The 144,179-nt window shown below is 35.0% G+C and overlaps 6 protein-coding genes across 9 annotated transcripts in view; 3 read left to right on the forward strand and 3 right to left on the reverse strand.

Moving 5' to 3' along the window:
* The window catches only part of LOC110445752 (probable cytochrome P450 49a1), a 28,657-nt gene extending 12,456 nt beyond the window's left edge, over window positions 1-16,201 (reverse strand). The window contains exon 1 of the mRNA XM_021490523.1: window positions 15,991-16,201. Coding sequence (XP_021346198.1) covers window positions 15,991-16,201 — 211 coding nt within the window. The remainder of the gene's footprint in view (window positions 1-15,990) is intronic.
* A 322-nt stretch (window positions 16,202-16,523) lies between these two features.
* LOC110445758 (heat shock 70 kDa protein 12B-like) lies at window positions 16,524-23,214 on the forward strand. 3 transcript variants are annotated; one of them, XM_021490533.1, is made up of 5 exons: window positions 16,524-16,678; window positions 17,852-18,298; window positions 19,134-19,352; window positions 19,737-19,881; window positions 20,857-23,214. In XM_021490533.1, exons 2-5 carry the CDS (start codon window positions 17,978-17,980, stop codon window positions 21,921-21,923), a joined length of 1,752 nt encoding a protein of 583 aa, XP_021346208.1. In that variant the 5' UTR covers window positions 16,524-16,678; window positions 17,852-17,977; the 3' UTR covers window positions 21,924-23,214. The 3 variants fall into 3 exon arrangements, with proteins under 3 accessions (XP_021346208.1, XP_021346207.1, XP_021346209.1); XM_021490532.1 differs by having other exon boundaries at window positions 16,524-16,673; XM_021490534.1 differs by lacking the exon at window positions 16,524-16,678 and adding an exon at window positions 16,956-17,082.
* Window positions 23,215-28,270: 5,056 nt separating this feature from the next.
* LOC110445759 (THO complex subunit 2-like) lies at window positions 28,271-70,888 on the reverse strand. Of its 2 annotated transcripts, XM_021490535.1 has the most exons (41): window positions 70,806-70,888; window positions 67,611-67,761; window positions 67,173-67,224; window positions 65,415-65,485; window positions 64,816-64,937; window positions 64,073-64,206; window positions 63,470-63,630; window positions 62,997-63,083; window positions 62,454-62,597; window positions 62,052-62,224; window positions 61,539-61,740; window positions 61,099-61,259; window positions 60,597-60,698; window positions 60,098-60,182; window positions 59,605-59,698; window positions 57,797-57,877; window positions 57,352-57,448; window positions 56,696-56,813; window positions 56,283-56,462; window positions 55,597-55,761; window positions 55,222-55,284; window positions 54,446-54,540; window positions 53,592-53,718; window positions 52,822-52,963; window positions 52,053-52,210; window positions 51,255-51,383; window positions 50,701-50,829; window positions 50,440-50,508; window positions 49,859-49,974; window positions 49,490-49,562; window positions 48,622-48,760; window positions 47,875-48,034; window positions 46,991-47,553; window positions 46,551-46,600; window positions 39,893-39,931; window positions 36,704-36,760; window positions 35,942-35,968; window positions 32,970-33,033; window positions 30,928-31,028; window positions 29,173-29,264; window positions 28,271-28,805 (listed from the first exon to the last, which is right to left on the reverse strand). In XM_021490535.1, the coding sequence occupies exons 1-41, from the start codon at window positions 70,856-70,858 to the stop codon at window positions 28,778-28,780; spliced, it is 4,854 nt and encodes a 1,617-aa protein (XP_021346210.1). In that variant the 5' UTR covers window positions 70,859-70,888; the 3' UTR covers window positions 28,271-28,777. The 2 variants fall into 2 exon arrangements, with proteins under 2 accessions (XP_021346210.1, XP_021346211.1); XM_021490536.1 differs by lacking the exon at window positions 35,942-35,968.
* A 186-nt stretch (window positions 70,889-71,074) lies between these two features.
* Window positions 71,075-82,956, forward strand: LOC110445761 (alkylated DNA repair protein alkB homolog 8-like). Its single transcript, XM_021490538.1, has 10 exons — window positions 71,075-71,211; window positions 72,817-73,060; window positions 73,223-73,348; window positions 73,796-73,999; window positions 74,464-74,534; window positions 75,307-75,563; window positions 76,058-76,130; window positions 78,821-78,976; window positions 79,577-79,726; window positions 80,231-82,956. Exons 1-10 carry the CDS (start codon window positions 71,086-71,088, stop codon window positions 80,954-80,956), a joined length of 2,133 nt encoding a protein of 710 aa, XP_021346213.1. The 5' UTR covers window positions 71,075-71,085; the 3' UTR covers window positions 80,957-82,956.
* Window positions 82,957-84,369: 1,413 nt separating this feature from the next.
* Window positions 84,370-90,368, reverse strand: LOC110445760. The gene has a single exon (XM_021490537.1). It carries the CDS (start codon window positions 90,169-90,171, stop codon window positions 87,226-87,228), a length of 2,946 nt encoding a protein of 981 aa, XP_021346212.1. The 5' UTR covers window positions 90,172-90,368; the 3' UTR covers window positions 84,370-87,225.
* Window positions 90,369-136,682: 46,314 nt separating this feature from the next.
* On the forward strand, window positions 136,683-137,681 carry LOC110445753 (serine/arginine repetitive matrix protein 5-like). Its single transcript, XM_021490524.1, has one exon. It carries the CDS (start codon window positions 136,683-136,685, stop codon window positions 137,679-137,681), a length of 999 nt encoding a protein of 332 aa, XP_021346199.1.
* Window positions 137,682-144,179: the final 6,498 nt, after the last annotated feature.

Genomic DNA, 144,179 nt, shown 5'->3' on the forward strand with positions numbered 1-144,179 from the left:
TGACTTACAATGAATGCCTTATTGTCACACTGTTAGTTAAGATTGTGAGTCCAGATCAAACTATCGTGAATATGATCGGTTCTATAAAGTACAATCAATATGTAAATGAACTCCATTCCCTATTAATGTTGGTAATGTTTCGTAATAGATAATTTCTCAACCCTTTAATCCTTTACAAAGTTTGTTTTACCTGACTTAAACTAATGGTATCATCTTTCCAATAATGGCAGGGAAACATAAAATATCAATTTAAATATATATACAGGAGAATTTACAAATAATTAAACGATTTGAGCGCTTTCGAATATTTTTGTATCTACCTGCAAAATAATAATTGGTCGTTTTAAACAATTTAATTAGCACTGAAAAATATGCAAACAAGAAATTATAATGAAACACCAGTGTATTTAAACATGGCACACATTACCACAAAGACGACGTCTAGTTATACACACGAAATGAACGCTCCCATTCACTGTGACATGTACAGTAATATTGTTTGTCAATGTATAGTGTACTATAACAAGTAATATTAAGTAATAACTGTATGTTTAATGATCTTACCTCTGTAGTAATTGTTTCAACATGTCTTGACTAGGTACTCTGAGCGATTATCCATTTCACACGTCCATATCTCGGACATCCGAGTGACCGACTGATAAAACAGAGGGATTTGAAGATAAAATATGGTAGTCCCACTCAAACCAAAGTGTCCATTGACTACGTATAACTTTTGTCAATTTTCATACCGGTCTCAGCTCCGGTGGAGTTAGAAACACTCGACCCTAAACGGAGAACGGTATTTGTATAATATGACCTGGTTTTGCTTTTGAACGTTATCGCACCATCATAGATTGTATGGAGACCGTCGATAAGGACTTAAAACTAAAGTACAAAGTTAATCAATATAAATATACAGCATAAAATCTGTATATTTTTGTCGAATTGTGTATTATAAATATTCATAATTAAATAATGAGTTATACACTAAATACATAAGTGTATCGTGTTTCGCTTCTTAACTTTCTCGATAGCTAGTTCGGTAGAATGAATACCTCTAAGCGAAAGATATCACATTCGGATCTTACCGATAGTAAAAATAGCAGCAGCGAGACAGAGATCCAATACAATGAAATCTGTAAAACATGAAAACAGTCAAAGTAAACTGTATGCAGGGACCGAGAAGTTCATGTTAAAACAATAGAAACAAGAACTAATTGAAATGGGGACCATAACAGAAGTCCCCCAAACTGACCCGATAGTCGCAAAGATTTAAAAATACACCTACATACCAAATTAAAAAAATTAACAACCAATATTTAATTTCGACCAATCAGATGTCGTGGCGGCCATCTTGGTTGACCGATCGGAAAATGAACGGTCATTTGCAAACCCTCTTATCATGAGTAAAACCAATAAGTCCCCCACTTCGTTTGGGGGACTTAATCATATAGGCCGCTCATTTGGTGTGCAAGTAAATTTCCCCCCGTTAGTATTTGCATGAACAATGGATAAATCAATCCATATTCAATCCCTTTAATTCCAATATCCTTTCAAATGGGAATTATAACCAAAAATCACTTAAATTACGAACTCTTTTATTTCGTTTATGAATGTCGAGTAGTTATATGACGTAATTGCATCGCAATCGTCGATACCGTCATGTCAGATGGTAAACCGTTTCACTGTTGTGAAAATGGTGAAGTACTCGTTGAAACTTATTTGTTTTTCAATACTATAATGCTTAAGCTAATAAACAATCATACAAAGAGAATAAAAAAATACCAAATAGTAATTCTAGCGACTCGATTCACTTTGAGTTAAAATTCAGCATTCATACAACCTTGTAAAATTCGAGAGTATCGACAAGGTTTTAGAATGTGTATAAATACCTTTTTAAATGTTGTGGTTCTTCAGTGACGTCATCCTTTGGCCTACTCAAAATCACGAAACCGAGCCCCGATAAGACATGGATTCCGTTTCAAACGAAATGTCCTTGAAATCGTTATCACCTACTGAATTAAAAATATCCGAGTTTATATTCTTCTGAAAATAAAATAATATTCAAAACATAAGCGTTTCCGAGGAAACAATTAAGTCCGTTCAGCGCCACATCACTTCCAAATACATGTAATCTATCAATGCGCGAAAAACAGCTATCAGATACACTTTTACCTGTTAAAACAGGCTATCCCTTTTTGCTTTTTTTTGTTTTTTGTTTGTTGTTGCCATTGTTTTTTGTCTTTCTTTTAAGATCTTATTACTCTACACTTTATGTATCTGTGGGAATCTTTGTTGGCAGATTTGAACTTTGATCTGAACTAAATTGGTTGGTAGAGCCATTTATTCACTTCTAATACAACATATCAATTAACACCATTAACCTGCATCGCAAACTATTATTAATTTGGGTTCGACATCTGTTATTATTCAGAGGTTAATGAACATTAAACATATATGACTAGACATCATCACCCTATGCCTCTTTATAATAAGGAAGTCGTTTAAAGATGTTTTAACACATTTGACCACTGTGACCTTGGTTGGAGGTAGTTCTTTTTGACAAACGTGACAGTCATTCATCCCAGCATGCAGATATGTCCAGCCTAAATCTTGGAGCAATCTGTTGCTTTATCGAGACACAGAAAAACACAGAACACTTACATCACATAAAAACAAAATAGAAATACAATACGATATAACTGATATTACAGTAAGCCCCTCAAATAGTGCAAGCTGAATGACCGCTTTTGTGACCAATGATACCATGTGTGTGCGAACAACGACAATAACAACAAGAAATATCCTGAAGCTGGAAAAAAGACACGACGATTCATCCTGTGATGGCGAATGGGAAATGGAGTGGAAACTCGCGAAATATCTTTTTAACAAGTAAATATATTGAACAAGGGGACGCACAGAGCACGCAGGTACAAAGTTTCATGCTGTTGACTTTATCATTCACCATCAAATAAAATTGTTGGTACAGTCAGTCGCCGTTACCGACAACAATGCAAAACAACAAGAGAATACCGAACTGCCAACAAAACCATGATTCGAACTCGAAACCAATAAAACGAGGGCAGAATATTAACAAAGGAAAGATTGTATATGGAGATCCTTGAAAAATTACAAGGAGATTAAAACCTAGGTTAAGCGTCTTCAATTTCATCGATGATACCCTCCATGTAAATCTAGGTATTTACATATCAAAGTAATGTCTCGTCCCCATATCGGGTACTCTAGTAGTTACAACAAAACCATAAGAAAAGATCAACCTCCATATCACACAGAGAAATAACATATTTCTGAGCGAGATCCTGATGGCGATCATAAATCTTGTCCATAGCCTTCATCAACCAACATTTTGGAAACCATGAGCTATAAGTTTGTCTGTCAGCAGTCGACATCTATCATTGGAGTCGTGATACTCAGAGTAAGCTGTTGAGAATCGAATTAACAGCGTCATATCAACACCGTAAGTAGGGGAAGCAGAGATGTTGCTATCACAAAAGGGAATGTTCACGATCTGAAAATTGAAAGCGTCCCGCTTATAGTAAAGGTTAGAAGTCAGCCGTCCCTGTTGGTCATAGTGAAATTCAAGATCGAAAATAAAGTAGATGAATCTGTGTTGTCTTTGATTTCAAGCTCTGGGGGTATATACGATAGATTAAATTTCTTGTAATTCAAGGACAGCACATTATCGATTTATCAGAATGTGAATTTGTAAGACTTGGCTAGGCTTTTGTTACCAGTCCTGATAAGCTCATCAATAATTTTCAACTTCATGTGAAAACAGAAACAAATTTACCAAATATTTTGTCATAATTTTGCATTCCGTACTGAAAATACAAATGAATGTTTACAGTCTTAACCCAGCAATCCGTAGCTCAGACAGTGAAAGGTCTCGTTATATACGTGATATTTACACAGTAGTGGTGAATGGTACTTTTGTCGCGCGGGTAGTGGTCTGTTTTTGGGACAATAGGTTTCCAGGTGAACTGCCGAATCAAGTGTTTGGCATTATACGTGCACCAAATACTCATTGGTCATTGAAATATTTTTTTCAATTTGCATAATGGAGTTTTAATGCGTAAGAAATACTTATGGTTTGGGATTTCTGATGCTGATATGTGTCCTGTTTGTTAGGTAACATCGGAGTGTTATACGGTATTATATAGTTTAAAGGCGGAATCTTGTAATGTGTAAATGTTGATATTGTGAAGCCTTTTGTTCACTTCAAACGATTTTTAATCTATACTTTCAATTAGTTAGTCAAAGAGAATAATAGGTCAGTTTTTTCTTAATATGCAAAAACAATTACCTTAATTTGATGAAAGGCTGTGATGTTCAAATTGTGTTTTAATCTTGAAATAATAACGTGTATACAGTGTATTCTTTTGCATTTGATAATCTACAGTATCCATTGTCGGATATTGGTTAAAACAAATACTTGTTGTCTGTGATTACTTGTTATTATCAAAAATATAGTTATATGCATTGTGAGGAACCTCAGATCCCCCAACTCCGATGCCCTATGGACAATAGTACATGCTCAATTTAGTCTTGAAAAGGGGCGTGTTTTATAGTCCAAAGTGCGGATGCTCGGACACTTATTCCGGAGATTATTTTTCAATACCAAACATTGTTTATTTATTATTTTTAAATCAATTGAGGGTTTTCACATTTTAATCTTTTGATATAACAGATTTTTAGATGGGGGTGGGGACGATAGAACAATTACAGTCTGTACCTATCAACAATTCACCAGATGCCTCGTCCTAACTGTAATATTATCTAAATATATAACCTAATGTCTCAAACACCAACTGACCCACTTAATTAATGTTTTATCACCTTCTTGTAATTCTCTGCATTATTCATGATATCACTAACAACTATTGTTATAATCAATCAGCAGTACCGCTTATGAAAACGAAGAATTGGAATTTTATCGCATACCTGTTGAATCTTGTCATAGTAATACAAGCAATTTTCAGACGTTCTGTATTGCACATGTGCAATACGGAATGTTGTAATTCCCTACTAGCCGGAATTACTTTTTATTGGAATCCCCTTGTCATGGCAAACTGAAAAGTTCCCGGTATTTGCAAAAATATCAAAGTTTATAAAATCTTTGTATCGATCTCTTCCAAATACGGAAGGTATGTGATAAAAGGAAGACCACACACTTGTGTTTTTCTAACGAATCAGAAAGCACTCATTTATTGCGCGGACGTATATATTCACTCGTGAATATATTCGTCCGCGCAATAACTCGTGCTTTCTGATTCGTTAAAAAAACACAAGTGTGTGGTCTTGCATATGGAACAAATTTGTGTGAGCGGAGATCCCCTACCTGAGTGATAGACATGGTGTCACGCACATGTTCTAGTGATAGACATTGAGTCACCGAATGCACGTAAAATAACGTCTTTTTAGACCGTGTTAATACGGCTAACTGAAATAAGTATTAAGCGTACAGAACGTGCCCTGACTCTTTGTTTTAGTATAATTAACGAACATGACACGTATCAATAAGTAACAGTATTATTATCCAGATCTAATTATAGAAGCACATAATTAATTCAATAAACAAATCGTAATTGTTTTCACCGTTTGTGAAGTTCTTTTTACAGGAATCTCGCTACGATAACCCTGTTCGTTAAGATTGCTTATTTGAGTACTTGTTGGACTATCGTAAATATGATAGGTTCTATAAATTACAATAATCAAGCAAATGAACTCAATTCTAAACAAATGCTTATTTTATCACATCATGGAATATTTATCGACCTTTACGACTTTTTCGACCTGACTTGAGAAAATGGTATAAATTTCCCCCAGATTGATAGGTCAACATAAAAGGCCCTTCTAAAACGTATGCACAAAAGAAAGATTTACATCTTGATAAGCGGTTGGAGCATTTTCGAATCATTTCATATCCTTTTTGTACATTAAAAACTAGTTGTTCTAAAAAGTATGTTTTCGACTAAAAGATGTGTTAACAGGAAATTACAAATAGGGAACGACTATATTTAAACATGGCGCACATTACACTCGACGTTTAGTTTGGTCGGTTAGGTTCTTGTCACAAGTTATACACACGAAATCAACGCTCCCATTCCTTGTGACATGTACAGTAATATTTTTTGTCAATGTATAGTGTACTATAAGAAGTAATATTAAGTAATAACTGTATGTTTAATGATCTTACCTCTGTAGTAATTGTTTCAACATGTCTTTACTAGGTACTCTGAGAGATTATCCATTTCACACGTCCATATCTCGGACATCCGAGTGACCGACTGATGAAACAGAGGGATTTGAAGATAAAATATGGTAGTCCCACTCAAACCAAAGTGTCCATTGACTACGTATAACTTTCGTCAATATTCATACCGGTCTCAGCTCCGGTGGAGTTAGAAACACTCGACCCTAAACGGAGAACGGTATTTGTATAATATGACCTGGTTTTGATTTAGGATCTTACCTATGTCGGAATTTTTCCTCTGCAGGAAAAACTTATCTTTCCTTGACGAGGCTATTATTATGAGCGAAACCCTTTTTTATACGTCTATATCCAGCTTAGCCGACTGATAAAACAGAGGGATTTGTAGATTAAAAAAGTAAGTCCGGCCCCCACTCAAACAAAGGTGTAAACCCCATATAATCTGTATCATATAGACAGTCATCTCGGTCTTAGGTTAACAGCAGTGGTGTTATCTAGAGCGGAAATTATTAAAAAAAGTCCAAAATTCTGAGCTGCTAGCTTTATCTTCAACGAAACTTATGAAAACTGTTAACAAATCTGAGCTGAGAATTTTGTCTCGAACGAAAATTATCGTACACAGTTCAGAATTTGTTTTAGCTGTGACACAGAAGCCGTTAAAGCTCGTAATAGATGATAAAAGTCATTGTGAAATTAATCTTAAACGAAAGTTATGTAAATCCTTAAAAATCTAAAACAGCTATCAAAATGTAAAATGAGAAGTAAATTCTATCATAACTTTCACATTTTAAATCATTTTAAAATGAGCCGCAGTAGACACAAACACGACGAAAAGCCTTCGGAAGTTCTTTTTATAAGAACTTGGTGTCAACCTTAACGTTGTTTGTGTGGACTTGACAGTGTGTTTATTGAATACCTCAAGTACTTTTATCAATTAATTCAAATTCAACAATTATACATGTTTTTGATTATGTAAGAAGAACACGTAATGAATTGGCGTAATGATTTTTCGTGTGCAAAAGGTTATCTTATGAACACTTACACATCAAAGTTCGTTCGAGATAAAAATCGCAAAAGTTGAGCAGCTTGAAGAGGCATAAACATGATACTCAGACACTGAAATAAAGTTACCAACACTGACATTACTGTACATAAACATGAACATAGGTCACTATCAATACATCTTAATATAGCGCGGTAGATTAAAAATGAATATGTTACCTTACTTGTAAAGGAAAACCAGACTGCAATGATTCGTGTATAACTATAAATCAGATAACAGTATACCTAGTTTTTAACCTATTACAGGCACTAGCGTCGGTAGAACACTCGTACGTCCTTGTGCAAGAGCTCTGCTTAGGAAAACGTTATATAAATGTTCAGAAGAGTTCGGTTAAATCGGTCAGTTCTTCCTCCAAGGTGTTGAATATATCATTATCATTTATTCCCTCCTTTAAGAAGATTTTACAAACAGAATTATGTAGTTACAATGATAAATAAGATGTCATATGCAAAATCAAATAGATGGTAAGGCAAAATTAGTGCACAACATAATTATTTAGCACAATAGGAAAAGGTAATCAATTTGGTACAGTTTACAAAAAGAATGCATAATTAATAATGTTAAGAAGGAAAGTATTATGCTTTCTTTCGGACATGGCTGTGTTTCTCATTAGATGATATACACAAAAGTATTGAATAATCATTCGAAGTATGCATTAAGCATTTTTGAAATATGATTGACTGATGCCATACGAAATTCTGTTAACTCTAATGTATTCAGTTCATACGTTATACTGCTACCAATCAGTAGGTGAAATAATTCTGAATGAGAGTGTAATGTCGTTAAAATTTTGCTAAACTCCAGGATACAAGAAATAACAGTCCAATTACAGTTGACTCGTCTGGTATTATCCCAGCCAGCACACATGTATCGGGCCGACATTGGGCCGATTTCGGAGTCCATATCGGTCTATTGTCGGTTTTAAGGGCGGACCGACATCGGGCCACCTTCCATTTGCAACATGTTTTGATGTCGGCCCGATATCGGCAAGGATATCGGGCCGATGTCTATCCGGTTTAAAGTACGGGCCGACATCGGACCAGCTCCATTTGCAACACGTATTGGTTTAAACTATATTTTCCTTTACAAATATGCTGTACATAATATATAATTTAACATCATGTAATATTAGGGATCTGGCAACAAGAGTAGGCTCTTATATTAAGCCATCACGTTTTGATGTCGTTCCAATATCGGCTCGATAACTATCCGACGTCCTTCCAACATGAAAACCATGTTCCCCCCAGTATCTGGACAACATGATTATGCTGGTCCGATGTTTTCCCGACATTGGCCCGCTGTCAATCTGCAGTCTTTCCAACATGAAGACCATGTTCCTTCCAGTATCTGGACAGCATGTGTGTGCTGGTCCGATGCTTTCCCGACATTGGCCCGATTTCAATCTGCAGTATTTCCAACATGAAAACCATGTTCCTTCCAGCATCTGGCCAACATGTGTTTGCTGGTCCGATGTTCTCCCGACATTGGCCCGATGTCAATCTGCGGTCTTTCCAACATGAAAACCATGTTCCCCCAGTATCTGGACAACATGATTATGTTGGTGGCTCTTATATTAAGCCATCACGTTTTGATGTCGTTCCAATATCGGCTCGATAACTATCCGACGTCCTTTCAACATGAAAAACATGTTCCCCCCAGTATCTGGACAACATGATTATGCTGGTCCGATGTTTTCCCGACATTGGACCGATGTCAATCTGCAGTCTTTCCAACATGAAACCCATGTTCCTTCCAGTATCTGGACAGCATGTGTGTGCTGGTCCGATGCTTTCCCGACATTGGCCCGATGTCAATCTACAGTCTTTCCAACATGAAAACCATGTTCCCCCCAGTATCTGGACAACCTGTGTTTGCTGGTCCGATGTTTTCCCGACACTATATTTTCCTTTACAAATATGCTGTACATAATATATAATTTAACATCTTGTAATATTAGGGATCTGGCAACAATAGTAGGCTCTTATATTAAGCCATCACGTTTTGATGTCGTTCCAATATCGGCTCGATAACTATCCGACGCCCTTCCAACATGAAAACCATGTTCCCCCCAGTATCTGGACATCATGATTATGATGTTTTCCCGACATTGGCCCGATGTAAATCTGCAGTCTTTCCAACATGAAAAACATGTTCCTTCCAGTATCTGGACAACATATGTTTGCTGGTCCGATGTTTTCCCGACACTGGGCCGATGTCAATCTGCAGTCTTTCCAGCAAGAAAACCATGTTCCTTCCAGTATCTGGAGTATTGGTTTAAACTATATTTTCCTTTACAAATATGCTGTACATAATATATAATTTAACATCTTGTAATATTAGGGATCTGGCAACAATAGTAGGCTCTTATATTAAGCCATCACGTTTTGATGTCGTTCCAATATCGGCTCGATAACTATCCGACGTCCTTCCAACATGAAAACCATGTTCCTTCCGGTATCTGGACAACATGTGTTTGCTGGGCCGATGTTTTCCCGCCATTGGCCCCATGTCAATCTGCAGTCTTTCCAACACGAAAACCATGTTCCTTCCAGTATCTGGTCAACATGTGTTTGCTGGTCCGATGTGTTCCCGACATTGGCACGATGTCAATCTGCAGTCTTTCCAATATGAAAAACATGTTCCTTCCAGTATCTGGACAAAATGTGTTTGCTGGTCCGATGTTTTCACGACACTGGCCCGATGTCAATCTGCAGTCTTTCAAACATGAAAACCATGTTCCTTCCAGTGTCTGGACAACATGTGTTTGCTGGTCCGATCTTTTCCCGACACTGGCCCGATGTCAATCGGCAGTCTTTCCAACATGAAAACCATGATCCTTCCAGTATCTGGACAACATTTGTTTGCTGGTCCGATGTTTTCCCGACACTGGGCCGATGTCAATCTGCAGTCTTTCCAACATGAAAACCATGTTCCGTCCTGTATCTGGACAACATGTGTTTGCTGGTCCGATGTTTTCCCGACATTGGCCCGATGTCAATCTGCAGTCTTTCAGTACCGATACATTAAACTTAATTATAACCAAAGTTTTGAAGTTTGAAAACATCCGTAGTCTTTACAAGTTCGTAGCGTGTAAACTAGTGGGTTTTTTTCATTTATTACATATTGTTTCTATATATACATGTATGCATACTTATATCTAAAAGGAAAAACAGCCATATCTACTAAAAACAAACACATGAAAACGTGAAAATATTAATATTTATTGATCATATATAACTTATCAAGCCGTTCTTATGTTGTTATCGCTATGCCATCACTAATTCCGTTAAAAACTGTTCAACTTTCCTCACAGCATCTGAAATAAATAGAAGTATTTGTCAGTGTTAAAAATAAATTCACATATAATATACTACGTATTCATGTACAACAGATCTGAAATAAACAAAATAAAGAAGGCATTGACGTTTTAAGGTACATAATGTATTTATGAGACATATTGTGTTGCAGACAGATTATTTATTGTCAAAACCATTAAGGAAAACATTGCCACGCGAGTGCACTGAAACCAGCATAGAAAATATTAATTTCCCCATTACCAAGTGTGATCTCAATGGCAATTACTGTTTAGTTTAAACTGCATTTATTCCTGGTAATATACAATACATTATATTTTCAATACATAATCAACAACGATTCGGAAACAAGTACTAAGTACTTATACAATGTCCGTTTCGTTACGTTAGATATACGATACTGACAGCAGATATAGTAATCATTAAATCATATTGAAATAATTAAGTTCAAATGCATATACTTAAAATAATTTCGCAGAATGGCAGAAATATAAAGGGGATATGTAAACAATGTAATAATGTTCGATGAATGTGAATAGCAGTGATACTCAAGTAGGAAATGACGCCTCGAAGTGAGGTACGCCTTAACACAAACAAAATGAGAAACTTGTTCATAATATGGTTTTCATGACCATTGCGCTCACTCACTGTTAACACATCTGTTACATAGAAAATAAAGTAAGATAAATACATATGCGTTGATTGTCATATATTTTCAGTTAAAACGCATGCTTTGCATAATATAATTCTATACTGATGTAAAAAATATCAAGATTAACTGCTTCCGGTAAATTTATATCATCATATAATATTAAATTAGTTGTGGTGTTGTGGGATAGTGATAATAAGTAAGTTTGTCGTAAAAAAAAGTATAGTTCGGGCATATGAGTAAGTAATGTGTATTATCCTCTATTTCCCCGCATGGACATAGTGGACTTTCTACAAGTTGTCTTTTAAATAGGTAATCATTAAGAGTGTTGCATGTTAGTCCTAGTTTGGTATGGTAGATTTGGGCAATTCTTTTTCCAGAATAGTAGTAAGAAGGAGGGGACTGTCGTGCATCTTTTTCGAGGCATTTCTTAAAGTGTGATAAAGAGGGGTTTGTTCTAATTTCAATTGGTATATTATTCCAAGATGATATAGTGGAAGGTAAAAAGAATGACATATAGTAACTAGTTTTGCAACGGAGAGATGAACGATTATTTAATTGTCGAGTACTTTGCCTATGGGTTTCTGCTATTTGAGGTGAGATAAAGATGGATAGATATTCAGGAGTTATATTATGTACCATTTTATAAAATTGAATAAGTTTATGCTTTTGGCGTCTTTCAATTAGTGTACTTCATCCTACTTCAATTAAGAGTTTGTTTATACTTGTCAATTAAGTAGCCCCAGTTACAATTCAGGCTGCGTCTGTATTTCAACTGAAATATTGTCCCATATAAGGTCTCCATTTTCTAAGACTGGTCCTAAAAGGCGAAATACATAGTTTGTAGCGAGAGTCGATAAACAGTAAATTTCAATTTTCGTATCATGTTTAGTTTGGCTGAAGCTTTATTTAATATATAGAAAATGTGTTCGGTCCAATTTCCATCTGCCGGGAAATGAACATAAAATAAATTGGGATCAAACAAAATTTCAATGATAAGTTAACATTTTCCTGCAATAAACAGTGATAAAAGTACTGTCTTTTGTCAAAATACAAAACACATTTAGGGGTTGGGGGGAGCGAGGGGATGCTACCCTTGGACTAGTCATCAGTACTTCGGTGTTTATCCATTACATAAAAAAAATGAATAAATATTTAAATACGCACCTTTCCACTACTTTGCCAATTGTGCTAAGTAATGATATAGGTCGATAGTTGATTTCATCTCTGCGGGCATTCTTTTTATGTATATGAATTACGTTAGCAAGTTTCCACGAGTCACGGAAAACTGAATATTCTATAGATAGCACAGTTCAATAGCAGCCTCTTTCAATAGAGGGTTTATCATATCTGACCCCACTGCTTTAGACACATCAAGAGATAGTATTATATTTTTTATATCATTTATACTAATATGGATGGTATTAAGAATACACTTCGGAAATGGAGGAGAAGGAAGGATTGCAGCATTATCATCAATAGATGACTGCTCACTAAAATACTTGTTAAAAACCTGTACTTTTTCGACGTGTGTTTCGTGAAGTTGGTCAAACACTAGAAGTGACGGAATTTCATTATTTTTTGATGATCGCTGCATGAAGTGATTGATAGTTTGCCACAAAGATCGTCTGTTACTAAAAAAGTTTTTTTTATTGATGTAACTGAGTTTAGCTTGTCTAATGGTATTAGTACTTTACTACGTATTTGTCGGAATTTTGCCCAGTCAGTATCTTTTCCAGATTTTTTAGCAGCTCTGCGAATTTGTTTTCTTTTCCTAATCAGTTTCCTTACATTGCTGCACATCCAAGGTGTATTATTTTTACGAATAATAGCGTTGTTATAGGGAATGCTAACATGTGCAGCTTTAATAATTTCATCAGTGACTACTTGGCACATGCTATTGACATCGTCAGTATCTAAATTGGCCGCCCAATTTATTTCCGATAGGATATATCTTTGAAAAGGTTTTGATTGAGACTTTGCCACTTTAAGTATATCGGGCATTGATATCGCATATTTTGTTCTAGAAAATGCTCACCTACATAAGTGCGAGAAATTTTATTGTCATTGCTAGATATAATGACGTCTAACAGAGATGAAGAATTTTCAGTGTAATACGTTGATTCATTTGTCAGCTGTTTCAAATTATATAGACGGATAGTGCTATCTAAATATTTGAATGGCGGATTGGTTAAAATATTATTTGCATTAAAATCACCTGAAATTACTATATGTTCAATATTTGCCATAAAGATACCTCTGCGTTTGGTGGTCTGGATAGCGTACAAAAAGAACCTTAAGTCCTAATTTCTATCTAAATACTCTCTCCAGTGTCTACCTCTAAATCATTTTTTATCTTAGCTGTATTCTTGGAAACGTATACTAATACCCCTCCACCCAAGAAAATGCATAGCCGGGAAGTGCAATATCGGTATTTATGTTGTTTTCAGATAACCAAGTTTCGGTGAAAGCTAAAATGCTATGATTACTTAGTTCACCATTGAAGTGAGCGAATGATAGCCTGTTCAAATCAGTATATGCGACATTGGATTGGAAAGTATTGGTAGTGTTGGAGGACTCAAGGGATAGACTTGAGGTGGAAGGACCTGATAGAGAAGAAGTGGAAAAACTGAAAAACATAATGATAACATTCCAGTTAGGATTAAAAGAGGCATACAGACACCAACAAATGTACAGTTGGGTTTTCCAAAATTAACAACAGTATCAACTATCAGCGATTCAATTGGAAACACGAATAACAACAATGAGGCAGCACTTACTGTCCGATTACCGCAACACATTAACTGACATTTACGCGTTTATGTTGTTATTGAGTATATAAATTGATCTTTAGGCGAGTTTGCATAATCATAATAAAGACCAATTCTTGCATAATATGATTTATTATCCAATCGCATCAGGTAACACCTTTCGCGTATACACGGTATGCAAGAAAATGGTCTTTAAGTGAAACTAAAATATTTTGATATCAACACAAGAAGCATTCATTACAATAAACATAAGCATCACATGTCCTAATCATATTTAAAACTGTTAAATTAAAAAAGTGACAAAATAAATGTTCATATTTTGCAAAAGAATTGTAAGATATGTAATATCGGAAAAAGCATGTTTGCACAGAATGAATGAGCAAAATTGTATGAGGAAAATGTTATTATATTGAACGATATGTTTTTTGTAGACTTAACAGCATGTCATTTTAGATGCCATTTTGAATACCTTAAGCCACATGTAAAAGAATAAAGAATAAAAAAAGACTGCCTGCCTTTTCTGGTTTTGGACCCTATGTAATTTTGACCTTGCGGCGGTTTTGGTATAAATATCATTATAACATAGATCACACATACATTAATAAGAAAGATAAACTCTATCAACTATTTCATATCACGATAAAAACACAAACAAAACAAAAAACTATCAGTGAAGTAAAGGCTATTTACAACATTATACCATATAACAAGGAGAAAGTGTGTACAAATAGATAAATGCATAACTCTACATTTCGCCTACCTCAGTACGTACATAGGTATTGCATAGTATAAAATTGGTCAATATGCATAGGCCGATCAAAAATTATTGAAATACCATAACATGTAGTAACAATATCGGTAAAGGAAGGATTGCTAGTCTCTCCTGGTTTTAACCCAATGTTAACGTTACCTTTGTGTCTGTCCTTGATATACATCATGAAACAAAAGTTCAATAGTGCCTTATGTACATCATGCAGAAGTAGACATTTCTACATTTAACATGCATGCATGCATACATACATACATACATACATACATACATACATACATACATACATACATACATACGCACTTATATAAGTGCAGTATGTTTTGAATACATATAAGATGACCATAATTAAACATTTTTCACCTTAGATACTGAACGTATCTACTTAGTAATGAAGGATATTCTTCGTTACTGTTCTATATTGAGAGGGAAATGTATAAACATACATATATAAATAGATATGTACTAAGTTTGCTTAACCCTATGTTTCAGTTATCTTCAATAAGTGAATAGTACATGATACTCAAAGTATGATTGGCGTACATACAATATAAGATTAAAAACTTTGTCCATTATACATCTTATGTAGGAAATAAATTTCACTTTTGTAATTAGACACATTTACTAAGAAATGTAAAAGTTACTTTTTACTGTACAATATTGCGAGGGAAATTTATTTAAATACAAACAGAGATATGTACTAAGTATACTTAACTCCAGGTTTCGTTTACCTTCCATAAGCATAGAGAGCATGGCAATAATCATTATTATTTGGCAATAACGTTGGAATACATAAATGATATGTATAATTATTTGACTACACAGTTTGTATTAATATATTATGTAATAAATAATGAGATTTGAACAGTTGTTGTCACCAGCTTCTCCGGTATAAAAACTAGCTACACTACCCATTAATCTCTGACTACTCAAACGTCAACGACATCCTGAAGCCATCGTTTAATCATTCCAACTCTTTTGAGGTAATACCAATCGTAACATTCAACAACATACCGAAAACAAAACATCTGGTGAACAACATATTTATTCAAGTTCAATGACTGTGAGAGCGGTGTATACAACGTAGAGACAAGTCCCCTGGAAGTAGAAGAAGATTAGGCGGCTATGACATGGCCGAACTCGCAGATATGTTGTTCGTCACGTATAATGTGGTCTTCATGGACTGAGATACCTTTACAAGCCTCAGATTTGTGGAAGTTAGCATTGTTCTTAAGTAGCTGGAATTTAACATCTTTGGACTTCAGACGTGCAGTAATTTGCCTTGGTTTCGATGAAACATGATTAGGAGTGGAATTGTGTAGCTTCCCAGCTCGGTGTGAAGTCCCTATATCCTCGGCGGATACCTCAATGTTCGCCTTCATACACATATCCAACATTGCCATTGTGGTGTTCTCTGTAGGATGGGGTGGTTCACCGGGTTTGGGAGGAGGATGTGTACACTATTATAGGTATATTGAAAGACGATGCTGTATAATTCCTGTGAAATATACATTATGAATTGTCTTTGAACACATTTAAGTTAATTGTATAATTTATTGGTGGATCTCTAAAATAAAATGCCAGTACGTAATATACACATACTATAAGTCTTAAACAATCGTAAGTGAACTAAGCTACACAGACGTCTACCAGTATATGTAGATTTGTTTACATGACCACGTGATCGATTTCGCGGAAATCACCTGGAAGGTACATAATTTGGCACATTGTTATGAGCCGTACAGGCTTATGGGAAGGAATACATATTATATATAGCTAGTCAAGGAAGTTATATCTGACAGAGATGTTTACATCAGGAACTTTTATTTGCAAGTTTCAATAAGGCCATCGTAGCTGTGAAAAGTCGGTCACGATGTATGGTTCGTTTGTCATATTAGTTTATCAGCGTAGAATAGTCATCGTTTAGATCGCTTTCATTGATTAATTATATGGTATTGATTCACGTCATATTTTTTAGCTTTCAATAATATTACATTCTGTCTTGTTTTAAATGATCAAACATGTTTATATCATGATCCAGGAGGTTTTGTAGATGCAAATTTATAGTATTGTGGTTTCACTTTAGTCTAGATCCGGTGTGGCATATTATACCATCTAATAAATAAGATAGTTTATAAAAAGCTTAGTGGATTCAGGCATGAAGTGTTGCTTTGACCCAAATGTATCTAAGCACAGGGTTTACTTACATATAGTATGCACATCAAATGAAACTGTAAAATTCATAGGCAGGTAATAAAAGAGGATTTGTGACACGACGATAGCTGTAAGTGATTTTATAAACGTTCATAAAGATTGTAAATGTGTACTTTCGTTTTACGTAACTTTAGAGTAACAGTTGATCGACGATCCTAAGGTCATCATGTCACTTCATATGTGTCCTAAGTGTTCGTTGTTCATTTGCATACTTTATTATTTTATCGGTTTTTTTAGTTCTAGTGTATCACTAAGTACTGAATTATATCAGGAACCTGAAGGCCGATAATCTGTAAACAAAGTGTTTAGAAAAGTAAACAAGACTTGTCTGTAATGTCAAGTTTGATGGAGGCACAAGGACACACGTTGGGATCACATGAGATCGCGATAGCACACCCATCGGTGCACAACATGTAAACCTAAATGCTGTGCACTGATCAAAATCAGTAAATGATATACATGATAACTGAAAGATAAATTTACATGGATGTATATCAGGATGGGTAAAAAGCTCACCAAAGGGAGAGCATGTGATTCCCACTTAAATGTCCTAAGTGGTATATATTCGTGCTACATCTACTAGGTAGTGTATGGAAGCACATTTCACTTGGTCAATTAATTACCTTTACCAAAATTATACGAGTTATTAGTTAAAGATGCCACATTGATATGCAACTTTTACGATTAACGGTTATTCTGTCGTAAAAATTCGAAAACGTTCTATGTTCTTCAGTAACGCTGTTATATGTCTTTAATTATCTTTATTGTTTTCCAATATTATTAGGTGGTCGATTATATTATTAATATACATTATACGGTCTAAGATCACTGTGTTTCAGGTGATACAGCGATTACAAGCGATTGACTAAACGGATTCAATAGGACGATATACAGACTGTAAAACTGCAATCAATGTTCTGATTTGGGGTAGACCCAGATGAACTTAGCCCAAGCGTTATACGTCTATGATAGATAACATGGCCGCGGGCACTAGCCATCTGTTGTCGGCTGCTATCGACTTCGGCACAACTTTCTCCGGATATGCATTCTCTACAAAGAACGACTTTCAGTCCGGCCCCCAAAACGTATCATCAGTCACGTGGTCGGCAGGTTCGGGCTGTCTCCAGTCCCTGAAGACATCAACCTGTGTACTGTTTGATCCAAAAGGCAATTTCCATTCCTTTGGTTTCGAAGCGGAGGACAAGTACTGTGATTTAGCATTTGACAACCTCCACAAAAACTGGTACTACTTCCGGAGGTTCAAGATGATTCTATACCAGCAAAAGGTATATTTTGTGAACAAATGTTCTTATAGTCATTATTAAGTAAGACTAATCATATTGTTGTGAATTTGTTTTGACAAATACACGGAACTGCAAATGAAGCCAGTCCTGATCTTTATTGTATATTTCTCCGTTTAACATATCGGATGAGAAGCGTTAGAACAGAGAATAGTGCTATTCATCAATTGTAATTCATTCTTCTGCCTACCATTCTTAGTAATACAAATCAGGGTTACAATCAGAATGTGACTGCACACTCTAGATGTTAATATTCCTGGAAGTGGATTTGAAGAACTCTAAAGACAATTGTATCAATCCTGATCAAAGGACAAAAGTAAAATAAAATAAGATTTGATGAAATCGTGCAATAATAGAGTTTCTTGTTGGTATTATCTTTTTTGAAACGATGGCTAGATTTTTAAGCATTTTAAACGAATGTGATCTTTCCCTTTCTTGAAAGTAACATTGCTGTTTCCCCAAACTACGATGTTTACCTGTCTCAGTTGATTTGGTATTAAATGTAGACTGTTGACGACAAACTTTCAACATAAGGATTCTAGAGATGCATATGGATGAAGACTATGGGCAAGTCATTTGATCGCCATCATGATCTCTTTGGTAATATCATATTTCCTTGTGTGATGTGACGGTTGATTTTTAACTATGCTCATGAATGCACCTTGTTATTTTGTTTTCACTTCCCCGGTTCTCGCTTTGAAGACTTGTTTTATTATTTATTATAGATTTATTGTTTTGTTAACACTTCTGTATTTCCTTATTTTATTGTTATCATTCCTCATGTCGCAAACGCAATGTATGAGCTCCGTTCTCCATCCAGGAGCTGAACAGAACATTCCATATCAAAGCCCTTGATGGCAAGACAATGACGGCCATGAAGGTTTTTTCCTCTGCTATTGGCTACCTAAAAGACCATCTCCTACGCACGTGTAAAACACGTGGAGCGGACGTTCGGATGCACGACATTGCATGGGTGTTGACAGTGCCGGCAATATGGAGCGATCCCGCCAAGCAGTTCATGAGGGAAGCTGCAGTAGAGGTAACACGACTTTCCTGTGTTTATATATTATAAAAGAAAAACATGCAGTGCACAGGTTTTATGCCTATAACATGTTATCGGCGATGCTTAAAGACAAAATGCTGAATTTTATATATTCTTGTTGACGAGTTAAGGAATACTTGTGGACATTTGATCTACCAATAACGAAATCGACGAACTCGTGGATCCTTAGCCATGCTAATCATAAAGTACTTTGTAATGTGTATCATTTGCTCAAAAAAATATAAGTGAATATCAAAAATATAAATTTCTTGCACAATTCCAAAATGTCGATACTGTCGAGAATAGATCGCCTTTAACGCTCCCATTGATCAACCGGTCGCTATGAAACTCCGTCAATTGCCCAATTGATTTTATTGAAAGGCAGGAATCCCTAACAACCAGTTACAGTTGGCACTGGAGCCCGAGGCGGCCTCCTTATTCTGTAAATACCTGCCACTGGAGACGGCGGGGGACAAGTTCACGGTGTTCAGGGATGGATACAGATACATGGTACTGGATGCAGGTGGTAAGTTTTCGATTGGCATAATAATTACAAACTTGCAGTAAAAAGTACCGTAGAGTCGTATATGCTATATGTTGCTTTAAAGCTATGCACAACACGTTGGCAATAATAGTTACCTGGTAATTTGGGAACCTCGAAATAAAGTCAGCCATCTTAGATTTGAAATTTGTCCGAAAAACCAACAACTGCTTACGAGATGATGATTTACACCATTTCGGTGAACATTCGCGTAGTAGATGTTTTGGTCCAATTTCCTTTATAAGGCCCCGCTCAGGTCTCCAAAAAGAAACACTCATTGTATTTAAACAACATTGGCGGATGGTTCGTGCTTAACGAGGCTCCAGTTATTTCATCCAAACTCGTCTTTAACAAATTATTTCATCCATTTTCTAAAAGGAGGCCAGAGTCTTCATTTATAAAACATTGAATTCCTTCGAACCGGGGATGTCCAATACAAAATTAAATCAAAATCGTGTTACTCGTACTTAAGTTGTAGTTATTGAAAAGTGTACCTCTTTTTTTATATTTTGGTCTCCGTCCCAGCGTTTCAAGAGTGTGCCACATCCGTTACTTCCATTAATGAATTCCATTGGCCCAAGAATGCTCCGTGCAAAAAAAAGCAAGTTAAAATCACTTCATTGTACCCAAGAAACTGTTTATCAGATACTTTCTTGAGGCAATGAGAAGATCCCCATGGTTGTCATAAGGCCCACATCTTCCCCTTGCAATGCAATGGAGAATGCAATACATGTTGTATTACTATAACATAATTTAGTCTGCTGACTATTATAGTGTTATAGTATTATAGTTCAAATATAAATATTTCGAAATTATTTAATCCGTGCTGGAGCATCTGGAAAGATGCATCGTCAATAAAGCTGACTCAAAATGATAACCTTAATCTTTATATAGCGAATGACGTATGTCATAGAACTGTTCGTGTTTAATATGCATTTCTGTCGTTAACTTTTATGACAGGGGGCACAATCGACATCACTGTCCATGAAGTGAAGCCTGGGGGGACACTTCGGGAGTTATACAAAGCAAATGGTGGGGACTGGGGAGGAACGAAAGTGGACGAGGAGTTCGAACGTTTACTCAGTGACCTTTTGGGGCCAAACACCTTCGAAACCTTCAAGAAAGAGTGTGTGCCAGATTTGTTGGAAATGCATCGGACCTTTGAGGTGAAGAAGAGATCAATACCAGCTACAGGTGACGACAAAGTTACTTTCTCAGTTCCTTTAAACCTGCTAGAGACTTTCAAACGATCTAACCCTGGAGCCGACCTCGGGAACCTGATCGCTAAAAATCCTAAATATTCGGGAGACGTGACTTGGAGAGGAGATAAGCTCCGTTTGTCCGCTAACCTGACCAGATCGCTCTTTTTATCGTCTCTCAAGAGTATCAGCAACCAGGTACAAATGCTACTTCGACTCCCGGAAGTCTCTGGTGTGGCTGCCATCTTGATGGTAGGAGGGTATTCTGAGTGTCCCCTTTTGCAAAATGCCATTAAGAATGCATGCCCCAATCTAAGGAGGGTTGTTCCAGGAGAAGCCGGTCTAGCTGTCCTTAAAGGCGCCGTAATTAACGGTCACACTCCAGCTACCATATCGGAACGTGTTTGCAAGTTCACATATGGAGCATCTTGCAGAAGTAAATTTATCGACGGTTTTCACAAAGAAGAGTATAAGACCAACGATGTCAAGGGAATACGATGCAGAAACATCTTTCAGATGCATGCCAAAATGGGGGATTCTGTTAAGATAGGACAAGCATGCAAACCATTCAAACATTTTGTTATCCGCGAAAACCAAACTTCTATGAAAATAGGAATATTTGCCTCCAATAAAGAACACCCAGTCTATATCAACGATCCGGGATGTCAAAACCTTGGATATATCGTCATCGATATGGCAGATACAACCAGCGGGCTTAAAAGAGGAAATCTTGTCAGTATGACGTTTGGAGGTACCGAAATAGAGGTAGAGGCTGTCGACATCGAAAACAAGACGAAACACCGAGCGTTCTTCAATTTCTTGGGATAAATGAGAAAACAGCAAGGCCATTATTGCCCGAGAAACTTAACGAAGTTATCAATGTATGGAGATCACCTCACGTGGTAGATTGAAATAGTTTGGAACTTTTAACAGAACACAGACAGTCCTATCCGATAGCTTCATATCTTACCAGTTTCCAGAACCCCGAGTCTACTTCAAGAAGCGGGATTTCCTGTATACAAGGATCTCGTTAACCAATAAAACATATTCAGTTTTACATTTACTATAATTATAACCCGATTTTTTCACTAGCATTTTAATATCTCGTTTTCCCCTTGTCCATTACCTTACAGCGTAACCAGTTTAATGATTTCATGGCTGACCATGTGGAGGTCAATTGATCTACTTAACCTTCTTGTAAAATTAATTTCGGTTTTGGTGAGAGTAAATAGTGTGTACATTTCTCCTCCTGTTAACACAAATTGTATAAACATTTTAAAATGAACATGAACCCTTTTTTACTTTATATTGCATTATAAATCGCGCATTACTTCATGGTAATTCGATTTGAATGCAATCAGAGGGAATTTGATCCCAATTTACTTGCATCGCATTCAGAGAAAATGACGAAGTTCTTCTCGCCTTGTTTTTACATAATGGTATTTAATAGGAATTAACTTTTGCATAATAGCAGATCAAATATCATGAAATCAGTCTATATATGTGAAAAGACCACTCCTTAATAGATTCACGACTGTACTTATATTAATTATTATATGTTAAAGATTATTTATCAATAAACCACTCTACATCAATATTAGTAGTAAGTTACAAATGTACTACACACATTGTACATCGTCGTCTTTCCGACCTGTCGAACAATGTAGACAATGTTTTTGACATCTAGTGGAGTTATCAAGGACATGACTATGTTATACCCTTGTATACTTTATTCCTTCAAACACTTATGAAATAAGTTTTTTTTACCGATATTAATCACTTGTTGGTTCGGATAGAAGCGCGCATGGGGTTTTAATTGCATTTCGTTTTCCTCAAAGAATAGTTTATTTCAAGTAGCAGAAATAGCAAGTTGTAGTACCTGATCAAGTATTAACCATGTTTACCAGCTTAGAAAAATATAACTTTCCAACAAGTATATGGTGTCAAAGGTCACAAAAGTGTACTAAAACTGGCAATACGAAGAAAAAGAACAGTGTTAAGAGATACTTAATAAAGCCAATCACATCGCAATAAGAAATACAGAAATAATCCAAAGTCAACGTATTCGTGGTTAGCCACCACTCTTAAGACAGGTGTTAACTTGGTGAAATCATGATTTGGATAAAAAGTGTAATTTCTGTTGGGGAAGGGTCGTTTTATAACAAGAGGCCCATGGGCCTTAACGGTCAACTGAGTCCTATAGTATTTATTTTTGTTGTTGAAATATGTACCAATTTGAGTAAAAAATTGTTAAGTATAACGTTAACTTAAGTTTGTCAGGACCATGAGCTGATCTTTCCTAGACCGATTTTCAGTTAGATCGGCCTATTAGAACTTGTTTTTAAGAATGAAATAGGTATTTTCAACATAGTGGCCATGGCAGCCAAATTGTATTACATATCGACCCGAAAAATAACAACACTTTGTCAGGACCATGAGTCGATCATTCCTACAAAGTTTCAGTTCAATCGGCCTAGCAGAACTTGACTTAAAAGTTTGAAAAGGTTTTTCAAAATGGCGGCCGTGGCGGCCATGTTGGATTTCTGATCGACCCGAAAAATAACAGCACTTTGTCAGGACCATGAGTCGATCATTCCTACCAAGTTTCAGTTCAATCGGCCCAGCAGAACTTGACTTAAAGTTTAAAATAGTTTTTCAAAATGGCGGCCATATTGGATTTCTGATTGACCCGAAAAATAACAACACTTTGTCAGGACCATGATTCGATCATTCCTACAAAGTTTCAGTTCAATCGGCCGAGCAGAACTTGACTTAAAAGTTTGAAAAGGTTTTTCAAAATGGCGGCCGTGGCGGCCATATTGGCTTTCTGAACGACCCAAAAAATAACAACACTTGGTCAGGGAGATGTCAGTAACCTTTCCATGAAATATTAATGAAATCCCTTTGCCGGTATTTCTGCTTAAGTTGAAAATGTTAATGGACGACGCACGACGACGGACGAAGACGAATAGCAATAGGTCACTTGAGCTAAAGCTCAGGTGACCTAAAAATAAGAGATACCAAATGGATCTTGGAGCTCAATAAAGGATAGTAGGGAACATGCATTGGCTGGCCCAAATTATTTTTTTGTGGCGAGTAAACAAGAGGCCCACGAGGGCCTGTATCGCTCACCTGAATATTTAAGCAGTCATAGCAAAATATTCTCATTAAATATTATATTGCACTAAAAACATTTCCCTCGCAAACTTTGTTGGCTCCATCTGTTGAAACTACCAGCAAAATATTATTATAAGATTCTATGCTTTTTGATTCTTCTTCAGAAGTTGCTGACATATTTTCCCCTGTGATCTTGTAAGTAGGTCAATGTCATTTTCCTTCTCAAATTGGTTAGCTCTATTCCAAAAAGCTACCAGCCAAATCTTATGAATCCATTCCTTTTAGTTCTCAAGAACAAATCCATTAAAATGTTGTTGACCTCTGTGACCTCTAAAGTAGGTTGAGGTCATTTTCATTTGCAAACTTTGGTGAGCTCTATCCCGGGAAGTCACCAGCCAAATATTATAATTTTATGCCTTTTAATTCTTCAGAAGAAGCTGTTTGAACTGTTTGACATATTTGAACGCTGTGACCTTGAAAGTAGGTCAAGGTCATTTTCATTCGCAAACTTTGTTTGGCTCTTTCCCAGGAAGCCACCTGCCAAATATTAAGATTTTATAACTACCAGTTCTTCAGAAGAAGTCGTTTAAAGTGTTTGACATATCTGCCTCATGTGACCTTAAAAGAAGGTCAAGGTCATTTTCATTCTCAAACTTTGTTCGGCTCTTTCCTAGGAAGCTACAAGCCAAATATAGAGATTATATACCTTTCAGTTCTTCAGAAGAAGTCGTTTGAAGTGTCTGACACATTTGACTCCTGTGACCTTGAAAGAAGGTCAAGGTCATTTTCATTCTCAAACTTTGTCGGGCTCTATCCAAGGAAGCCATCAATCAAAAATAAAGATTCTATACCTTTCAGTTCTTCAGAAGAAGTCATTTGAAGCTTTTGACATATATGACCCCTGTGACCTTGAAAGTAGGTCAAACTAGTTTTCATTCTCAAACTTTGTTGGGCTCTATCCCAGGAAGCCACCAGCCAAATATAAAGATTATATACCTTTCAGTTCTTCAGAAGATGTCGTTTGAAGTGTTTGACACATTTGATCCCTGTGACCTTGAAAGAAGGTCAAGGTAGTTTTCATTCTCAAAATTTGTTGGGTTCCATCCAAGGAAGCCATCAGCCAAATATGAAGATTCTATACCTTTTAATTCTTCAGAAGAAGTCGTTTAAAGTGTTTGACATTTCTGCCTCATGTGACCTTAAAAGAAGGTCAAGGTCATTTTCATTCGCAAACTTTGTTTGGCTCTTTCCCAGGAAGCCACCTGCCAAATATTAAGATTTTATAACTACCAGTTCTTCAGAAGAAGTCATTTGAAGCGTTTTTTCATATATGACCCCTGTGTCCTTGAAAGTAGGTCAAACTAGTTTTCATTCTCAAACTTTGTTGGTCTCTATCCCAGGAAGCAACCAGCCAAATATAAAGATTATATACCTTTCAGTTCTTCAGAAGAAGTCATTTGAAGCATTTTTTCATATATGACCCCTGTGACCTTGAAAGTAGGTCAAACTAGTTTTCATCCTCAAACTTTGTTGGGCCCTATCCCAGGAAGCCACCAGCCAATTATAAAGATTATATACCTTTCAGTTCTTCAGAAGAAGTCGTTTGAAGTGTTTGACACATTTGACCCCTGTGACCTTGAAAGAAGGTCAAGGTAATTTTCATTCTCAAACTTTGTTGGGCTCCATCCAAGGAAGCCATCAGCCAAATATGAAGATTCTATACCTTTTAATTCTTCAGAAGAAGTCGTTTGAAGTTTTTGACATATTTGACCCCTGTGACCTTGAAAGTAGGTCAAACTAATTTTCATTCTCAAACTTTGTTGGTCTCTATCCCAGGAAGCCACCAGCCAAATATAAAGATTCTATACCTTTCAGTTCTTCAGAAGAAGTCGTTTGAATTGTTTGACACATTTGACCCCTGTGACCTTGAAAGTAGGTCAAGGTCATTTTCATTCTCAAACTTTGTTGGGCTCTATCCCAGGAAGCCATCAGCCAAATATGAAGATTCTATACCTTTTAGTTCTTTAGTTCTTTGTGCCAGGTGAGCTAAAAATTGGAAGCACTGGCTCAAATGACATATTGGTGGCCCAAATAATTTTGGGAAGAAATATTTCCACAGCATTTAACACAATGCTTCAGCACATTTAAATTACACATAACATGAAAATGTTTGTAATATGTAAAACAGAATAAAACATATTTTGAATTCTCCAACCCTAGTTAAAACCTGACATGATCCACTCCATTCAGGTCTTCCCAAAAAGAAATACACAAAACTCGCACCTCAAAGAAGACACCCTGGCAGTATTTGTATAGAAAATCTGGGAAAAAGACAATCACATTTTCTAAATTGCGGACAGTTCGATTCAAATCGAAACTGAAAAATGTACTTTAATTTGAGAAAGATCCCTCTGGTACTTCCCGAAAAATAGCGATAACAAACTTTCACAATCAAAATCAAAGATGGCTGCCTGTCGACCATGTTGTTTATCTGATCAGTCTCAAAAGTTGCACTGCACAGCTAAAGACCAAGGAGAACCTACACATCAAATTTGAGAAAGATCCCTTGGGTACTTCCTGAGAAATAGCGATAACAAACTTTCACTATCAAAATCCAAGATGGCTGCCTGTCGGCCATGTTGTTTATCCGATTATTCTCAAAAGTTGCCCTGCACAGCTAAGGACCAAGGAGACCTACATATAAAATATGAGAAAGATCCCTTAGGTACTTCTTGAGGAATACCGATAACAAGAATTGTTTAAGGACGGACGGATGGACCACGGACGCAGGGTGATTTGAATAGCCCACCATCATTTGATGGGCTAAAAATTGAGAAAGATCCCTCCTGTACTTCCCGAGAAATAGCGATAACAAACTTTTTACTATCAAAATCCAAGATGGCTGCCTGTCAGCCATGTTGTTAATCCGATCAGTCTCAAAAGTTGCCCTGCACAGCTAGGGACCAAGGGGAACATACATATAAAATTTGAACATCATACCATAATATCAACCCAAGTAGTAATGTTTCAAAACGGTAAAAGGTGATCGTTACCAGTAGTTCCCATGCCAAACATCAAGCCGCGAAACTCCATGGATACTTAATGCCGTAGCTGCTGGAACCGTAGATTCTAGGCTCAATCTGTCTATCTATGGTCCGATAACAAAAAGAAAAGAAAAGAAAAACAATCGGGCCAAAAAGCTACTGTTCCCGCAGCTATTAATGCCGTTAAGATAATTCGATCACCACCTACAGGCCTCATTGATGCTTAAACTTGTTTTCTAGTGCTTTTCATAATAGATACTAGAAAACCTTTCCCCGTCACCAAAGACTCAACAGAACTAGAATTTTCTATGAAAATATGTATTCGACATAGCTGCAGTGGTGCCAATGTCCAAACCATTTGTACCGGATTTCCGATCGATCCAAAAAAAGGGCAATCAGATTATTCCTAATGTGTTTCAGTTAAATAGACCTATAAGAAATTCAGTTAGTTTTCAAAATAGTAGTCATACTGTATTTCTGATCACCGGGAAAAATAAAACATTGTCGGGATCATCAGTATATACTGTTCCTTCTAACGTTCAGGTTGGGTCATTAGAACTTGAGCTTTAAATACGTGAACATGGCGCCCGTAACCAATTTCTGATCGACCCGTAAAAAATCAGCACAAAACAACAGTTTCAACTTTGAAATAGTTATCAAAAATGACGGCATTGTTCAACTTCTGACAAACCTGAAAAATAGAACTTAGTCTTGAAGATGTCAGGGCATCCTCATAAATTAAATGCCTTTAGTAAAACGGACGATATACGACGGAATAAAAGGATCGCAATGGGTTACTCGACACCGACTCGAGACCCTTAAGAAACTGCATTGATTTTTTTTCCAAATTAGTGCAAATAATAAATGAATTGTGAACATATAAAAAAAACATTCAACAAAAACTTGAGCATTGGAGACACAGACATTTTTGCAGGGGGGTTAGCAAAAGCTCACTTTTCTTTGATCAAAAAAGTGAAAAAGATAAAAAAAAAAAAAAGTGAAAACGAAAACACATTTTTTCATGTTGTACATATAATTTACTTTGTTTTAGTTTCATGATAATAAAATTATTCAAACAAGTTTGCCTTTTTGTTCCATGATTTCATTTGTACCGACCTTGTCCTCCTCAGACAGACATCTAACAGTTGCTCACAGCCTATCGGGTATCGGAACTGTTCGTCCTTGTAGTACACTCGCATCACTTATACTATCACTAACAAAATCAACAAGTTCTCGGCTTGAATGAAAGACTTAACAATAGACAAACTAAACCGTCCTTTCACAACCCTCATTCATCAAATACAGCACATATTCCCATCCAGGAAAATATATTCTCTTCTTTCAAACTAAAAAAACAACTTCCGTCCACTAATGTGCTTAGCACTGTCAGAAATAACACAATCTTGATGATCTATACATATGCAATGAACATAAAACAAAGTCACAAAATAATTTATCAGGATATCTTGACAATCTCCTTCAAAGTATTACATTATTGTTGTTGATAAAGAACACTTGTCATTATTTTTTGCTCTTCTTTGAACTGGACCTGAGATGAAAGTTAAGGAAGATAAAAATAGATTTTTTTAAATATGCCTATAACGTCTTTTTTATAGTCATGTTAGTGGTGTCATTTGATTGGAGAAATTTACATATTACACGTATGGCTAAATATTAAACCTTGAACAGTTTTGCAACACCTTTCCTGTACATCGACTTAATGTACAAAATGAGGATACCAGTAGTTGTCAGTAACCAGAAAAATTATAACAAACTTAAGTTTTGTATACGACATACACAAGTCCAACTAGCCAATCAAATAAGTCTTTATAAAATACGTCCTTAGGTAAGGAATTGTATTACAAAATTCTATAAAATGTTAATGGCTTAATGGGCTATTTGATGTATAAGGATACGATTTGTCTTTACTCTTTTCTTTGTCACCGCGGTCACTCTTCTTGGACTTTTCCTTGTCCTTTTTTGTTCTCTGTGGAGATGCCTCGTCCTCCTATCAAACATGAGTAATCTTAAGATACGACGGTCTGAAAATTGCCTCACTAAACTATTAATGTTTCTTTCAATAAATACAGTCTTTAATTAAGACACCTTAATAAAGTTACATCCATTTAGTCATTCACATCGTTAAATAACTGAAAACTTGCATGTTTTAGTGGTAATCTTGTTAAAAAATAATTTATCACACATACAATGTGGGTGCATGAATTGTGAAATTAAATAACAGGGCAAGTTCTAATCTTGAAGTGATATCATAGGTCACAGTGACCTATTTCTTGCACTCTGCACATCATCCCAAGGTGTACTTGCGTGCCAAATCTGGTTATGCCAAGTTAATTAATATAGGAGAATGCTCTGGAAAAACATTTTCAATGAATGAGGTCAATGCATACATTACAGTGACCTACTTTTCATACACTGTACTCTCTCATCATCAGATGTACGTATGTACTAAATCAGTGTTTTTTTTTAGTAAAATAGTAGACCATATGTTCCGGACAAACTCTTAAAAGTTTAAGGTCAAAGGTCAAAACATAGGTGACCTACTTGTCACACTCTACGATTCCAAGATACATTTAAATAACGATTTGTTTACTTCAGTTGAAATACTATAGAAGATATGCCATAGACAAACATTTTCAAAGACTAAGGTTAAAACATAGGTACTTGACCTATATTCTCATACTTTCACTCCCCTATCCCAAGATGTACTTGCCCAATCTGGTTACTCCAGGTGAAATAGTATAGAAATAGTTCTCCAAAAACACTTTTTAGACAGACAAAATTTGACAGATGAACAGCGTGCAAACCTATAGTCCCTCAAGGTAACAGATAGGGGAATAATCAACATAACAGTAAATGGATAATGTGTTCAGATATAACGATGTGCTTGTTTTTATATTCATCCCGTTATATCCGAGCTCGTCACTTGATTTGTGATGAACTTACAAAGTACACCAAGATTTACCATGTTGACCTCTGCATTTATGTAGACTGACTTGCCTGCAAAACAGTTGCACCTTTCATGATGGACTTACCTGTACCACAGCTGAAGCCATGAGCTTGTTGTGTTTCTGAGATTTCTCTGTAGATTGACCGTGTGAAGACCCTACACTCATTACTTGTTTTTGATGGACTTACCTGTAACACAGCTGAAGCCATCAGCTTGTTGTGTTTCTGAGATTTCTCTGTAGATTGAGCTTGTGAAGACCCTACACACATTACTTGTTTTTGATGGACTAACCTGTAACACAGCTGAAGCCATGAGCTTGTTGTGTTTCTGAGATTTCTCTGTAGATTGACCGTGTGAAGACCCTACACTCAGTACTTGGTTTTGATGGACTTACCTGTACCACAGCTGAAGCCATCAGCTCGTTGTGTTTCTGAGATTTCTCTGTAGATTGACCGTGTGAAGACCCTACACTCATTACTTGTTTTTGATGAACTTACCTGTAACACAGCTTAAGCCATCAGTTTGTTGTGTTTCTGAGATTTCTCTGTAGATTGACCATGTGAAGACCCTACACTCATTACTTGTTTTTGATGGACTTACCTGTACCACAGCTGAAGCCATCAGCTTGTTGTGTTTCTGAGATTTCTCTGTAGATTGACCTTGTGAAGACCCTACACACATTACTTGTTTTTGATAAACTTACCTGTACCACAGCTGAAGCCATCAGCTTGTCGTGTTTCTGTTTCTCTGTAGATTTGCTGACATGTCTTTCTGCATCTCCATTGACCTTTGAACTTGATTTACCTAGAACGGCCATTGACACAAGTCATTACTACAGAAATCAAGCAACTTTAAACAGTTTACAGTAATAAATTATTTTAATTGTAGACAGGGCAGAATTAAATTAGAAGTTTGCATGTCATAAATATGAACCTACTGTACACACACCATAACCTTATAACAAAACACCTTCTATCCCCATTTTCTTTTTCATACTTTAATTCTTAGGAAATACAAAATTGATTCCATTATTTCCTAAATAGCTGTAAACTTTTGGACATTCACTTATTAAACAGCTACTTAGTCTAAAAATAATTACATCCTAAACAAGAGGCCCAAGAGGGCCTGTATCGCTCACCTGAATATTTAAGCAGTCATAGCAAAATATTCTCATTAAATATTATATTACACTAAAAATATTTCCCTCGCAAACTTTGTTGGCTCCATCTGTTGAAACTACCAGCAAAATATTATTATAAGATTCTATGCTTTTTGATTCTTCTTCAGAAGTTGCTGACATATTTTTCCCTGTGATCTTGTAAGTAGGTCAATGTCATTTTCCTTCTCAAATTGGTTAGCTCTATTTCAAAACGCTACCAGCCAAATCTTATGAATCCATTCCTTTTAGTTCTCCAGAACAAATCCATTAAAATGTTGTTGACTTCTGTGACCTCTAAAGTAGGTCAAGGTCATTTTCATTTGCAAACTTTGGTGAGCTCTATCACAGGAAGTCACCAGCCAAATATTATAATTTTATGCCTTTTAATTCTTCAGAAGAAGCTGTTTGAACTGTTTGACATATTTGAACGCTGTGACCTTGAAAGTAGGTCAAGGTCATTTTCATTCTCAAACTTTGTTGGGCTCTATCCCAGGAAGCCATCAGCCAAATATAAAGATTATATACCTTTCAGTTCTTCAGAAGAAGTCGTTTGAAGGGTTTGACACATTTGACCCCTGTGACCTTGAAAGTAGGGCAAGGTCATTTTCATTCTCAAACTTTGTCGGGCTCTATCCAAGGAGCCATCAATCAAAAATAAAGATTCTATCCCTTTCAGTCCTTCAGAAGAAGTCATTTGAAGCTTTTGACATATATGACCCCTGTGACCTTGAAAGTAGGTCAAACTAGTTTCCATTCTCAAACTTTGTTGGGCTCTATCCCAGGAAGCCATCAGCCAAATATAAAGATTATATACCTTTCAGTTCTTCAGAAGAAGTCGTTTGAAGGGTTTGACACATTTGACCCCTGTGACCTTGAAAGTAGGTCAAACTAGTTTCCATTCTCAAACTTTGTTGGGCTCTATCCCAGGAAGCCATCAGCCAAATATAAAGATTATATACCTTTCAGTTCTTCAGAAGAAGTCGTTTGAAGTGTTTGACACATTTGACCCCTGTGACCTTGAAAGTAGGTCAAGGTCATTTTCATTCTCAAACTTTGTTGGGCTCTATCCCAGGAAGCCATCAGCCAAATATAAAGATTATATACCGTTCAGTTCTTCAGAAGAAGTCGTTTGAAGTGTTTGACACATTTGACCCCTGTGACCTTGAAAGTAGGTCAAACTAGTTTCCATTCTCAAACTTTGTTGGGCTCTATCCAAGGAAGCCATCAGCCAAATATTAAGATTCTATACCTTTTAGTTCTTTAGAAGAAGTCGTTTGAAGTTTTTGACATAATTGACCCCTGTGACCTTGAAAACAGGTCAAGGTCATTTTCGTTCTCAAACTTTGTAGGGCTCCTACCAACGAAGCTTTCAGCCAAATATCATGACTTTAGGCCTGTCCGTTCTTCAGAAGAAGTTGTTTAAAGGAAAAGTTGACGGACGAGGACGGACGGACGACGGGCGCCGTGCCACGGCATAAGCTCACTTGGCACTTCGTGCCAGGTGAGCTAATAACTAGCTGCAATGCTATTATAATTGGGATATACTTTTTGTGTGACTTAACACTGATCCAATGTATAAAACTCACTACTGGATGGCTCCAGGCTTTTCCTCCTCTTGGTCTCCACCTCAACTCGGTCATCAAGGCTGTCCTACAAGACACAGAACATTTGGTAATTGTTTTGAATTGGTGTAAATATATATCTATCACCACACCCACCTCATGGGGTCTTTTTCACATACAGCTACATACAACTTTATCTTCCTTAATTTTAAACATATGCACGTTATCCAAGTAACGCGGCATACGAGTCAGACCCATTTAATCAGCCTGGTTAGTTTAACCAGTTGAGACAAAACTTTCATCTAGTACGTTTTTTGTACGTTTTGAAATTAAAAAATTGAATGAAAACACACGTGATGGTCCTTACTAGGAATTATGGAAAAAGAGAAAATGTAAAATTTTAGACATTTCTTGAAAACCTTTTAAAAATGTGCATGAATGGTTTATGAGATCTATCAATATTCGGTCTAGTTGCACATAAAACTAGAATTACACAAATGTGGATGTGTCAGCTTTGCCAGTTTAGTTGAAATGATGACTGATTGCCAGGTGAGCTAATAATAAGTAAGATTATGATAACTGTGAAATCTAGTTCAGCAATACTTTCAGTGTCGTAATTGGTTAGACACCTATTTTGCCTTACACCAAAACCACATGCAACCCAAGAGATAAGCACATGCAACTTCTCCTATGAACCACTAAACATAACTTAAAACTGTTGCAGAAATTTTCTCTTGATACCGACATCTCTCTTTTGACATAATTATATAATACAGAGTTTTAATGTTATATTTCATCTTTTAATAAACCGTCACAAATTAATCTTAAATTGTTTAAAAGTTTTATTGGGCATCAGCTACTACATGTTGTAGAATTACTAATTTTCCCCACATAGAATTATTGCATATTACAATGTATGTATTTTCTGAGCAATACCCAGGACTCATAACAAAACATCAGTTTATTCTTAACTATAGGTAACAAGGAGAATGTCACACAAGGGAGATAATCAAATTTAGTCATAGGTAGGCTAAAAATATGTACCTGTTTTGCAATGAATGTACTGGGATGGTTTGTGTGAAATAATAACAATCAGATTTTTAATACTTTAAATAATTTAACTTCCATCTGAAAATGAACTTGCTTCAAAATTAATGTAATGAACATCTCAGGATTTATATCTGATCTAAAGCTATGTAAAAGAGTAACAAGATACAGGAGTAGTTTGAAACATTAAGATGATCATACTGAACTCTTTAATGTGATGGGTCTATGGCTCAGCTCCATACCGAGATCAATCCTATTCATTGTCCCCCAGTTTACTGAACTTCGATATGAGCCCTCTTTATATTAAGCTGTTCACTGAACTTCAAAATGAGACCTCTTTATATCATATCAATACCATGTTATGCGATGTCATGAAGCCATCACATAAATTATGTATGTAACATGTGTAATATCAATCCGGAAATGACGTCACAATCAAATAGGAACAATCAATGTGACGTCACGTCATTGTGAAGCGGACGCAATTTTCATCATTTCAGAGGCGGCAAAGTGCAAAATATTCATTTCAGATCACAATTATACAGTTTACTTTTATATTATATGATAAAAAGAATCTGTCATTTGTTTCCATTCTTATCGGATTTATGATACTTGTTTTGGAATTTTCAAAATCCAAAACTTGTATCATAAATCTAATATGAAGGGAAACTTACGACAAATCCTCTATATATTGAACTCTACATCAATATGGGCATATTATATTGCACCGAGTAATCTAATTCTAACAGAATTTCCACTGCTCTCATGCTTGCTAATGTTTAAGACAAAATTATTTTAATCGCTGGAAGATGCTTTGGAATGAATCATTGATGCATGGCCCAAGACATTGTATAATATATTAAAGATTAACGACAGCAAGTGATTATTTGTTATACCCATTAAATTGAATATAATGTATTTCAAATTTAAGCTAAATGTGACATTACAAGAGATTCTATACTACTGCCATTAATATTTGCATTAAAAGAATATATTGCCGAACTGTATGCAGTGTGCTTTACATACCAGATAAAGTTTTCAGGGTTACCATATTCTGGATATACAAATATATTTAAGGAATGAACCTTACACTGGTCACTTTCATGTGATGAAATGAGTTGTTTTAGAGACACGTAAAATGACCAGCAGGTCAAGTTGAATTTGTCTCAACACACACAAAGGGTCCTGCATGAGATTTCCCAAAGGAGTAATAAATTTGTGACCTAATAATCGTATAAAAATCCCCACAACAACGAAGTAACCCATTCTCTAGTTGTTGTTCATTTTATTTTGTATTTTTTTAATGAGGATTCTGATATCTAAGCAGTATTAGAAATACATTTCCTTACAAATAATGATATAAAAATACAAAAAGCCTACTCCATTATATTATCTCCCTTGCTCCCTGGTGACCTAGAATATATGAGTGTGCATAGCAGACATTGCAATCAATTTTGATTATTTTAAATTGTGTTGTTCAATTGGGTAACACACAAAGTAAAGTCTCATATGTGCAGCCAATGCTAATCTGGGTGTCGACCATCCAGCCAGTGTTTCAGGAAGAATGGATAGTTTTCTATACACAAGAATTCCAGTTATGGATGGGTCGGGTCTCCTTTCCTGCTGGCAGCCATTTTAATTTTCAGATAGGGATCAAAATCAAACCTGAGCAAAAAATCTTTCATGAAAATCGAAGAGTTCTTTTAAGGATTGCTGCATGGAAACCAACTTTGGATGGTGATGCAGTGGATAACGGACTCGCGAGTTTCTCCAGGGCGGCTTGGGTTCGACGCCCCCGATCGGACGTGAAAGGCTATGGGGTCACCTTACTTTTTACTTTGCTATAAAACTTCAGTGCCTATATTTTGTACATGTGTGTGACCAGGTACCAAACAGGAGGAAGCATACACAGGAGCAGTTAGGTGGAGGCTACACAAATAAGGGTTTACCTTTACTTTATAATGCATATCTTTTTCCTTTAGGATAAAAAATAGAATAATTCATAAAAACGTATTAATTTCCTTATACTTAATTGTATAGAAAAAACAAGGGGCACTATGATGCTCACTTATTATTAGATATTTCAGAGTTCATGCGAGACTTTTGCGAAGTTTTTTGCTACATTGAGACCAAGTAATATCAAGTTGGATCAAGTACTAAGTAAGATTAAAATTAGCCAGTTTCAATTTAAAAAGAATAAAAAATATCTTGGCCAACAATTGCAAGAGGACATCAGGCCTTTCTTGTATTTTGAATTGGCTTCAAAAATAAATACTTATGACAGAATCATTTGCAGTTATTTTAGTTTAATCAGCCTGAGGGAGCTTGATAAATGTAGGGTCACTTTCTTTTGCGATTCTCATACATATATTGTATTCATCAATGTCTTACCAAGATATCTTCAATGGTTTGAATCAAGGCAAAATTTTACACTGAAGTTGTCTATTCCTTCACTTTGACCTGCCAATTTTATAACGGTAACCCAACTACAGTGCATTGCACATTTACAGATGATGCAGGTATAATTCAACTTTCACCTATTTTCAATGTTTAAAAAAAAGTTTGCACTGAATCGACTTTTTTCCTAGATGGGTAACAGTGACCTCAATACATTGAACTGCACCCCTTCTATGGGTTGTGGGTTGTGCTGGATAAAAATAAATGACATTCATTTGCTCAATTCAATCTTAATGTTGTCACCCTTGACTTACCCTTTTTCTGTCCCTCCTATCCCTGTCTCGTTCCTTCTCCCTCTCCTGTGACGGGCTCTGTCAATGCAAACTAGCTTTAAACAAACAACATTTCCAACCATTCTCCCTTCAATCCAGTCCTTCATGCAAGTGATGTTTTAACTTATTCTGCACAATTTTGTTAGAAGCAATATCAATAATTCAATCTAATAGTTTTTGAATTCAACTTCTGAAATGTTGGATACATTTTTCAGTCATTATTGAAAATAGACAAATATACATATAACTTTTTCAAAAATTATTGGAAATTATCAGAAATGAAATAATAAGAATTTAAATTTCAAAATTTGAAGTCAAGCAGATTGATATTTGTTTGACATAACAGCTTCATATTGCAGTTACCAGCAACACGAGATCTGTCTCTTTTGTTTTGCAGATGCTATAAAAATTGTTCTAGTAATGCAGCATCTCAAAATCCACACTTTCATTTAGAAGAAAGGTGGCAGAATTATGTATATAATGTCAATTATGCTTTCTAACAAGTATTGTTATTTATTTTCTTCACAAATCATGTTTAATTTGAGGGGCATCTTAAACATGCTGCTTCATCCAAAATACTAGCGAATAGATCGCCTAAAGATATAAAACTTGTATTTCCTTGTCGGGCATCCCAAATATATTTGTGAATCCCATATTTCTGTTGATTACCAGTAATAGAATCTTCCCCTTCATTTAGAGTGTGTCAGAGAAATCTCATACCCCAAAGTTGGTTTTATTTGGTTGTCTAGCCCAAGGCTCTGCCAAGTAGAAAACAAAACAATAATTCCCAAGGTTGAACACTTCTCCATCACAATCTCAATGTAGGGGGTGATTATTTCTCTGTCACACTCTCAAGGTAGGGATTGATCATTTATCTCCCATCATTCTAATACTATGTTTAAAAACAACACTTTTCAGCATTTGTTATCTGTTTGTTATCCTCATTTGTACATGACCTCTCCTGTCAAGAGCTTATTATGACGTCATATATGATTGTTCCCGTGACATCATAGTATTCTTTTTTTTCTTTGTGCAATCTATCATACACTAGAGTGACAGAGAAATCATACCCTAGGGAGCGACAGAGTAATCATACCCCCTAAGGGGTAACAGAGAAATCATACCCTAGGGAGCGACAGAGTAATCATACACTAAGGAGTGACAGAGAAATCATACCCTAGGGAGCAACAGAGAAATCATACCTTAGGGAGCAACAGAGTAATCATACCCCCTAAGGGGTAACAGAGAAATCATACCCTAGGGAGCGACAGAAAACCAAACAGTAGAAACTTTCTACAAGATAATAGAAAATAACCCTTTTTTCATTAACCATATCTTTCAGGAGCTGTTTGGTAAAACTTCTATAACATACGAGGAGTACTGCAATGCTTGAAGAAATGTTTGTATTAGGAAAATATCCTATTAGGAAAGAAGCTATTATCAGAATATTTTTACTGTTCTGTTTTGCCCTTAGATTCTTGCAAATTTTTCCATCATGTGCATGTGTCCATGTCTCAAATTGATGTGTTTAAAATCATCGCCCTTTTGAAAAATATCAGGGTGTTTTTTTAACAGAAATAACAGTAACCTGATCAATGACATACATTGTATTAACTGGATTTTTTTTTTTTTGTATAATGAAAATATTGACTGCATTACTGGTAGTTGTAGGAAAATATAGTTTGATTTGTCTCTTGTAAAATACAATTTACTTCAGGAAACAACCCTACTGTATACATGTAAACCTAAGTATCTTTTACAATTACATGTATCATGGTATCACCAATAAAATACTTTGTCAGTACTGATGATAACATGGTAAACCTGTATCTTGTCTTGCATTGTTCATCACACGCACAGGTTATTTTGGGGTATTTTATCGGCAAAGGATTGTTGCTTGATTCTCATCACTCAATGCTTATTACAACCTAATGTTGAAGCAATGAAGGTACTTAAAGACAATATTGTGCAGATAGACAGTACACAAAGATGAAAACTTATGCACCTTGGGATGTTTCTATAGGGCAAAACTATATCCCCTTCATATGCATCTTTATTTTTATTGATTTTATGTGAAAAATGTCACAATTGTTTGGCATTTCACATAAGTGAAGGTCACAGTGACCCAATTATGACAAAATATTTAAGTATGATATGATATATTTGATATATTTATTTGATATATTTGATATATGATATAATGAAACCAGTCCCAAACCAAGATAATCAGTATACTGATGGATTACACTCCCCAAAAAGGTCACAGAGACTGAAATAAAGTGTGACCTCAATGTGATCTGGATGGCGGACATACAGACCTCAAAGTGGTATGCGACACCATATTTCAACCCACAGATAGCCCTTAAATTCCATTGAGCTATCTTTAGCAAGTCAGAAGTCAAGGCACAGACAATGCATCTTTGACCTCAATGTGACCATGACCTTGGGTGTAGGAACCAATCATGGTTTGTGACACACCACCTTGCCATCCCACATATATCCCTTAAATTAAAGTTATGGTCTAGACAATTACTTTGACCTTGGGTGTGTGGACCTAATTGTGGTTTAAGACACATATCCTTGCCATATCATTATCCCTTAAATTTCATTGAGATATCTTCAGAGTCAGAAATTATGGCCAAGACAATGAATCTGACCTTTGACCTCAATGTGACCCTGAGCATACTGACCAAATTTTGGTTTAAGACACAAATCTTTCCCATCCTTTATATATCCCATAAATTTCATGAAGGTATCTTCTGCGAGTCAAAAATAAGTGCCCAGGCAATTAATTAGACCTTTAACCTTAATGTGAATATGATGTTCAGTGTACCGACCCTAGAGTGGTACAAGAATGTCATCGAGCCATCATTAGTTATGACCTAGACAAAGACTTTGGATGGATGAACGGGACAGGCAAAATGGAGATTAAATGCTCCCAAAAAAATATTTCAGTGACACATGACAATATCTCCTTCATTTGAAAGCAAAAATCCAACATACCAATATAGCAAGTAACAACTTTATGACCGATTAACTTAACAACAATTTGTTATTAACCCCCGAATTGAATGCTGAAAGTGCCCCCCGAGCAGGTGTAGACATGCACAGCTGTCGTGTTTATCCTGGACCTGTGGACAGTGTGTTAAGCATTTGTGTAAAGATACCTACCCGCTTGTGTCTTTCTCGTGATTCACTCCGAACACTTTCCTGTTTCAATGATAAAAGTTCACATGGACATTAAACATAAAACGTTTGACTATTTGGTCTCCACCACAGCAGGCTGAGGTTGATCCTTTGTGTAGATTACAATAGCATACCATACATGGCATAAAAATGTACATGTTTATAATCAATATCACCATAAAAAACAGCAAATGTAACACACTTTAACAATTGTAAACCCATAAAAATAAACGTTATATATTGGCACTTGAGGCAAACTTTTCTACAGATATTTTCTTTTCTCAAAATAAACTGCACTTAAAACTGCTATTAATTGATACATAGCCTGGAAGGATCTTCATTTCAATACAATATCCATTCTATACAAATCCATATACAAATAGGATTTAAAAGTAAAAACAAAGTATCACTGGGAATCATTGACATTTAAAAGAAATTACTAAATAAAATAATCATGACGTTACAATTATCTAAATGACAGAATTAACTGAATGACCAAAAATTCACAAAAATATTTATTTATTAACTTCCTTCATTAAGTTTTGGGGGATATTAGTCAATAAATTTATTGACTTCCTATATAAAGTTTGGGGGTTCATTACTCTTTTAATCTACAAAAGATTTTAAGTAATTAACTTATTATACTATTCAAAACAACAATGGATAATAATGGTCAATGCAAGACTTGCTGCCATAATTTGTTATGTATATCAAATAGAATAATATTAAAGGCATTAATGGTAAGGTGAGATAAAAACTAAAAAAAAAAAAAAATGCACATTGTCTGAATTGTACAGAAAACAAGGTAAAATAATTAACACTTTTGGCATCAGTTATAACCATCATTCAATAAAAAACAATGACCTAAGACTAGATAATATTACCATGTAAACATGTATAACCAAAACTCTGAACAATTCAACAGCAAATACTCATGTTCATGTCTAGTGTTCAACCAACAACCGCAGAAAAAGATAATTGAGGTATGGTAAACTTCCCGCGAAAATAAAGCATAACACTGTTATATCGTTGTAATGGGCTCGATTCAGAATTTAAGGATTGCGGAATATAATAAGATATTCAAATGAATTACTTATTGGGTTTTTTGACACAAATTATTTTGTAAATACATTTTTTCACAGTTGGTCTATACACATGAACTAGAGTCAGAAATAAGCTGTAGATACTGATATATTCCCTGCACATGTAAAAGTAAATAGCTGTCCTATAGTATCCTACTCTATAACAATGTATAGTACATGTACATACATCGGCCCAATGTTACACAAAGATTGAACTTTGTAGAACTTGCATCAGAAAGGTCTAAAGCTATCTGAATCTGGATTTATCAGAAAATAACTAAAGCTATCTGAATCTGGATTTATCAGAAATACCTAAAGCTATCTGAATCTGGATTTAAAATTTAGGATTGGAATTCTAATATCAAATATTTCAAAGAAAAATAAAACTACTTGAATGTAAAAATTCCTCCATCTTGTGACATCATGGTGTACACATGTACATAATTGTTATAAACCAACATCATCTTGAAGTAACGCTGGGTTTTTAGTAAATCCTAATGCACATCTCCCAAGTTTGAAATATCGAGTAGCACGAATTGTTCCTGTTCACCAAGTCAGCAGTAGGATCCTTCTCCGTCATCTGTCTGGTTCCTCCTTACACATGTCTCTTTGTCTCATCCGTCTGTTTCTACTTCTACCGCATCTCTGTCCATCTGTATCCGTTCTTATCATCAACACAGACACTAACTACTGGTAGCTAACACGCATTTAGTCAGACCTTGTTAAAATGTCAGTCAATGGCACTATTTAAGAAAACTTAAAATTGTGTGGTGTATTCTATGTACATGTACAACTCATTTAAACTGATGCAAATCAACTGCCATTGGTTAAGAAAATAAATATTATTCAAAATATCAAAGTTCTCCTAAAATAACAAAGTCTGACTGCATTTCCAAGCTTAATACATTGAATAATTCTTGTGAACAGTTATGATAAAGTAAGCAGTATAGTTTAGAATTGATGTTCTTTATTCTTAATAGCAGACAGGGCTGCCACTTGCAGCTGAAGAAAAGTTCCTGTACATTTTTGAATTTTTGTTGAAAAAAAAACCCATAACACTGATCTTTTTATTTATAATCGATCACAAGAATGGTTAAACATTCCTAAATGTAAAATCCCATAATATATAGCATCTATATATGGCCTTCGGGCCAGTTGAGTTAAAAATGTATACAAATATATCTGCCTTAATATTGATATTTGACAGTTAATTAAGTACATGTATAAATCTTTGAACAAACCTTAACTTAACATGAATTTTTGAAGTTAAAATGTCTGAACTATTTCTGCTACGTGCACAAGGTACAAAAAGTAGCATTGATAAGAAATTTAGAAAAAAATAATCCAGTTTAATAAAACATATCCCCAAAAAGGAGACTTACATGTCTGTCTATTGAAGAAATGATAAAATAAAGGTTTCATTTCTTCCATATATTCTATCATAATCAATATTTTACATCATTCCTTCATTTGAAAGCTAATACCTTAATACCACTTTTTACTTAGAAAGTCTCTGGATAAAAGTATTAGTGATATCACAAAGTCTTTATTTTCTTTAACTTTGAGCAAAAAGATTAAATTTCACATTGCAATCAAATATAAATTTCATTTTTTTTCTTCTGCTGTTTGTTGTGTATTGTTAAAGTTATGTTTCACTTATAGCATACCATTACAGTGCCCCCGCCCCCTGTTAATTTTGTATGGGGCCTTTTGTCTCATTTTGGAAACAAGCCATAAATATGAAATAGTTTCAATTTGGAATGGGCCTAATTATTTGCCCCAACAAGTCCCCAGAAAAAAACCCACAATACTATCAGCATTAATGTATTTCAAATGAGGTAAGAAGTGGGGAGGCACATATAATTGATAAATCTGTGTGTTGGGGTCTAACACAATGGTTAACAATAATTGCAGGTTTTGGGGATCAGGAAAAAAAAGTATCCCCCACCCTCCTACACATCTTCTCCCAGTACATGTGCAAGGAAACATAACTTTGAATTTTACAAAATTGTAGTATATCTATTTTTTCTCTTCATTTTTGAACTTTCCATAAATCTTACTAAACCAGAAACACACTGATGAATTTGTACAACACACATGACACTATCATGAAATCTTAAAAAAGTTTTATTACTCCTAGTAAAATGTTAACAAACAACAAAATCATATAGCCACCATGACACACAACACAATTTTCTTAAAACAATGATTTTCCTTATAAAACTACATAAATCAAACATGAAGCTTTAACACTAGTCTTAACTACAGTACCTCTATGTATGCCACAGTACCTCTAAGTTATTCATCAACTACAAACTACTCACATAAACTTGACATGTTTAAATGCATCTGTAATATCTGGCCCCTATTTAATTAATCATAATGGATTGTGTAAACTTGCAGCACCTTTGAATATTCTTTTAAAACAATTGTACTTATGGTGCAAATATATGCCATAAAGTAGCTCTAGTAAAGTTGTCCTTGGAACATCTGACACAATAACAAATTGGCAAATTAAATATCACATTTGGAACATCTTTCAAAAATATACCACCCTGTAAGACTATCACAAAGAAGGCAGAAACTTAATTCACATGACGAGAAAATAATCCACAAATAATCCCGTCAGTCAAAACTACTCAATAAATCCTTCATATTGGAAGTAAATATTCACACCATTGAATACAAAAAAACATATCACCACTATGGTATAAACACATTCACAGATCCTGATCTTGAAACCGTCGCGTAAAAAGGACATTATCAGTCCTATAATGAACACTTCCGTTACTGTACACAATGTCCCCGGGAATGATCTCCAATACCACACAATCTATAGCTCCTTACAAGATTCAACATAGATTTTCCATCATGTTACATACTTGGAATAGTACTAAACGACCCTTCCCTTATACACTATTTGGAAAAGATTCTTTTGGCACAGATTTATCTTTTCATCCTTGAGAATTCTGTTTCATGGCGTAGATTAACGTATATCCACACACGTACACAAATGAAGAGTTCCCTTTCCTATCACACAAGAGTAATAGGTCAAATTTGATGATTGAACGATTTCAACAAATGTTGCACAAAAGTCCAGTTCATCACGGTTGTTATTGCACAATCCACAGAATGTTTAACTTTGTGAAGAAAATCTTCCATACTTCAAGCGAATCTATCCCAAGAAATTTAAGCAAGGCACTTTACTTGGCTAACGATAATTGGTAAAACTTGCAATGAAATTCTAAGTAATATCTAGATCAACTAACACTACACGATTCTATGATTTTCCTGGCCACGTACCATCATCTTCTATTAAGGCTTCTTGCCTCGTCATGCATTCACATCATAGGCTACTTTTCCTTAACTTTTCCCATTCTGTGAATTATTTATGATTATTGATAAATGTAGGAAATTTCATTATCATACACTTCTCTAGATTGAAAACTATTATAACATCGAGTGAAGAAAATTGATTCTTTATCCCTTCCATTGAGAAACTACACTGGGATTTTAATTTCAATAGAAAGTTCTTTCTGTGGTTTTGGTGCCATTCCTCTGATAGTCAGCCCAACATTTCTTTTCTTCGATCATCGGTTATCTTCACTATGCAGACATAGGCCTCTGACAAATCATTAGATATCCCTGTTAAGGTATAGAAAACGATACCTTATCTTCAACGTTGTTAATCTGCTTCAGGCCACTTTTTCTTCACAGGTAAACGATCCCTAGTATTCTTCCATCATGCCATTTTGACTTGCCTGGCATTGGACTTAGACACAGCATGTATGTCGGTGAATATATATTTTAAAACAAAGTTTTTATCAGATTTCACTCCTCTCCCCACAACAGGCTTCTTCAGATTTGGCATATCAATGAAAGATGCAGGAGAGCATTGGATACTAGCTGTTTTAACTATTTGTCGAAGATTTACATTTGGTAGTTGGATCATCTTTTGATATTTGTTGTTTTAAGTTGTTGAAGCAGGAACTTTGGTGGATGGATCATCTCTCGAGACTTGTTTTAAATTGTTGAAGCAGCAATTTCAGGTCTGACCATCTCTGATTACATGTTGCTGTTAAGTTGAAGCAGCAGTTGGGTAGTTGTGCCATCTCTAGAGACTTGTTTTTAAGTTGTTGATGCAGCAATTTTAGGTCTGACCTCTGCATACATCTTGTTTTAAGTTGTTGAAGCAGCAACTAGGGTAGCTGGATCATCTCTAGAGACTAGCTTAAATATGTTGAAGCAGCTACTTTACGTCTGACCATGTCTGGTTACATCTTGTTTTAAGTTGTTGAAGAAGCAACTTGGTTAGCTGGACCATCTCTGGACACATGATTGAATTGCAGCAGCAATATATTTGGACCGGAACATATCTTTATACTAAATTTGGTAGTTGGACCATCTTTGGATACTAATAGTTTGATGCTGGTCAAGTTTGGTAGTTGTAAAACATCTTTGGCAACTGGTTGATTGATGTTGTCAAAGCAGTAATTTGGCAGCCGTTACATCCCTGGATACTGGTCGTCACATTGCTGAAGCAGTAATTTGCTAATGATTACATCCCTTGATACTGGTCGTCGCATTGCTGAAGCAGTAATTTGCTAACGATTACATCCCTGGATACTGGTCGTCACATTGCTGAAGCAGTAATTTGCTAATGATTACATCCCTTGATACTGGTCGTCACATTGCTGAAGCAGTAATTTACTAATGATTACATCCCTTGATACTGGTCGTCGCATTGCTGAAGCAGTAATTTGCTAACGATTACATCCGTTGATACTGGTCATCACATTGCTGAAGCAGTAATTTTGTAGCAATTACATCCCTGGATACTGGTCATCAAATTTTGCTGAAGCAGTAATTTGCTAACGATTACATCCCTGGATACTAGTCGTTTGAAGTTGCTGCAGTAGTAATTACGGTACTTAGAACATATTCTAATACTGGAAGTGTGTAAGTTGGTGAAACAGTAATTTGGCAGCCGTTACATCCCTGGATACTGCAGGTATGAAGCTTTGCTAAGATTATACTATAACCAAACAACTTAAAACCAACTTAAAACACTAACTTAGACAAAGTTTTTGACAGATCTTATGATGCATCATCTTGTTGATTTCACATTCCTTTCTGCCAATCCTTCAGGGATGACCATCTGCATTCATTTAATATCATGAAGTAGGATCACAAATAATGGTAGGAATGGTGTTGACTTCGGGTGTACAACATACCCACTTCATCTCTACACAGAAAACTTTTATACATTCAAGGCTGGATAAACTGTAACCCCTAAAACTTCACAAACTATATCTCCTTATCTCCGAACCTTCTTTGAATCCCACGCCACTTTCTGAAAACGGATCTTGTATAGACAACTTGAAAACCCAGACTTTCTGAAAACCAACATGGATTAGACATTAAATCATTCCTTCCTTCCCTGGAGCCCGAGTAGGTACGGGTTGCCTAGGCGACGCCTGTAGGTGCCTGCGACCTCTGTACTTGACCTCACACCGACACAGTGCGGACAGACATCAGGAGCAGACCTCCATCATACTAACCTTGGAATTTGAAGGTGTGGCGGAGGTTTCCAGGCGGCGGCGCTTTCCATCTGAGGAGACAAAATATTATATTCACAGTTTTTGCATTAGCAATGTTTCAATAACTTGTAATGTGTGATCTTGACATTTGTCTTTCCAAATCTAACTAAAGCTCCTGAGAAATACTACTGGGTATCAATCCTGTAATAATGCAATGTCCTAGGTAGAAAGATTGTGGGTCAAAATGGCCTCGACTTTTTACAATGTTTCCATAGACATACGGACAGAAAGGGCGACTCCCGTATGCTCCCCAACCTTTGTCTGTAGAAGAATAACTAGTTATACAGTTGCTTACAAGCTTAATCATTTAATCTAAGCCACAATAGGGAAATAAGCAACTTCATTATACTTGCATTACTGGATTGAATCACATGAATCACTACAGACGGAGCTGAACTAACCTCGTTCATCTGCGTACTGAGGTGATGTGTCTGGGCTGCGACGAACGATGGCGGATCCGTGGCTGCCACTGGAACCAACACTGGATGCCCTCTCATGGTGTTCTTCCCCTCGCCTCTCCCGATGGCCATCTCGCTCCTTAGGCGACTCCCTGTACTCCCTCACTGTGTCCCGACCTGTATCCCTAACGGAGTCCCGTCCAGCATCCCTCACCTCACGACTGCTCTCCCTAGCTTCTGTTTCATACATTCTTTTTAGCTTCACCTTCTCATGTTTGTCTTCACGTTTGATTGGTTTTTCTGTCTTTATCTCAACTTTCCTTTCTCTTGCTTCGTCCTTGATGCGTACCTTCTCCTCCTTAATCCTCACTGTCTTTTCCTCCTTTGAAGAGTGGCCTCGATCCTCCTTGGCTACCCACTCAGTATCCTCCTCCTTGAGGTGTTTTACCTCCTTGCTACTGTGACCACGATCCTTGGACACCCTTTCTTCTGTGTGAGACTTGTCTTTATCTTTGGAGGATTTCTCTTCCTTGTCTTTATGGCTGTTTTCTTTGTCTTTCTTAGAGCTATAACAAATCAAACGCATATTGCTGTAGATGTGAACAAGTTACTGTGGAGAAAAGACTGTACATCATCACAGACAAAATTATTTTCTATCTCAACAGTCACTAATTCAAACAAACATTATATTAAAACTACAAATAATAATTTCAAAATGTTTTAAATATTAAGTCTTATTTCTGAAGAACGTGAAAACAGAGAACTATTTGTGTGTGTTTTGTTACAATGGAAGCAAAAGTTGCAATGATAGATATGTAAAACTTGGCCAAAAACGGAATGTCAAAACCATCACAATATACGCGATCTATGACTATTTTAACCATTACCTTGAAGTTATTTCTCTCCTTTCCTCTACATTTCCGGAGTACTTCTCAGATGATATTTTGGATTTAGCATCCGTTTTTTCTTTTTTCTCCGAGGGCTCTCGTGACCTCTTCTCTTTGACTTCTTTACTTTCCTTTGGTTCCTTGGACTTGGAACTTGAAGCTTTAGGAGAAAAAAAAGAAAATTTTAGTTTACTTTTAAAAAAAATATCCTTTTAAGAATTTATGAGAAGAATTCAATGTCTGGAATCCAGACGAGTGACATCAAAAATGTAGTGAAACATGAATCCTCATTTGTTAAATACATCTGTGTTACATAAATGTTAAATTGACATGATGTCAATATCGAAGTATTTTGTTGAAAAATAAACACAACATCTTTACGGATCCTTGTTCCGCTGCACTGTGGTGTTTCGTTTATACAGGGACCTCCTCTGAATTCCACTTAGGATATAACTGTATCACAGTTTGGCAAGGACACCTGAATTCATTGACCATGTTGCTTGGTTGGTAAGAGCCAAAGTATTACAATCAGATCCAGGGTTTAAATCCTGGTCTAGGCCCAGTATTTTTTTCCTCTCAATCAGAACAATGTTGATCATATTGTGTTTATTTTATCTTTACAGATTTTCACAGAAGTCCTGTAGGGTATGTTTTTTTTCCAGAAAGCATTTAGTTTCCAATGTGGTTGCTAGAGTTTTTTGCAGTGGTATGTGGTGATCCTTAACACAATTAAGTAATAATTTATACCTTCTCCATTTTCCGTTCTCTTAGACTGAGATTTCACCTCCCCATTTGTTTTTTTGGACCCATTCTCTGCAATGCCGTTGGCAGCCTGAGCACCGCTCTGTTTGGATGTAGCACTGGTGGTCTTTGTATTAACCTTCACCTGATAATACACATCACCATACATTCACTCAACAATTGGACTTGGTGACAAGGTTTTAACATAATATCAGGCCTATTTCATGTATAAATGTAAAACTTTCTAAATTGTCAATCTCGACTGACAATCTAGAAAACTTGTTTAAGAATTTCCTACAGACTATGACAATCTAAAAAAGACAGACAAACCTTTTAAGGACAACAACAATTAAGATATTAACTTTAGAACTTCCTCTGGATAACAAGATTCTAGAAAAATCAGAATAGAAATGCTGTTGGATTAGGATTTCTAGAAAGTAGAAGAACTTCCTTTTGATGATAAAGGACTACAAAAATCGAAAATATAAAGAATACATAAAGTTTCCCTTGAATTTGACAAATGTAATATACAGCATTTCTCTAGAATATGGCAAGTAGTTCCTCTACAACATGGCAATACAAGAACTTTGTTTGGACTGTGATAGGACATGTGGACTGTCACTTGTATTGAAAAAAATATAAATGTGAACAGGTACATCAAATTGAATCTTTAAAGCTATTAATCAACTCTGAATACTTTCATTCAGTTGCAGTACTCCAAAATTTCACATCCTGTTGCTTTTAACTCAGAATGATCTACATGAACAAAATGAAATGAGAGGACTTTTACAGACACATTCACATTTCAATATATGGGAAATGTTTGACAATTGTCTCTAAAGTTTTGGGAGCCATTAGACATTTCTGTTTTTACCTCTTTGTCTTTCAAGTGGAATTCTGCTTCCTGGACCCAGGAGGACTTTTTGCTTTTAAGCTGACCTGAATACCTGCGGAAAAATAAAAACCATACAGACCTTATCAAAGTATTAAATCAAGGAAACTCCCATTCACTTCAAATATGAAATTTGCGGCCTACTAGTCAACAATTTTCAATTTTTGTTATCGTGTAAAAGTTTAATTAAGCAAACCTTCCAAATGTCTTTATTCCATATGAAGATTCCACACATGGAAAATATTGGTATTCTGTCATACTTGTGAAATATACATGGTTTTTAACAGAAAACCATTAAATATTTTCCATTTCCTGCTGTTAATTACTGATTAAATAATTCAGATGACATACCCCATGGCGAGGGCATATATGTCTGGTCGCTTATCCTTCTCCTCCTGTCTCAGTCTGTCTACACGTCTCTCCAGTGCCTGGCCAAACTGGGTGATGCGTGGATAATGCTGCAGGATCTAATAACACAAGTCATATAAACAGATTTCAGTAGAGTTTATATTTCCACTTTAGAACTCGGTTGATAAGATCCACAATATGGTAAAACATTACTTTTAATAAAACAAGGAATTAGGAAACTCAGCTTTCTCTTTGTCTGTATTTTTTCTAATTTGGCAGGCATTTTTAATGTAAAAATTTGTATCATAATACTGCCTTTTAACAGAAACTAAATACATATTGTAACAGCTAGAAAACAAGATTTTCCTCATGATTTGCAGAATTTTATCAACTACACAAAATGTCAATTATAAAATGAGTTGGCAATGATTTGAACTGCATTTGCACATGGTTTTCCAGCATATATCTTTGTCAAATGGCAAGACATTATATACTGGATTGAATAAAAAACAAACATTTAAATGTATGTTAACATGCGTTTGTGATATGATCACAGGCAATACAATAATTAATGTGTAACAAACCTTTGTGAGAACGATAAGAGCATTGCGGATCTGAATGAACTTTCCTGACTCAAGACATGACACCATGGCCTGGAAACATCAAAATATTAATATCAAAATCATACAGAAATGCTACACCACAAAATTTAAGCTTTTTTTCTTCATTCTTTTATCTTCAAAAACTTCTTACGAGAAAGGGCACATGATACACTCCTCAGCAGTCATAATAACATAGAGGGGGCAGGGACAATGGGGAAAACTTTGAACACTTTCAACATTCACCTTAGTTATCCTGAACTGCCATTTGTGGCACACATGGCGATAATTTTCATAGTCCAGCTGATCAGCCTTGTTGTTACTGTCTGTACCTTTACGAAACACGGTCACAAACCCAGGGTAACTGGCACATTCCTGCAACAACAAAGAAGCATCACAACCTGCATTCTTTAGTGACCAGCAATTGCTGTAGTCATCTTTTGCAAGCCTAATGATAAATGTTTCAATCGTAAAAGATTGCTTCAGCAATGATGGCCAGCTGTCCATCCTAATTAGAGAGTAACATCTGTTTTCACATGCACATCTTAGTACTTGTATGTGTTCCATTTCTCACTGATCAGGATTAATGAGACATTTATCTTGGAATTTTCTTTGATGTTTTAGTGTAACCAAGATAGAGAAAATACACTTGAATTGTGTCTGAAAGTCATTTTGTCTGCTATTTTGCATTGGTACTTTCTCACAAATGGCACTTCAAAATCAAGTTTATCCACAAAGAAAATAAAACTATTAATTAATTCAGGCAAGAAATGAACTAACTTCATGCTTGTTCAGCTTACCTTTTCATAGATTCCCTTGTTGCTATGCCACCTCATTATGGTGTCCAGCGCAGCACACAAGAAGCGACCGTAACGATGAGCCTCATTCTCAGTACAACATGTTACAGTGTAGGTAATATCACAGAATATCTGAAAAACACATTACATACAAGGCAAACCTACTAATAATACTGCTAATTCATGGTTTGATCAAATTGAATATTTCTCAATGTTATTAAATATACTGCAAGTGTACTAATTTTTGCAGTATTCTAAGTTAAGCAGCTTTCAAGCTAGGTCTCGTTGGCTAATTCATGTCCATTGCTAAAATTAGACCATAAAGCACACACTATTTTTTTGCTATAACTATAGAGTTTAGGTTCTAGTGTGCTGCTAATTAAAGAGTGTGCCATAAGTCCTACCACCTTCGTTCCGCTAAAATTGGAGTGTGCTAAAATAAATATGCTTACAGCACCTTTTTCCCCCGACTCTATGTAAATGGTAATAGCATGTATGGCAACTTCCTGAAGTTATCCCACCAAATGCTCATATATTATTTTTATATCCCATGCATGCGCTTAATATTCGATTAGACAATGTAAAATTAAGACATGTAAATGTGATAATTCATCACCATCTGCTCTGATTTTAATAACAGATCATATTTAAGAAGTATGAAACAAGTTTCCCTCATTGCTGGATATGAACCTGTATCTTACAGCACACTGGGGTTTTAATGCATCAAAATGCGAAGTTAGAGTATTGGGTACAGATCACAAAACTGATGTATATTCTTCAAGCAGTCAATATTAATCTTACCCTGTCATAACAGATGAGAGTTGAAAAGTTCGGAGTCTTCAAGTCGTGGAGTATGTGTATAAACTTGGAGCAGTACAAGGCATCAATGGCTGTGAAACAGCACCTCGGAAATATACACAGCTGCAGGAACTGGGTGATTGTCTCATTCTTTGTTGATCCTGTATCAAAACAACATGGATCAAGAATTCTTTCAAAAAAACACCAAAATTTGGCACAAAATGAAGGTTTTTAACTTGCTACTTTAATTTTTATTTTTTATTTTACAGTATAACTCAAAATAAATGATTTAAATGAATACAAAATTGTATAAATTTAACACAGAACAAGAGGCCCAAGGCTTTAATGATCCTTTGAGTTGTGATATAGTTTTTTTTATCATTGTTGAGATGGAAATTAGAAACAGGATGCAAAGTTCCCTCCTAGGGATCAAGGGAATTCCTAGTAATGGCCGATTTTCACCACTGCATGTATTTTGCTTGTCTATTGATCAATTAATCTTCCTTAGTGACCATTAATGTTTAAGTGTTAACTCTATTACAAAGGTATTTCAATTACCAATCAATAAACATTAACATTACAACGTTGACTGTTGAAGCAAGACGTGTGAAAAAGTGATTCTGTCACCAAGGCTACCACTTACATCATGACTAAAACAATATCCAACAAAAATCTCTTTGGTCAAAGAAGTCTTGTAAGAATATTTGAGATAGGTCGATTAGGAAGGAACTCATACTGTGCAGATGAAGTATGAAGTTTGATAATAACGTACTTGAGATGAACCACTGCTCCTTCTGGTTCTTCAGTCTGTTGTGGACACGGGCAACATGCTCCCCCTGTTTCTTCTCCTCGTCCTTCAGTTTGTCCATCAGTGTGTTACATCTTTCCTTCTCCTTCTTCTTCTTGCTCTGAGGCTGAGATATATATTTCAGTTATTATAATCCGACAACAAATATACCACAAATGAGATAACACTTTAAAAATTATATCTTCAATACAAAAAATAATGATGCTTGCTTCAGGATTTTTCTGTTCCGAGAAATAACGGTATGAAAAATGTATCAAAATTGGCATGTGAAAGCGACAAACATGATGAAGCTGCAGTTCAGTGATCAAACAGTTGGGATATCAAAAAGTTTTACAGATTTCATTGATCAAACAAGGATATCATCTTTTTTTTACATATAATAGCATAAGTTCCAAGAAGATGGTCATGATTTAATATCAAATCACATCTCCAGCCTAAGTATTGTAAACATGCAACTTACAATTACATTTTTCAGAGATTTATCTGATGATGAACACTATATCTTTTCCTACCATTCCATATATTTATCTGAATGTTAACAGTCAAACCTTGCTAATTTAGTCACCTTTCTTCAAACTTAATGTCTGGATAGTGAAATGGTTGGTTAACAGGGAATGAGGAAACAAGTCAACTTTTCTTAACACTAGCTTGATAGCAAGGTAACTGGAATAGTGCTTGCTGAATTAACCAGGTTTGACTATATACAACACCCTAAAATAATTATAAGCACCTACCATGTCTTTGTTGTCCTCAATAGCGCTGATCTGTGCACAGAGCTGCTGATTCTGTTTGTCGTACACATTGGAGGGTACTGCAAGGTCATACATTTGCAGAGACCAAAATGTCACAAAGAAAGGTGCACTGTGGAAAAATTAATATACAAACTTTAAAATCAGATTTTTCTTCAACTTCTGCAGTTACTTTAATTTTCCCAAATTGCTAAGCTCCTGTGTAGTGTAACCAGTTGTACACAGTGATAGAGTCAGTCAATGCAGAATTTGTTGTCAGAACATCAGCAAAGCCTTGGTTCTTTGTGCTTAAATATACATATCTCACATACCTACATCATGGCAGACTCTTTCTCCCACCTCTAAACCAAAATTTCGGTAAAACAGGACACAGACAATGCTAATGCAACACTTTATTTAGCTATCTGGAAGGGTGAGAAAAATGTACTGTATACCATAGGTATAACTCAAATTTAAAGTTCTATGCAAAACATTCAGGCCAAGCTTGTACATTAATTCTTATACTCTTGATAGGGTGTCACTTGCTGATGGCAAGATTGATACCGTCGGTCAAACCACATTTAGATGCATATCCACTTGTGACATCATAATGAAATGCGATCATTCTGATTGTTAAGTAAAAATAGTAGTGCATTAACGTGGGATTCACATATCCAACATGGGTGTTCCACATGGAACATGTGGTTCTTTCATACGCAGAGGTGGGAGAAAATTTCATTGGGCAATATATGTTTAAATTTTCTTTTTTTTTTAAGGTAAAACTGTCCCTTTTGAAAAAACATGATTTGTTCAGACAAACTATGACCGACAGCATATATATATATACAACTTGTATATACCTGAGGTCTTCCCAAACTTTTGGGGTGTACAGCGGCCGCACCAACTCTATCACAGGACCATTGACAAACTCTGAAGCCTCTATATATCTCTGCATCTAAAAACAAAATTGAATTTATTACATTGTCACATCAGTCTGTAGTCAACTAGTTTACCTTCCAAATTATTTGCCATATATCAAAAGCAGAAACTTTCTTCTTTCAATTTTCTGCACATCCCTTAAATGTGTCACCAGCATCAGGTGTAATGATGACTGATTGCAATTTTCCTCTAAATTAAGGAATAAAATGCAATATTCATTTGTATTACTGATGAGATCCCACCAGCCTTATTTGATACTTGTGAACTTGGATGATCATCAGGTCTGGGTGTACATGTGAGCTTTGTTATTATTACAAGGCAAGTTGGATCGAAAGATACCTTTTTGGACACTTTCAAGACTGACTGGATATAAATATTTTTGGAATAAAATTGATAATTAATACAATTATAGGAATATCAACACTGTAGGATTTTGATATGAAATGTTTCTAAAACCTTTGATGTATATACTGCTGCTGTTGGATCTCTTGAAATGCACACTATATTAAGGCAGTGCACAAGATTTTTTCTCAAGTTCCTTTCAATGTCCCATTCTTTGCGACCACTCAACCAAGAATGCTTTAAGTGGTTATTAATAAATGGCACTACACTAATATGTTAATATATTCTCCCATCTGAAGTCACACAACCATTATAATTGAACATAACATATTCCTCATTCATAGTATAAACTTACTTTATGTTGACTGGAGTTGTGTTTATTGCTCTTGTCAATTTTCCTGAGTTCATCAAACTTTGACTATAAAATATAAAAGAACAAAGTTATTAAGGGGGACAACACTTTTTTCTTAGGATTTTTTTAAACAAAACTTTTTGGAATAATAATTTTCAAAAAATTAAATAAAAACCACTGAATTTGTTTTTAAATTAACCTTTAAGTAGTTTTTGAATTTTCAACAGAAATGTCTGCTATAATTAAAAATAACTGAATTCTGAAAGTAACAAACACAAAAGATAAACAGAGCAATCGCTACACTTTATCTGAAATTACTGAATTGAGACATGTTATCTTGGTAACAGATTCGTCACACAAATATGGTCCAGTACTTACATTAATTGCATATGTAAATGCAGGCCTACAGAGGAAGAAGGCTGCATCTGGGGGAATATGATATGTTGTGATAAGGGTGTCAACATCTGGCAGACGTTTAACAAACTCCTCAGAGCTCAGCTGCATGGACAGGAAACTTCCAAACTGAACCAGTGTGTCCTGGCACTGAAACATAAACCCACTCAATTTGTAAATAAATGCCAACCTATGAACACTATGGAAGTTAACTTTTTTTTTTAACATATATTTACACTTTAGGATGTGTAGGCAGTTTCAACAATTGATACATTCAGCATGAAAAGTCTGAAAATTATATCACATTTAAAATAAGTATCCCAGCATTTGCAATGCACTTCTTGTTCAATTCTTTAAAGATGGAATCTGTAGACCAACCTAGACATGTATTGTAGCATGACCACAACACAGCGCCAGGATGAGTCATTGATGTAGCACTTGAATGAGACACCAATGCAAAGAAGGGTAAGGATGCCACTTTAAAAGTGCTTGTTATCTTGTTAATTTAGAGTCCATCTTAAAAATGTGTACTTTTTTTACTCCATAACTGTAAGCTGCAGGTTTAGTGTGCTCTTCAAATCAAATTTTATATCCTAATAGAGAACCGTCAGGTATTGTCAGTTAATTGTTCATGCAGTCATCTATAATTGGATCATTCCATCCAACCTTACCTGGTCATAGAGCTTGCCAATGAGTTTGAGATGTGTGTCAGCACCTTCATGAAATATAACCCCATCTCTGTGTTGAGCTATCAACAGACACAGGGACAGTGCCAAGTCATGTTCCAGGAGAGTATCTTTCAGGCGAGTCGATGATTTTTTTGTATTCCTCACTTGAGAAAAGTAGCCACCCTGAAAAAGGAGAATAATGCTACTTTAAAACTGACTGATGCAAAACCATTTATAATTAACTATTTTTATTTTTTTTTACATACTCAGGGAATCAAACCTGTCATTTCTTTTTCTGGTTTCAGATATCTCCAATAGTGGTGTCAAACTTAACCGAAATATCAATTATATACAGTATTGCTTATAATCCCCAGATTTATTTTATTCAATCATAAGAGCTTATTTTAAGTACCCACCTCTTGTCGCAGCAGCTCCCCACCGGACATGGCATCCAGCTGGTCCCCAGTTATTTCCTCAGAAATTTCAATGCCTGCCATCTTCTGGACAACCTCACGCAAGAGTAGCAGGTCAAAGCTGAAAATGGATTAATATTCTCAACAATGCTCACTGGCTAGGTTGATGCAGAGACACTTTGATTTAAGTCAATTGCTGTGCATTTTCTGATCACAATTTGTATCACGTCTGATCAATTGCTTTTAATTTGATATTCATCATATCTGTACATTATCTTTGTTACGATGTTAAATCAACTGTTGGCAATTGATGTGAAGGTTACAACAAAAGGTGCAGAAGTATTTTGAATGACTTTAATTGTGGGTGTGACTTGACCTTACCTTTACCTTACCTTTCCCGAGACTTGACCTTTTTACCTCCGAACAGCCTTGACCTTACCTTTCCCGAGTCTTGACCTTACCTCGAAACAGCCTTGACCTTACCATCCTTGAGAGTTAACCTTACCTCGAAATAGCCTTGACCTTACCATCCCCGAGACTTGACCTTACCTCGAAACAGCTTTGAACTTACCAACCCCAATACTTGACCTTACCTCGAAACAGCCTTGACCATACCATCCCAGAGACTTGACCTTACCTCGAAACAGCCTTGACCTTACCTTTTGCCAGCCTTGAGTTGATTGGCCACATACTGCATCACCCCTGCCAGTTCTATGTTGTACTTTCGACAGATAGACCCAGTGAAGTTTGCCAAACCTGAATAGATAAGATACGGTAAAAGTATTACTTTCTATATTCAATTTGTCAATGGACATGATTCACCGATCAAAACCAAATTACTATCAATGCTGGCTGGTATTGTTTTTGAGAAAAACTCTTTTACGGTATTATTGAAGGTTAAGCTATCTAAATGATGGGTTCATAAAAACCAATATGTCAATTAAGACCAAAGATGATAACTCAATCAAATGTGTTCCAAACACTGTAACTCAAACGATAGAAGACTTCTTCAAATATCAATATTAAACAATAATCCCGACCCTAGAGTACAGGAGGATTCTGACCAATCCTCCATTCCGACACAGATCCATGTGAATAACTTACTCTGCAACCACAAGGAGATGTTGGTGTCATCATACTTCATTCGGTCCTTCTCTGGATTTGCCACAGCTTCAATGATGCAAACTTTATATTATTAAGGAACATGCGGTTAAACAGACACGACATTTGCGATAAAATTTAAGTCATTATTAACATTCATATTTTGTTGGTACATATACCATCTGAATTTCCTGTTAATCTTCATAAAACTGTTTAATGCTACCAATTTACATGTACATAGGCACTCGCAATTTCACAATTTAATTACATTCCTAAATTAAACTAAATAATTAATAATGATAATAATAATAATTCGAGGTTTTTGCATACCGCTTTATCACAACCTAGTTCGTAGGTCGTCTCAAAGTGTTTCACAAATTATTATCCATGGTTATGGTGCCTTTGCCTTATTTACAGCTGCATAGACTGGAACAAGCGGAGTAAAGTATCTTGTTCAAAGATACAACACAGTACCGTGACGCAACTCGAACCTGCAACCCTTCGGTCACGAGCCTGGCGTCCTAACACTAGACTACCGTGCCCCCATATATCATTATTGTGTTTGTTGAATATCGTGTAATCGCACTAGATCATGTAGAAAAGGAGGTATTTAACAAGACGCTTTTACTGTTACTTTCTATGTCACCAATGTTTATTATCGGATCTCCTGATATGTACACTAGATCAGGTAGTGTACAAGATATTTCATAAGATCCTTTTTCTGTTCCATTATTTGCGACCACCCAACCAAAAATGTGTTAGGTGGTTATTAATAAATGGCCATTTTCCTGTTTCAATTTTAGTTCTGTTACTTCATTTACTTTCAAACACAGGCTTAGAGTGTGAGAGCTCAAGGCATGACAAGGGCTACTCCAGATGTCATTATATTATTACTTCATGTTCTATGTTGGTATTTTGTTGGTACATATACCTTCTGAATTTCCTGTTAATCTTCAGAAAACTGTTTAATGCTACCAATTTACATGTACATAGGCACACCCAATTTCACAATTCAATTACATTCCTAAACTTAACAAAATAATTAATAATAATAATAATTTGAGGTTCTTACATACCGCTTTATTACAACCTAGTTCGTAAGTGGTCTCAAAGCATTTCACAAATTATTATCCGTGGTTATGGGGCCTTTGCAACCAGCCAACATCTTTCTCAACTCCCTGGGGAGCATACAGCCAGTGCTGCCATTTCGGCACTCACAGCTAGCATTCAACAATTCTAGGACTGCCCAACCATGTTCTCATTTACAGCTGAGTAGTATAGACTGGAACAAGCGGAGTAAAGTATCTTGTTCAAAGATACAACAGTGCCGTGACGTAACTCGAACCTGCAACCCTTCGGTCACGAGCCTGGTGTCCTACCACTAGACTACCGTGCCCCCATATATCATTATGGTGTTATTTGAATATCGTGTAATTGCACTAGATCATGTAGAAAAGGAGGTATTTAACAAGACGCTTTTACTGTTACTTTCTATGTCACCAATGTTTATTATCGGATCTCCTGATATGTACACTAGATCAGGTAGTGTACAAGATATTTCATAAGATCCTTTTTCTGTTCCATTATTTGCGACCACCCAACCAAAAATGTGTTAGGTGGTTATTAATAAATGGCCATTTTCCTGTTTCAATTTTAGTTCTGTTACTTCATTTACTTTCAAACACAGGCTTAAAGTGCGAGAGCTCAAGGCATGACAAGGGCTACTCCAGATGTCATTATATTATTACTTCATGTTCTTTGTAGTAAATAAGTGAAACTGTTCATTCATTTAGCAACATATGGAAGGATACAAGCCAGGACGTCGTATGAAAGGGAAGTGAGATATTTGAGAGAATCCACAACAGGTCCAATGAAGTTGTCATATCTCTGGATCTGGGACAATACCTACAACATAACAAAACAGGTCTCAGTCAAATGCATCTTCAACCATTAGCTTATAGACATATTAAGGTAAACATTGAATCAGTGATATCACATATTCATTGTTATTGAACTGAAAATAAAACATTCTGGTTGTATGGTTCTAAACGTACATTTTCGTCTTCAAAAATTTTAATTTGAAAATGTCACTTCAAGTTTGTTGGACTGGCCCCAGCAATCTACCAGTAATCAAAGTTGAGTTACAATACTCAACAGACAAAATCAACTCACTTACCACTATGGATTTTCTACAAAACATTTAACATAGTATCATATTGATATTCCATTACTTCAACTTCACAGTTTCTTACTTTTCCCTTAAATTGCCATAATAGAAAAGAGTACTTTATGTGAAACCCTTACATATTCAAACACCACTCCTGGGTTACTGTGGCTTAGTTTTCCCAGCTGACGCCCAGAAGGCTTCACATTCTCCTTTGCTAGACGCCTGAAATTATAAACATAATTGAGGATATTACTTCCTACAAAGGTTGTTGCCTCGACTTGAAAGTGTCAAAGTTGTAATACATAATCCAGACACAATAACTAGCGTTATCAAATTGGTATAGACAAGCCTATTTTTAAAGTATTAATCGATATAAAATAAACAATCCACTCGATTCATTTTATCTGCTCTTCTAATCCATTGGGCCATGTAAACCATATATGCCTGCATTTTTAGACATGATAAAACTCCATGGAATTAGTGAAGAGACATTGATTTACTTATTTTGTGAAACATATTTTTGTATACATAGAAACAAAAATGTCCATATCCCTTCCTGCAGGTTTTGAAGAAAAGGGTTGACAATTAGGATATGACCCTGCAAATCGTGCTTTGCCAAAGAGATATTTCACTTACTTCATAATGTACTTGGCCCTCTCCATACAATCTGCCCGAGCTCGGATCAGCTTAGCATGCTGACTGTAAGTATCATTCTTCCAGTTTCCGTACAAGCGATATCTGCAGCACAGAAGATGGATAAATTTGTGTTTATACTGTACACACAAATAATAACAACAAACAATCAGAATCTTTTGTTTGTACTTATTCCTGTTCATATCTAAACATCAAACAAGTTTCATGATTTGATTTCTTAATTCATAAATTCCTTAAACAGGATACGTCCACTTACAGCAGCATATAACCTAAGTAATATCCGGCTCAATGTTACTTAAAGGATTACCTGGCAAAAAATCAATCTGATCATGGATTGAGACATGAATATGTATGCAAAGAAGACTATGTTCATAATAAAGTAAGTTTGAAGCACAAAAAAAGTTAAAACATAAAATCAGAATTTAAGACTTTTTTTTGAATTTTGTTTTAAAACAAATATTGGTTATTTTGTTTTATGACATACCTCAGCATGTATGGGAAGAGTTTGATGAACCCCCAGAGCTCCTCAGAGATACAACAGTTACAGGGTAGTAGCACCATCCCCGGCAACAACACCTCATCCAACATGTTGAGGAAACCATAGTAAGCCACCTCGTCATCAGGACTGATACCACCACTTTGTCTCTGAAACATTCAACAGTACAACTTCAAAACCACTATAATAACTTGGTCTACAGAAACATTTTTAAATGGAATTTGTCAACCAACCTAGACATGCATATTGTAACATGACAACAACACTGTGTCAGGTTGGTTCATTTATCTAGCACTTGAATGAGACACTAAAACCAGAAAAGTTAAAATGCCACTTTATAGGTGCAAATTGGTTTAGGACATCATTAAGCTCAATGCTATTTAACATGATTTTGAATCAAAAAGACTACGATACAACAGATATCTAACCTTTCCCATGAAATTCTTGCCCAGTCTGATTATTTTGACCATGAGAATGGGGTCACAGCAGGTGTATGGTCCGATGTATCTCATGATTGGCAGCACCATCTGGTGGAGGTCTCGGAATGTATGTGCTCGTGCAACCTTGCTGCTGAATCTTCCACCATCAGGTACCTTGCTCTTCATGATCTTACTTGGCAGTCCAGAGTTCCTATACCAAGCACATTGCACAGACATATATATATGTGCCTTCATGTTCTTCTCTTAAATATTTTTGAAAATAACAGCCATTGTTTTAAACATCAACATTTTTTTTATCTTTATTGTTTCGAGATTTTTAACTCAAGTGTGTTATATTTCCTCCATTGATCATGATTATTTTTGACAGATATTATCCTTATTATTGACCATTCTGAATTGGTATATATACTTTATCGATTATTTTGATCAATATGCATATATTTTGTCATGTTATGTGTTATAACACTGCACAGCAGCTAGAGAATTAAGTGATCCACTTACGTCCTGTAAACGGGATCCATCATTAGATGCACCAGAGCACACAGTGCCAAAGCAATGGGTTTGTATGTGGTAGCAAAGAACTCAGGCAAGCGGTCCAGGATCTGTTTAGCATTGTCCCAGGCTCCCAATCCTAGAAGAGCTTCGATGAGTCCAAGTTTCTGGTTTGTCACATGCTGCAAATTCATAGGCACATATGACAGTTTAATGGAATAGCGATTCCCACAGCTTAAAATGGGACAGCATGGGGGGAAAAACATATTTTCTAATATGCAACACTTTGTAAAGTCACTTTCAAAACATTTATGTATTATAGCTCATTTGGATATTTTGAAAGTGAGGTTGAATTCTGCTCAGTGAGTAAGATACATAAAACACAATAATCATCAATAGTAATGTATATACCACATCAACTTTGACAGAGTCATCATCCTTTTTGTCCTCTGAGCGCTCGGACAATATAACAACACTCAGCTTCCTGGCATAGGCCTTGGCATCGTCTATATCCTTTTGATGGTGCTCCCGGATCTTTGTGTCAGGGGGCGACAGCTACAAACAGATAGTGAGATGAATATCAAGTATGTAATGGGTAGGAACAACATCAATATTGATTGCCCAAAATCACTGAGACAATGAGGAATGACAGTAAATAAAGCTTTGGAACTTTCATAGAATCAAGCTCCATTTTTTAAATGCTCTAAATCATTTTTAGGTTCTGTTTTGTAACTTTGGAGGTCAAAAAATATCACACATGAAAATGTTTCAGAAGCATTGTTTAAACAATATATTTGTTAATTGTTTAAACAATATATTTGTTAAACATTCCTTTAACTTTTCCTAGATTTCCAGTCAAATAATATCGTAATCACTAAATCTGCAAAAAAAAACAATTTGTCCTATTTATTGACTTTCATGAACAGATACTTAGTCACTGCATGTGAAGCTTACATGGGGGTAGAGGGAGTCCAAATCAATGAGACCATTCTGCAGTAACAGAGCTGCTATTGTGTACAGACTGGCTGGGGTCTCCTCCTCCTATAACACAAAGTTAAAACAACTACAATCTACACCAACATCAGTCAAACCCTGGCATGTCAGCGAGATTTTGGACAATATTTGAAAGATACTGAATAAAATGTTGTGGAACATACAACCTCTAGGTAAACAGTATATTTGATAAAATACACATTAGAGTTTCAGATAATGGCGTTCTACTACCTTATACCTTAAAAAGCTTTGCAAGTAGCATGTATGTTTCAAATAATTATTCCATGAATTCAACTATACACATAATCAATTATACATGTCTGTTAAAATGGTTTAAGATCAAAATTGTCATTTTTAGAATACCAGTTGTCTGGAATTATTAGAAATTTTGTTAAAAGTATGATTAGACATTTTGTTTCAAGTAGTCTACGTACCTTGAAGAAATGAAATTTAAAGCCAAGTATGTGGCACAGAGTTTTTTGCTCTGTCACATATTCTTTGAAAAGTGGCACATAGAAATCATCAAGTTCTGGACGACGCTCAAAAGATTCCAACAAGATGTCCAATACTCGGTTTGGATCCAAGTCAAAGCAACCTGTAACATAAGAAACCCAATAGAATGGTCTCAATAATAATCACAAAAGGCTAATTTTAGCAGCTTATTCCTGATTACACACTTAAGGTATAGTGGAAAACAATTTCAAAATATATTACGAGTAGCTATTACAGTAGCAGACTGGCTGGATTTCCACAAAATAACATGTACATGCAGAATTTTTGGTTCAAATTTGGATTATTTCTCCATCCACAACCTCAAAAATTCTTAATATAAGCACAGTACTGTCAATAAACATACATAGCAAAATAACAAATTCCGACACAAAATATTAAATAATTTGAATCTGTATTTTTAAATATTCTTGATCACAGTGTGCATGAAGGAGTTATTACTTGTTGGTGTCATTGGAGAAGTTTCCTTCAAAGCAGTTCCAATATTAGAATTGTAAAGAAACTCTATTCTTCAGAGTTTAACATACCAATAAGTGATTTCAGATTCTCCAACACCTGAGTGTAAGTTGTCTTGTCTGTTATCTCCTGGTTAAGCTCAGTGACTAACTTGGCATATCCTTCACTCTCCTCACGTAGCAGGTTGAATTTTTGTTGTTTGTAGCTGAAGGAGAAATCAAAGCAAAACATAATATTCAAAGTCAGATCTAAAATCTAGAAATTTCCGATCCAAGTCTCTATCCTAGAGAGCCAAAGCTAACCTGGGTTTCGTGGCACGAAGCAATTCCATACCAAGCTAGTTTGGATAAAAACAAATAATGGCTGCATGATTTGATACCCAATCTTGGTCAATAGACTGACACTGTCACTTTTCCTCTATCAATATTAATATATACATTTCCTCTGTTAATATTAATATATACTATCTCTAGTAATATGCAAAATCTACAACATTATGTGTTGTACAATATTCTGCATTCAAAAAATATATCACCTAATCAAAATAAACCTTAGATTGAAAGCCAATTTTAATATAGCAAATGATTAAAAGCATGGATCAAATGTTAGCGACTTCTCATTGAATTACAAAGATGATATCTGTAGACCAACCTAGACTTGCATTGAAGCATGACAACAGCACAGCGCCAGGCGAGTCATTTATGTAGCACTTGAATGAGACACCAATACAAGGAAGGGTAAAGATGCCACTTTAAAGGTGCAATAAAGTAAGAAAAAAAGTACTGAAAAAAAGAAACTTCAGTTCAAAACTTACTATAACTTTGTTTTGGTCTTGACATATTTCTGCTGAAATTGTAGTTTAGATGGGATGAGTCCACAACTTTCCAATAATTCCTGATCAAGTCTTTCCTTCAGCACAGCAGCTGGTACAAATATCTGCAAATGATCAATTAAAATCCCTGAATATGTGCATTAGTTTCCTGACTATATCTCTTTTTTTGAATTTTCAGTAAACAACAAACCCACAACATATATAAATACAACCCGGCCATGGAAAGCAAAACAAGAATTCCACAGAAGTGGATGTGTCGCCTGCGCAGGAAGTTGGGAGATTACGAAGAAATAGATACACTTTTCATTTCAAGAGATAATGTTAAAAGTGACCTTGACCTTTGACCTTCGGACCTGAAAAGCAATCCCAAGCAAGCACTTTTGGTAAGGAAGCACTGCAAGAAGTTTGAGTTTGATCGTCCCAAGGAAACTCAAGTTATCGCACGAAAACTTCTGTGCGGACGCCGACGCCAACATAGCAATACCTATGTGTCACCAGCTTTTCGCAGGCGACACAATAAAAACATGTGCATATTGTGTGTGAACACAGAATTATTAAAGAATGTTGCTGAACACACTTACATCACAAGCTGACACAAGAGATATAAATCTTTCTCTCTGGGCTTTGTCCTCAGTTATGGATGATTCAATATCTGAAATAAAAGAGATTTTATTTACGAAACAGACGATGGTTGGAATAAAAACGTAATTCCTCATTCTAAAAAACATAAAAAAGGAATTGGAAAATAATCTATCGCTTCTGATATTTCCATGAATTTAGAAATCTTTAGCTAAAGGGCTTTAAATGGTGTTTAATTGACAGAAACTGTTACAGATATTTGTATTCCATTCAGCTATTACACTACTGTGTGCCACCATCTCAACACCTCATACTTCACAAGTTATCAAGGAGTGAACACATGAATAACATTTTAAAATTAAACTAGAATTATGTCAATGTGACATTAAAGCCGCTCACTACTTTAAATTTAATTGCTTCAATAACACTTTGAGCATCAATATCTACTATAATACCTCAGATAAGTGTTCTGTGTCCTGCTAATTGAAAATCAGGTCATGTAATGATGTTGCCTTTGGAATTTCCAAAATCTATCACCTCTTAAATGATGCCTTAAAAACATTCTCCCTCTCCTCTTTTTTCACCCTCTTTAAGTGTGACGCATTGTTGTAATTTAAATTAGCATCCTCATGATGTGACATGAGCATTTACGTGCATAATGGCAATCGTTGAATGGATAATAAAGAATAGGTGCATTTTGTGCTTGTGAAATGAAGGATAATTATATAATTAACAGTAGTGGGAAAACATGCATGGAGAGAGACGTACTCCTTTTATTTTTATTTATTTTTTATTCATATTGATAATAATTATTAATATATGTAGTGACTGTGTTTACTTTCATTGAATATACAAAATCTCACAAATGTTCTTGGAATATATTTGAATTATATTTCTCAATGTGACTTTACCAACGTAAGAGTTATTCCCTTGCACCAGATCGGATAATATTTTGACACGGCGCGAATTCTTGTCAAACAGCAGCGGCAGCTGTGTCACGTTCTTAAATTGTTACATATTCATAAATAAATACACCAGAAAAAGCATGCTGTGTTACAGAAATGTTGATAAGCATCCATGGTTCACATATCGTCTCGTCTCGGAGCCATTACTGTTATCAACCTAAGCACGATATGTCATATTACGTTCCCATTTGAAACATCAAAATAAAGGTTATACTTCATCACTCATACGTTTTATAAGTATATATATTTGCTTCTTCCTTCTACAGACAGCGTCAGTGCTTGACAGTCTTCACATGTGCTTTCTCGATTCGTATGTGTTTCACACGCGTAAACTTCCTCAGACCTCAATCCGAGTTGCTAAAACACTCAAACCCAGTGCACAAATTTCACCATAACAACACTCGTAGAATGCACCAGAGATAAACATTTTGTTTTCAGCAATTATTTAAAGTATGGATTATTATTTGGAGAAGAGTATCAGAAGACTTTATGTAACCAACAGGTGAGTGTCAGAGATTCTACTTTCTATTTACGATAACGAAACTATATAGCGGAAGCATGCAAGACTGAATTATGCGCACGCACCCCGAACGGAAGTGGGTCTGTCATCTCGTTCTCTGGACACAATTAATAAGCCGCTCGGCTCTCGCCAAGAGCGCTTAAAAATAAGTTGTAGATCAGCGGTACACATGACAAGAATAGATCATCAATATCATGTATACATTAAAGTCATCCTGAACAAAATTTCAGAATGAATGTATTGCTTGGAAACATTAAATAAACAGTTACACTTACCAATAGTTCCATAAACATCAGCCAAAACACTGGGAATTCCTTTGTGTGCATCCTGAAAGGACATCAATATTTTTCTTTAACAAAAAAGACTAGAACAGAGACTTTATCTGAGGTGTTGGAAGCAGCAGTATTAAAACGAAGTAATTGTAAAGAGTCTTAACAAAACTTGTTCCTAAGATTGTGGCTAACTAAAGGGTATTAGCTGTACTGAATGTGCTTTTGATCTTTTGAGTGACACGGCTAGCATCTTTTAAAGGAGATAAAAAGTGCCACTTGAGGAAAATGAAAATTTTCATAAATTTGAAATACTGTTTATACCATAAACTGTCTAAAAAAATAATGTTAAAATTGTATAACCTGTTGCGTATCATCAACAAGTTTTTATTATGCAGTAACATTTTTTTGCCGGGAATATTAATCTCATAAACACTGACTTACCGATGCTTCACCTAATGCAGAAAGGGCCTGTTCTGGTTTTAACTGGCCCTTGATAACTTGCCAGCACAGGTCATACAGGGTGCGAGACAGAGACTTGGGGCCTTGGCTCCATAAACCATTGTTTTCTGCTGAATTTTTACACAGCTTCAGACTGAAATGAAAACCATTATTGGTTTAAGTACTTGTCAAACTCATATTCTGAATCCCCAAAGGTCTCAAAATAATACCTGTTTCTGGTACATTGTACCTAGTGAGTTACCTACCTTAGATTTTAATTAGTGTCTATCTTAATGCAGTTTGGATATACAGATGTGAAAAGTTCCCTTTTTTTAAATGACTTACTTATAGCAGGTCCAGTACACTCTGCCGATTGAGCTATATAGCTGTAAAGACCTATAATAGTTCTATTGACCTATCTGAAATAGGTCTTTTGAGCTATTTTCAAGTGATTTTCTTTTTTAAGGAAAACTGAACAAAGTCGCTTTTAAAAGAAGATTGTATCATTAGGTTGATAACAAAAGACGTTAAATATAAGTATTCTTTTAAAAAAATAATGATGTTAAGGAATCGGTAAATTTACATTTATGAAAACTGAAAATAAACATCTAACTGTATGCTCTTTGTAGTCAACATTACCATAAACCTTTTTTTTTATGCGACTTTGCTTTAATTTAATGAAATTTAAAATCTGAGAAAATATAGCTCAATACAGCTATAATTTATAGGTGTATATAGCTATATAGGTCTTTATAGCTATATAGCTCAATCGGCAGAGTGTACTGGACCTGTATAGGGCTACAATGGTTACAAATAATGCAAGTCAGATAACCGTATGCAATTATCTGAACCAAAACGGGGTAAAAGTGTTTTTGTGTCATGAAATACAGCCACCAATGGCCCTTTATTTTAATAATAATATGATTACTTAATTCACTAAATGCATAAACAAAGATACTGTTATAACAAATTCTCAGAATCTTTATGAATTGGCTTCATATTGCTAGCCTTTTGCATGGAAAGTTTTGGTAGCTTCACTTTTTTATACATTCATGTGTTGTCAACGCTATGCACATGCATATTTCTGTGCATCACTTCCGGTCGGAACACAGACAATAGCTGCAGGTAAATGCAGGGATCAATCTAAGTTTTAGGGGAAACTACCCTTTTTCAGATTTTGGGGAAATCAAATTTTGATACAAGGCTCTAGCGTCATGAAGGTAAAAAATAAATGCTTTGTCCGACATACATGGTGTGCAGTAAATTTCAATTTGTAAACAATTTTATTATTGAAACTGTAGAATTTCTGTTTTAATTAATGTCAAGAAAATGCATATATGCAGTATTATGCATTTTAGCTGTTGAACTTTAAAGAAGACATATATAGGGGAACTCTTTTGAAGAAAAACTGCCTTTTTAGTTGAAATAGGGAGAATTTAAAGGGACGGGAATTTTCTTCTGTAGGGGAAACTACCCATAATTGGTAGTGAATAAAGTCTAGATTGATCCCTGGAATGTCAGTCGATATCATATTTACATTCAAACTTTATGGTATATGCGCACTCAATGGTACGGCAAGTATATATACTGATCACAAGTTTTTGTCGAGGGCTGTCGAACAGTAGTTTGGAGACATTTCTGACTAAGAAAATCAATAAGTATTGACCTACATTTTGGGACGTTTTCAGATACGTAGATATGCTAATCGGATAGTACTCATAAATGCATTGCAATCGGGTATTCGGTTACCTAGCTGTCCCAGCTCTATGTACTGAACAAAGTATAAGAGATGGGCAGATAAAATGTTCTCCTATTGCTTGAATTTTGATTTTGAAAAGATACCATATAATTATGGTACAGCTAAAAAACATCTGTACTGTACAAATGAAACATCTTTATTTTGAGCCTAGTTCCATTTTAGGTACACTTACATTAGGGAAATTTGTGATGACATGTAGAAATGATCAGGAATTTGATATCTCCCTTTTTAGATTTGTTAAAAAGACTTATTTCAAACATATTATCCCGACAAATTTGCAAATTATTTTTTAATTCTGTCCCTTTATTTGAGTCATGGAAAATGCTAAAATGAGAACAAAGTCAGTGTTTTGGTTTGTCGTTCCTTACTGTAACCACCTATGTATCGGTGTGGGTATACAGTGTATTGTGATGGATGTATATATCGTAATCCAACCTTCGCTGATTTCGTATGATATTCAGGTTAGATACGTTGATCTGTTGGCGTTAATCATTTGTGTTATGTCTTTGTAATTCACACGCTTAGAAGACAGATAGCTTTAGAGGTACAATTAAAACGTACAGGTGAGTATACCTCACTCACAGCTAGGTATCACTAAGATAGCCAGAGGGTATAAATAGGCAGAAACCAGCAACAGTCACACTCTTGAGGGCAGCGGGGACTACAGAAAGGATGTGTTCCCGTACGTGTGACCACAGTAGCTGTGACAGCCTGTCCGCATCTAAGGAGCTGTCCGACCTTAGAGCATGACCTGGATGGGCAGGACTTTTTTAATCTGAGGGCCCGGTAAGCTGGCGCTTAATTACCCCCCTCAAGTCGACCGAACAGACTTTGTCAGTGAAGTGTAGACTATAAACAGCAGCGATAGATCGTGAGTAGTATATATTAAACAGGCTTTGTTTTGGAAAGATAGAAGTGACTGAATAAGTCTTGCCTTGATCCAAACACTGCCGTGGTAGACATATTTAATAAACGGTTGAGTGCTGAAGAAAGATACAATCAGACAGAAGGTGTCGCGGTACATAGCAGTGCTAGTCGTGGCCAGGGTAGTCGTGGCTAGGGGTAGTTGTCGATATTGGAGTGCCGAGTTATATACTAGTACATAGTGGCTATAAAGCTGTCGTGCTCAGTGCCAAATAAGCAACCTAGTGCTAATGTCAAGAGACGATGTGCACGGGCGTTTTACGAAACTATGATAAACAAATCTCTCGTACGAGGTTCAATTACAATTGCTTCTTTCATTGAAAATCAATAATATTTGTTCGGTACGTTTTCCTCGCTCCTGCTCTTAAGAAAATAACCGCATGAAAGGACAAGAACATAAAATGTTGCATGACATCGCAATATCGATAGTTTTCACCATTATTTGGGTCGGGTAGTTTCTTAAATACATCAGTTTCGATGGAAATATGAAAACCGGCGATTGCTACGAGACTTACAACTCGGTTCTCCCCGATTTTTCCCATGTTTTGCAGTGCAGAGCTACCGCCATTTTTCCTCGGACACACTTGCTTCAATGACGTCACGTACAAATAGTCTACAAACAGGAATTGTATCATTTCTATAAATGTATTTCTGCTATTTTCTAATAAAAATTATGCCTAAAATACCAAATTTATTGTTCTTTTCAAATTTTATACGAAAAGAAAATAATATATTCATAAATAAAATAAAATGATCTAAACCAGGTTTTAGAGATTATCAAAGATGGCAGCCTCCATGATTGACGGTCAAAACATGACGAAATTATCAAAATCAGAGAGAAAGTTACGGAAAAAGCAAACGAAGTCTCAACATACATTGTTAAAGCATGATGGAATAAAGGCTTCCGATATTCCTACTAAAGTAAGCCACAAGAATGAAATTTGTAGACGTCATTGTCATTATAATCAAGCTCAGAGCTGGTAACCACCCTATGTCATGATGTCAGTCGATCTTGGGTCATATGGCATCATATTTGGCGGTGATTAAGTGTCAACGGCTTGCAATATTATAAGAGACATAAATAATTAACAACGATGCTATACACTTGTTAAAATCCAAAGCAGCTCACAATCTGTGTANCCCCCCCCCCCCCCCCCCCCCTGAAGCCATTCTGGTCTCTGTTGAATATAAATAGTAGATAGATAGATAAAAAAAAAATAACAACAGAACCATTCCCAGATCTAGTAGATACATAGCCCGAGTGTTCTCTGGCTCTGACACCAGACTTAGACATTTTGACAGATAGATGGCTAGGGTTGGGATCTCAAAACCATTTCAAAGTTATGAAGCCTCGAGAGGTAGGGCTGGACTTCAGAATCAATCCTAATATCTTAATTGTGTTATTGTCCTGATGCAAAGCAATGGTATATGGTTGTGGGGTGAATATCTCATCAGTTTCAAAGTTATTGCTCACGAATAAGTCCCTAGGGTTGGGACCTGACCCCAGAGTCAATTCTTATATATATATCATGATTGTGTTTGTTTCTTGATGCTCAGCAATTGTATACATGGTAATAGGGTGGAGATCTTGATAATGTCAAATTTTATTTAAAAAATCTTTTTGGCCCTGCCCCTCATATCTGGAGATCAGCCCTTTAAACTGCAACACTTGGATTCTAATTGGAAGCTATAGTGTAATAGTTTGAAAAACTGGCCGATTCCACCTATTTAGTCCGGGAGAATTGCCCTATAACTCAAGTAATTCAGTAGAGCAACAGACTGAGATCACAGGAAGGCTAATCCCTGGTGGAGCCACAGAAATATACTCTGTTACACTTGCATCTATGTATTGCTTGGGAAATGTTGACAAAAATAATCAGCCTTGCTGTCACAAACATTACTTTTTTACTTAGGTAACTAAAGAAAAATCTGGCAAAACATTAGCTGGGTCCTATTGACTCATCTAGATAGAATTTCTCTTTAGCTCATTTAGTAAACGAGAGTTCCAAGGTTTTATCCTGTTAAGGCAGTGAAAAATAATGACCACTGTAACATGTTTAGAATATTCATGCTTTCTGTTTACAGTGGTTGTTGTGTTGATTTTAAAGTCATTGTATTAAAATTCCTAGTTTTCCCCAACACTTGTCAATGCTTTTGTTGAGGAGTTTTCCACACTGACACGTTGTATAAAGTTGTATAGTGCTCTGCTGTATGGTGCTTTTGTTGAGATATCTCTAGTAAAATCTTGTATTTTGTTTAAGATTCAATTATTTACACCAAAAGGAATTATAAAACAAATAGGGTTTTCAGTATTTCACACTTTGACGATTATCTATAGTGTTTCTTTGGACACCAAAGTCCTGCTGTACCAGGTACTTGAATTACACAGAAGTTTAACCATGTAAACAAGATACGACCAGGTTCTGATATAAGGAGGGACCACATTCTAATATAAAACTGAACATGTAACCTTTATGTGAGACAGTCATGTTTCTGATAGATTCATAACTATTTCTGTATTTCCAGATCCTTTGTATCAACAATGCAGGTCTTGATAGCTGTGTGTCCAGGGATGAGGTGCATGAACTTTTTACAATATATGGCAGCGTTGAGGATGTGATCATGATGCCTCAGAAACCATATGCCTTTGTGTGTTACAGACATGAGGATGAAGCAGAGGTTGCATATGGAAACTTAAATGGGCAAACATTGCCTGAAAATGATAATAGAAAGTGGCCTGTGACAATATACATATCTTATGTCAGTCAAGGTAATAAGATGACTTATGAAATAATATGACTTACTCCGAAATAGTGGGGCCATTATAAAAAGTGGCCAGGCTCTTTAAAAAGAGTTCTATTTGTTTTTAATGTTTTGCAATGATATAGCATACAATTTGTCTGATGAGTGTTATTGTTATTATATTCCAAAGTTCCTCCGAGCCTGTCACCCTCTAAAGATCTCCCTCCCGGCCTCATACTCATTAGGGACTTTATCACCGAGGACTTTGCCCGTAGACTGCTAGAATCCATTAAATGGGATGAAGACACGTCACAAGGTAACTAAATATATTTTTTTTGTAAATATTAGGCCAAAAATAATATTAATTTTGTGTAGCATAGACAGACAAACTGGGGCTTCATGTGCCATCCCAAACATTTTAAAAAGTTCTGAAAGAGTAGGTGTAACAACTGAAATGTAAGCTGAAATTTAACTCTATTACTGTGATTTTGTATTAAAGAAGTTAGTGAAGCATGTTGTCTTTGGTGGGTCGGTCGATGCCGGACAGAATATTTTAGGTTCTCCTTAAATAATTTAATGGAAAATGTACTTTCAGTTTCATGTGTATTTTCTGTGTAAGCTGTATTCTGCTACCATGGCTGTTTCACCTTTAGATCTTGTTCCTATTTAAAACCCTGTTTGATAATCTGTTGATTGAATGTCAGTTATTCAGTATTATGTTTCTGAAGTCTGTGTACAGACCAAAGAATACTTTATTTGTCAGGTCTGCAGAAAGAACTGAAGCACAGACAAGTGAAGCATTATGGTTACGAATTCAAATACGGAATCAATGATGTGGATGTCGATGATCCTTTGCCACAGGGTGTTCCAGACATCTGTCAGGAGCTTCTGGGTAGAGCCTTAAAAACAGGGCATGTCAAATATCTGCCAGACCAAGTCACAGTCAACAAATATCAGCCAGGACAAGGTACAGATACATGATAATAACCTGTACTTACTACCCTGTAGGCTTTAATTCTGAACAAACAAAATCCATGGCATGTTCTGCTTGCTTTTTTTAGAGGTAATCTTTTTAATAATCTTTTTATGAAACAAAGCATTGTTTAGCTGTGGGATAGAATTTTCTGTCAAAAGTAGTTTAGTTGGAAGGTCATCACCCCTAGTGAACTAGATCAATCTGATGTATGACCAGTCAGAATGGACACAATCATCATTCTTTTTTGTTCCATTTCTGTTCTGATTATTTTAGAAAATCAGTGTTTAAGTTTTAACATCTTTTCTGTAAACCCAAGTATAAACCTCTTTTGCAAAGTGAAAAGTTTTGCCTAACTAGCTCCCTATACTACCTTTTTAAGAGCCAAAAGCAGAACCATAATACATGTATAGTTTATTTGACCTTATTTAAAGAAAAATGTTCCATGTATTTTGCAGGTATACCTCCCCATGTAGATACCCCTGCTGCTTTTGAAGATGGAATCATGTCTCTTAGTCTTGGTTCACAGGTACATGTGATAGTTCAGCTCAATCTGGTTAAGGCTGCCAGTCAAGAATTACACTGTAACTGTAGGGGAGATATGGGACACTCTGTCAGAGACACTCGCCTATAAAATATAAAAGTGATAATGTGTATATACTGTATAATAGTATAGTATAACGTATACAGATCATCCTATATGTGTATCCAGGCAGATCTTGTTTTAACCTCATCACCCATAATACATGTATATTATTACAGGTCAGGTGCCTCCCATCTCCCATGTATAATAAACTAGGGAACAAACCTTATACACTCATTTGGGGTTTACCAAAAAATGTCATAATGTAAGATATATGTTCCCGTATGTATTCACCTTTATCTTCTTCCCCTTATTTCTAAAACAGTCAGTTTCACAGCCAGTGTTGTACATTGAATTATGGACATTTAACAGTGTGAGTAATCAAAACTAAGAGGGAGATGCTAATCAGTAATGTAAAATCAAAAAAAATAGTAATCTACATACCGGTAACTCATTCATCCCTACGTTTCTAAACTGAACTTGCCCAGTCTTTGATTTGGTAAGGTTCAAATGTGACTTTAGGGGTGAATGGGTCAAACAAGTCAACATATCAATATTTTGTTATAGTCCTACATTTTTTCATTGCATGCATGGGGCAGCACTAATTTTGTATACTGATTTAATCTCAATATATACCCTCTGTATGAAAATACGAAGATAAATGTACCAGTAAAATACTGATAGGGCCCTGTATCAGTTGAATGTTTTCCTATCTAAGGTGTTGATGGATTTCCGTCACCCGGATGGTAAACACCTCTCTGTATTGTTACCACCTGGAAGCCTGCTGATAATGACAGGGGAATCACGCTACCTCTGGTCACATGGGATCACTCCACGCAAATCGGACATCCTCCCAACTCCTGACGGCAGGCTGACCATCGCACACCGGGGCACTCGTACCTCTTATACGTTCAGAAAAGTCATCCCACCAAATGACAGAATAAACCGTCACATACCATTTACCACAGAAAATAGGTAATTACGAAATTCCTTACCTAATATTTCTATTTTACAGCAATTTTATTTTATTAGAGCATTTTTGACAAATGAGTTTCTATTAATTTGTATTTATTCAGTTATTGTAAAAGATATCTGCTTTGGACAATTTTTGATATTGGAAAAGAGAAGACACTTAATTGTTGTTAACAAAATATTACTAGGATCGGAGACACATATTGTTTTCACTAAATAAATTGTATTGATGTAGGTAGAATGATTAGGGTGAAGCATATTATTATGTGTGTAGTGTTAAGCTATAAATGTAAAGTGTTAAAAAGCATTTGGATATGAGTGCGTGCTAAGCATTGAATTACAAATGTAAAGCATTGGGATGGAAATCAATATCAAATTTTGATGAAATTGAAGTGCAGTTACAGATAAATGTTAATTGATATGTGTACTGCGTTAAAACAACAACTATAGAGGATTTTTTTTATAGAAATCTATATTTTGAGTATATTATTTTTCAGACAGCCTAACCCCACCAAACTTCCTCAGTCAGAAGCTGATGCTGCATCCCTGGAACAGATACATGTACATCAGGTACCATACACACACCAAACAGACACATGTACATCAGGTACCATACACACACTAAACAGACACATGTTCATTAGGAACTACACACACTAAACAGACACATGTACATCAGGTATTACACACACTAAACAGACACATGTACATCAGGTATTAAACACACTAAACAGACACATGTACATCAGGTATTACACACACTAAACAGACACATGTATATCAGGTATTAAACACACTAAACAGACACATGTACATCAGGTACCATACACACACACTAAATAGACACATGTACATCAGGTATTACACACACTAAACAGACACATGTATATCAGGTATTAAACACACTAAACAGACACATGTACAACAGGTATTACACACACTAAACAGACACATGTACCCCAGGTACCATACACACACTAAACAGATACATGTACATCAGGTACCATACACACACTAACCAGACACATGTACATCAGGTACCATACACACACTAAACAGATACATGTACATCAGGTACCATACACACACTAAACAGATACATGTACATCAGGTACCATACACACACTAACCAGACACATGTACATCAGGTACCATACACACACTAAACAGACACATATACATCAGGTACCATACACACTAAACAGACACATATTCACCAGGTACCATACACACACACTAAACAGACATATGTACATCAGGTACTACACACACACACTAAACACACACATGTACATCAGGTATTAAACACACTAAACAGACACATGTACATCAGATACCATACACACACACTAAATAGACACATGTACATCAGGTATTACACACACTAAACAGACATATGTACATCAGGTATATAACACACTAAACAGACATATGTACATCAGGTATAAAACAGACTAAACAGACACATGCACATCAGGTACTACACGCACACACTAAACAGATAGATGTACATCAGTTATTACACACACTAAACAGACATATGTACATCAGGTATAAAACAGACTAAACAGACACATATACATCAGGTACCATACGCACACTAAACAGACAAATATTCATCAGGTACCATACACACACTAAACAGACACATGTACATCAGGTATAAAACACACTAAACAGACACATATTCATCAGGTACCATACACACACACTAAACAGACACATGTACATCAGGTACTACACACACACACTAAACAGACACATGTACATCAGGTAATTCACACACACTAAACAGACACGTGTACATCAGGTATTACACACACTAAACCGATACATGTACATCAGGTACCATACACACACACTAAACAGACACATGTACATCAGGGACCACACACACTTAACAGACACATGTACATCAGGTACCACACACACTAAACAGACACGTGTACATCAGGTACCATACACACACTAAACAGACACATGTACATCACGTACCATACACACACACTAAACATATACATGTGCATCAGGTATTAAGGTATTAAACACACTAAACAGACACATGTACATCAGGAACCACACACACTAAACAGACACATATTCATCAGGTACCATACACACACACTAATCAGACACATGTACATCAGGTACGACACACACTAAACAGACACGTGGACATCAGGTACCATACACACACTACACAGACACATGTACATCAGGTGCCATACACACACACTAAACAGAAACATGTACATCAGGTACCATACAAACACTAAACAGACACATGTACATCAGGTACCATACACACACACTAAACAGATACATGTGCATCAGGTATTACACACACTAAACAGATACATGTACATCAGGTACCATACACACACACTAAATAGACACATGTACATTAGGTATTTCACACACTAAACAGATACATGTACATCAGGTACCATACAAACACTAAACAGACACATTTACATCAGGTACCATACACACACACTTAACAGACACATGTACATCAGGTACCATACACACACTAAACAGATACACATACATCAGGTACCATGCACACACTAAACATATACATGTACATCAAGTACCATACACACACTAAACAGACACATGTACATCAGGTACCATACACACACCCTAAACAGACACATGTACATCAGGTATTACAGACACATGTACATAAGGTACCATACACACACACTAAACAGACACATGTACATCAGGTACTACAAACTCTAACCTTTCTTTTCTCTGTCTAAATGTTCATAGGCTGAATAGCTGAACATATTACTTAAACAAATGTTTAAATTGTAATTTTAGCAAAAATATTGGAACATTTACTACATGTAATACGTTTTTGTTAATCATCGTAGATAATGATTTTGAATTGCTATATATAACAGTTTTAGTGTTTACATCTTTTTGAAAATGTACTAGATTAAAGTTTTGTGTTAAGATGTTGATACTCTTTTGAGCAACTGGCTCCAGTTAGCTAGTGCATTGTATTCTTTTCCTTGTACATCCTCAATTATTTGGATCAAGAAATATCAAGAAATATTTCACAAAATAGGATCTATTTTAATTCGAAAAGAGAATTGATACTCATCATGTTTATTTGGAACAGTTACCTTCTTTATTAGAGAGTAAAATGAAGACAAATAGTCTGGCTTTGATAAAAAAATATTTTATTCAATAACACTTTAGGATGATAAGTACATATTGTTTAGACAAGTATAATGTATTTTTGCAAGGTGTATGAAGAAATAGCAGACCATTTCAGTGGGACCCGGCATAGTCCCTGGCCACGAATAGCAGATTTTATCAGATCACAACCAACAGGGTCCATTCTGGCAGACATCGGCTGTGGCAACGGCAAGTACCTTGGCATAAACAAGGACATATTTGAGGTAAAACTCTTTCTATCGGTTTTTATTTTACTATATATTTTACATTTTTAAATTATTCTTTTATAGATCAGCACCCAATCTTCTCAACATCCGCACATGTGTGACATTGAGGTTCACCGTAAAACTGCTGAGAACATTGTTCAAATGATGTCAGCTATATCTACAATGTGGACACTTTTCTCATTACTTTTTACTCACCTTTTATGTTAATGCTGCTATGGTATGGCATTCATCATTAGTCTGCCGTCTCATGTCATAAAGACTTCCTGACCAGAACAGATGAAGGAAATTTGTTTAAATTTAGCACGGAGCATCCTTGGGCCAAATGGACTCAGTGTTATTTCAATCAAAGGTTATATATGATGCCCTGGAGGGATGGTCCAAATTAGGAGTGAATCTTAAAAAGTCTATGTATGGTTAAAATAAGAATCTTTAAACTTATTTGGTAGGAAGCATTGTTTGTACAAGGACGTTCAATGTTGTATAAATCACAACATCCCACCCCAGCCTATAGCTTAATTTTTTTCCCGTTGCTTAATCTGCTGTCATAATGTTATTTCCTGAACATCTCATCATAAACTGATCCTTTGTGTTTTGTAGGTGGGGTCTGATCGGAGTTTAAATCTGGTCAAGATCTGTGAGAGTCGAGATTTCCCAGTGTTTGTCGGTGATGTTATGTCTATACCTATCAGATCTGGAGTCTGTGATGTTTGTCTGTGTATAGCTGTGCTACACCATCTCTCTACAGAGGTAAGGCCTCATATGCCATCTTCATTCAGAGTTTAAATCCTTAAATGCAGTCTACATAGGTATGGCCAGAAATATCATCTCCAGAGTTTAAATACTTATACACTAACTAAAATTCATTTGTACTTCTCAAAATTTATGATTGATTTATATATTTTTGACCAGAGTGCAATTCAGCCAGGGCTTATGAATTAAATAAATTTTCCAACATAAATGTCACGCTATTTATGCTAGGACCAAGAACTTAAAGTTAATTGTTAGCAATCATGATTACCTTTCAGATTCTTCATAAAAATAAGGCTAAATTAGTTATAATCAAAGGCCTACATTTCTTGATAAACTCTAGTATCAATAGTAAAAATACAGAATTTTTTATCTATGGTTTATACTTGAGAAATATACCAAAGATTTTGTAATACTGCATTGAATATAACTAAAATTGATTATGAATCCGCTAAATGTACAGACTATCTTTATCAATATTTTTTACCTGTATTTTTGTAATAGGAGAGAAGACTACATGGATTATCAGAACTATTGCGTATCCTACGTCCTGGAGGTAAAGCTCTCATTTATGTATGGGCAATGGAACAGGAACTACATAAAGTCAAATCTAAATATTTAAAAGAGATTAAGGTCACAGATTATATTGATAGAAGTACCAATGACACGGATACAGAAGTGAAACAGGTCAAGGTAAACGATACACCGAGAGACTCATCAGAAAAAGATGTAGCAACACAACTTAATGGTTTATCCTTGTCAAAAGGAGAACCAGATGAGGAGAAAACGATTTCTGTTAACATGGGACATAGTGAGAATGACCGTGTAGATGGACAGGAGGTTATACTTACACCACTGTCTTGTGATAGGTTAGCAACATCGGACTCAACAGAGACATGTGAGCTTTGTGTAAATGCATCAGGACAAGCCCAAGGTCACAGCTGTGAATGTTCCGACAGAGCACAAAATAGTAGAAAGATGTTAGAGGTACACAAAAACAGGACCAGCTTTAAACAGCAAGACATGTTCGTACCGTGGCAGCTAAAGAAGAAGGGGATGGAGGAGGAGGGGGCCAGTGTGAAGGACAAAGCTGACCCAGTGTTCCACCGATACTACCACGTGTTCCGACAGGGAGAGCTGGAGGCTCTGTGTGGGAGACTGGACAACTGTCGGGTACAGGACGGTTACTATGACCAGGGAAACTGGGCCGTGATATTGCAAAAGTTATAGTGTCAATTTAAACTGTTAAGAGAGTGAAAGAATGATAGCATGGGAAAAAAAACAGTAACTCTTTCCTGTGATTGAAAAACATAAAAATGATTCAATTAATCACTTATTTTGATAACATTAAATTTCTCAAAATATGGAGCTCAACTTCTGGGTATTTTGATTACCATGGTATGTAAGTTTTAATTAAATATGTTTCTCCTTCAAATCCAAAGAGGAAACTTAGAAGTAATTCTGTATCAAACCACAAAAAGTGTGCAGTTAACTATTTAGATTATAGTGACCTTCATCTCCCAAGCTCAAATTGGTGCAAATAATCTGAATCAATTGATTTAAATAAAATATTTTGAAATGAAAATCGGTGATATGCTAAGTGGGCTGTCAGTTTTAAATCATTGAAGATATCTCAATAAAAATTAATCACCTGTACCTCATTACCCACATAAAATGTGCAGTTCACATTATTTATGTAACAGTGACCTTTGTCTCAAGTTCAAAGGTCAGTCAGTGCCAAATTATTAGTGAATATTTGTTTGGCTGTCAATTTTAAACTTAACAATGTTTAACTTTTGATGAAACTTGCAGAAGTTACAGTATACCTTTTCTTAATTGTTATAATAGTTCTTGCATAATAATAGAATAATACAGTTAACATCCTAAATCTGTGCTGCTCCACACTTCTGATACTAGAGGTTACCTCTATTACTATATTTGACCTTGAAAGTCCAGTATGCATTGTACAGCGTAAAGGGAAACGGGCTTAATACAATGGTGATTTAAGATAGATTGAAGTCAACATTTTATTGGAGAGATAACCTTTACTAAAGCAAGTAGAATTAGGGATAGGTCGGCTTATAAAAGGTTGAATATTGCATTGATTAATAAACCTAATGTAACAGCAACCAGGTAGTTTTAGTATTAGAAATATTTCACCTGCAATGAATTATACAAATTTTAACAACTGGTTATTTCTGCAGATCATTTTATTTAAGGCTATACACAAGCTGTGCATAACAATTACAGGTGGTAGGTACTACACAGGTATAAATACAGTTCCTATGTACAGGTATGTGATTGTTAAAACAGGTGTATACATTCCAGTGTCACACATTGGCAAAACCTCATTTTTACATGTGATATTTTTCAATTCACACATAGAGCACATACCAGCATGCTCATATACTGATATCTGGTTATTTCAAATGTCATCGCATTATGTGCAAGTCCGTTTATAAAAAAAAAAATCAAAGTGAAGATTTTATGAAATTTACATGTCAAATCTTATTTCAATGCTTTCCACATGAAAATATTAACACTTATCTAAAACTAAGTGTCAATTCAATAATTATTGATGATGTCATAAAAACCATAAAAGTAGGAAATGTTGTAAAAATAGGATTGCATGAAGATCAATATGTTTATACATTATAAAAATCTTTTCCAAACACTGACTACCTTAGTAATTCAGCTGCATCAACAAATTATCTATATTTGCTTACATTTTTGAGCAACTTTTTACAAAGATGTTAAGTTAATCATCGGTTCTAAAATTGAGTATAATTCAATGTCAAAAATGTGGTTGCAGGTGATTAATCAAGTGTGACAGATGACTTCTTTTTTTGGGTACATATGTTCTCATTTTTTTTGGAATATCACTTGATAGACTGTCAACACAAACCAATGTAAAATCCTATTACAAACAATATTAAATTATTGATGATACTCAATTTTTTGTTCAGACCACACACCTATCATGATCAGGACTACTGAAACTTTTGAAAGCTAGCAAAGCCATAATTTGCCCGACTTAGTTGGTGGGGGATTATTTCTACTCTTATGTGCAACTTTTTACTGATATTTCACAAGCTTATTCTATTACGGTCATAGATATAAATGAAACGACACCAAATTGAACAATCTTCATCTATGACAGAACATTTAAATTATGTTATTGTTCTGTATGAATTAAAACAAAAGGCCCAAAGGCCTTAATTTATCACCTATATTTTGTTGGTGTTTTTTTTTACTTTTCTGTACATTTTAACACGCTTGATAAGCTTTTATCGCAGCAAGCTAGACAAATATCGTCTTCAAAGTCCTGTAGATTTCATTTCAAGTTTGGAACACAATTGGCCTTGAAATTAGTTTAGAAGATAGATAGCTCTCCAACACAGTAACAGCAATCTTTTGGTCATTAGATGTTGATCATGTTTGACCCACGACACTGTGAGTCAATGGTATTCATCTGAACAAACTTGATAGCTCCCAACTTCTGTAAGATACAGGTAAAATACCTGGAAATTAGTCGGGGAAAAATCATAGACCTTTTGATTCTGTAGAAGCTGTTTGAAGTTTTTCACATAACCTCTTGGACTTATAAACTTTGAAAATGTGTAAAAAAAATTGTTTAAATAACTCCCATAGCCCTTCACCACAACAACTGAAAGACCAGATATGACTTATCAGGCAAGTCTTTAAAGTTTTGTATTGAAAATTAATTTAATGTTGATGATGCACACCACAACATAGCATAACCTCACAGGGACTTTACATTTTGTACCTGGTGAGCTCAAAATCCCATACTACATGTACAGCAAATACAAAATCCCATACTACATGTACAGCAAATACAAAATTCCATACTACATGTACGGCAAATACAAAATTCCATACTACATGTACGGCAAATACAAAATTCCATACTACATGTACAGCGAATACAAAATTCCATACTACATACATTTACAGCAAATACAAAATCCCATTCTACATGTACAGCAAATACAAAATTCCATACTACATACATTTACAGCAAATACAAAATTCCATACTACATGTACAGCAAATAAAAAATTCCATACTACATACATGTACGGCAAATACAAAATTCCATACTACATGTACAGCGAATACAAAATTCCATACTACATACATGTACCGCAAATACAAAATTCCATACTACATGTACAGCGAATACAAAATTCCATACTACATACATTTACAGCAAATACAAAATTCCATACTCCATACATGTACAGCAAATACAAAATTCCGTACTACATGTACAGCAAATACAAAATTCCATACCACATGTACAGCAAATACAAAATTCCATACCACATGTACAGCAAATACAAAATTCCATACCACATGTACAGCAAATACAAAATTCCATACCACATGTACAGCAAATACAAAATTCCATGCTACATGTACAGCAAATACAAAATTCCATAAAATTGATCATAAAATGGAGCAGCAATTTAATCATCCATGTAGAGCTAAAGGTACAGCAAATATAAAATTCCATACTACATGTACAGCAAATATAAAATTCAATACTACATGTACAGCAAATATAAAATTCAATACTACATGTACAGCAAATATAAAATTCCATACTACATACATGTACAGCAAATACAAAATTCCATAAAATTGATCATAAAATGGAGCAGCAATTTAATCATCCATGTAGAGCTAAAGGTCATTCTGGAGGAGGAAAATATACAAAAACAAATATTGCAATGATAGGCAATGGAATTTAATATCTTAAAAAACATGCAGCAACACCTTTAATAAGTTCAATGGCTCATGAATGTATACAATTTCGTTATATCATTGGCCAGTCAGGGATGTGTAACCAATCAAATCAATTCAGACTTTGGTAAAATTCTCATTTGTTACAACTGGATTTCACACTTAAATATCTAGATAGATAATATCTAGAAACATTTTATGAAAATTGGTATTGCATCCAATAAAACTACTGCAATATTATGATAGAATTTCTAGTTGCAGACTTGTACAGATTAACTTATGACAGTTTCATAATCCATAGTTGTTCACTTTAAACCTAAATTTTGAATAATGGCACAAACATTAGCATACAATAGACTCATATCTAATAACAAAAATATCTTAAACACTTGGCTAGGACGTAACATTTTCTTGAGTGAATGGAAAAGAACTTGAATGACAAACATTTACACTCTTGCCCTGCAAGCTAGCTAGAGCAACAGGTGTGAAATTTCACAAATCTCATAAATCATGTCTCCAAAATTTTGTACTTATTTTTTTTTAGGTAAATCATGATAGCTATGATTTGTGGTCAAATGTCTTTAAGCAGAACTCTCAGAAATATACCATCAGATATGTAACCAGTTAAACTTCAATAAGATTTGTTCAATCTTTTGGAATCCATAAACAGACCCAAAGTGAGATTCTAGATATTAAACAATTCTAAAAAGTACATATACATAAATTGACCTCCTTATTTGATAATTACCAGGTATGTATGGTATTATAACAGAAACGTCTACACATAGGTAATTATCATCCATGATCAAACAAATGTAGATGTTGGGTAGAGCTTGTTAAAGATCAAGGCACTTCTTTGATCAACAAGGAAAAGTATTGCAAAGCAATCCATAGTCCCCCACCAGTAATGATTTCTTTATTTAACAAACAGTACACTTATGTCTGGATGTACCTCCTGTTAGGAAAATATCCTGAAAATACATACTTCTTGCAATCCACTATACCAAGATGTCCTTGTACACCTAATCTGGTTACTTCAGGTGAAAAGTGTAGAAAATATGTCCCAGACAAACTTTTTCAAAAGTAGATGTCAAAGGTCAAGTCATAGGTCACAGTGACCTAATTCTTGCACTCTGCACTCCGCCATCCAAAGGTGTCCTTGTACAGCAAATCTGGTTACTCCAGGTGAAATAGTACAGAAGATATGCCCGGACACACTTTTTCAAACGTTAAGGTCAAAGGTCAAGTCATAAGGTGACAGTGACCCAATTCTTGCACTCTACAATCCACCATCCAAGGATGTCCTTGTACACCAAATCTAGTTACTCCAAGTGAAATAGTATAGAAGATATGCACAGGACAAAAGATGGGAGGTCGGACGGACAGAGTGCAAACCCTGGGAACCGATGGGGGGGCTAATAACACAGTATTTCTTCAAAAACAGTTGTCTCATTTATAAATTGTAGTTAAAAACAAAGTAATTAAATTTTTTGTGACATCCACATTAGTTCTCATATGAATTTCTTCATAATAATCTTTTATTAAATTCATCCAAGTTACATAAATACAACAGAACTTATTAAATAATTTATGTCTTACAAAGGAAAGAGGAAGGTATTGCACTGGTCAATGTTACAAATTAAGAATTGTAGAACGGGTTTAAATTCCATATATATTGACTGAAAAATAATATACAAACATAGATAGAGTACAAATAACAGGAATCATCAGAAAATAATCAATTTTGCAACACATTTTCTATTGCTATTTTCAATGCATACAAGTTATTAACCACAAATGGAGGATTTTCATTGTATTGTGATGGATTTTTTTTTACTAATACAGTATAGCCACATGCAATTTCACACGATGAAAAATTATAATGCTAAAAAAGGCAAATAGCAAAAAACAAAAAAAACAATTCCCCTCAAAAGCTTGCATATTGATATGATAAAATAACTAGCATATTATTTATAGAAAATAATGCAACTTACTACACAGGTACCGTATCATTCATATAAATATGGCAAAATATTTTCGAATGTCACAAAGCTTTTAAGTGGTACACCAGTTCACAGATCTAGATATTGGATATATGACGTTTTCTTATTAACCTCTCCTTCAAATAACTGACCCTTACCAAAAGTGGCAAAACAAAAACAAACAAAAAAACATTTTTATATCATACCAGAAATCCTGTTTAATATATCATCACAATTGATTGGGCCGGTATTGCTTACAGTTGTTCTTCAACACTCTACCAAAAAAATGCTTTTTTTCCCATCAAAAACCAGCAAAATATATCCTTAGTGATTTGGTTTGATGAAATAAAATATCTATAGTAACCAAAATCCTTTTCCAGACATTGTATTTTATTATAAGACATGTGAAAAAATTGCATTTGTGTGGTATTTTTAATCAGACATTTTCATTGTTAAAAAATAGTTAAATACTGTATGTTTTATATATTTGGACTAGACCTATAAACCTTGTGATTTTAATCTGTTCTTAATTATCCAATAACTATAAAATACCAAATGACAACTTCTGAAATTCAATATAAAAGGTATCTATGATATCTTTTAAGATTGCAACTTGAAGACCAGAGCACATAATTTGTACATATTGTATATATATATATTGATTTTGGCTATCATAATGGATATTGAATTGTTTGATTTTTACCACTGACCACTAATTATAAAGAAAGTATCCAATATCTGCACTGTTCATCACTGGTTTGGATTTTGGTACTGAAGAGGGTTATAGTTCTGGTGCATGTACAGGTAAGGAAATGGAGGCACCGTCCACTGCCCGGGGGTTTTATTATCATACGGTCTCTGGTTGGAGTCGTGCACCTGTTGCTGCATGTCTGTGAAGGTGTGGTCTGAACTTTGACCATCACGACTGTCTTTTCTCCGCAGGTCGGAGTAACCGTCAGGGCCAGCACCAGACATATAGGCTGCAGACTGAGGTGGCAAAAGGGTCACTTGATCAATGCCTGCAGTTGTAGGATCTACAGTGTAGGGCAGGTGGGGCAGGTGCATTGTTGTATGACTTTGTCCTTGAGATTGTCCTGGATTCGGAGTCTGAACATGCTCCTGATGATGCATGGAACTCACTGCTTGGAGAAGAGCTTGTTTACGTAGATATTCAGCAGTTGCAGCTGCCATTTGTTCATCCTGAGGTGAAAGTCCATGGGCTGAAGCAGCAGCTGTCACCTGATCTAGTGTCCTCGACAGGGGTCGTACCGTTGTCACAGGTGGTAATGGCTGCTGTTGCTGCTGATCTTGATGGGACAGATAATTGTCAACTGGTTCTGATGTTGAATCAACACCCTCTAAATGATGATCCAATTTTTCTGAACTTTGTCCAGTTAGATGTTCACTAGAAGCACCAATGATTCGTTCCACTATGTTACTAAACACTGCCCTACTATCAGACTCCGGGCTAGACATCATCTCCGGTGTCTGAATTTCTGTGTTGTTAGGGATAGTTTGTTCATTAGACAGGTCCTTATCCTGGTTTTCTAAGTCAGTTGGTGGATCTGGCCCACCAGTCATAATAGGCCTACCCCCTCTCCTAACTGTGCCATCAAAACTCTCAATAAAGTAGCCTTCCTTTCCCTTCAGGTCTGATATAACACCCTCTCTCCACCTCTTTGGATCTTTCTTGTGGACCAAGATCATATGGCGTCTAATTATAGAAGTGTCACTGAATTTTCTTGCACAGAGACCACAAGAAAATGGTTTATCACCATTGTGAATTCTTTCATGTCTATACAAAGCCTGTTTTTGTGTGAAACCTTTACCGCAAACTCCACACAAATGATCCTTTCCTCCTTTGTGTACTTTCATGTGAATGGCAAGGGCTGAAGATTGTCGGAAGAGTTTGTCACAAACTACACATTTGAATCTTTTTACCTCATCATGGGTATATTTGTGTTCCTTTAAAGACTTTTCATAGGCGAACGACTTGTTGCACACCTTACAAATATGAGGTCTTAGACCCATATGTACATTTGCATGTTGAATGTAAGAGTTTTTCTGAGTGAAACTTTTGCCACATGTTGGACACAGGAAGCTTTTTCTTATGCCCATGTGCTCAGCCTTGATGTGGTAGTTTAGTACGTATTTAGTACTGAATCTTTTATCACACTGATCACATGGATATTCAGGCTTTTCATAATCATCTTCATGAACTTTCTTATGTTTGATGAATGTTCGAAGCGATTTGTACATCTTACCACATGTGTCACAGCAGTGTTGAGGTTCAACGTGGGTCAACACATGTCGTTTCAAGTCTTTATGAATACCAAATGTTCTATCACAATGCTCACATTTCCATTTTTTCATTCTGTGGTTTCTCCTATAGTGTTCGCCTAGCTGACTTCTTTTCTTTGCTACATAAGAACAGGAGGGACACGGGTAATCACATGCTTTCCCCACATTTTGGGACCTCTTCCCTCTGGATTTCTTTATTTGTCCTGCTCTTGTTTTTCTTGTTTGTCTTTTGCCAGCTTTCCTTTCAAATTTTATTTTTAAGCCATCAGCTTTATCATTAAAGGTTTTATCAGGAAGCCATTCTTGATCGTTTGCATCCTGCTTTTCCTCTAATTTTTCCTCATCATCAGCCTCTTCTTCATCATCCACATCATCAAATTCTGTCTCCTGCACGCCATCGGCATCATCATCAACCCCTTCAGATATGTCTGATATTTCCACTGTCTCCTTGGGACCATCATCTCCTTCCTCTTGCTTTATTTCAACAGATTTTCCACACATATTTTCAATGTCATCTTTTTTAGGACTTGTTTTGAGTAATTTCACTGGAACGCCTTTCCTTTTATGTTTCTTTTTTGGTGGTGTTAATTTACTAATTTTCTTAGCTATATTGTCAACACGAAGAGTTTGTTTGGTTTTTGTTCTGGTAACTGTTTGTTCAGGTTTATCAAACACAGGTTTTATGTCTTTGTTTTTACTGGCAACTTCACGATTTGCCTGTTGTTTCTTATGAATATAATTTATAGTTGTATTGTCCTTGTCTAAATCAAGATTAATATTGTCTTTATCATCATCCCCACTACTATTCAAAGTGTTTTCTGGAGGCGATGAGTTTTCTCCTTCCTCATCTTCTGTTTCCCCATCATACATAGGATCTGTATCCGACACTTTCTCACTTTCTGTATTTGGATCGTCAACCATGAAGTCTTTGGATGAAAAGGTCAACACGATTGGCTCTGGGACTTTACTCTTCCCTGCAGATGGCTTCAGTGTTTGCTCTGATCGCTTGTTCTGTTGTTTACCCTCACATTTAGTTGCTGGTTGTTTACTAGTGCTGTTCGTGGAAACATTTTCTGGAGTCTGATTCGAATACGTCGACTCTACAAGACCGTCTTCGTAATCCAATGAGGTGGATACCGGTGGAATACCATATACGGAATTAAGTAGCTCTATCAGGAGTTTATACGCCGACACCATTGAGTTCCAATCCCCTACCATGCTAAATTTACCACCGTCTTCATGTAGGTCAACGCCTGCTTCCCGACTGATTTCTGTGAGCTGAACATTTGACAATGGTGTGGAAACATCGTCAAAATTCTTTAGGAAATCTGACGATAGCTCGGCTGAGGTATGTGCAAATACTTTTTTCATTACTCTATGCATCGACATATCCATGTTGATTTAAATATGCATCATTGGATTACCTTGAACAGTTGACTTTTTACAAGATTTTCCAAAGAAATTTCATCCATTTTTGCCAACCGGAAGTTGATACCTTATGATGCGCTGAAAGAGAGTACCACAACAAGAGAGATAACCACGTCATACTTTTATGCTATAAAGATATGAATGAATGAAAAAGGAAAGGATTGTTTAATAAATGGAGATTAGCTAAGTTCGTGGTTCTAATTAAACATATGTTATCATCGAAACACTGAAGAAAAAAATCGGTATAAGACCAACTTTAGGGGACATGCTTTTAAAAATAAAATTTAAATATTTGGAATCAACTCCCTACAATTGTGGAAGAGACGGCGTCCCCAGCCTAAAATGTTTTTAAATCTAGACTCAATAAGCATTGCAATTTGGGTCAAAATTCCAATCAAGTTTTTACCATCGTGCTACTAATATATAATATTAAGTTGTATACGCGTCCTCTGCGTAACCTGTAAATAAGTGAATGACTATGAAGAAGCGTCAACAGAAGCAATAAAGTATGCTTACAAAGACGTCGACAACCATGAACCATGTTATCAAAGTCAAGTAACCCTTCTATAAATTGGTATTTTGAAATAAATTGAAATATATTGGTATTTTGAAATAAATTGAAATATAGCCTTAGCTTGACGTTGTCTGGTTATTGGCGTCTCATGCTTAAATTTATAAGGATATTCATACCAAATTAAGTGAACATATGATGAGCCGTACTAAAGGAGTAGCTTTTCAAAGAGTAACACCAGGCAGGGACTCTGTTATAATGTGAAATACGTTTATCTGATATAACGTTTAACTGGGTCAAGAAAAAGAAAAACTTAATATAATAGACATCATATGAAGCTTAGATGTCGTTTCAGCCAATATGGAATTAATATTGTAACCTGCTAACAGCGCGAATGTATTTCTTTTAAAATTTACACAGAAATGGCTACACATGTACCGGTGATAAAAATCACTTTTCTCTTCTTCAAATGGCTTTCATGGATCAAGCAGGCCCTCGTGTTGATTCATATTGTAAAATTGAGAAAATCCAAAGCAACTTCTCCGAAAATAACGTATATACCGAACATTTATTGAACAATGAATTTGCTTTGCGTGGGATATCGTTTATACCGCCGTTCCTTATATCACGGAGGTACTGGCCAAGTTTACACGCATACATCGGGCTTGTTGCTAAATAATCTCCATTATGCGTTCAGGGGATTGAAATAATGAAAACACCGACAATACCATTGTTGTTTGATTCTATATAATAATGGTCAGGATTTCATGTTAAACTAGGAGGGCATTTCGATTATGTACGCTAATTAGCTTTAATACCGTCAACATTTCACGAAATAGTAGTTAGACATATCAGTGACACATGACATCTGCATAACATATTGGATTTCGGCGCACCTCTAAGAAGATACCAACATTTTTAATTTAATTTACTGTATTTATTATTTTTCATTATATAATTCATTTGATATCTTTCTGCAAGAGATACTAACATATAGAATAATTACGTAAAATATGGTGTTTTTTTATATAAAAATATGATATCTGAGACACATTTTATTCGTTAAGTTTGTCTGATTAATAACTTCGAGCTCGAACAATTTTTACGGCGCTTATTTGAATGTCTGACATTGCCATTCAACAAGAAAACCTATTTTGACCTACCGTAGAATTGACGATTAATTTGATATGTATATTTCTGTGCTAATTTATCTATTAAGTTTAAACGAATCTAAGTTTGAATGAATTCAAAATTATGCAATTGTCAGTCGGAAAAGACATTAAAGTTAAATTTCATTCTGAATTAAAAAACAAACGATTATAATTTTTATACCTTCAAAAATGTACATCTCGGCGACATACCTGAACATATCATACACATAGTTAAGCTTTGTTAACAGAAAATAATTTAATCTTGCTTGTAACAAGCATTTTTATTGGCTTAAAAATTTATGTTATCAGTCCATAACGTAAAAAAATGACGTCGCCGTTTATAACGTCGCTTTTGATTGGCTGATACTGCAGCGCAATAATTTCTAAGAGAAAAGAGCCCATCAATAAAAGTGGATTTCCACAGGGATTGTGTATAGTAGATTAAATTATAAGGATTAACTTGAATATATTTTTCATGTTATGGAGGTATAACACAAAAAACCGGAGTGTACTCTCATCTGAAACCGCTTTGCGGTTTATTTAGAGTACACTCCGTTTTTTTGTGTTAAACCTCCATAACATGAAAAATATATTCGAGTTAATCCTTAAATAGGAGTTCAAATTATTAACCTGTAGATTCATGTAGTGCTTCTGCTATATCAAACGCTGCATCAAGGCTGGCAACAAAATATCACAAACACAAAAACATATTTATAACATGTTTATTCCAAAACATATCCACACTTTACCACATAGATTTAAAAACAAGTTTAAAATAATTAATTTCGTGAATTATAGTACCCGTTATGAGTTATTCTTGGTATTTCGAATAAAAACATTTGGTAAGGCCTAGATGTGTAGTATAACAGTAATAAATTGACATTGCTGGGTCAGCGGGAGTTAGGTTTACTATCTACTGTCTGAAGGGGGTTACTCAAATAACCCATTAGAGTTTTTTCAACTCACGAAATATTTGACATTTATTCATGATAACAGTTTTATCTTTTAATCTCAGCATAGAAGACTATGCATAAAGTCCAGAATTATGAAATATTTTTTTAGAATTTACAACACCTTTCAATCCATATAGAAAAGCTACCTCCCCTGAAGCGTTTTACCAATTTATTTAAAAACTGTGTATTTCTGTATTTTTTTCTGTTAGAGCGTACAGCTTTTTTGAAATGCAAAAAACAAGAAAAAAAATCGTGAATCAAACAATTGCCAAATTTACACCGTTCAGGGCTTCGTTCAGCGCCATTCAGCAGTTATTATACTGTAGTGACATACAGCAGTTATTATACTGTAGTGACATTCATCAGTTATTCTACTGTAGTGGCATTCAGCAGTTATTATACTGTAGTGACATTCAGCAGTTATTATACTGTAGTGACATTCAGTAGTTATTATACTGTAGTGACATTCAGCAGTTATTATACTGTAGTGTCAATAACTTTTGAGTATATTACAGATTAAAAATGTTTGAGCTACTGGTCTCAGACGGTGTACTCAAATATCACCGTTTGGGGACAGATAAATCCGATAGGGGTGGTCACTTTCCTCTGTATACGTCCTATATCACACCAACCGCGATTATTAGTTCACTTCTGGGAATATACCAGATTGATATTTTGATAAGCAATGGTGGGGCTAACAAGGCCATTGTGTATATTACGTATCATAAATTGTGTAGACGTCATAAAGTGTGTTAATGTATGTAATAGGTTATGTATGTAAGAGCGGAGTGAACAGGAGTACGGGAGCAGGAGAAGTGATGAACATTTGATCAGAAGAAAGTTGTGAACAGCAAATAGTATAACTAGTCCGTTCGAATGGAGAAAGAACAACCACGTGGTCTGATATATATTTTCTTAAATTTACTGTATTGTTGCAGTACTTATCCAGTAATCTTAAAAAATCGGACTCTCTAACCCCCTCTTCCCTCTCTCTCTCTCTCTCTCTCTCTCTCTCTCTCTCTCTCCCTTATCTCTCCTTCTTCATTTATCTACATGTGCCTGTTTATATGTGTGCGCATGCGTGTGGTTGGGTGTGTGAATGTGTGGGTGAATGCATGTAAATTTATCATACATAGCTTATTTCCGTAGTTCTGCCGTCATAAAATTTTGTTAAAAAATATTATTGTTCAGGGAAAGGGCTTGATATAAGTTGTACAACTTGTGCCCAATTCCATTGCTATGTAAAAATAGGCAATAACATACGTTTAAATCAAAATGATTGTAAGTCACGATTTCATAAGGTATGTACGTGTATATATAAAGCATGAAGAGTTATAAAATGTTCAAGTTCATTGTGTACATGTCATAAGATGTGAACACTTATGTCATATGGTTTGTACATGCATTTTAATGAGGTATGTACATGTCAGTGTTCAGATTTATAAGATGTAGGTACAAGATGCTATCTATTTTAGTCCGGAATGCAAAGAAAACACTACAAGTAAAGCTAATGTAAAGTTAACATATAATACATTTCACTTAAATTCTAATGATTGTTAGTCACCAAGTCTTATATTGTAAATAATAAATATATCGCAGATTTTTTTGAAAAGGAAAAGGCACACTGTTAGATACGACATTAATGATATAATTTAATGTAAAAACAATTGCTTTCTATAATGAAGCTTGTGTAAAATTATCTGGATATATACATTGAAAATATATCACATGAAAACACACAAATAATACTATGACATATTTACCATTTAGCAGCTTATGAATAAATTAGATTGTAACCGGTAAAATATGTCGAATGTGTAATTTATTATAATGGAAAAGCGAACAATGTTCATGTCAATTCTGCAAGAATTTTGCACTTATGAAGAAAAGAGCATTAGGGTACTTTACATTTGGAATAAATAGATATAAAATTACACACATGTGACGGTTAACACAAACAGACATGCACATGAATTGATTTGGTTTACTAACAGAGCTAGATAAACACCATAACTAACCCACCTTCGAGATCGCTGAATAGGTAATCTAAGTACATATAGATAATGCAGTGACTTTCAGTTACATTGTCCAATTAATATTAAAATAATAATATAAATAATATTAAAGTTTAAAACTTAAAATCAAAAATGTTAAATTAATTAAAACACCCAAAACCCTCCCACTGAAAATAAATAAAATAAATAACCCAAAATGCACGTGTTGACGTAATTGACGTCATAATACGAAACATGGCGTCGAATACATGGTGACGACGGTATTGACGTTACTATGCTCGGAACAGCGTCTCATATATAATTGAACTGTTTATCTTTTTATAAACAATTAACGTTGTATTCCCACAATTAAAGTGAATGAATTAATTGACACTTAAATATGTGACAGTTCATTACTATTCAAAGCAAAACTATTTCTCATTCAATACTTCACTTTACTAGCCTACATATTATAACACTGGCGATCTATCTGATGATATGATACCAAAATATTTTTAATGAATTACTCGTTCATTATGAATGATTGTGTAATACTGGTAATTAAATCTGCTGCCGTTTTGAATAGAAGTTGTGTAACACGAAGCTCTTGTTTGAAAAGTAAAAAAATACTGGAACAATAAATATATAGGGTTTGAAATATTTTAAAACTGTTAAAACAGTGTAAAAATACAGTCAACTCTGCAATATTATACAATGTATGTAGAGCTAATATTTTAAATGTAATTCATATAAAGAATAATTTTATTAGTAACAATTAATCAAGTAATATATATATATATATATAAAAAAAAAAGTAAGCTGATTGTTACCAGAAGGAACGGTTATATGTCGTCCGTTTTGATACAACAAGTCCTGTTTCACTTTTAATCAAGCTGTAGGTCGAGGTACTGTTTCATGACAGCAGGTAGAGGCAGACTTGGAATAGCCGTAGGAGTTCGTCCGATCCTCTCCCGAATGGTCAAGCGACAGAGATGTTGTAAATTTCTCACACCTGAAAATCTCTCGGTGTCAATCATGACCGCCAGACGTGGATGCAGATTGTAAGCTTTTTTCTTCTCTACTTGCTCCTCTTCCATCTGTGTTTCGAAATGTTTATTTTGGGAAAAAGGTATGTTTTTGACAGCCCTGAAAATCAACTGTAGACAATGCATGCCCTTGGACTCCTCGGCTGTTAGTGCTGCACGTGTTTCTACGTCTACAGAGCTATTTTTGAACAAACACACACTATTCAGACCGGAGATAAGAGTGTCAATTGGGTCCACGGGGGAATCTTCATCACTGGAAACACAAAAAGGATCGGCTCCGTATCTCAGTAACAACATGATGAGCGAAGGATCTCTCCGCATACAGGCAGCAATGAGGGGAGTAAAATTGTCACAATTGTCGAATTCGGTGTCAATTACACGTTTGCCATTTTTCGTCAGGGATTTCAACTCACAGATATTGTGTAGGTAAAATTCGAATGCCTGTGTCGCTTGTTTACGAAGAATTCTAGATGAAAACCCAGGATAAAGCGTGTGAGTGTTTATGTTTACGTTTGACTTGATCACGTGACCAGGAAGAAGAATGCTAAAAATAGGCTGAAGGCTACCTTCACAGTGTAGTATTTCATTCAGTAAATCTGTTGCAGTACATTGAAGAACGTCTCTATTTTCAAAACAAAGGCGAAGGGCAGAATAAAGACAATGGTGCTCCACACACAAACATTCTCGTTCTCTTTTGGTTCTGTGAGATCGTAAAACGTCAGTGATCGAAGATCTCAGTCGGAACAAGGCCTTTTGTGATCGGAGGGGTTTCCCCGGTTTGCATCGCAAAATATATTTCTCGGCTGCTACTTCTGAGGTTGATTTGTGATTGGACCTTCGAGATATCAAATCCACAAGACCCATTTTACAAGGCTAGTTTAAAGTTTTGGTAATCACAGATATTTTCGCATAGAGAAATTGAGTAAGTAGAATTGTGTTCTTGTTTCTAAATATGGAACAGTTCACACGGCTGCTGTCTGCTGTTAATTTTCCTCAATCTAACAAACCGTGTTAAATCCGATTTTTCTGGACAGTCACCTAATCAAAAATAGTTCTTACGTACTCACTTATCATGCTTATCTTTTTTCCGTTGTGAACGCTATCAATGTTGTTCGGACGTTGAACCCTCTTCTGACATATGACGTTTGTTTTGATACGTTACACGTTCAAGCATGTCGACCACGCATGCGTGGTGACAAGGGGAATCCCGAACTACAGGAAATAGACTTGCTCGAGTCCTTAAAGATAAGTAAGAATACAGTTGAAACAAATTTTAGTCTTAGCTGTAACCTTCTTAATTTGCAAGCATTCAGAAACGCCTGTTTCCTTTGTCACGCAAAGAGTCGAACCTTCCAAATATCTTAATTGTAAAAAAAACACTACATTTTTAACTTTGGTATATTAAAAAATAAACAATTCATTATTTTTTTCTACTTTAAATTCCTATTTGGATTTGATTTGATTTTGAAATTTTGAAAATAAGCAAACTCCAGTAAAAACATTAAGTGGCTGTACTTTGCTATGGGTCTCAACTTAAACTATTTGCTGTTGATGGTCAAAGTGGGGATAGTAGAGACATATTATTCCGTTGGTTTTTGTTATTTATGTTAAAGTAATATTTAAACTTTCTGTCACATATAAAAAATATTAATATCTTTTATGTGATTTCCTATTATAAGCTGGAAGTTGATAATGTTTAATAATAAGTATTAAATCGTATCATTAAGCATTATCAGCTTCCAGCTACAAAACCTTACTTGATCTTAACTAGAATAGCTTTCCACCCTATCTTTCTCCCTTTCCCCAACAAAATATACATTATTTTTACCATATGCACTGAGGAGAGGAATACATTAAGTTGATATAACTTGTTGTCCAATCCATTTGTATATTTGTACAATAAAATATGTTTAAGCTTTAAACGTATAGTTAACCACAGGTGAAATATAGGTAAAATATTGCCAATACCATCACCAGAAACAGACTATAATCCTTCTAACAACATTCTTTTCCCCATTTTTTAAAGTGAACAACCGAGAAAAAGCCCTCCATACATGTCATATTTTGGTAGTTGGAAATTGACAAACGATACTTTATTTTTAGAAACAAATGAAAGGAAGACATTAACGTAGTATGAGACTGTAATTTGACCAAAGTTCGCTTCCATCAGACTTATTGTAGACGCAATATTACTCATGATAGTCTTTTAAGTGTATTTTTATGTTTATTTAAACATTATGTGTTGTCATCGGGACGTTATCTTTATTGTACAATAGCACATATTTAAAACAAATCACGAAACATTAATTAAACCCATTTTAACTCACTTTTATATATTAACATTAATGTTTAATGATATGAGAATTAAGATAACTGAACCTCTTATTTAATACATATTTCATCATTTCGGGTCTACATCAAGCAGTTTGTGTTCATAACATCTGATTGCCGGAGAGAAAGCTGTGCGACATCAATGCTGGATGCCCTGAAACTGCCATCACTCAGGGATTGCAAAAGAGACCATCAACTTGTCCTCTTCTATAAAATTGTGACAGGGCTAGTGGCTATAACTGTAAACCAAGTCTTGTCTAAATCAAACAATCGGACTAGAGCAAAGAACAGTGAAAAGTTCCGACAGTCTCAGTTTAATACTGACACATATACGAACTCATTCTTTCCTCGTACCATCACTGATTGGATCAACTGACTTAAAAACTTTTAAATTTTTATTACCATCAAATTAAATCCAAATCGCACTCCTCCAACCCTGGAAATATGCTCGATATGGAGGTGTCTTCCAGTATTATACAGATAGAGTATGCCAATACCTGTGACAGGAGAAGCGTGCACGGTTCATAATGCGTCCATAGCTCGGTTTATTTGTTTACAGTCATTTCAGTATTTTCTAGTTATGAATAGTAACAAAAAGTATCATTTTTATTACTGAGGTAATTTTTATATTAGATATCTATTATAAGAGTGCACTGAAGAGTCCATACAGTGTGTGTACGAAATTTAGTTAACTAACGGAGAGGACACCCCCTAGCCAATCAAACAAAAAGGCACGAAGACTGCCTGAATCTGAACTATTTATTGTAGAATGACCCGAAAGTGTACACGCCTCTCTACTTTGTAACGTCTTTCCTTCGAGCGACGTGTCCTTGGTTGCTGTGGGGTGATTGTTTTGGCAATATTTGGATCGAACGGAAAAATAATAGCACGAAAAGATATCCAATGTAATCTTCACATTTTGTTTTCATGCTTTTTTTTTGCATGCTACATTTTCTCAGATGTTGTCGATGTTTCTTTTTTCAAAGGAAATATTTATATTTTCAATTAATTTCTGAGTGACATCTTTCAAATTTCAGTTTCATGTTTTGGCATATTCTTCAGAAACAAGTTTTGCAATCTTTTGCCTTGAGTTTGTTTGATTGTGTCGACGGGAAAGAACACGTATACAAGACTGTTGGAAGTTTTTCTATTTGTTTCTGTTAAGTTCTTCAGATAAAGACAAAAGTCGTATCTGTACAAACAACTTTTACCGTGAAAGGTGCGGAACAACATATTTAGCCTCTATGCTGGAGCTGTATGATGTATACAGAAATCGAAGATTTTCTTTGGTGTTTCACTTTGTCTCACTTTTCTCACGGAAATTCCGTGCCTTTTTCCTCGAAGATTTGGTAGGCACAAACAACGTTTGAGGTTTTAAGTTTTCTTCGTCGAATTTTGTTATTTTGTAAGCTAGCTATGATCTAGTATACAAATAATAATGTTAGACATTTTTGTTTTCATTGTTATCGTTTCCTATCGACTTTCGGTCTTCACGTTGATCTTATTTAAATAAATAGAGCTGACGACACCTTATCGGGGATCGCCATTTAGTGACGCCCCATTCTAGTAAATCTTTGTGACGATCCCAAAAACATTATCAGACTCATCATATTTTGATTTAAAATCGTCTTAATATCAAGTCTGTTTCGAATTAGCTATCATTTTATTGTACATGTATGTTGAAAGAAGGTTTTGAAATGTTAATATATCTGCTGGTAAATCTCTGGCTCTACGTTAGGCAGTTAATATGTTTAAAGTAAAATTACAGTCATAATATAGTATACAATGAGTTACCTCCCATATATCATGAAATATGTCTTCTTTATTCTAGTAATTGACCGCTGACACTTTTGATTTTAGCTGAACAACAACTTGAGCAAATTTTAAATGGAAACATTGAAACGTTGCATATGTACGCAACCAGGAAGTTACAAATTTGACCATTTGCTTTGTAATATTTTTAATCATATGTATCGTCGGTTGGTATTCACATACCACTTGGCATGGCTACTGTCTTGGCAAGCATATATGTAATTTACTCGACACCACTTATAATGAAAATGGTGGACTTCCATTCGGCTGAGTGATAGATACTCATAACAATTATCTGTCGTCATATTCCATCAACACGTCTCTTCACAAGTATCCACGAGTGTTGATTTTCATTTGCTTTTCATCAATTTAAGTTGAATGTTTGTCCAAATGTCAATTTTTAATTAGAGCCCATAACAGCTCTAGCTTGAATAGAAGATACTGGAAACTAAATTATAAAGAAATTGTGTGCAGTAAAGAATTGTGTTTGTTTTGACTGAAGATATGGTTTCTTTATGAAAAAGGTAAAGGGAAAACAAATTGACAAAATGAAGTTTGGAATGTTTTCAGATGAATTTACGTTCATCGTCGACGAACAGAAGACGTTTTTCTTTCCGGAACATGTGGTATTATTTCCTTCCTCTTTTATTGTAAATTACAAATATTTCTTTTTCCTTATATTTTATTCTGGATGGCATTTTTCTTAAGTTTTGGAACGCTCCAAAATGTCTGGGGTTGGAGAACAGGTGTACGTTTTGGTCGAAATTGCATAACACCTGGTCGTTAGCGAAAATGACTGTTTTCTTCTAAATTATGCTTAAAAATATAAACCTTAAAACAAAGTGTTTCTTTCTGGTTGATATACTGCTCTTCATATTCTGTTACATTTAAAATTATTTTATTTTTTTTACCTGTCCTTCCTCTCCTGCCTTTCGTTTTTATTTTCCCTTGTTTTTCTTGCTATCTAAGTGCTCCTCTTTTTTCTTTCTTTTCTCCTATCCTTCTTTTACATTTTCATTATTAAAAGTTTAATGGACATTTGTTTTTTCGTTTTTCTCTCTCTCCATTAACCAATACGGGTATATGCCATTTGTTATCATTAAATACATTAAGTATGTGGTAGCAGGGACTATATTTCGGAAAGAAACTTGTTATTTTCTCTAATTTAATTGCGCGCTAACATCCGGGTCAACAAGAGTGATAAGATTTTGTTTCATAATTGTTGTAAAATAAGTTTAAAATTAACATAATTGTCAGTCACGCTATATACACATATATGTATATATGTGTCAAAGAAATAATATAGACGGTAAAATCCCATATAACACTGGATCCTAATGGAGTTATGTCCGTAGGATACGAATTACTTAAAATAATATATGGGGCAAATTGCTGCCTTCGGCTGTGTTTAGCCGAGGGGACTATTGGTTTAATATAATAGCTATATTTTCAATTATAGTATATCAGTTCTATCTTCTTGTAATATGATGTATATGTACATGTAACTGTTCTGTTTCACTGTGTCTTGATAAAGGAGCGGATCGCTCCGAAAATTTGACAACCTAAACTTGTCCACACTGTTGGAATTACTTCTTTGCCCCACATATTTTTGTATATATATATATGTTTTCAAATCCTAAACCGTTGTGTTTCGTGGTGGAACAATGTGTGCTAACGTTTAGGTATATTTATCACCATTTTACTTAGTAATCACATTTTTTCTTAACATAAAGATCATATTCATGTTTTTATTGCTGTACGCTGTAACGGTATAAATTGTTGAAAAATACTTTAATGATAATCAAATATCAAATGTATAGTTTGTTAATTCTAGTATCTATAATCATCAAGAAAAAAAACGTGCAATCTTCAGTGAGTTTTCTCCCTTACTCCAGGACACGTTTTGGCTTAGCCTAATTAATTGAAAAATTGACAAATTAATTTTGAAGACATTGAAACCCTTAGTAACTTATTATTAACTTATTATTTTGCTCTTTGTTATATTTTCTTTAATACATTTCTTTAATAGATATATCGACGAATATTAAGTATATCATATATATGCTATTGTCTTGGAATACACAATACATAATATTCGTCACTAGATCCATGCTGCTATTTTCTCATGTGGATGGATAGAATCATGTACTAAAACATTAGCATTTAATATTTGTAATGAGCACTGTTGAATATTGTCTACAACTGTTAACTGTACGTTTATGATAATTTTGATAAAAACCCAACAAAACTGTAGCTGTGTATTTTTTGGTTTAACTCTGATCAGGGATGAAAATCTGAGAGAGTTGCCCAACTTTGAACAGGTTTGACATGGCCAGTAATAGACAAGTTGTTTACCTGGTGTTGTGAGAAAACACACATTTCTATTCTCAATTTCAAGTATTGGTTTAAATCAATTATTTAACATCATTTGGTGGATAAGAAATATATTTTAGTGATTATCCAACTTCTTACTAAAAGTTGAAATAACATCTTTTTCAATTAAAATTTTGTGTAAATATAAAAAAAAGATTCCATATTTAATTGGGCCTTTTTAAGCAAGACAAAATATATGTTATTATCTAAATAGACCATGAATCGATTATCAAAAAAAATATCACGTTGTACTTTGATGAACCAGATAAGAAAAATCAATATTACAATGATACACCGTTACACAAGAGAAGGAGTGAATATACTTAATTGAGACACCAGAATAAAACTAGATAAACTGTGAAACACTGAGAACCAAATACAAAACGAAATCAACATCGGCCAGACAATCTCGATAATCTATATTCAAGATGAGTAAATGAGAAGGTAGGGACAAAAGACAGATTTTTTTTTTAAAAAAACCAATAGAACTTCAAATAAACACAGTAATAATGAGCAAATGAGACACAGAAAGGAGACAACATTATACTAGGTGAGAACAAATGTGAAAGGACGACCCTGAGTACAAAAGTATGCAACGTAATCGACAAGACATTATTAATAACAAAAGAGACAACACCATTTGACAAAAATAAACGAAGCAGGCAACAAAATAGAAAAGACATTATATGCATCATTGGTAATGAAAATAAAGAACCAAAAAGACAACAAAATAGAAGGAGAAATAGCATACCAAAGAGACAACAAAAACGACACGACATTACTATTAACCCGGAGGACAACAAAGTAGAAAGGAACAGGACAGGTTATTGTCATTAACCGAGGAGACAACAAGACGAGAAGACATTGTCTAGAAGATGGACTAAAATAGAATAAATAACCAACTTAAGAGAAAACAAAATATAACGAAGAAATACTGTAATGAAAAACGAGAAAATACAATATAAATTAAAAACAATGAACTCAAGACAACAGAAATATAAATGAGAAATAATGAACCTAATATACAGCATAATTAACAGAATATTGTCAGTAACCCATAAGACAACAAAAAAAGAAAGTTTATACCAAGGAGACAAGAAAAAGATAGAAATCAATAATTAACCTAGAAGACAACAAAAACGAAAAAGAAATTATGAACATAGAAGACAAGAAAATACAAAGAGAGAACGGAGACGACAATTAAACAGAAAGAAATAAAACCCTAGGATACAGCACAATTAACAGATACTACCATTATTAACAGAGGAGAGAATACAATAGAAAGAAATAAAACCCCTAGGATACAGCACAATTAACAGAAACTACCATTAACAGAGGAGAGAATGCAATAGAAAGAAATAAAAACCCTAGGATACAGGACAAGTGACAGGATACTACCATTTAAATAATTTAAAAAAACCTAGGATACAGCACAATTAACAGAAACTACCATTAACAGAGGTCATCAACCATAAATATATATACCACGAACCAAAACTATAGTTACACAGAAATTACGGGTTGACATCTACATACATCAACCTTAAATAATATATACCACGAACCAAAACTATAGTTACACAGATGTTACGGGTTGACATCAACATACATCTATATACATCAGCCTTAAATATATATACCACGAACCAGAACTATAGTTACACAGAAATTACGGGTTGACATCTACATACATCTAGATACATCAACCATAAATATATATACCACGAACCAAAACTATAGTTACACATAAATTACGGGTTGACATCTACATACATCAACCATGAATATATATACCATACATCAGAACTATAGTTACACAGAAATTACGGGTTGACATCTACATACATCTAGATACATAAACCATAAATATATATACCACGAACCAAAACTATAGTTACACAGAAGTTATGGGTTGACATCTACATACATCAACCATAAATATATATACCACGAACCGGAACTATAGTTACACAGAAATTACGAGATGACATCTACATACATCAACCATCATAGTAACACAGATCTGTTTTACTACACCATGCATCTACATTCATCAACCATTATAGTAACACAGATCTGTTTTACTACACCATGCATCTACACACATCAACCATTATAGTAACACAGATCTATTTTTTCTACACCATGCATCTACATACATCAACCATTATTGACATCTACATACATCTAGACACATCAACCATAAATATATATACTACGAACCAAAACTATAGTTAAACAGAAATTACGGGTTGAAATCTACATACATCTAGATACATCAACCATAAATATATATACCACGACGAAAAATATAGTTACACAGAAGTTACGGGTTGACATCTACATACATCAACCATAAATAATATATACCACGAACCAAAACTATAGTTACACAGAAATTACGGGTTGACTGTTTTACTATACACCATACATCTACACACATCAACCATTATAGTAACACAGATCTGTTTTACTACTCCATGCATCTACATACATCAACTATTATAGTAACACAGATCTGTATACATCAACCATAAATATATAGACCACGACGAAAAATATAGTTACATAGAAGTTACGGGTTGACATCTACATACATCTACATACATCAACCATCATAGTAACACATATCTGTTTTACTACACCATGCAGCTACATACATCAACCATCAAAGTAACACAGATCTGTTTTACTAGACCATGCATCTACATACATCAACCAGCATAGTAACACAGATCTGTTTACTACACCATGCATCTACTACACCATGCATCTACATACATCAACTATTATAGTAACACAGATCTGTATACATCAACCATAAATATATATACAAAGACGAAAAATATAGTTACACAGAAGTTACGGGTTGACATCTACATACATCGACCATAAATAATATATACCACGAACCAAAACGATAGTTACACAGAAATTACGGGTTGATATCTACATACATCAACCTTAAATAATATATCCCACGAACCAAAACTATAGTTACACAGAAAGTACGGGTTGACTGTTTTACTATACACCATACATCTACAAACATCAACCATTATAGTAACACAAATCCGTTTTACTACACCATGCATCTATATACATCAACCATTATAGTAACACAGATATGTTTTACTACACCATGCATCAACATACATCAACCATTATAGGAACACAGATCTGTTTTACTACTCCATGCATCTACATACATCAACCATTATAGAAACACAGATCTGCTTTACTACACCATGCATCTACTACACCATGCATCTACATACATCAACCATTATAGAAACACAGATCTGTTTTACTACTCCATGCATCTACATACATCAACCAACACAGAAATTACGGGTTGACTGTTTTACTATACACCATACATCTACAAACATCAACCATTATAGTAACACAAATCTGTTTTACTACACCATGCATCTAAATACATCAACCATTATAGTAACCCAGATCTGTTTTACTACACCATGCAGCTACATACATCAACCATCAAAGTAACACAGATCTGTTTTACTACTCCATGCATCTACATACATCAACCATTCTAGTAACACAGATCTGTTTTACTAGACCATGCATCTACATACATCAACCATTCTAGTAACACAGATCTGTTTTACTAGACCATGCATCTACATACATCAACCATTATAGTAACACAGATCAATTTTTCTACACCATGCATCTACATACATCAACCATTATAGTAACACAGATCTGTTTTACTACCCCATGCATCTACATACATCAACCATCATAGTAACACAGATCTGTTTTACTACCCCATGCATCTACATACATCAACCATCATAGTAACACAGATCTGTTTTACTACTCCATGCAGCTACATACATCAACCATTATAGTAACACAGATCTATTTTTACTACACCATGCATCTACATACATCAACCATCATAGTAACACAGATCTGTTTTACTACGCCATGCATCTACATACATCAACCATTATAGTAACACAAATCTGTTTTACTACACCATACATCTACACACATCAACCATTATAGTAACACAGATCTGTTTTACCACACCATACATCTACACACATCAACCATCATAGTAACACAGATCTGTTTTACTACCCCATGCATCTACATACATCAACCATTATAGTAACACAAATCTGTTTTACTACACCATACATCTACACACATCAACCATCATAGTAACATAGATCTGTTTTACTACACCATGCATCTACATTCATCAACCATTATAGTAACACAGATCTGTTTTACTACACAATGCATCTACATACATCAACCATTATAGTAACACAGATCTGTTTTACCACACCATACATCTACACACATCAACCATCATAGTAACATAGATCTGTTTTACTACACCATGCATCTACATTCATCAACCATTATAGTAACACAGATCTGTTTTACTACACAATGCATCTACATACATCAACCATTATAGTAAAACAGATCTGTTTTACTACACCATGCATCTACATTCATCAACCATTATAGTAACACAGATCTGTTTTACCACACCATACATCTACACACATCAACCATCATAGTAACACAGATCTGTTTTACTACGCCATGCATCTACATACATCAACCATTATAGTAACACAAATCTGTTTTACTACACCATACATCTACACACATCAACCATCATAGTAACATAGATCTGTTTTACTACACCATGCATCTACATTCATCAACCATTATAGTAACACAGATCTGTTTTACTACACCATGCATCTACATACAACAACCATTATAGTAACACAAATCTGTTTTACTACACCATACATCTACACACATCAACCATCATAGTAACACAGATCTGTTTTACTACCCCATGCATCTACATACATCAACCATCATAGTAACACAGATCTGTTTTACTACACCATGCATCCACATACATCAACCATCATAGTAACACAGATCTGTTTTACTACTCCATGCAGCTACATACATCAACCATTATAGTAACACAGATCTGTTTTACTACACCATACATCTACACACATCAACCATCATAGTAACACAGATCTGTTTTACTACTCCATGCATCTACATACATCAACCATTATAGTAACACAGATCTGTTTTACTACAACATACATTTACTTTATGTACCACTGTGTACTATAGAGTATTTGTAGTTCATCGTGTTTTGGGTTTGCTTCATCGGGGCTTCCTCGGAGAACTACAAATATTGGGTTTGAATTATAACGCAAATGTGACACTGTTCTCTAGAACCATTGACTGGACAATGGTCCTTTAACAAGTGATACTTAGTGCTGTCTGTAATTGCTTGCGTGTTTGCAGTTGATGTAAAATAAACAAAGCCAACTACATAAACTCATCAACCATATTTCTTTTAGAACTACCTGGTAAAAAAAAAAGGTCGGATGGAGTCTGTCTCTTGCCACAGACACAGTATTGGTTGACGGAGACGTTAGGAAGCACTATCATGTCTTGGTGTTTTACGGGGAGATAGGATATGGTAAGCATTGTCCACACTGACGGCGAGTATTTAAGGTAACCGTGAGCATTATTTCATGTAAAGCAGGTTCATTTTAACCTGCATTTAATTACTTTTAGTCCCTGGTATCTCTTTAAGAGTGGCTTTTGTCATGTGCTTTATGTATATTTTATTATATCATTGTATATATGTATGCGGAAGGTGAGACGTTATTAAACAATCTGTATTTGTTACTGTAAAGGAGGTCGGGAGCGGAGGTTGATAGGGGATGACAACAGCACGAATCATGACACACCAAAACACAAGGAAAGACAACACGAACAACATTAATATAAACGAAAGGTAAAAACCGGTGCGCCTAAACCACCTTCTTATTGGGGAAGATCGATTTCACCTGTAACTTATCTGTTACAACTGTTTTCAGGTGGGGGATGCTTTTTTATCCTCTCCTCATTACGTGTTTTAATGCTACTTCCACCGAGCAATGCTGTTTGTTCAGAGTGATTACTCACAGGAGAAAATAATTCACAATTACTGTAAAGCTTCAAGTAACTCATTAACCGTGGAAATTAGGAAGAAATACGGGCCATTTATAACAACACTACATCACTACAATCGTAAATATTAAGAGCGAAAACATGAGGAATGTCCTTGACAAGTGACCCCCAACAGTGTTTTCTATTTGAATTTGGTTATCATATCAAGCATGTGAATTATACCTTCTCATACTGCAGGGAGTAAAATTGTATTTAAATATCGTTACAACTATTTGCAGATGCTAATTCAGATCAATTTATGGCTTTCCATTAAATTCCTATTATCGATAATTAATGTATAAATGGAACATTTGATTAAAATATGTAATTGGTTTTTTCTGTGTGTTAACTTCATTCGGTTTTAACCACGATGTCGGTTGTAGCAGTCAACATCAGTATACCGTATTTCCTCCAATTAGCCAGTTTATGAGCTTATTAACTCGAACACATACACCACATGGTGGGTGTAATTTATCATACCAGTATAGCATTTCCAGAACCGTTTTTCACTTATATTTTTTTCATTGCATTTGTAATAAATTAAAACCGATGGATTGATTTCTCTAGGATTACAGCAGATTTTGATACTATACTAGTTTCCTTTTCCATTCAATGATGATCCGTTTCAAAATCGTTTTATTCATAGAAACAATATCAGTTTTGGTTTTCCGATAGAAGTTTGGACAACTGGCTTATTACATTTCCAAAATATTTCAAAAAATCAATTTCGGAATTCAGAAAGCTCTTGTAACGTTTTGAATGCTCATGAATAAATTATTTTACAATGATTGTCATTTTGCATTATTAATAAGTGTTAAGATATTTTTTTTGAATTTAAATTGATTTTATATAAAACGTTATCTATACTGGCGAAACATATAGAGTATATACATATAGCGAAGTAAGAAACTTTAGTATAAACACAAACAAGTACGTAGAACAGATATTTGTTTTATAACTGAAACAAGTAAACAATTAATAAAAGGATGTTTATAAAAAAAATGTAAAACAGAATTTGTAAAAGTATATGTAAATACTATCTATAGCAAACAGATGTCCAAGAAATATCCAACTCAAATATTTAAAGTATACAATTTACAAAAATATGTTAAATAAATATCAGAGCTCAATTAAGTATACAATAATAAAATAATATATGTAAGACAAATCAGAACTCAAATAAGTATACAATAATCAAAAGTATGTTTTAGAATGATCAGAACTCAAATAAGTATACTTTGAACAAAATTATATGTTGGATAAATTAGAACTTAAACAAATGTATAACAAAAGTATGTTTTAGAAAAATATCAGAACCCTAAATCGAAATGAAAGGAAGTACATCATGTAAATAAAAATATGTTCACATACATGTAGATATAGCATTTGTATATTTTAAGTGCAGATCATACATAAGTATAGGGGGTGATCTGTTTACCGTTATTACGGTAATTACGTGTTGAGGAACTGCACTAACTCACCCGTCATCCAAGGAGAGCAGGCACAGAACCTTACGTGTTTTCCCATCACAAAATGTCCGCCATGTAGCAATTGTAAGTTTATTGGTTCGAAATCAGAAAAGTTTGACAAGCTGTTTCTACTTATGTAAGAAATATTTTCTATGTTAACGAGATTTTCAGCTCTCAAAAAGATTTGCTCAATTGAATCTGGGTTTAACGACTAGGGAAGAAACAGTGGGAGACAAGAGTTGGATCCGCGTGTAGTACTTGAGGCAGATAGAAACCGGCGATTTATTGAAAGAAAACTTAATATTTTACTGTTCAAGAAGATTACCCATGAAATTGTGTTACAACATTTACGGACTATTAGGTCACCTCCCCTGTCATCAGAGGAAATGGTTAGTCCAGAGCCGGGTCTGTGGTCTAATACTACATTACTTCGTCTGTCAAACGTACATTGCTAAATTGGTTGGTAAATGCGTTTTCCTATTGTTTCTCTGGTTATGCTCGCCCTCGTGGCGGAAACATATATAATGTTTTATTTGAAATGCACATCTAACTTATCGTTTATCGTTCTCCTCTCAGTGCCACCATCCGGGCAAAATGACGATGTCTTCCTTACGTTTGTCCAAAATGTATTTCTAAACAATATATCTCCGGTTATTTTGGTGCGTAGTTATTAGAAACGAAACTACCAGAATCTCTGCTTCTTCAGTGTTAAATTCACCGCTGTGAGCTTCGTGAACACAGTATTGAAAATGCGTGGTTAATTGGCCATCAGCCCTATGGGATGTTTGGGAGCATTTTGATATTAATGATTTTGGTGTTTTAACTTAATATATAATATCTTCAATTACGTGTGAGTCATGCTATGTATTGTATAACAAGATTCCTCATAATATCAAACAAATCAACTAATGTGATATAATAGTAAAATATTGATGGTTTTATATTTTTACAAACAAGTTTCTTGAGTTTTATTCTTGTGTCCGTAAAATAATAATGGTTAAGTAGACAAACAATACAATAAAGTGATTACTCAAAGAAAGTTAATGTTTAACTAATGCCAGACCGGATCCTGTCTTCCAGCAGTGTAAACGATTATTTTTATAGCAAAAATGAACTTTTATTTAGCCTTTATTTATTCGCAAATTTAATATAACATAAAAAACACAACTTGTGATTAAATAAAAAGACAACTGTATTGAAGTTGTGATCTACATTCATGGATCCCTCGCCTTATTATGTAATAAACAATTCGAAGTTAGCCAAATAAACATCACTGAACTCCTCTCCTTTTGTTACTATGTTTTCTTTTTCTTTTATCAAATCGAAATAATCTTGTGTGGTACTAGAGTTTATTGAGTGGGGGTCAGAGATCGTGTCACGTGATCCATGTGGTTCCTGTCGGCTGGTCAGTATGATTGATTTATGAAAATGAAGCATTTAATTCAATTTCGTTTCAAGATAAAGATGACACTTTTTTTCTCAGTTCTATGCCACTTTTATTAGTATGTGTATACAGTTTACATCAAAACTACGGGGAAGGAAATAAAACAAAAGGCCCTCACATTGGCCGATCGTCTTGCACTGGGGAACACTGAACGGCTGCGTGAAAGTAATCCGTTTCACTTTTCACAGCTTTCGAGATATGCTTTTGAACATCCTTTTGTGTTGTATACTCGAGGAAACAGACCGACGATTTTATTGCTGTCGAGAATCAGAACGCTCTTATCTCTGTCCGAGTCTACAACCAATTAATAGGAATTGAGAATACCCAAGGTCAAGGGTTAAGTGCCCGCATGCCACAGTTCCGCAGCGAAGTGCCGATTCGGCCCCTGTACCGGAGTAACCCGAACGGGTCACCACTCACAGCCTATCACCTCACTTGTTACAAACACCCACATGTCAAGAGGTCATTTCAAAACCATACAGAGGACACGTATGATAAGGAGGTAAAACAAACGAACACTAGATTCACTTTTTATTTGGACATTACATATCTGAAAATGTAAACCATTCGTGTTATGCACACTATCAGTGTTATGCGGAAATGCATTTTTCAACCGATTTCTTTCTGAACTGAAGTGATTTTTCTTTCTGATAAGTGTTCTATTAAATATTAACTTTTTTATTTTGCATAGCAACAGCTGTACATATCTGACGGAAAATAGGGAAAACAAATCTGTTTTATTTTGATCCTGTTGCACGCACGTGCAGACTGTTTTTTATATTAATAGTTAAAGTTATAACAGGGCTAGCAGTGACTGAATACATGTTTATGCAAAAAGTTTCATAGAGTTAACAAATCTAATTCATTTGTTATTGTCATTATTATTCCATGTTGATAAACCAAATGTCGGCATTTAGCTGTCGATTTTGTTTGGGCAATGGAAATGATATTTCGACTAATGCAAAACACACACTACATAAAGTGCTAACACATCCATGCTGACAATTATGGAAGAAACAAATGAATGATAATTACAATTCTCACATAGCCAACATAATACCATTCCTTGCCCTGACGCAGAGACGGGCAGCAATATAAAGAACACAATTTGGTAGTTATGAGAAATGCTGTTATATATTTGTGTGCTGGCGTTAATCGTATACAGACTCAGAGATATAAATCGTCCACGTATCAGAATGATTGATTGATTAAATTAACATTATAACCATGACAGTAATTTGGCTGTTTCCCGTACAGATACGGTTCAGCTCTATATTAAAATCCGCTCCGACATGTGATTATAGTCATATAAATATTCCACAGGATGTATAATATCACTAGATGTCGATTTCACTGCAGTTTAGTGCTAACGCGTGTCAAAATGGGTGTTTCTTATATCGGCCTGAGTCTGGCGCCTTCTATAAGTAGATAACCCCTAATTTTTACATTAGTATTTCATTATGACCGGAATTAAACAAAACATTTACCGATGACTGACTATTCCATGAAATGCTGACGTACCGTGGTAAACACGAGTGATGAAAATGAGTAATGATTTTAACGACTAAAGGTGAGAGATGTTTTTTGCCCCGATCTGACCGTTCTGCCTACTCCTCTCACCTGCATCCGTTCATACATTGATGATCGCTCCAGGCAGCTGCCTGAGGAAGTATACCGTGCTAATGCAAATGATGACGCGTCCTGTCTGTACCTATATTTCACCAGTTATATTCTATTCTAACACCAAAAGGAGTGTGTTTCATATACTTTTCATGTAGAATGATACAATAAAAATAAAACAACAGGAAAAATACTATTATATTAATGTAAAAGACGCATAAAATGAGCAGACATCATCCTAAAATAGATATGTATATATTAAACAAAACCATATACCTACTACACTAAAAACTATATACATACTGTAAATACAATTAAATACATACTGTATATACAACTAAATACATACTGTATACACAACTATATACTTATTGTATACATAGCTATATACATACTGTATACATAGCTAAATAAATACTGTATACACAGCAATACACAGACTGCAAACAAAACTATATACATACTGTTACCAAAACTAAATAATATTGTAAAAGTAATTAAATATATACTTTATGCATATTTATATGCAAAGTGAATACACAACTTTATATATATACTGTTAACACAACTAAATGCACAAATACTGTATAAATAACTAAATACATACTGTATACACAACTTAAAAATACAGTATACACAACTAATTGCATATTATATACATCGCTTTATACATACTGTTTACATAGTTATATACTTACTGTATACATAGCTATATACTAAATGTATACATAAATAAATACATACTGTATACACAGCTATAAACATAATGTATACACAACAAAATACATACTGTATACATAGTTATATACTTAATGTATACATAACTATATACATACTGTATACATAGGTAAATAATACTGTATACACAACTAAATAAATACCGTATACACAACTATATACATACTGTATACACATCAATACACATACTGTAAACTAAACAAAACTATATACATACTGTATATACAACTAAATACAAAACTACTGTATACACAACTTGAAGCATACAGTATACAAAACTAAATACATACTTTATACACAGCTATATACATACCGTCAACATAGCTATATACATACTGTATACACAACTAAATAAATACCGTATACACAACTATATACATACTGTATACACATCAATACACATACTGTACACTAAACATAACTATATACAAACTGTATATAAAACTAAATACAATAATACTGTATACGCAACTTTAAACATACAGTATACACGACTAGTACATACTGTATACATAGATATATACATACTGTATCCACAACCTTAAACATACAATATACACAACTATATGCATACTGTATACACAGCTATAAACACACTCTATACTCAACTTAATAAATACTGTATATATAGCTATATAGTAAATGTTTACTCAAATAAATAAATACTGTATATATTGCTATATACATACTGTATACACAGCTATATAATACTGTGTACCTATCTATATACATAATCTATACACAATTAAATACATACTGTATGCCCAACTATATACGTACTGTATACACAACTAAATACATACTGTGTATATAACTATAAACATAGTGTATACATAACTTTATACAAACTGTATATATATTTATATGCAAAGTGAATACACAATTTTATATAAACTGTAAACACAACTAAATGTACAAATACTGTATAAATAACTAAATACATACTGTATCAACAACTTAAAACATACTGTATACATAACTAATTGCATATTATAAACATAGTTATATATATATACTGTATATACACCTAAATACAAAAAAATGTATACACAACTTTAAACATACAGTATTCACACCTAAATACATACTGTTTACATAGCTATATACATATTGTATACAAAACCTTAAACATACATTATACACAACTATAAACATACTGTATACACAACTGAAAACATACAGTATACACAACTAAATACATACTGTATACACAACTAAATACATACTGTATACACAACCTTCAACATACTGTATACACAACTATATACATACTGTTTACATAACCTTCAACATACTTTATACACAACTTTCTACATACTGTATACACAACTGTATATATACTGTATACACAATTATAAACATCATGTATACATAGCTATATACATACTGTATACACATACTGTATAAATAATTATATACATAGTGTATAAATAACTATATACATAACTATATACACAATGTATACATAGCTATATACATACTGCAAACATAGCTATATACATACTGTAAGCATTACTATATACATACTGTATACATAACTATACACATAGTAGTATAGATAACTATATACATGCTGTTAGCATTACTATATACATACATTATCCACAACTATCTACATACTGTATACATAACTATATACATACTGCATAAATAACTATATACATACTGTAAGCACTACTATTTACATACTCTATACACAGCTAAATACATACTACATAAAATACGAAATATATACTGTATACACAATTATAAACATACTGTATACACAATTATATATATAGTGTATACACAACTATATACATATTGTATACACATCTATAAATATAGTGTATAGATTGTCGAAGCCAAAGGAAGTGAGCATTTTAACTGTTCATATGACCATTTCGCCTCTTTGGACACCAATGACATTAAACGTCAAAACATATGTCAGTATAGCTGCAATACTTTAATTAGTGTGTCAATATGTTCTCGGGAGTGATAAATTATCACACAGTATGCGAAGGCCTCTCGATTTTACCGATATGTTTGCGATGAGAAAATTATTCACACAAACAACCCTGAAACCATTGTGTGATTTACTGTTTATCATCTTTATTCTACTACTTAACATATGTCTCCATAAAAAAATCGACTTCTATGCCCAACGATCATCGAGATTCACGGTAGGTGACAAACCTAAAGAAAGTTTTAAGCGGAGGAATACCAGTAACCTTAAAATTGTTTAGAAACATATTTTTTGAAACAATATTCTTGTCAATGGCTTCAGGCACTTAACGCTTCAAAAGTTGTTGTTGTCCTCCTCTTTATAATATTATAATGATTTGCTTATGACGGACTTTTTTCTTACGCGGAACACCGTTTTGTGGATATTATTTCCGGTTCAGGACGTCACCTGGCGCGAGCAAGCATTCTGTTTTTTAAGTCCATTCCCAAATCGGAAAATCTATTCTCAAGTCGTTCTCAACTTCTTCTTGAGCATTCTCATACTGTCAACTCCTGATGATGAATTTATCATACTACTGTTAGGCGATTTAACGTCGTATGTAGTTGATAGTATATATTTTATCATAGCACAACGTTTTCCCTCTTTACGTCCAAACCGTTGGGATGATAACATTGTGCCTATTCTGATGGTAATTGTTGATTGTTTAGATAACGTATTCCTCTCGAATATTCATTCGTACACATTGGAAAAAACAATACACGTTTGATTCACTTCTCGCGTTTGAAGTATTGTCGCGATTTATAGCATATACATAGTTTTATAAATGTCAGTGTAATAACAAACCAACAGAATTATTAGTGAATTAATTTCTCCACAACTGATATAAGTTTATGTATTATTACATGATTGATCAAAACAGAGCTGAATTATAGGTCGACCAACTAAATGTCATATGAGAAGCCATATTGTGCGAATACCTTTTTACTTTTTATAAACATTACATCTTGCTTGGTTTCCTCGGGATTAGATTGAATGCATTTCTTATTTTAACTCGTTCGGGAAGTAAATGAGAACTGTTCATTATGGAATCATTTTATATAATACGTCCATCTAGTAATGCTACAGACTAAATATGTTTCTTAAGAAATTTCACAGTAAAAGGAGAATAACAAACATTTTCCTCACAAAGATAATGTTTTCTCGAGCCATACGCACCTTCTCCTAGAATACTTTACGAAATGGCCAATTGTGATTTTAGATAAATCTGTCAAAACGTTTGCCTCATTACGTCTGTCAACGTCAGAGGCAGAGAGGGAACGTATTTAAATAAAGCTTTTAGGAGCTCTGTGCGGCCCCAGGCCACTCGATGTCAGTGTCACGTCGGGGTGAGATCAAATGTGTGGAGAGAGACATAAAACCAGGAAAAAGCTTGATAAATCTAATTTCTGAATGTCTTTTTTAACAAATTAAATGAAGTATCCACACATTAGAGATAACAAATCGCCTCCGTACGCCAGACCCATTGACAATGTATAATGCTCCAAATGTGAGATGACACAAACCAGCGTAACAGCATCAGTATCCCTGCCACCGGGATAGTGCGGCTTTTACCCGACCGGCTACCACCACCGATCTTAATGATATTAATATCATTTTGTGATATTCGAACTTTTAATGTCAATAGCCGTCGTTCAATTTGTCGTATTACGACCACACATCGCTCTCTCTCTCTGGATCTGGTAGTGGCCAATGTGAACAGCACGACTCAAACATAACTATGGAATATTGCAATGGCCATAATTAAACCAACACTGTCAAAAAGACAAAAGACATTTTAGTTTACAGTATCTAAAATCATGAAAGCTACCATAAACAAGTTCTTACTAAGTATCCTCATTAACACAACATTAACGAAATTAGAGAACGTTTTAAGGTTAAGTTGTTAACAATGAACATGTATAACAGGAACGGAAGGACAACGCTGCAAGGACATGAACATAAATAAAAAAAGATTCCAACACAGGTTATCCCGTGTGCTACAGGGAATTGTAGAAAAAGCATGATGTCAGCTGATGTCGGCAGGCCTCTGATCTGACCCGTAACCACTTAATTCAATATCATCAGGCAGACTTTCTTTATTTCACCCATACTTACATATCGTTGTCTCATGACCTATACATACATATTTAATTAGAAACAAATATAATGTACATGATTTTATGTACCTTTAATTGGAATTGTTGATGCTAACATTTTTCTTTGACTTTAAGTTTGGTAAACATGAGCCTTTACAAAGTCAAAATGTACGGACAGATTTAACAAAATGCATGACATTGCATACTGTCTCTATCATTTTGTAAAATCTTTGATTTATCGCTATTAAACTTTCATTTGTTAACTATTCTATCGTAAAATCCAATCTCGTTCACAATTTCGCTTATTGAAAACCATAAACTTATCACGAATTTAGTTTTGTTGCAATTTCCTGGTTCTCTCCTTTAAAACATGTCTTCACTTGGATTTGACCTAGATGTACATAGCGGGTGTCGTCGAGAAAGCAGAAGACGCTTCCCCTTCCAGAACATCTGGTCTTATTCGCCTCGTTATCCACGTAAATCTTTCATTTGTTCATAGTTTGCCCTAGTTTCGTCGCTTTTTAGAATAAAAATAATTGTATAATTTGTTGTTTTGTAATTCTCGCCGTGTGTTATGAAGTTAACCTTGTAAGGTAGTTCTATATGTGTATAATGCAGTTTAACGTGTTGCTATGTAGTTTTAGTTGATCACCAGCCAAAAGAAATTGTTGTACTGTAGTTCTTGTTGTGTGTTGCGGGGTTGTATTGGTTCTGTATGAAGTTTTTGTTATTTGTTTTATGCTAAAAGATCTCTGGAAAACTGCCACATTTTCTCATTACTTGAATCAATAATTGTCTGTATACATGTAAGGTTAGCCACAAAAATGTCAGTTCATCCTGTATCAGAACCTACCCGGATTATAAAGCAAATGATAAGGTATGTATAGCGAATAGAAATGAATTATAGTGATTCATTTACGATCATTTTGATTCCACTAAAAGCAAACAAAAACAAAACGCACAAACGGTGATAACCGCAATATATTAACGTTTTTTCCCAAATACTTCTTATTGCAGACATATAAAATACATGTTGTTCAAAAATTGTTTACAAATCCAAACCAAATATAATTATTGGTTCTAAATGAAGCTGAATTCATTTCAAAAGGTCAAAATTAGTAGGAATATAATTAAATTACATGTCAACCTTCCATTAACTAGAAAATATAAATTCATTCCTCTCATGAGGACAAATTGCCCTTATAGGTTGCCATAGAAAATCACAAGAGATGCACGCCGCGGTCACTGATGGGCTGCAGTAGATCACCAGTACACGTACTGGGAAGGATCAGGGCAGATCTGGTTCCATTTGGCGAGTCATACATTGCAGTCACAGTCCTTCCTTATCCTTGTTTATCGGTATCCTCCATTTCAAAGTACATTCATAGAGTATACCTACATCTTAAAACATCTTAATGTGTCTTTCGACTTTTTTTCCTGGCAGACTGGACTTGATTTTACCCAAGACTGGGTGCTGTGTCTGTGTACACATTCAATTGTTTTATCACAAGAAAGAATATAAATAATTCAGGTCTGGGTTCCATATCGTAAAACGGCCATATATCGGATTCATTCAGGCTTAATACTTATCGAATAAAACCTGTAAAGTGACATTGATTTATGAATGTCTAGGTCGAGCATACACAGCGAAATAAGCATGAAATATGATTTGTTTACAACGCAACAAAGCAAGTTTATTGGTTCATTTTTTTTCCTTTAAAATTAACGAGTTACAACAAAGAAAACACAATTATATAAGAAAGAACAAAAATAATGCACAATTAAGTTGAATTATCACACATTAAAGGAAGTATTTATTAATTAGTGTTAAAGAGATGCTTTGCTAATATTGCCTGTGTCAGGGGTATTTTATAAACATTTTCGTAATACATTGTATTACATTGTAATACATTCTAAAACTTTTACACTATGTACTTTGTACAATATTAGAAGGTTGGTTGCTTATGAACTTGTTGGGAGATAGAGTACACGTACTGATGACACACTGTGGCGACAAGTAATGACGAAAACAAACTTCCAACATTCAAAAAATCATTAAGCATCATTTTAAGTACAAATTTAAAGAAAATCCACCTGATATTAAAAATCAGTGCTGTTATTAGTTTTTTTCTGAATGAAATATTTATAAACTTCTCACCATATGAGGACGAGCTACCTTATCAAGCGTCGCTCGTGACTTAGTCTCACCAGGTCTGTTGGTGAACTTTTTTAATGTTCCTCATATGAATAAAATGAAATGGTCGTGTTGTGTTTTTGAATGATTAATTGCTAAAGCTGTCGTTTGTATCATGTTCGTACGGTCGTATCGTCTGACATTGATAACAGTCATTAGTTAATTATTCCGACCGCCACATGCTGACTGCCAGGATTCATCGTGTGACCGGAAGAGGAAACACCGGACAGGAATTAATACGAAAAAGAGAAACGGATACCGGTAAAATTTACTCGGATGTATATATTTGATATTTTGTGTTTAATCTCCCATTAGACAAGGATGGGTAGTCTGCCAATGAGCACTTTCTTTTTGTCTATCGTGACACGATTACTCCATCAATGACTAAGTCTTAAAAAGGCCTACAATTTATTGTACACTTTGTCACAAAACGCTCGTAAATTGATTTGGATCTAATGAGGTTATCGATGGAACTTAGGAATCAGCGCAGGTAAAAGGAGGACATTTTCTCGCTTCCTGTGGGTTTTTTCTGTGTATATTTCAAACTTCAATCAACCTTTACTAGTTAGTGTAATGCAATGATATAAAGACAGGAAACAAGGTAAACACGTTATTCCATCTCCTAAAACAGAATTACTTAAACATTAGGAATTTTAATAAAAAAAAATATTTCCAATTGCAGTATAAATAGTTTTTAAATCACCCTAATAACGCAACAACGTATACAGTCTGCCAATGCAATTAAGTTCGTTACATTCATCGGTCTTTATTTTTACAAACAAAATATCTATTTTCAATTAAATGGTCTGTACTTGTAACAGAGAAGAGAAATGAGGAACACAATGGCTGACCCTTGTTTATGGCGCCCTGCTAATGTCGGGTTCTAGAATGTAGATGGTGTTTCTATACCTCACCATTCTTCCTTGCTCCTGTCTTCTTTATGATTTTTGCCGAAGCAATAACCACTTGATCATAAAACAGAAACTATTTTCATGTATATCCAGATTTAGCCAGACTTGTATTCTTGTTCGCTTCGTGTTATGGCCTCCAATCACGACATCAATGATTAAAGATAATTTAATGGTTGGTGATGTGCTGCGTCGGATAGAGTCTTAACGTAATTCAGGTCAGTTCCTATGGCTTTAAAACACAGGAAGGATCCATACTTTAGTGTACCTCTCCTGATACATGACTATGACACCGGATGGCCGTTACTTACTGTTTAGATGGATAGTCAGTCAATACCCGGAAATCAGAATCCAAGATCATAAAAGGCAAAACACAAGATCGACATTAAAGATTCACTTATTGTTCCAGGTTTTGTTATAAATCAACACGATATATGGAAATAAGAAAAAAGTGAATTCTAAGATATTTCCCTTCGGTAAAATTATATTAAAAAATAAATTCTAAGATATATTTTGACAGGGAATGATTTTTAAAAAGTGAACTTTTAGAGAGAAAAAAAAGTCCAACAAGGAAGTTATTTAAAAAGCGAAATATTGATATTTTTCTACATTTTTTCAGAATTTTCAGATATTGATTCCTGATAATAATCTGCGTTGTGACAACACGATATCAATATTTGAGTACGTGTTTTAACAACAATAAGCTTAAATAATCCTGCACTAAAAACTATGCCTCGATTGTTGTATTTAATGTTGCTATATATCTTTGATTTCAAGAATTGAGAAACAAGTAAGTGTTCTGAAATGTAATCGACAATAACTTTAAATTAGATTGCCAAATGATATATACTTTGTAGGACTGAACGAGAAATAGTTTTCCTATGAATGTGTGGCTTTATGATTTCAACAAACATCAAGCAGCGGGTTGTCTGGTCCGCTTACGTAGTTTATATTTCAATAACAGCATTCACAATCCAGTATTTAATTCACAATCTAGTGATTAATTTCACGACAAAGGGTTTCCTGTCAAGGGTTTCTGTTAAGTGTGAAGGTATTCGATAACAAAGACATTTCCTCCTTTGCTAACCCCTTCATAGTTTCGTCGCTAGCATCTTCTCCAGGTAGATTCTCACCTGTTGGGATACCAGGTAATTGTACAGTAAATTCTATTCTGTCCGACCTGAGCGTCGATTGGAACAGGTAGTATTTCACACGAGCTCCACAATGCATTCAATTATACTCTCTGATGATTTGTCTAAAGTAAGATTTATACTGTATATCTCCAACTCAATCGATATTATGTTGCTAATATTATTACACATAAATTTGCTGGTCTTCTTTAAATAGAAGGAAGCATTGGACAGTGTTATTGGGCAGTGAAACACGGTAGTTGTCCACCCAGATATTACTTTGCAATTAAACTTCGCCATCTCCCTTCTATTTACACACCTTTAATTAACTGATCGAGTTTCTGTCAGCGATGAGGACCATAGTGTAGTCTGCCCTGATCTTTATGACAACACCCATTCCGCTGATCTAGAAACATAAAGACAGAAAAAGACAGATTTAAGTGAAACAAATAACGCTTTTATTACCGAAATTGTACCTCAACGAATTTATATAAAGTTGCCCGGAATTCAAACTTCTTTGTTTCCGATAAAGCGCCTTTGATGTACGAATTACGACTTTCTCTGCCATATCGTTCAATCGAATGTATTGTGTATTTATGGCGGGAACGATGTCGTCTGCTCCATCTCTATCATTTGCCAACAATAAAAAGAACGGGAAAACGGTTCTCCTTATTCACTGTGCAAATACTATTTAAATGACACGAATTGGACGAGGAGATAGCCGTGTAAACTGTGTGGTTTATCGGGTCGGTTTCTGTTATTTATTAGCGGTCTTATCTCCGGGTAGCTGGAGTGTATCCTCACGTGGCCTTTGATCATCTCGGGACAATTCTTTAGGTATCACACCTGTGTGTAAGGAAGCCCCCAGCAGCAGTGTGTTGTAGAATGAAATCTCAATGAGATATGTGCTAATACCAATACATGTTATACTAAAATCTTATACTATATTCTAGTGATGTTCCATAATTCCATATGTAATGGATCTACATTGAAATATATGTTATATGATGTCGACAGTGTGCACAAATTAAAGCAGTACTTTTTTAGCAATTCGCTTATTTTTCAAAACATTATAGAAGCATACAAGGACTTACTATGCATTACATAAACACCAACAATAAAACCATTGAAAAACTGTTATAAAGTAACAATTATTAGCGATGGAAAATATAAAGTTTGGCTTCCTAGAGTTTCTTCATACGGACTCATAATGTATCAAGTTGAACAACACTGTAACCAATGTATCACAGAGTTACAACATTATAACCAATGTATCACAGAGTTACAACATTATAACCAATGTATCACAGAGTTACAACACTGTAACCAATGTATCACAGAGTTACAACACTGTCACCAATGTATCACAGAGTTACAACTCTGTAACCAATGTATCACTGAGTTACAACACTATAACCAATGTATCACAGAGTTACAACACTATACCCAAAGTATCACAGAGTTACAACTCTGTAACCAATGTATCACAGAGTTACAACACTATAACCAATGTATCACAGAGTTACAACACTATAACCAATATATCACAAAGTTACAGCACTGTAACCAAAGTATCACAGAGTTACAACACTGTAGCCAATGTATCACAGAGTTACAACACTAACCAATGTATCACAGAGTTACAACTCTGTAACCAATGTATCACAGAGTTACAACACTGTAACCAATGTATCGAAGAGTTACAACACTGTAGTCAATGTATCACAGAGTTACAACACTGTAACCAACGAATCACAGAGTTACAACACTGTAACCAACGAATCACAGAGTTACAACACTGTAACCAATGTATCACAGAGTAACAACACTATAATCAATGTATCACAGAGTTACAACTCTGTAACCAATGTATCACAGAGCTACAACTCTGTTACCAATGTATCACAGAGTTACAACACTGAAACCAATGTATCACAGAGTTACAGCACTGTAACCAATGTATCACAGAGTTACAACACTACATTGTATATGAGTCCGTACTTATACTATATAATTCTATTTCTACATTTCTATTGATAGTATATCTGGGATATTGTCTCACGTACAGAAATAGATCCATTACTGAAAGGGATGTTAATCTTCAAATAATGTTCTTGGTTTCACACGATGATCAACTAATATACTGCGCTGTAACATAACGGGCCTCCATACATCCGTCTTACCATGTCCTCGTGCGACTCCTCACCTCATTCACATATATCAATTAAATACACACTATACGGTCAAGTGACATGTTTGACAATAGATAGCTCGGACATGGTCATCGTGGTGTCCGGTTTGAAAAGCATGTCCAATCTTTGGCAACTAAAGAAATCTATTTTACTGTTTTGGATATCGGGATATTAGATGTGAACAATGTATGTATACTAGATTTGAACAGTGAACAGTCTTTGTCTACCTATAGTCGGACCACAGACTAACACACTAAGATATACTATCATAATATTATTCAAACTGACACCACATAAAGTCGTCGTGTCGTTAGATAATATTTGAATAACAAAAAACAATAGATCCCTTAACTTTTAACCGATCTATTCGATTCTACGAAGCATTGTGCGTTTATAATCTTTCGTATTGACGTACGCGTTTTCTAATCTCCTAAAACATCTAGATACCACACATTCGCTCGGTTTGATCGAATTTGTCACCGCCTTGTCACATTTCACAACATTAGCACGCACAGACGTTCTGGTGACCCGTCAGGAGGATGGCAGATTCCCCGCCATTTTGAAATATTATGGCTTCTCAAAACATATTAGAGATGCATGTCAGTCTGAGGAATGGAATTGATCTCCGTCATCAATTGTTTGTTAGCTAAACCCTACAAATAGATAACAAACAGTTGTTCGAAATGATTGCAAACCTCTCTAAATGGTTAGATGTTTTGTGAAAGCCTACTGAGGGCACTTTAATAGCATGACAAATATCACCAAACCGTACGGCCTGTTAGACGAACATTGATTACAGAACAAAATTTAGTGTGCATGTCTTTGAAGCTGACAAGTCAGCAAAGAACTCTGCTCTCGATATCGCGGCAATTGACATGTGCACGACTTTCGCAATTAATGCCATTTGTCCCATTCGATGTGAATTAATCACTATCCGACGTAGGCGTGAAGGCACCGACGTCATCTTACCAAATTAAACAAACTTATTGACTAGACAAATCCCACCAGTAGAATGCTTACAATAACGAGCGATCTTTAATGAATAATATATTCTGTTTCATTCTTGTAAAAATGTCTCTTCCTTGACGATTTAACGGATACTAGGACACTAGCTATTAATAAATTAACTTTCTATTTAAGCAAACAATAGCAGATACATTCAGAATTTCGGGTATTAAAAGGAGGTATATAATTGCTAAAGAGTTAATATACCTTTCTACATTTTGTTTTAATTGTCAAACCTTGTGCTCCCGATTTCGGGTCATTATCTTTATAGGTCATGTTCCCACGACATCAGATCTTACACTAACCATCATCTGATGTGTGGTTCCATAAAACATTTCAGCAGAAATGTCTCTAAATCGGTGAAAGTTCTCGCCATTTTCTCCCCATTTCAGCATCTCGCACCCACAATCAGAGAAACGCCCCCTCCCCGTATCATTGCCCGGAGGTGTTCCGGTGAGGCACGACTCGAACACTATCAATTATCACACTCCAACACTGCTAGGAATCACAAAGGAATTTGTCGGAAATTTAATAGGTCTAAATCTCAAAATTCAAACGTACTCGACGACATTACACATTAATACAACATGAAGCTTGGTAAAAGAGCCTTTCTGTCTAAATAAAGAGAAACAATATACGGACCGAGGCAGTCTCATCCCCTGGTTACCGATGTATACAGGAAAAGTATAAACGATAACAAAATCTAAAACTGTCATTTCAATTTCGTCTACGATTGAAGAGCACACGACCACACACTGGGAGATAGTATGCAGTCAAGTAAAGAAAACTCCACGAATCATAATGTTGCTCATTCTAATGACAATCAGTCGGAAATGGACTATTGTGTGGTATATCTGGTTATATAAAGTAAATAATGGCTTTATTTTAATTTCTATTTTAATTACGTTCACGTTATAAATATGTTTTGCAGCACTTGCTGATTCGTGAAGTCTTCTGCATTGGTGTCTTCATTTCGGTTCTCATGATTGTCTTTTTTCATCTACCGTTCTTCGTGACATCGTCCTACATTTATCACTGGGAAAGCCACTTCAACACTTAACAAAATCGAGTATTATATAACTGCTGTGTACAACATCGTTTGACGATTTATATTACTTGTCATTATTGAGATGAGTGTTGTAGACAACTTTATGTTACTCTTACTTTTCTTTTTAGTTTGAATGTTACCGCGATTAATGAGGTAATCTTTACAGCAATATGACGTCATATTATCTTTGTAAGGATGACGTTTTTCATTCATACAGTAAAATATTCAGTAGAATTACGAAATAAAGGAGCATATTTTTAAGAATTTAGAAATCCGATACAGAAAGCCATAGTCAATACAACTGCACCATGTGATCATATGGTCCATTTAGGACTCATTAATGAAACTAATGGTCAGAGGTCAAAGAATGAAAAATCATTCGAAATAAATCCAAAACATATAGAAAGGCCGCAAAATAGAAAAGATGCTTATAAATCCCATAGCAACATAGCAAAATTATATTTCCGGCTACAACTGATACGTATTTTAAAAGTAATAGTTCTTTTTAACAGTGCCAAAACAAATTCCAGCTACAAGGTTTCGGTTAATCGGCATAAGTACAGACAACAGAATTATATCGATTTCAATCAATTTTTATCTCATTTTATTCGAAAGTACATAGTTATTTATTTCAAAAAGAAATTCTATTTCTTCTCACGGATTTTCTCTTTTTCTCGATTTATGAAATAAACATACATCATGTCAAATTCATTCCTCCCTTTGGGTATATAAACATTAAAATAGTTATGGAATTTCCGGAATGGAGTATGAAAAAGGACTTACTTTGATATCGCGTCAACGTAGTTGAGAATTGACAAAGGGAAAACGCATAACATAAAAATTTAAGCAACTTATAACAAATACGTTTATATATATAAATGTATATAGGAATGTAAAGGTTCTCTACAGAGTTACGACGCTCCGACAGCTCCTTTCCGTATCTACAAAGGCGGGCGAGGCTTGGAGTATAAAATTTGCAGGCTGTTTTGTTGACGTTTTTTCACTTTGGTGCTAACCCATGATATATCAGGATGTTTGACTGTATATCATTAAACTATTGTGTTTTTAAGATTCACCGATTTATGACTTTTGTATCTACGTGTAAATCATTTCGCTTTGGATTTTTTGTATTCTATTGAGATTTTGAGTGCTGGTTTGATGTTCGTGCTGTCGCGCCATCACTGTTATCAAATTACTGTAGTTTCTAACTTAGTTGTCAATTTATTTTAAACCGAAATCTTTCGCAATATATCATCTCCACTTTTATTATGGTGACAATTGACGACATATATTGTTAGCTCCCTCGTCTTAATATAATTCTTGTAACTAAAACTTTATATCAATATCTTGGCAATAAATTGAAAATAATCAGATGTAAAATGAAAGGAAGCTCATATCGAATATGGTCTCGCAACCCCCGAGAATGTATATTCAGCTCAGACGTACAGGTCTGCTGCACCCATTACGCAACACGACCAATCAAAAGTTACTTAACCAGTGAACTAGCTGATGATGAATATGCAGTACTGCGAGAGGGTTTACCATTAGCGGTAGTCAAGCTGATGACGCATTGAAAAGTTGAAGGATATATTTGTAGCTATGTTTAATTATCTCCAATGCACTTTATAATTTAAACATTTCTTAATAATTATTATTTATTGAATAAGGTTCATTCGAAAGTACTAAGGTGTTTGAATAACAACTGTGTCATTCTTTAGAAACGCTAAAGGTGCTGTTCCAATTCAAATAGGTCATAACTTCCTCTCTGGTGGCTTTAATTGATTGCAACTATTTTTCACAAGGCTGTGCTGTCCAATAAGGCTAGTAATACTGTTTTGGAAAAGTTGTCATAACACATAAAAATAATGAGCTTTTATGAAATATAACAAACCGAAATGGAAAATGACCACATAATATGTATTTAAAACATTACTACAACTTCATGATACATATCACATTTCTTATATACATATACACCAATTGTAAATAATTACAAACTTTTGATGAAAACATCAGCATGAAATCACAGTTATCAAAGCAAAGTTTGGCAAACATTGCAGAACGAATGACGCCGTTTTACAGATCTCGCTGTTTTACGCCTATCACAGACATACTGGTCCTTCCAGAGACTTGTTCTCTGCCTGTGTAACAATCTTGATAAAATACAGCAAACCACACTATCTTTGATATAGTTGGAATAGCGTTGGGAGTGGATAGGGTTCTCTCCACAGTCCGCGAGACGTCGGACTGCGACAAAGTCACAGAATGCCTGTATATCTAATACCAATAATTCAAGCGATTTTATTTCTTCCCCAAGTAAAATAACCATAAAAACGGCACTTGAAAATTTACACTCAAGTATTTTTATTGTAAATTTGATCGAGATTTTACGAGATCATAAACAAATATATTCATATCGTCTAGATTTAATCATTCAAATTGTATTATCTCGGCCCAAAATAAACCATTCTCGGAACATAAAATTGATATATTTCATTTGAATGCCTAAGGTTGAACGTGTCGTGTTTAAAAATACATTTGCGGAGTTTCTTCTTTACAAACTAAAATGTTATATTTCATACAAACCTGAATTATCCATCTACATTTACACATTCATCTATTTGGGTACATTTCAGCATTTTATTCGCCTATATAGTTTTATTGGTCGATGACTCTGATAACTCCTTAGATGCTGATGGCGAGATATACAGATGTAAAAATCCATTAACATCTTCTCCTGCGTGAAATACGAGCCTGTATTTGCCCAGGCGTATCGGGTAATGGCGGAGATTCGCCTTTTTATTCTCTTATCACAACAATCGTATTTTAATTTTCAAAATTCAAAATTATGATTTTTTAACTGCAGCATATAAAGCACTTTTGTTATGTTATAAATAGGCACCTTACAGTTGATCAGTGGTAGCGAATACGTTTATATTCATAAATAAAACAAAACACAGAAGACTAAATTTCGCTAGTAATTTTTGTGCTTCTCATGCGATTTGAATTTATTGCTTCGGCCTTATTTCTTTATACCGGTGATATTCATATAAGTCCAAAGCCCTGGATCGATGTGGAATTCTTATGGCGGAACTAATACGAAAATAGGAAAAACATATTTAGAATATCAATACAACATTTGAAAAGTGAATCTATGATTGTGGTCCATGTTATTAGATAATTACTCGACGGACAGAATCTAAATAAGTTAAAATAACAAAACAATATCAAAGTGATAACAAAACGGTAAATTGAATTTAAAATCGATAACACTAGAGTGAAAAATGAGCAAAGGCAGGATTAACACGGAAATCGATAACACTAGAGTGAAAAATTAATAAAGGGAGAATTAACAAGGAAATCGATAACACTAGAGTGAAAAATGAACAAAGGGGGGATTAACACGGAAATCGATAACACTAGAGTGAAAAATGAACAAAGGCAGGATTAACACGGAAATCGATAACACTAGAGTGAAAAATGAGCAAAGGCAGGATTAACACGGAAATCTATAACACTAGAGAGAAAAATGAACAAAGGCAGGATTAACACGGAAATCGATAACACTAGAGTGAAAAATGCACAAAGGCAGGATTAACACGGAAATCGATTACACTAGAGTGAAAAATGAGCAAAGGCAGGATTAACACGGAAATCGATTACACTAGAGGGAAAAATGAGCAAAGGCAGGATTAACACGGAAATCGATTACACTAGAGGGAAAAATGAGCAAAGGCAGGATTAACACGGAAATCTATAACACTAGAGAGAAAAATGAACAAAGGCAGGATTAACACGGAAATCGATAACACTAGAATGAAAAAAATGAACAAAGGGAGGATTTACACGGAAATCGATAACATTAGAGTGAAAAATGAACAAAGGGAGGATTTACACGGAAATGAATAACACTAGAGTGAAAAATGAACAAAGGCAGGATTAACACGGAAATCGATAACACTAGAGTGAAAAAATGAACAAAAGGAGGATTAACACGGAAATCGATAACATTAGAGTGAAAAATGAACAAAGGGAGGATTAACACGGAAATCGATAACACTAGAGTGAAAAAATGAACAAAGGGAGAATTAACACGGAAATCTATAACACTAGAGTGAAAAATGAATAAAGGCAGGATTAACACGGAAATCGATAACACTGGAGTGAAAAATGATCAAAGGGAGGATTTACACGGAAATCGATAACACTAGAGTGAAAAAATGAACAAAGGGAGGATTTACACGGAAATCGATAACACTAGAGTGAAAAATGAACAAAGGGAGGATTAACACGGAAATCGATAACACTAGAGGGAAAATGAACAAAGGGAGGATTAACACGGAAATCGATAACACTAGAGTGAAAAAATGAACAAAGGGAGGATTAACACGGAAATCTATAACACTGGAGTGAAAAATGAATAAAGGTAGGATTAACACGGAAATCGATAACACTAGAGTGAAAAATGAACAAAGGGAGGATTAACACGGAAATCTATAACACTAGAGGGAAAATGAACAAAGGGAGGATTAACACGGAAATCGATAACACGAGAGTGAAAAAATGAACAAAGGGAGGATTAACACGGAAATCGATAACATTAGAGCGAAAAATGAACAAAGGGAGGATTAACACGGAAAGCGATAACACTAGAGGGAAAATGAACAAAGGGAGGATTAACACGGAAATCGATAACACTAGAGCGAAAAATGAACAAAGGGAGGATTAACACGGAAAGCGATAACACTAGAGGGAAAATGAACAAAGGGAGGATTAACACGGAAATCGATAACACGAGAGTGAAAAAATGAACAAAGGGAGGATTAACACGGAAATCGATAACATTAGAGTGAAAAATGAACAAAGGGAGGATTAACACAGAAATCGATAACACTAGAGTGAAAAAATGAACAAAGGCAGGATTAACACGGAAATCGATAACACTAGAGTGAAAAATGAGCAAAGGCGGGATTAACACGGAAATCGATAACACTAGAGTGAAAAATGAACAAACGGAGGATTAACACGGAAATTGATAACACTAGAGGGAAAATGAACAAAGAGAGGATTAACACGGAAATCGATAACACTAGAGTGAAAAAATGAACAAAGGGAGGATTAACACGGAAATCGATAACACTGGAGTGAAAAATGAATAAAGGCAGGGTTAACACGGAAATCGATAACACTAGAGTGAAAAATGAGCAAAGGCAGGATTAACACGGAAATCGATAATACTAGAGTGAAAAATGAACAAAGGGAGGATTAACACGGAAATGGATAACACTAGAGTGAAAAATGAAGAAAGGCAGGATTAACACGGTAATCGATAACACTAGAGTGAAAAATGAACAAAGGCAGGATTAACACGGAAATCGATAACACTGGAGTGAAAAATGAATAAAGGCAGGATTAACACGGAAATCGCTAACTCTAGAGTGAAAAATGAACAAAGCAGGATTAACACGGAAATCGATAATACTACAGTGAAAAATGAACAAAGGGATGATTAACACGGAAATCGATAATACTACAGTGAAAAATGAACAAAGGGATGATTAACACGGAAATCGATAATACTAGAGTGAAAAATGAACAAAGGGAGGATTAACACGGAAATCGATGACACTAGATTGAAAAATGAGCAAAGGCAGGATTAACACGGAAATCGATAACACTAGAGTGAAAAATGAACAAAGGCAGGATTAACACGGAAATCGTTAACACTAGAGTGAAAAATGAACAAAGGCAGGATTAACACGGAAAACTATAAAACGTAGAGAAGAAGACCAGGTGCTCCTGAAGGGTATGCGTCTGCTTCATCGCCGACACCCGCCATGTACATATAAGTCAAACGTCCCAGTAATAGCACGTCCTCATGAATCTAACGTTATGTTACTCTGTATTAGGATGAAGCTTGGCTTGTGTGTCTCGTGATAGAACACATAACAAGACAGTGGCTATATATGTTAATAACGCTAACCACCCAGTCTTTTGTTTTACACTTACATATCATTTGATGGCAGCTCCAGGAAATACACACATTAATTCAGTAAAGCAGAATAGAAATATATGTCAGGACGTTATGGCAAAATAATACCACAGTAACAACAAACAAATAAACCACAGCGTCAACACCCAAGGACAAACTGGAAACTCAAATTTGAAAGAGGAGAGCATCGGAAAACAATATTAAACCAAATACAAGAGAAAATACTTTATAAAACCTGTAGTCCCGATAATGTACGTTTTATTTACCATTGGCACATGTCTTTATCTAATCCTAATTCAAGTTTAAACACGTGTTCGTAAACTAAGGAGGCTGACATGTTACTGCCGAGGAAAGGTAATTAACCAAGGTGGACATAGAGTCTGGTAACAAGATAGACACTATTAGTATAACTGAAGATGTATGTAACTGTCCAGATATAACGCTAATTAAGTAAAATGTGTTTTTTGTATACAATTTTCAAGTTCTTGAAGAAAGAGAATGGAAATAGTTCTCGAAATTCTTCTCAATCAAGGATAAATTATCATTAACATATCTGAATGGGAAATTTAATAATTCACCAATTAACGAGCTTTAGTAGCTTTTATATTAATTCGGCTCCGAACAATGCAAAAAATAAATCGAATAGAAGTTTTTTTCACATTCCTCTAAAATTGGGGTACAAATTATCCATCTATAAAAAAAACTATTATTCCACCTTATTCAATAGCTGTGTAAGGCCACAAGTTTAATTCAGCTTACAACATACTTAACTGCGAGACAGAGTTTATGTTTAGCATGAAAAATGGAGATATATACATTACGTTAAACCTGGAATATACATTACGTTAAACCTGGAATATACATTACGTTAAACCTGGAATATACATTACGTTAAACCTGGAATATACATTACGTTAAACCTGGAATATACATTACGTTAAACCTGGAATATACATTACGTTAAACCTGGAATATACATTACGTTAAACCTGGAATATACATTACGTTAAACCTGGAATATACATTACGTTAAACCTGGAATATACATTACGTTAAACCTGGAATATACATTACGTTAAACCTGGAATATACATTACGTTAAACCGCTATATAAATTATTATTTCAGATAATTCTGGAGATTCCAAGTTTTCCGAATGTTCTTCAGTATTTTACAAAATCTACATCAGATTCCCTAGCGGAATTAACTGCAAAAGGATTAAATCAGTTTACCACTGAAGGTGAGAGTACCCAAAATGGAACGGAACCCAAAATGGAAATCTTTAAATAAAGTTGATGCTGCATTTTTATTTTTCAATGCGAATGAGTTATATGTCTATTCCTAATCACAATGTATAGAGTTTTACGCAATTGGAGCATATTTCGACCGCATACCACTTAAATATTGCTCATTCAAATTATTTGAAAAATGAATTAAAATAAAACCCTTGGTACGGTACGGTGCGACAACATAAATACCCGATCACCTTTGTAAGCATAGACAAATATTTGTTTTAACGAATAAATGGCTAAAATTTGTCAGAAAATGTCGAAACTGTTTTTAAATGAAGAAAAAACTTTAAATGCTCTCAGTAATTCTCATAAGCTGTCAGACGAGGAGGTGTTCATTTTGGAAACTCTGACAGCTTGAACTTCCAAATAAACCTTACTCAACTAAATGAGCTCTATAAATAAATCTTGATACCCAGGAATTACATAAAACGAAGGCTAAAATAATCTATTGTCACATTGACTCTCTCCCCAATCAATATTTTTTCTTTAAAAAGTGTTCCATTGTAGGTACATTCTCCTTAATTAGATGACTATTAATTATGACAAGAAGAAAGGTTAATTGATATAATTCAGTTTGTTAAATTTTTCAAAGGAAATAGTATTTGTATCACCTTTTTGAGCGAATAACAACCCTTCCTCTCCAAAAAACAAACAGACCAAAACAAAAGAAAACAAACAAACGGGATATTGAGAGACTGTTTAATCCTGGATTAAGGTTCCTTGTTAATAGACATTGAATAAGGATGGCCATTTCGAGTCCGATTGGTTTACTCTTAATGCGTAGAGTGATTCGGCGAGTTAAAACACCTTCAAACGTACAGTGCAAGCTCTTGGAGACAGTTATTTCCCCAAGTTGTGTTATAATTCACATATGTCATTACTTTTTCCTCCTCCTTGCATCGCGGATTTGGTTCCATTACCATGTTTGATACCTAATACAGCGCGATGGTATTTCGCACCTCCAGATCATCCGACACGGGCACGTCAACAACTGACGAGTTGACTAATTATCCATATCAATGGTCTTAGTAGTACCAACGACTCGTACTGGACCATGTTTCGTCCTTAGGCTACTCTAGTAAGGGTTTTACTTATGATTCTCCACAAACTAAAGCAATATCGACTATATAGAATGTAGGTTTGGGCGCTTATTCTATTTATTAGTTTTTGTAATATTTAGGTTTAAACAATTGGAGGGAGATAATTCCCCCCCCCCCCCCCCAAAAAAATGATACACTTTTTTTGCTAATTTCAATTAAAATTGCGAATATTACCAAAGTATGTAAAATGCTTTCCTCTGCTCAGTCTATATAAGAAATATGACACGTTAAATAAACAGACAAGAAGACTGATGAATTAAAGAACTATCTTTTCAAATCAGCAAAAAATGAACGGGGACATCTACTTTCAAAGCAAGTTGACATCCGCGGACAATAAAACTGACAGTGATATATTTTGATAGCTATTATCTAAAATTCACACAGCTGATATGTTAATTCATATTTCAGCCGCGAAATGACACAAAACAACGCTGATAAAACACATGAAATAGTACAAACTGCCATTAATTTACCTGGAACCAAACACCGTTCCTTCATCACGCGCATGCAGATTGGGATAATGGCGAACATGACGATTAGAAAAACATAGTTTGCAAATAATAATAAAAAGGACATGAATTTCGTGATTTATTTTGTATGGCCTGAATCAAAATAACATAAAAAATATTAAAATATTAAAATTTCTACATACACAAACATGTAAAAAGCCGAGAAAAGTTGCGATATTATCGCTTAGACAGATGTAGGGTAAATGATAATGTTGTCTTTTCATGTTAAAATGAAGTGTAACTCAATATTTGTAATAATAACCAAGTTACGAGATCGTATATCTCTCCGCGCCTTATCAGGCACTTGCTAGAATACCCAGGTATGATATAGAGGTTGTGTCGGGGAGGAGAGGTACAGTGAATTTCATCTATATTACAGATCATGGAAACAGCTCATCTACACTCTCAAAGAACATACATGTATTACCTTTGTTTTTAAATTTCCATGCTTGATAAGTGTCTATATCTTCAAGACGGTACAGTCTTTGGTATACCATTAATAATCCATAACTAGAAGAATGATTGAAGCTAACACAACATGTGTTAACACAGAAATTGTCAGACTGTAAACCAAGGACTCAGTAGTGCGCAATATGTGAAAGTATTTTCCATCGGTTACAAAAAAAAGTCGGGCATTTTCGACCTACTCATCAGCATTTTAGAGCAGTTATTTTTTTTCTCTATAAATTCAAAGCAATGATGGAAAAGAAGGAAATTTCGTATAGTCTTCAAACTCTTTTAACGCTTTATGTCAACACGAAGAACAACGTCGTACATGCTAAAGAGTGTACATTTAATGCCATTTATCAATACACATCAGTAACACTAGAACAAATAATATACAGGAAACGTAAAGCTCCACAAAGCTTTGTATACGATATAGGGAGCTCTTTTAATGCATTATAAAATGATGAATATTATTAAAAATGAACATTATGTTTAAAGGAATGACGCTCATGATACAGCGTCACTCATAGCACAAAAATAAATCGCAATTCAAAAATCAAAATTTTGCTCCAACGAGATCTCATTATTTAAGAGATAAAATAATTTTCTTTTCAGCATTCATGAAGTAATAATAACATTAGCTTTCTGGACAATAAATTTCCTTCCTTATATTTACATTTTTAAGACATATTTACCATGAATAGCGAAAATAAATTTCATTCCTTATATTTACATTTTTAAGCGCTTTGAATATTCCGATGCAAGCATAAATAAAACAAATACATGTATTGTTTCCTATTTGTAAAATGTTGGTGGTCCTAGCAACAGCATGACAACAAAACAAACAAAATATAGTTACTTTTTCAAATTTAATTTGTAGAATTTATACAAGTGGTTTATTATCATCATGTACTTAACACACTTAATTTAAGCAGTAGAATCAAGTCAATCATGTTTAATATTAATTCATATTAGCATAACAAAACTACATCGAGAGCTGTTCCACGGCGGACGTGAACCACGTACGTCATGTGCTACGTCATCTTTAGTGTATCAACACGCAGTGATGAGGTCACCTGTGTTATGCAAAAAAGAATTTCATTTTCGTCAATGGGTCCAAGCATACAGAATGTAAATAATACATTATCAATTTTGCATAATTCAAAATCACGGTTTGACAAGCGTACAAAATCACGGGTTGACGAGCGTACAAAATCACGGTTTGACGAGCGTACAAAATCACGGGTTGACGAGCGTACAAAATCACGGTTTGACGAGCGTACAAAATCACGGTTTGACGAGCGTACAAAATCACGGTTTGACGAGCGTACAAAATCACGGTTTGACGAGCGTACAAAATCACGGTTTGACGAGCGTACAAAATCACGGTTTGACGAGCGTACAAAATCACGGTTTGACGAGCGTACAAAATCACGGTTTGACGAGCGTACAAAATCACGGTTTGACGAGCGTACAAAATCACGGTTTGACGAGCGTACAAAATCACGGTTTGACGAGCGTACAAAATCACGGTTTGACGAGCGTACAAAATCACGGTTTGACGAGCGTACAAAATCACGGTTTGACGAGCGTACAAAATCACGGTTTGACGAGCGTACAAAATCAAGGGTTGACGAGCGTACAAAATCACGGTTTGACGAGCGTACAAAATCAAGGGTTGACGAGTGTACAAAATCACGGTTTGACGAGCGTACAAAATCACGGTTTGACGAGCGTACAAAATCACGGTTTGACGAGCGTACAAAATCAAGGGTTGACGAGTGTACAAAATCACGGTTTGACGAGCGTACAAAATCACGGTTTGACGAGCGTACAAAATCACGGTTTGACGAGCGTACAAAATCAAGGGTTGACGAGCGTACAAAATCACGGTTTGACGAGCGTACAAAATCAAGGGTTGACGAGTGTACAAAATCACGGTTGGACGAGCGTACAAAATCACGGTTTGACGAGCGTACAAAATCACGGTTTGACGAGCGTACAAAATCACGGGTTAACCAGTGTTTGAATTTACGGTTTGGCAAGCGTACAAAATATCGGTTTGGCGAGCGTACAAAATCCTTGGTTACGGCACTCATTAAATTGTAGACGGTTTCAAAACTGTTTTAGAATCCTAGTTTAGCGACCGCTGATCTAATCTTGGAGTGTCATTTAAATATGAAAACGTCGACTAGACAGAGAAAAGTTAGAGGCAATATGATTCTTAGCAAGGCCATTAGGATAACACATAGATTGTGAACACGAAACGTGTGTGTATTTGTTATCTCCACCTAACGTATTTAACACCAACATGAAAATAGTATTATCAAATAATTTGTACTGATAAAAGAAAAGTAAAGAGCTTTTCATTTCAAGATATGCGTGGCTTTCCTTCCAGTTCTGTCTTCAGACACGAATAAAATGCTTTATTAGCATAGGTGAATGTATCGGTTTCCTATTGTACTGTGTAACTGCCGACATAACTAGCCCTAGTGAATACTTACCTGATTACAACTGCTACAGCTAATGACTTATCTTAGCAGGAAACGCATGATTTGTCTTACTTATTCTACGTACAAAGAAAGGAATACTTTGATTTGTATAATTGAGTAATATAAAACATCGGTGTATGTGTTGATATCCACCTAGGATGTTTAATCCGAGTTTTATAATTAGAAGTGCATGTTCATTGTTTATCTAGCTAGTCAAAATAACATCAATCATCTTAATGGCATTGATATAATACATGGCTAATGGAATACTGTAAAACACATCACAATATTGATGATGGGTTTTTTTGTATGTGGAAACTTCTCGCAATAACTTGTTTATCGAATTTACTAAAGCATTAACCGGCACGTTACCTTTGAACACTCAAATTGGATTCGATTGAATAACTAATTATGAGTGTTACGTAATCTCAGAATGAAACAAAGTACAAAACACAACGTTCCTGCTTTAGACAGGGAGTCGGGAGTGGGAATACGAATTCTGCGTTAGAGACCTATATCTCATTCTAGCTTCTATATTCCACGCCATGTCATAACGAATCGTGTTCTATATCAACCTATAGTCACGTCGTGTTACACATTACACAAGAGTGTTCTCCTACATAATATCTGTAAACCAGTATTATTCGCAATTATTTTTATATTGGTTTAAAACGTCTTAAAGTAAACTTAAGGTATTTTTAGTGTTTAATTACTCACAGGTCTAAACTCAGGGACAATTAGAGGATTGAGCTTCATGTCAGTATGTTCCATCTCCTCGAAACCTGAACCCAATCCATATAGGAGATGGCACCTTTAAAATTTGGTATTATATACAGTTTGCCAAAAATGAAATATACTTCCAAATAAGACTATTTAAAGCTATTCCCAATGCATAGCAACGCAAACTACAGTACAAAGAACGAACACCCAGTAAGGCCACCAAAGCGAAACTTTGATCAGAATTTAGTTATCATGTATAGTAACAAAATATGGCAATTCTGACCCAGATAGGTATCGTTACATTGCACAGATGCACATAACTATGACCACGGGAGTACTCCTCACCACAATATACGTGCATTACCAAATTTAAATAGGATAGTTTATTGATGAAGGGTCGAGTAGAATTTAAATCTACTGTGACCGACATTTATATATTTCCCTGTATGTTTTCTGTCAGATTCCGTTTCAGCCATTAGGCGCACGCGCTAACAATTTAACCCAGGAAAACATTTAGTATTTCAATCTTCGTTTGTTGGTAGAATTATTGTGCAATTTTTCTTTTTTCATGACACAGTTCGCAACGGGCTATAAAGACATAACATTAGAGATTAAATTAAAGAGATACCCTGAAATGATTATGTCGCGGGCTGATGGTGTTCTGCCCAACATTTGTAAGTGTTAGCTATAATAGTAGCAGTAAGGAGGCGCCGGCCCTCCCGTCTGATCCCTATCACGACAACCTCTAACCGGTGCAGGAATTGAAATTCATTAAAGACAGATATTAACATGTGATGGCTTAGTATATTTCTACAAATATAATAGAGACCGTTTCTGTTGATATTAATAATATGTTACATTTCACACTCGGCGTGTAAGAACATTTGCGCGAGAGCGTTGGCCCTTCATCTCAGCCATATGCAGTTGATATGCTATTTTCGAATTATACTAATCACAGCACGTCCTGGTGAGAACAGGAGGTTCCCGAACTCTGGACCAAATCTACACTCTCGGATTCACAATCACAATCCACAGGCTCTCAAACCAAATAGTTTCACATTTCCCCTTCCGTAATAACTGTGATTTCCTGTGGCTTTCTACCGCGAGTTCCTAAGGAAAACAGACACACCTTCTAATAGAGTTTTTATGTCAGGAACGCTCTAAAAGAGCTGTAAAACGTCATAAACAAAGCTCTGCTTATGCGCTGGAATTGCAATAGGTATTATTCCGATAGACGTTTGTATAAATAGGTATTATTTCGTTAGACGTTTGTATGAATAGTCCATTTGATCTTTTACTTCTGATTTCCTTTATTTTTCCCTTTTCTTCTTGAAAAGAGATTCTATATAGCTCAATCACAAATATATGTAGATTATATACAGTGATGGGGCGTTTCATCGCACTGCTTATTAACGCCTCTCTGAGCACATTAAGACGATTCCTATATCTTGGAATGTTCAGTTGAGGACCAGTTTCAGCGATGGTGTGCTTCAGACCGTAACTCTGGGTCGGTCGTTAATACAGTAACAGGTTTTGCTTGTCAAACGATTCAAAAAGATACCTTTCATTGCATTGTGACAATGGTATTTTCTCTGTGGAATCACAACAAAGTAACACCAGAGCGGGCTAATTCAGAGCTATTTCTTGAATCTGTTTCCACAAACGCATGATCGATACAATACGCTTTTTACATTGCCGCTCGGAACGAAACACATTCCAAAGCAGCATTCAGAATCCGTCTTTTTCATAGATCTAAAAAATAATCAAAAAGGTTTGGCTGGTATAATATCCTTAGATATGATGGATAAAATGCTTTATTCTGTGTGTCCATACACATCTAATAGACACGGTGATAATTGTAAGCTAGATTCGACCGGATACTTTATTTATTCTTTTCATCTTAAGTTCCATATGTTGAGTAACTGTTCCATGCTAGTTATATACATAGTACTGTGTGTAAAGAAGGTGTTCTGGTGTATAATGTTATATACATAGTGATGTGTGTAAAGTAGGTGTTCTGGTGTACAATGTTATATACATAGTACTGTGTGTAAAGTAGGTGTTCTGGTGTACAATGTTATAAACATAGTACTGTGTGTAAAGAAGGTGTTCTGGTGTACAATGTTATATACAGAGTACTATGTGTAAAGTAGGTGTTCTGGTGTACAATGTTATAAACATAGTACTATGTGTAAAGAAGGGGTTCTGGTGTACAATGTTATACACAGAGTACTGTGTGGAGTAGGTGTTCTGGTGTACACTGTTATATACAGAGTACTGTGTGTAAAGAAGGTGTTCTGGTGCACAATGTTATATACAGAGTACTGTGTGTAAAGTAGTTGTTCTGGTGTACAATGTTATACACAGAGTACTGTATGTAAATTAGGTGTTCTTGTGTACAATGTTATAAACATAGTACTATGTGTAAAGAAGGTGTTCTGGTGTACAATGTTATACACAGAGTACTGTGTGGAGTAGGTGTTCTGGTGTACACTGTTATATACAGAGTACTGTGTGTAAAGAAGGGGTTCTGGTGTACAATGTTATACACAGAGTACTGTGTGTAGTAGGTGTTCTGGTGTACACTGTTATATACAGAGTACTGTGTGTAAAGAAGGTGTTCTGGTGTACAATGTTATATACAGAGTACTGTGTGTAAAGTAGTTGTTCTGGTGTACAATGTTATACACAGAGTACTGTATGTAAAGTAGGTGTTCTGGTGTACAATGTTATATACATAGTACTGTGTGTAAAGTAGGTGTTCTGGTGTACACTGTTATATACAGAGTACTGTGCGTAAAGAAGGTGTTCTGGTGTACAATGTTATACACAGAGGACTGTGTGTAGTAGGTGTTCTGGTGTACAATGTTATACGCAGAGTACTGTGTGTAGTAGGTGTTCTGGTGTAGAATGATATATTTATAGTATTGTGTGTAAAGTAGGTGTTCTGGTCTACAATGTTATACACAGAGTACTGTGTGTAGTAGGTGTTCTGGTGTAAAATGTTATATACAGAGTACTGTGTGTAAAGTAGGTGTTCAGGTGTACAATGTTATATACATAGTACTGTGTGTAAAGTAGGTGTTCTGGTGTACAATGTTATATACATAGCACTGTGTGTAAAGTAGGTGTTCTGGTGTACAATGTTATATACATAGTACTGTGTGTAAAGTAGGTGTTCTGGTGTACACTGTTATATGCATAGTACTGTGTGAAAAGTAGGTGTTCTGGTGTACAATGTTATATTTATAGTATTGTGTGTAAAGTAGGTGTTCTGGTGTACAATGTTATATACATAGCACTGTGTGTAAAGTAGGTGTTCTGGTGTACAATGTTATACACATAGTACTGTATGTAAAGTAGGTGTTCTGGTGTACAATGTTATATACATAGTACTGTGGGTAAAGTAGGTGTTCTGGTGTACAATGATATACACATAGTACTGTATGTAAAGTAGGTGTTCTGGTGTACACTGTTATATACATAGCACTGTGTGTAAAGGAGGTGTTCTGGTGTACAATGTTATATACATAGTACTGTGTGTGAAGTAGGTGTTCTGGTGTACAATGTTATATTTATAGGATTGTGTGTAAAGTAGGTGTTCTGGTGTACAATGTTATATACATAGAACTGTGTGTAAAGTAGGTGTTCTGGTGTACACTGTTATATACATAGTACTGTGTGTAAAGTAGGTGTTCTGGTGTACACTGTTATATACATAGTACTGTGTGTAAAGTAGGTGTTCTGGTGTACAATGTTATACACAGAGTACTGTGTGTAGAGTAGGTGTTCTGGTGTACAATGTTATATACAGAGTACTGTGTGTATTATTGTTTCTATCAGGTAATAACCATTAAGCTTCACTGTATCACATATTTGGACTTTCCCTGTAATGTTATTGATCACTCTCATTTTTCTCACATTTAACTTATTAAAGCACGATTGCTACGCCAGGCCGAACTCTTGTATAGTATTGTTTGACTGTTGGATTTTCACCAATGTAACAATTCATCAGTATTTGAGAATATATTTGAGAATATCTATATGAGAATATATTTGACAATATCTGCATTATAGATTTTCACACTGTGTTTCAGGGTTTGTCGTTTGAACAATTTTCTCATCGCTGGTACGTGCAAATTGTGGAGATTTTATCTTCGCGCGAGCAATCAGAAAATTCTTCGAACGACACACTCTGAAAATACTGTATGATATTTCTCCATTCAACATATAAACAAAATTGCACATCTTTCATCCGAATTTTTGGCCTATTGTTCATCGATATTCGCGATCGGTGACAAACGTAAATAAATACTAGTTTTACGCGGAGAAAAACCATGAACCTTAAAACTGAGAAGAATATATTTTTAAAGCAACATCTTCTCGATTAATGAATTTGTTGTGCTACTACTGGTTGGTGGTATAAAGTATTATATAGTTTATATTTGAGCTCTAAAAACAGTAGATATCGCTGGTCAAAATGAGAAGTAGTCAGAACATGGAACCACACAAACAACCTTAATCTTTAAGCCTTGTTCTACAGTATAATAGATGCTTTTGTTTCCCATAATGTATAATTAGTGTAGAAACTGACACAATTTGGGGTCCCTTTCTACAAGCTATTGCCAATATATAGAGAAATCGGTTTTTGGGGACACTGAGATAGTACCCAGAGATTATTTAATAATGCTTATTTTGACACCTATGATAGCAACTCAATGCCCTCATTAACTGGCCAATCAGCGCGTGCTGGCCTGGTGACTCGTAGGAATTGGCGCGGAATCTGACGCCGTGAAGTGCCTTATATGATTGAATCCTAATTGAGTACAAAACTTAGTATTTATCACTGTTCGTCATTACTTTATCCTTACATTACTGTTGTTAAAATATTTCATTTTCATTTTCCCTTTTTGATTTACACAATTAGCATAAATGAGCTTCGCTGTAAGACAGGCATTGTACCTAATGTGTAATACGAGGACAGGCTTGTCTGGTTTTAAATGACATGTATAAAACAGACTACAACGGTATAATGGCATCTGGGATGTGCTGCGTTACATTTATACGATTATTAGGTCTTTATAAATCCAGGATGTTAATCTAGATTCGATTGGGTAAAAGGCAGGTTACTCATAGAAATGAAATGTTTAAGATTTCGAAACTGTTATTTGATATTTCAAAGAACTAATAAAACTGGCGATAAAACATTTTCGATTTTTACACTCCAGAGGTGAAAAGATAATTTTTGATTTAGTACCATTGTAGAAACACCACTATACAATTATCACATAAAGTTGTACAATGCTTGCTCACTTCCTGTGAAGATGAACATGTGAGCGCATTATAAACAAATTGAGGGTTGTAGTTTCTATGGTATTATATGTTTACGACAATA

Source organism: Mizuhopecten yessoensis, unplaced genomic scaffold, assembly GCF_002113885.1.
Source record: "Mizuhopecten yessoensis strain PY_sf001 unplaced genomic scaffold, ASM211388v2 scaffold2347, whole genome shotgun sequence".
NCBI lineage: Eukaryota > Metazoa > Mollusca > Bivalvia > Pectinida > Pectinidae > Mizuhopecten > Mizuhopecten yessoensis.

Coding starts and splice junctions, on each gene's coding strand:
- LOC110445758 (XM_021490533.1), top strand. CDS start 17,978: ATGATAGATAACATGGCCGCGGGCACTAGCCATCTGTTGTCGGCTGCT. Junction 19,353..19,736: donor TGAGGGAAGCTGCAGTAGAG/GTAACACGACTT, acceptor TTTTATTGAAAG/GCAGGAATCCCTAACAACCA. Junction 19,882..20,856: donor CATGGTACTGGATGCAGGTG/GTAAGTTTTCGA, acceptor CTTTTATGACAG/GGGGCACAATCGACATCACT.
- LOC110445759 (XM_021490535.1), bottom strand. CDS start 70,858: ATGGCGGTAGCTCTGCACTGCAAAACATGGGAAAAATCGGGGAGAACC. Junction 55,285..55,596: donor CATTTACATATGCAATTAAT/GTAAGTACTGGA, acceptor TATATTTTATAG/TCAAAGTTTGATGAACTCAG. Junction 35,969..36,703: donor ATAGGAGGGACAGAAAAAGG/GTAAGTCAAGGG, acceptor TTTATCCTAAAG/GAAAAAGATATGCATTATAA.
- LOC110445761 (XM_021490538.1), top strand. CDS start 71,086: ATGATTGACGGTCAAAACATGACGAAATTATCAAAATCAGAGAGAAAG. Junction 76,131..78,820: donor AACAGATACATGTACATCAG/GTACCATACACA, acceptor TATTTTTGCAAG/GTGTATGAAGAAATAGCAGA. Junction 78,977..79,576: donor TAAACAAGGACATATTTGAG/GTAAAACTCTTT, acceptor TGTGTTTTGTAG/GTGGGGTCTGATCGGAGTTT.
- LOC110445760 (XM_021490537.1), bottom strand. CDS start 90,171: ATGGATATGTCGATGCATAGAGTAATGAAAAAAGTATTTGCACATACC.
- LOC110445753 (XM_021490524.1), top strand. CDS start 136,683: ATGGGTCCAAGCATACAGAATGTAAATAATACATTATCAATTTTGCAT.